General features: G+C 44.2%; 2 protein-coding genes across 2 annotated transcripts; both read left to right on the top strand.

Moving 5' to 3' along the window:
• The first annotated feature begins 28,904 nt into the window (after positions 1 to 28,904).
• On the top strand, positions 28,905 to 113,846 carry TRIM71 (tripartite motif containing 71). Its single transcript, XM_060180541.1, has 4 exons — positions 28,905 to 29,762; positions 83,091 to 83,258; positions 99,911 to 100,045; positions 106,381 to 113,846. Exons 1-4 carry the CDS (start codon positions 28,905 to 28,907, stop codon positions 107,830 to 107,832), a joined length of 2,613 nt encoding a protein of 870 aa, XP_060036524.1. The 3' UTR covers positions 107,833 to 113,846.
• Positions 113,847 to 141,575: 27,729 nt separating this feature from the next.
• CCR4 (C-C motif chemokine receptor 4) lies at positions 141,576 to 144,168 on the top strand. Its single transcript, XM_007524042.2, has one exon. The coding sequence runs from the start codon at positions 141,813 to 141,815 to the stop codon at positions 142,884 to 142,886; it is 1,074 nt and encodes a 357-aa protein (XP_007524104.1). The 5' UTR covers positions 141,576 to 141,812; the 3' UTR covers positions 142,887 to 144,168.
• The last annotated feature ends 11 nt before the right edge of the window (positions 144,169 to 144,179 follow it).

Genomic DNA, 144,179 nt, shown 5'->3' on the forward strand with positions numbered 1-144,179 from the left:
CTAGGGTTATCACTGGGGTTCAGTGTCCAAACTATGAATCCACTGCTCTTGAAGGCCATTTTTCCCATTATTTTGGATAGGACAGAGAGAAAGTAAGAGAAAAGGGGAAGACAGACTGGGGAGAGAAAGACCACCTGCTTCACTGCTTGTGAAGCAACTCCCACCCCTACCCCCACTGGTGGAGACTCCTGGGCTCAAACCGGGATCCTTGGACTGGTTTATGCAAACTTAAGCGGTGGGCCACAGCCCGCCCGGCCCCCACTAACGCTTCTTCCTTCAATTCAGTGAGGGCCAGGCTAGAATTTGAGTCGTGCACATGACAAAGCAGACCTATCCAAGTGAACTACTTCACTGTCCTCACCCTCAACTGCTTCTTTTTTATATGATAGAGACGGAGAAAAACTGAGACAGAAAGGGGAAATAGAAAGGGAAAAGAGACACACACCTTGCTCCACTCTTTGTGCAATTTTCCCCTGCGGGTAGGGACTGGGGACTTGAACTGTTCAACCCAGTACACCACCACCCAGCTCCAAGACTCTCTCTCTCTCTCTCTTTCCCATTATAACCCAGAATAGAGATAAATTCAGGTTCCTGCATAACTGGATTGTCCACCCCAAGATATCATTTTGCTTGGGGGGAAAAAAAAAACGGCCTTAATTACGTCTAGCAGCCCTGACCTAACCTGCATAGTTGGTCTTTCTTTTCTTTTCTTTTCTTTTCTTTTCTTTTCTTTTTTCTCTTTCTTTATTTCTTTTTCAGAGGGTGAGCCTACTGAATTAAAATTCAATTAATCCACCTTTAAGAGCAAGAAAAACTATTTGTGAAAAATCATTAAATAGCATATAAAACCCTTTGAGGAACCAGGGCTGAGAGGAGACGTGCTGCCTGGCTTTTGTTAAGGTACTTTGGGCCCAATGAGTTAACTTTTTGGAAGGAATTTTAACAAGATAGTGGTCAAAGTGGTATTTGTCCATGCCGTTTATTTAAGGTTTTACAAGGCCCTGCAAAGAGTCGCTCCCCTGTTGGTCTGGAGGAGAAGAGAGTTGGGTAAGATCAAACTATAGTGAGAGGCAAAAACCCAGTGGAGGGTTTCAAACCCAGTAAGAAACAAAACAAGTGGCCTGGAAACAACAATAACAAAACAAACAAATAAAAAATAGTCAGGATCCTGAAAGAGGGCTGCAGAATTGGGCCAGATTAGAGGAGGCACTGCCTGGGTTGTTGAAAAGTTGAAGCCTGGGTGTGGATTCTGTCAGCACTAAACTGATTCAATCCTAGCTGACTGTACTTGAATCCTGTAAGATAAATATTTGGGGCCAGGGATATAGCTCAGCAGCAGAGTCTGTGCTTTGCATGTATGAAGTCCTGGGTTTGATTCCTGACACTCAAGCCCCTCCATATGAAAAAAAAAAAAAAAAAAAGATGTTTGTGTCGTAAGGAAATACTCAAGGAAGTAAATCAGAATAGAAGGGTATTCTCTCCCATCCCCATCCATTCAGAAAAACAGTTCTATATGAGGGTCTGGGCAGTAACGCAGTGAAGCAGGTCTACAGGTATCTCTCTCTCCCTCTCTGTCTTCCCTTCCCTGCTCAATTTCTTTCTGTCCTATCAAATAAAATAGAAGGGGGGAAGGGGAGAAAATGGTTGGGAGCAGTGGATTTGTAGTGCCAGCACTGAGCCTCAGTGGTAGCCCTTGTGGCAATTAAAATAAGAACAAGAAGGGGTCAGGCAGCAGCACAGCAGGTTAAGTGCACATGGTGCAAAGCACAAGGACCAGCTGAAGGATCCCGGTTCCAGCCTCCGGCTCCCCACCTGCAGGGTGGTTGCTTCTCTCCCCCTCTGTCTCCCCTCCTCTCTCCACTTCTCTCTGTCCTATCCAGCAACAACAATAGCAATGACAGTAATAACAATGACAACAATAGTAATGACAGCAACAAGGGTAACAACAAGGGCAACAAAATGAGGAAAATGGCCTCCAGGAGCAGTGGATTCATAGTGCAGGCACCGAGCTCCAGCAATAACCCTGGAGGCAAATAAATAAATAAATGAATAAATAAATAAATAAAGATAAATAGGGTGGGGGAAATAGCATAGTAGTTAAGCTAAACACTTTCAAGCTTGAGGCTTCAAAGTCCTAGGTTCAATTCCCCCACACCACTGTAAGCCAGAGCTGAGCAGTGCTCTGGTATAATAATAATAATAATTATTATTATTATAAATTATAATAATTTTTTTAAAAAAAGAAGAAATAATAAAAGTTTCAAGGTGGAGGGAACTGGGGAGATAGCATTATAAATAGCAATAGTCTTTCATTCCAAAGTCCCGGGTTCAATTTCCACCACCCCACCACCCTTTACCAGAGCACTGCTCAGCTCTGGCTTATGGTGGTGCATTCGAGGGCTTGAACCTGGGGCTTGAACCTCAGGCATAGGAGTCTCTTTGCATAACCATTATGCTATCTACCCCCTCAATCCCTATCTCTGGCATCATCATAAATCAGACATAAGCAATGCTGTGTTGAAAAACAAAATAATTGGGGGTGGGGGAGATAGCATAATGGTTATGCAAAGAGATTTTCATAGCTGAGGCTTCTAAGTCCCAGGTTCAATTCCCTGCACCACCATAAGCCAGAGCTGAGCAATGTTCTAGTTAAAAAAAAAAAAAAAAAATGTGATCAGGTGGTGGCGACTTGGTTGGGCACACATGTTACAATGCATAAGGACTCAGGTTTGAACCCCCAGTCCCGACCTGCAGGGGGAAAGCTTTGTGAATGGTGACGCAGTGCTGCAGGTGTCTCTCTGTCTCTCTCCCTATCTCCCCTTTCCCTCTTGCTTTTGACTGTCTCTGTCTAATAAATAAAGACAATAAAAATTTAAAAATAAATAAATAACTGGTCTGGGAGGTGGCACAGTGAATGGGGCATTGGACTCTCAGACATGAGGTCCCAAGGTGGGCCTTTGGCATCGCATGTGCCAGAGTGATGCTCGAGTCCTTGCTCTCCCCTCCCTGTCTCATAGATAAATATATATTGAAGCTCAAAGTGCAAGGGCCAGCAGAAGGATCCCAGTTTGTGCCCCTGGCTCCCTACTTGCAGGGGAGTCACTTCACAATGATGAAGTAGGTCTACAGGTGTCTTTCTCGCCCCCTCTCTCCATTTCTCCCCTCCTCTCTCCATTTCTCTCTATCCTATCCAACAATGATGACAACAATAGCAACAACAATAATAACTACAACAATGAAACAACAAGAGCAACAAAAGGGAATGAATACATAAATAAAAATAAATGAATGAAAAAAGAAAAGACTAACATTTTAAGAGCTCTGAGTGAAGGCTATCTGACATTTTTTAAAAAGATTTTGTTTATTTGTTAATGAGAAAAAGCCAGACATCACTCTGGTGCATGTGCTTCCAGGGATTGAACTCAGGACCTCATGCTTGAGTGTCCAATGCTTTATCCACTGCGCCAACTCCTGGACCACTATATGACATTTTTTTTTTTTTTTACTAATATTGTAATTCTTCTCTACATTTCCCTCCTCCTGGATGGTGTCAAGACTTGTATGGAAAGATACACAACCTACCTGATGAGCTGTACCTCTGACCCACTTCTCTACTTTTAAAATTATTTCAAAACACAAAACAAATGGAACACCAAGAAGTACATGTAAATCAAGTTAAGATAAAAGCTGAAAAAAGAAAAAAAAAGTACTACATAGGAAAACAAATAGTGTGTTAATTTGATAATAGCATGTAATTAATCTCCTCCTGCCAAAAATAGATACCATAAGGTTGCATAAGAATTGCAATTCCCGGGGCCAGGCAGTGGTGCACTTGGTTAAGAGCTCATATTACAGTGCACAAGGACCCAGCTTCAAGCCCCTGATCCCCATCTGCAGGGGGAAAGCTTCACGAGTTGTGAAGCAGGGATGCAGGTTTGTCTGTCTGTCTGTCTGTCTATCGTTTCCCCTCTCCCCTCTTAATTTCTCTCTGTCTTTATCCAATAATAAATAAATAAGAATTGGAATCCCATCCTGAGGACTAGAGAGACACCACAATGGTCATGCAAAGAGGTTCTCATGTCTGAGGCTCCAAGGTCCCAAGTTCAATCCTCAGCACCATCATAAGCCAGAGATGAGCAGTGCTTCGTTCTCCATCCCCCCCCACCCCCTCTTTTGCCTCCAAGGTTATTGCTGGGGCTCAGTGCCTGCACTATGAATCCACTGCTCCTGGAGGCTTTTTTCCCCCTTTTGTTGCCCTTGTTGTTTATCTTTGTTGTTGCTATTATTATCGTTGTTGTTATTGCTGTCATTGTTGGACAGAGAGAAATCGAGAGAGGAGGGGAAGACAGACAAGGGGAGAGAAAGACACCTGCAGAACTGCTTCACTGCTTATGTAGTGACCTCGACCTCGCTGCAGGTGAGGAGACAGGGGCCTGGAACCAGGATGCTTAAGCCAGTCTTTGTGCTTCGTGTCATGTGCGCTTAACCCACTGCGCTACCGCCTCCCCCCCCCCCATTTGTCTCTCTCTAGCTCTCAATACAATAAATAAAAGTATTTTTAAAACCACTTTTAAAAAATTAGGATCTCAGAAGGGAAGACAGCATAATGGTTCTGCAAACAAATCTCATGTCTGGGGCTCAATACCCAATACCACCACAAGCCAGTTCTGAACAGGGGGGGAAAAAGGAGGGGAGTGGGAAAAAAAAAAACAAGGGGAGTCGGGCAGTAGCGCAGCAGGTTAAGCGCAGGTGGCACAAAGTACAAGGACCAGCTTAAGGATCCCGGTTCGAGCCCCCAGCTCTCCACCTGCAGGGGAGTCGCTTCACAAGCAGTAAAGCAGGTCTGCAGGTGTCTATCTTTCTCTCCCTTTCTCTGTCTTCCCCTCCTCTCTCCATTTTTCTCTGTTCTATCCAACAACAATGACATCAATAACAACAACAATAAAACTACAAGGGCAACAAAAGGAAATAAATAAATAAATATTTTTAAAATCTTTAAAGAAAAAACCAAGAGAGGTGGGGAATGGTGGGACAAATGTTATCATGTGCAAGGACCCAGATTTAGGTCCCCAGTCCCACCTAAAGGGGAGAATCTTCATGAGTGGTGAGGTAGCATTATAGGTGTTTTCTTTCTCTTTTAAAAATATTTTATTTATTTATGTATTTTGGATACAGAGAGAAATTGAGAAGGAAGTGGGAGATAGAGAAGAGAGGTGATGGGTGGTGGCACACCTGGTTGAGCACATGTTACAATGTGTAAGGACTCAGGTTTGAGCCCATTTGCAGGGGGAAAGTTTTGCAAGTGGTGAAGTAGTGCTGCAGATGTCTCTCTGTCTCTCTCCCTCTTTACCACCTCCTTCCATCTCAATTTTTGGCAGGTTCTATCCAATAAATAAGTAAATAAAGATAATTTAAAAACAAAAATAAAAAGAGAAAGAGAAGAAAGAGTGACCTGGGAGGTGGCTCAGTGGATAAATCATTTAATTCTCAAGCATGAGGTCCTGAGTTCAAGCCCAAGCATCACATGTACCAGAGTAATACACTGGTATTCCCCCTTCCTCCCCCTTCATAAATAAATAAATTGATCTTGGATGAGGGTAGATAGCATAATGGTTATGCAAATAGACTCTCATGCTTGAGGCTTCAAAGTCTTAGGTTCAATCTCCCACACCAGCATAAACCAGGGCTGATAAGTACTCTAGTAAAAATTAATTAATTTATTAATTAATTAAGCTTTGAGAAGAGAGACACCTGCAGTACTGCTGCACTGCTCATGAGGTTTCCCTCCTGCAGGTGGGGACCTGGGTTTGAATCTGGATCCTTGTGTACTGTAATGTGAGCTCAACCAAATGTCCCACTGCTGGGCCCCTCTCTCCATCTGTATTTCCTCCTTCCCTGTCATTAAAAAAAATTATTTATTTATTCCCTTTTGTTGCCTTTGTTGTTTTATTGTTGTAGTTATTATTGTTGTTGTTATTGGTGTTGTTGTTGTTGGATAGGAAAGAGAAATGGAGAGAGGAGGGGAAGACAGAGAGGGGGAGAGAAAGATAGACACCAGCAGACCTGCTTTACTGCTTGTGAAGTGACTCCCTGCAGGTGGGGAGCCCGGAGCTCCAACTGGGATCCTTAAGCTGGTCCTTGCGCTTTGCGCCACCTGTACTTAACCCGCTGCCCTACCGCCCAACTCCCTAAAAAAAGATTTTAAGGGAGTCGGGCTGTAGCGCAGCGGGTTAAGCGCAGGTGGCGCAAAGCACAAGGACCAGCATAAGGATCCCGGTTCAAACCCCGGCTCCCCACCTGCAGGGAAGTCGCTTCACAGGCAGTGAAGCAGGTCTGCAGGTGTCTGTCTTTCTCTCCTCCTCTCTGTCTTCCCCTCTTCTCTCCATTTCTCTTTGTCCTATCCAACAATAGTGACATCAATAATAACTACAACAATAAAACAAGGGCAACAAAAAAGGGAATAAATAAATACAAAAAAATTTTTTTTAAAAAACAAACTTTTTTCAATGAGAGAGAAAGATCCCGAGAGAAGAGACCAAAGCACTCCAGGCTCTGGCTTATGGTGGTGCCAGGGATTGAACCTGGGGCCTTGGAGTTTCAGGTAGGACAGTCTTTTGTTATATTATACAGGCATTCTGCTGTCTCCCTGGTTCCAATACAGCATTTTGACAGGAACCATGATGTCAGTGTGAGTGTGGAAGTGTGCTTGCTTCTCAGTGTGGGGAGGGAGTCTGCCAGAAATCACGTGTGTGTGTGTGTGGGGGGGCTATCCAGAGCCAGGCAGCTGTGAGCAGCTGCAGAGGGTCCAGTCCACCAAAATATGAAATACATAAGCATAGCATGTAATCAGTGATCAAAGGCGATAGGTTGGTGGCCTAGCAGGTGAGCCACCGCGAAAGGCTTCCAGGAGGCCAAGGCTCTGGAGCTGGACTTTGAAGGAGCTTGTCAGGGATGCTTAACCACTGTGGATGTCACAGAGACAAAGGGAACATTTGCTACAAAAAGCACAGAGGTCAGGAATGAGCAAACCCCGAGGGGAGGGGCTGGTAAACACCCTGGAGCCTGGCAGTCTGCTCCAGGTGAGGTTGTGCAAGGTGTTTGCCTCTCACCTGAGTCTGCATGCACTCATGCTCACAGAAATCCTCGACCCATTGGTCTGAGGTCAGGACCAGCCCAGGAAAACAGAAGGGACTTAAGCTTTATGACAGAAGAGGGTACAATGGGGAGATTTGGTTGGCTTTGTTGGAGGACCCAGAGATGGCCAGAGCAGGAAGCTGCTGCTTCTACTTGGCTGGAGGGTCAGAGGGAGAGATAAAGCTGGAGACCAAGGAGTTGAGATTTTATCAGGAGTTGGAAGCTAAAATGAAAATGCAGGAGGCTTGGAAACCTGAGAAGGGATGCCATTCATGGCTGGGAACTGGATGGACTTGCTACCCATAGCAGAGTAAGAAGGGAATGAGGGGGAAGCTGGCAAGGGCATACCCTGTAGAACACACGTTACAATATAGGAGGACCAGCAAGCCCCCATTCCCCAGCTGCAGGGGAGAATCTTCACAAGCAGTGAAGCAGAGCTGTAGGGGTCTCTCTTTCTCTTCCCCTCTCTAACTCCCTTTCAATTTCTGTCTCTATCCAATTAATAAATGATATATATAAACAGTTTCTTTTTTCCTTTTTCATTTTATTATTGGATAGAGACAAAGAGAAATTGAGAGGGGAGGGATAGAGAGGAAAGAGACAGTAAGAGACCTGCAGCCCTGCTTCAATACTTGTGAAGCTTTCCCACTGCAGGTGGGGACCAGAGGTTTGAACCTGGGTCCTTTTGCACAATAATGTGTGTGCTTATCCAGGTGTGCCACCACCTGGCTCCCCTCTTTTTTTCTCTTTTCTTTCTTTCTTTCTTTTTTTTTTTTTTTTTTTGTTGTTGTGCCCTTGTTTTATTGTTGTAGTCATTGTTGGCTAGGACAGAGAGAAATGGAGAGAGGAGGGGAAGACAGAAAGAGAAAGAAGACAGACACCTGCAGACCTGCTTCACCGCCTGTGAAGAGACTCCCCTGCGGGTGGGGAGCCAGGGGCTTGAACTGGGATCCTCACACCAGTCCTTGCACTTTGTACCACTTGCGCCTAACCTGCTGTGTTCCCACCCAACTCCCAAGTATCAACTTCTTATTGTCCAAACCCAGCCAAACTCAAGTCACTCAGAAGGGGGGCATGGCCACAATATCAGGCCCCTGTGATTCTGAATAGTGCTAGAGGAGGCAAGTCTTCCTTGATCTCAATAAAATAAAATAAATAATAGGGGCTGGGAGGTGGCACACCTGGTTAAGTTCACACATTTACAGTGCACAAGGACCTAGGTTCAAGCCCCTGGTACCCACTTGCAGGGAAAAAGCTTTACTATGAAGCAGGTCTGCAGGTGTCTCTCTGTCTTTTTCCCTCCCTATTTCCATATTCCCTCTATTTTTTCTCTCCTTCAAATAAAATAAAGTTTAAAGAAATAAAATAAAAAATAAAAAAATTAAATAATATAAATATTTTAGTAGCTCTAGCAGTGGTTAGAGTTTTGGTCTAAAAACCATGAAGTCCTGAGTTCAATCCCAGGTATTGCAGGTGTCAGTGTTAATCTGCTGTGTTCTTGTTCTCTCTCTCTCTCTCTCGTAAATAAATCTCTAAATAGTATTTTTAAAATCAGAAGTATAGTGGTCTGGGAGGTGGCACAGTGGATAAAACATTGGATTTTCAACCATGAGTTCCTGAATTCAATCCCCATCAGCACATGTGCCAAAGTGATGTCTGGTTCTGTCTCTCTCTGCCTATCTTTCTTATGAATAAATAAATTCTTAAAAAAAAAAAAAAAACGGGAGTCAGGCGGTAGGTAGCGCAGCGGGTTAAGCGCACGTGGCATGAAGCGAAGCGCAAGGACCGGCATAAGGATTTCAGTTTGAGGCCCCCGCTCCCCACCTGCAGGGGAGTCGCTTCACAGGCGGTGAAGCAGGTCTGCGGGTGTTCATCTTACTCTTCCCCTCTCTGTCTTCTCCTCCTCTATTTCTGTCCTATCTAACAAAGCCGACATCAATAACAACAATAATAACTACAACAACAATAAAAAAACAAGGGCAACAAAAAACAAAAGGGAAAATAATTTTTTTTTTTTTTTTAACCAGAGCATTCATCAACTCTGGCTTATGGTGGTGTGGGGGATTGAACCTGGGACTTTGGAGCCTCAGGCATGAGAGTCTGTTTGCATAACCATTATGCTGTCTACCCTCCACCAGGGAAAATAAATATTTTAAAAATCAGAGGTATATAAGATAGCTCACCTGCTAGAATACGAATCCACTGCTCCTGTCAGCCATCTTTTCCTTTTCCTTTTTTTGTTTTTAATTTTTTTTTTCCATTGGATAAGATAGAGAGAAATTGAGAGAGGAGGGGAAGAGAGAGGTAGAGAAAGATAGACACCTGAAGACCTGCTTCACCGCTTGTGAAGCGCCCACACACACACACACACACACACAGATGGGGAGCCTGGGGCTTGAACCCGCGTCCTCGTACTTTGTACTATGTGCGCTTAATCTGTATCACCGCTGGGCACCCCCTTCCGTTGTTTTGTTTGTTTAGTTTTTTTATTAATGAGAAAGATAGGAGAGAGAAAGAACCAGACATTACTCTGATACACGTGGTGCCAGAGACTGAACTCAGGACCTCATGCTTGAGAGTCCAGTGCCTTAGCCACTACGCCACCTCCCAGACCACTAGTTTTTGTTTATTATGGGAGCACTGTTCAATTCTGGCTTAACGTGATACAGGGATTGAATTTAGAAGCTAGGAATCTCGGGAATGAGGGCTTAAAAAAAATTAGGGTGGGATGGCGGTGACAGCATAATGGTTATGCAGATTCTCATGCCTGAGGCTCCTAAGTCCCAGGTTCAATCCCCCGCACCACCAGAAGCCAAAGCTGAGCAGTGCTCTGGTCTTTCTCTCTGTGTCTTTCTGTATCTCTCTCATTAAAATAAAATAAAATGTTTTTTTAAAAAAAGACATTTTGAAAAAAAATTATAACCATTAAGCTATCTCCCTGATTCTATGTTTATTTAAAGATTTAATTATTTAAGAGCCTGGGAGTGGCACACTTAGTTGAGCATGCACATTACAGTGCACAAGGACCCAGCAGCAGGGAGGAAGCTTAAAAAGTAGTGAGGCAGCCCGGTACATGTGTCTCTCTCCCTCTCTATCTCCCCTTCCCTCTGAACCTCTCTCTCTCTCTGTCTCTCCTCTCTCTCTCTCTCCTTCCCTCCTCTCTTTCCACTCTCTCTCCATATATATGATTTAGTTATTAATGAGAGGGAGGTAGAGAGAGAGAACCAGAGCATCACTCTGGTAAATGTGATATCAGGGATTAAACTCTACACCTCATCCTTGAGAGTCCAGCTCTCCCGGGCTGCTAGAACACACACTTTACCATATGCAAGGACCTGGCTCAAGCCCCTGGTCACCACATGGGACCCCTATTTTTTTGTTGTGTGTGTGTGTTTTTCTATTTATTTTTGCTTCCAGGGTTCTTGCTGGGACTCAGTGTCTGCACTACAAATCCACTGTTCCTAGAGGCCATTTTATTTTTTTCCTTTTTGTTGCCTTTGTTATTATTATTATTATTTTTTAAAATTTATTTCTTTATTCGGGAATTAATGTTTTACATTCAACAGTAAATACAATAGTTTGTACATGCATAACATTCCCCAGTTTCCCATTTAACAATACAACCCCCACTATGTCATTTATCATCCTTCATGGACCTGTATTCTCCCCACCCAACCACCCACCCCAGAGTCTTTTACTTGGGTGCAATATGCCAATTCCATTTCAGGTTCTACTTGTGTTTTCTGATCTTGTTTTTCAACTTCTGCCTGAGAGTGAGATCATCCCATATTCATCCTTCTGTTTCTGACTTATTTCACTCAACATGATTTTTTCAAGGTCCATCCAAGATCAGCTGAAAACGGTGAAGTCACCATTTTTTACAGCTGAGTAGTATTCCATTGTGTATATATACTACAACTTGCTCAGCCACTCATCTGTTGTTGGACACCTGGGTTGCTTCCAGGTTTTGGCTATTACAAATTGTGCTGCTGTTATTATTGTTGTTGTTGTTGGCATTGCTATTGCTGTTGGATAGGACAGAGAAATTGAGAGAGAAGAGGAAGACAGAGAGGGAGAGAGAAAAAGATAGACACCAAAGACTTGCTTCACCACCTGTGAAGCGACCCTGCAGGTGAAGAGCCACAGGAACTGGGATCCTTACACCAGTCCTTGTGCTTCTCACCATGTGCATTTATCCTGCGGTGCTACCGCCCGGCCCCCATCTTTTCAATTTTTAAAGAAGTATTAATTGGTCCTGCAGATAGCTCTCCTGGATAGTGTGTCTGCTTTACCAAGCATACAACCCAGTTTCAAGACCAGCCCTCACTGAATTGAAGGAAGCTTCAGTGCTATGGTATCTTTTGCTTTATTCCTCTATATCTCTGTTTTTCTTTCTCACTCTTTTATATTTTATTTTACATTTCTTCTTTTTAATATCTTTATCTATTTTTAAGATTTTATTTATTTATTAATGAGAAAGATAGGAAGAGAGAGAATGAACCAGACATCACTCTGGTACTTGTGCTGCTGAGAATTGAACTTGGGACCTCATGCTTGAGAGTTCAATGTGCACAATATCCAAGTGAACTATTTTGCCAGTCCCAGTGTCATTTTTCTAAGATATTCTTGTCCATACAAAGACTGGTCACGGGACCATGTCGTTGCGAATGGTTGAATGCACATGTTACAATGCACAAATGCCCAGGTTTGAGCCCCAGGTCCTCACCTGCAGGGGGAAAGCTTTGAGAGTGGGGAAGTAGTGCTGCAGATGCCTCTCTTTTTCCCTCTATCTCCCCCACCCTCTTGATTACTGGTTGTCTCTGTCCAATAAATAAAATTGAAGAAGAAGAGGAGGAGAAGGGGGGAGGGGTAGGGGAAGGGGAGTAGGAGGAAAAAGACTGGTTTCTGGATACTCTTTAGCACCCTTATTTGTAATAGCCAAAACTAAGACCCCAGTGACCATCGACACCACCTGGATAAGTAAACTGTAGTGCATCCACATGCTCATCAGAAAGGGGGTTAGCGTGGGAAGTGGTGCAGTAGAGAAAGTGCTGGATACCAAAGTATGAGGTCCTGAATTTGAGCTCTGGCATTGTAAGTACCAGCATGATACTGGTTTCTCTTCCTCTCTCTCCCCTCCAATCTCTCTTATTAATAAGTAAAAAAGGAGGAGGAATAGGAGGGCAGTGGCAGCAACAGCAGCGGAGCTAGCACAGCCTGCAGGAACCCCAGAAGCCACAGGTCCTGCCACTGATATCATGCCAGAGCTGAGCAGTGTTTTGGGTCTTTCTCTCCCTTTGTCTTCTCTCTCACTTACTCTCTCATGATAAATACATCAATAAATCTTAAAAACAAAAACAAAAGAAAGAAATGAAATACTGATCTATGCAACAACATGGGTTAACCAGAAAGTAATTATGCTGAATGGAAGAAAACATCCCCTTCTAAGAAATGTATATTTAACAAAAATAATAGATGTTATATGCTTCCATTTATATAATACTCTAGAAAATACAAACTAGTTTATAGTAACATTAAGTGGATCTGTGGTTGCCTGGGGAAGGTCAAATGGAAGAGATACAATTAAGTGACTCAAGAAACTTTTGCTGGCGATGCTTTTATTCACTCTTTGGGCTTATGATGATTTGACATGGACAGATATAGATCTAAAAATGTATAGTTTTGTATAGAGGTACATACACAAAGGCAACACCAAAACTCATCAAATTGTATTTATGTGTTAATGAGAAAGAAAGGAGGAGAGAGAAAAAGAGCCAGACATCACTCTAGCACGTGTGCTTCTAGGGATTGAACTAGGGACCTCATGCTTGAGAGTCCATTGCTTTATCTACTGCAGCACCTCTCAGACCACAAGTTGTATGTTTTAGGTTCTTCAAATTGTATAATTGAAGGTTGGGGAGATAGTTTAATGGTTTTAAAAGGACTTTCATGCTTTAAATAACAAAGGTCCCAGATTCATTGCCAGCATGACCATAAACCAGAGTTGAAAAGTGCTCTGATAAAAATAAATAACTGGGGGATTTGGGCAGTAGCTCAGCGGGTTAAGCACAAAAAAGGTGGCGCAAAGCTCAAGAACCAAAGTAAGGATCCCGGTTCGAGCCCCCGGCTCCCCACCTGCAGGGAGTCACTTCACAGGTAGTGAAGCAGGTCTGCAGGTGTCTGTCTTTCTCTTCCTCTCTGTCTTCCCCTCCTCTCTCCATTTCTCTCTGTCCTATCCAACAGCAACAACATCAATAACAACAACAATAATAACTACAACAATTAAACAGTAAGGGGGGTCGGGTGGTAGTGCAGCAGGTTAAGTGCACATGGACACCTGAAGACCTGCTTCACTGTCTGTGAAGTGACTTCCCTGCAGGTGGGGAGCCAGGGGCTCAAACCGGGATCCTTCTGCCGGTCCTTGCGCTTTGCGCCACCTGCACTTAACCCGCTGTGCTACCGCCCGACTCCCTATTTTTTAATTTTTATTTATTTTTATTTTATTTACTTATTGGACAGAGAGAAATTGAGAGGGAAGGAGGAGATAGGGAGGGGGAGAGAGAGAGAGAGACCTACAGTACTTCTTCATTGCTCCTAAAGCTTTTCCCCCTACAGGCGGGGCCAGAGGCTTGATTTTGGTTCCTTGTGGACATGTCTGCATGGTCCCTTCAATAAAACTATTGAGAGAAAGAGAGATAGGTGCTCTTTTTCCCTTGGTGAGGTGCAGAAATAACACTTCTCATGCAGAAGGAAAAGATAGAGGAACAAAATCATCAGCCTAGGACCTCAGGTAACTGAAGGAGAAAATGTAGTTGGTGTTTTCCACATATTTGCATCAAAGACTCTTTCATTCAAGTCACTGATCTTTCAGGAATCGATCTGCTGTCAAGATGAGTCATCTCCATTCCTTGCATGCTGGTGGCCCAGGTGGTGACCCAGAGGTATAAGGAGCTGGGCAGCACTGCCCCCCCCTTTCAAACCCCTGGCCACAGGAGGAAGTCACACCCAGATGCCTGAAACTGGGACTGGGTCAGTACTCAGAGCCATGCCCACTAAGGAGTGAAAACTGTGTGTACTGAGGATGTCAGTCTATCTTAAGAGTCAGACAGCGGTTTGCCTGGTAGAGTGTATACTTTATAGTGCACATGCACAAGGACCTGGGTTCAAGCCCCCAGCCCCCAACTGCAGGGGAGAATGCTACACAAGCTGCAATATCTTCACAGTGCTGCAGTTATCTCTCTCTCCCTCTCCTCTTTCCCTCTTAATTTCTCTCTGTCTCTATCCTAAATAAATAATAAATAAAATAAACACACAAAAAATAATTTTTTAATTAAGTCAATCTCCTTCTCCTCCTCCTCCTCCTCCCCTTTCTTCTTCTCCTTCTTCTCCTTCTCCTTCTCCTTCTCCTTCTCCTTCTTCTTCCTTTTCTTTTCTTATTACTGCTGGGGTTCAGTGCCTCTAGAATCCACTGCTCCTAGAGGCCATTTTTCCTTTTTTTTTTCCCCTTGTTATTGTTATTGTTGCTATTGAATAGGACAGAGAGAAATGGAGAGAGATGGGGAACACAGAGAGAAAGATAGACACTTGCAAAGCGGCTTCACTACTTGTGAAGCAACCTCCCTGCAGGTGGGGATCCAGGGGCTTGAACTGGGGTCCTTATACTGGTGGTTCTTTGTGCCATGTGCAGTTAACCCACTGTGCTACCACCCAGTCCCCCATCTTCAATTTTTAAATTTTTTATATTTATTTATTTATTTATTTTCCTTTTTGTTGCCCTTATTCTTTTTTTTATTGTTGTTGTAGTTATTATTGCTATTGTTATTGATGTCATCATTGTTAGATAGGACAGAAAGAAATGGAGAGAGGAGGGGAAGACAGCAAGGGAGAGAAAGATAGACACCTGCAGACCTGCTTCACCACCTGTGAAGCAACTCCCCTGCAGGTGGGGTGCCAGAGGCTTGAACCAGGATCCTTATGACAGTCCTTGCGCTTTGAGCCACGTGCGCTTAACCCACTGTGCTACTGTCTGACTCCCCTATCTTATATATATATATATTTTTAAATATTTTTTTCTTTATTTGGAGCATTAATGGTTTATAGTAGACAGTAAAATACAGTAGTTTGTACATGTGTAACATCTCTCAGTTTTCCACGTAACAATCTAAGGCCCTCTAGATCCTCCTCTGCCATCACGTTCTAGGACCTGAACCCTTTCCCACCATGTGAGAGTCTTTTACTTTTGTGAAATATACCAACTCCAGTTCTAAATATGCTTTGTATTTAAAAAATATTTTTATGGGTTTAGGGTAGATAATATAATGGTTATGCAAAGAGACTCTCAGGCTCCAAAGTCCCAGGTTCAATTCCCCGCAACACCATAAGCCAGAGCTGAGCAGTGCTCTGGGTAAAAAGAGAGAGACTCTCATGCCTGAGACTCCAAAATCCCAGGTTCAATTCCCCACACCACCATATGCCAGAGTTAAACAGTTCTCTGGTAAAATAACAATAATAATATAAAATAAATATTTTAAACCTTTATTTTTAAACATTTATTTTTATTTATTTATTATTAGCTAGAGACAGAGAGAAATTGAAAAAGGAGGGGGAGATACAGAAAGAGAGAGGAAGACAGACACCTACAGCCCTGCTTCACCACTTGTGAAGCTTTGCCCCTGCAGGTGGGGGCCAGAGGCTTGAACCTGGGTCCTTTCGCACTTTAATTTGTGCACTTAACCAGGTGTGCCACCACTTGGCCCCTTAAATAAATATTTTTATGGGCAGGGGAGATAGCATAGAGGCTATGCAAGTAGACTCTAATGCTAGAGACCACAGGTCCTAGGTTCAGTCCTGGGCACCACCATAAGCCAGAGCTGAACAGTGCTCTGGTGGAAAAATAAGAAAGGAGGAGGTTGGTCCAGGAGGTGGCACAGTGGATAAAGCATCAGAATCTCAAGCATGAGGTCCTGAGTTCAAATCCCGGCAGCAAATGTACCAGAGTAATGTCTGGTTCTTTCTCTCTCTCTCTCTCCTCCTATCTTTCTCATTAATAAATAAATAAAATCTTTAAAAAAAAAAAAAGAAAGAAAGGAGGAGGAAGAGAATGAAGAAGAAATAAGCTAAGAAATATGGAAGGGGCCAGGCAGTGGCATATCTGGTTAAATGTACACATTACAGTGCACAAGGACCCGGGTTCAAGCCCCTGGCCCCCACCTGCAGGGGGAAAGCTTCACGAGTGGTGAAGTAGGTCTGCAGGTCTCTCTGTTTCTCTCCTTCTCTATCTCCCCCTCTCCTCTCAATTTCTTTCTGTCTCTGTCCAATAATAAATAAATAATTTTTTAAAAGTTTAAATAAAAAAAGAAATAATCTTAGCAGGTGGGGGTAGATAGCACAGTGGTTATGCAAACAGATTGTTATGCCTGAGGCTCCAAAGTCCTAGGATCAATCTCCCGCACCACCATAAGCCAGAGCTGAGCAGTGCTCTGGTGTTTTTCCTCTCTCTGGATCTCTCTCTCTCTAAATAAAATAAAATAGGGAGGCGGGCAGTAGCGCAACGGGTAAAGTGCAGGTGGCACAAAGCACAAGGACAGGTGTAAGGATCCCAGTTCAAGCCCCCGGCTCCCCACCTACAGGGGAATCTCTTCATAAGCGGTGAAGCAGGTCTGCAGGTGTCTTTCTCTCCCCCTCTCTGTCTTCCCCTCCTCTCTCCATTTCTCTGTCCTATCCAACAACAACAACAACAACAACAATAACAAAACAACAAGGGCAACAAAAGGGAATCAATAAATATTTTTAAAAATAATAATCAAATAAAGAAATAATCCTAGCTGGAAGAGAATGTGCAGTAGGCTGGGGTGGATATATATCGTCAAACTGATGTTCCACACAGGGCCAATTTCACTGTTCCTGCAGTGGCTTTTTCTTTCAGATATATATCAAGAAATGCCAAAGCAGAGGCGTTTCCTCCCCTGCTGTAATGTTCCTATGCATAGGGTGCCAGGTTTCAAAAGGCGGTGGTATGTGCGGCATGGCAAGGCATACACCCTAATGACGAGCTCTCTCTTAGCTCTCTAGTCACTTTATTCCATTGCATAATTTCTGTGAATTGGGAGTACAGATGGCTTCAAGTACCAGCTCAGGTTGGGCCAGGCTGGAAGAGGCAAGATGGTTTCATTCATATGATGACACCTTGGTAGGTGGCTACGAGGCTGACCCTTATGGGTCCGTTCCCCTCTCTGTATAAAAACACAAGGTTATGACAATAATAATAACTACAACAATAAGACAGCAAGGGCAACAAAAAGGAATAAATAAATATTAAACAAAAAAATTTTTAAAAAAAGAAACACAAGGTCTCTCAAGAGGCATCTCTCATGTGGACCATTTCTGAGGAAAAGTTAGACTTCTATTATTTATTTATGAGACTGTGTGTGTGTGTGTGTGTGTGTGTGTGTGTGTGTACACCAAAGCATCACTCTGGCACATGTAATGCCAGGGATCAAACTTAGCACCACAAGTCTGAGAGTCTGGTGCCTACCCTACTGTGCCACCTCCTAAGCTATGAGAAATCAGACTTCTTTTAAAAGTTTATTTATTTATTTTTATAATGATGGAGACAGAGATATATGATAAGGGGGAGAGAGAAAAAGAGACATTTGCAGCCCTTTCAACTGCTCTTAAAGGTTCAAACCCAGGTCCTCCCACATCATAACTTCACCACCACTCAGCTCCTAGGAGAAATTAGACTTCTTACATGGTGGCACAAGGTACAAGAGACCAAAGTGGCAGATATCAGTTCTCTTGGAGGCTGGACCTGGAAATGGTATAGGCTTACTTCTGCTACATTTTACTGAACAGAATAGCCAGAGATTTAGAGCTATGGACTCCCAGCTTCGGGAAGCCCCTGGGGCGAGGTCATGTGAGGTGGAGTTGGGGAATATGTATAGAGTTAATGGGCAGGACTCCTGTGAGAGAAGAAAATGAACACAGAGATCCCTCCCTGCCTGTCAGGTTCAGGTTCAGCAGTGTACCACATTCTTTTTTTGTTGTTGTTGAAATGTTTATTTATTCATTTATTTAGTCCCTTTTGTTGTCCTTGTTTTATTGTTGTAGTTATTGTTGTTGTTATTGATGTCATTGTTGGATAGGACAGAGAGAAACGGAGAGAGGAGGGGAAGACAGAAAAGGGGAGAGACCTGCTTCGGCTTGTGAAGCAACTCCCCTACAGGTGGGAAGCTGGGGGCTCGAACCAGGATCCTTACGCCGGTCTTTGCTTTGTGCCATGTGCGCTTAACCCACTGTGCTTCCGCCCAACGTCATTATTTATTTATTTATTTATTTATTTATTTATTTATTTATTATTTATTTTTCCTGAGTACTGCTCAGCTCTGGCAAATGGTGGGGGGTGGGGGGGATGGAGATGGAATTGAACCTGTGACTTCGGAGCCACAGGCATGAGAGCCTTCTTGTATAACCATTATGCTATCTACTTCACCCCAGAGTTAAATTTTTTTTTAGGTAAAAGGAAGTCCTTGAAATGTGGAGGTGTGGTGAATGACGGCAGGGTTATACTAGAACCGGACAGTTTACTTGATATTAACGTCTTTTGATTATAAAATCAGAGCATATGTGTCCTGAGTGGTGGTGATGGACTCATAAGCCTGAGGTCCTGAGAGGGATACTTGGCATAGCAAGATGCTGGGTGTAGAAAGAGATTAGCTGGGGCCGGGTGGCGGCACACTTGGTTGAGCACACACTTTACAGTGCTCAAGGCCCCGGGTTCAAGCCCCTAGTCCCCACCTGCAGGGGGAAAGCTTCAGGAGTGGTGAAGCCAGGCTGCAGGTGTTTCTCTGTCTCTCAATATCCCCCTTCCTCTCAATTTCTGGCTGTTTCTACCCAATCAATAATTAACAACAACAAAAAAAATAAAATAAAAAAAGAGATTAGGCAAGGATACACAGGGTAGCCAGGTAGTGTGAAAAGTAAAGTAAACAAACAAAAATAAAAATGAAAAATAAAAAATAAAAATTTAATTGTGGGCCTGGTTGTGGAACATTTGGCAGAGTGCACACGTTAGCATGCACAGGGCTCAGGTTCAAGTCCCCATCAGCAGAGCTGAAGCTTCATAGTGGAGGAAGAGTGCTGCAGGCATTTCTTTTTTTTCTCTCTCTCTCCTTTTATCTCTACTAGAAAAGATAGAAAAATAAAAATAAGTGGTCTAAGAAGTGGCGTAGTGGATAAAGCATTGGACTCTAGTAGCATGAGATCCCAAGTTCAATTCCCAGTGTGATGTCTGGTTCTCTCTTTTATCTTTTTCATTAATAAATAAATAAAATAATTTTTTTTTGCCTCCAGGGTTATAACTGGGGCTCTGAGTGCCTGCACTATGAATTTATCCTTCCTGGAGGCCATTTTTCCTGTTTTGTTGCCCTTGTTGTTGTTATTGTTGGATAGGATAGAAAGAGATCGAGAGATGAGGGGAAGGGGAAGAGAAGGGGAGAGAAAGATACCCGCAGACCCGCTTCACCTCTTGTGAATTGGTAGGGAGCCAGAAGGATCGACCGGGATCCTAGCACCCATCCTTGTGCTTTGCACCTGGTGTGCTTAACTCACTGTACTACTGCCCGTCCCCCAATAAATAAAATCTTAAAAAAAGAGTCACTGGGAGGGATGGGTGGTGGTGCACTCAGTTGAGCAAACATGTTACCACAAGTAATGGCCTAGGTTCCAGCCGTGGGTTCTTACCTGCAGAGGGGAAGCTTCATGAGAGGAGAAGCAGTGCTGTAGGCATCTCTGTTTCTCTCTGCCTCTCTTCCCTCTGTCCTAAAAAAGAAAGGAAGGAAGGAAGCAAGGAAGGAAGGAAGAAGGAGAGAAAGAAACCTTTGGGAGTGGTAGATCTGTCATGTGGGCACTGAGCCACAGCTTTTTTGTTTGACAACAACAAGTAAATAAAATAAGATAACTTAAAATAATTCACTGAGAATGGTAGAGTGATGCTTAAAAAAAAAAATCAAACATCAGGGGGCCGGTCTGTAGCACACTGGGTTAAGTGAACATGGTGCTGAAACTCAAGGACGTGTAGGGTGTAGGCAATCACTTCACAAGTGGTGAAGCAGGTCTGCATGTGTGTGTGTGTGTGTATGTGTGTGTAGGGAGTCACTTCACAAGTGGTGAAGCAGGTCTGCATGTGTGTGTGTGTGTGTGTGTGTATGTGTGTGTAGGGAGTCACTTCACAAGTGGTGAAGCAGGTCTGCAGGTGTGTGTGTGTGTGTGTATGTGTGTGTAGGGAGTCACTTCACAAGTGGTGAAGCAGGTCTGCATGTGTGTGTGTGTGTGTATGTGTGTGTAGGGAGTCACTTCACAAGTGAAGCAGGTCTGCAGGTGTGTGTGTGTGTGTATGTGTGTGTAGGCAATCACTTCACAAGTGGTGAAGCAGGTCTGCAGGGGTGTGTGTGTGTGTGTGTGTGTGTGTATGTGTGTGTAGGGAGTCACTTCACAAGTGAAGCAGGTCTGCAGGTGTGTGTGTGTGTGTGTATGTGTGTGTAGGGAGTCACTTCACAAGTGGTGAAGCAGGTCTGCATGTGTGTGTGTGTGTATGTGTGTGTAGGGAATCACTTCACAAGTGGTGAAGCAGGTCTGCAGGTGTGTGTGTGTGTGTGTATGTGTGTGTAGGGAATCACTTCACAAGTGGTGAAGCAGGTCTGCAGGTGTGTGTGTGTGTGTATGTGTGTGTAGGGAGTCACTTCACAAGTGAAGCAGGTCTGCAAGTGTTTATCTTTCCCAGTCTCTATCTCCCCCCCCCCTCTGATTTCTCTGTTCTATCCAACAATAACTGCAATAAAGAGGACAACAACAAAATGGAGAAAATGGCCTACAGGAGCAATGGGTTCTTACTGCAGGCACCACCCTGGAGGCAGAAAAAAATGCAAATTGATAGCCTAGCCAACAAAATTTCAGGGCTGATTTTGGTTTCTTTGAGGGAGGAGGAAGAAAGGTCACTTAATAGAATACAAATGCTTTCTTTTCAGGATTTGGAAAGCCATCTTCTCCAATGCTAACTAGACGAGATAAAATTGGAAGGATGTGCCCCCCCCCCCAAAAAAAAGGGTGTTTATTAGCTAGGATGATTTTTAAAAATTTATTTATTTATTCCTTTTTGTTGTCCTTGTTTTATTGTTGTAGTTATTGATGTCGTCATTGTTGGATAGGACAGAGAGAAATGAAGAAAGGAGGGGAAGACAGAGGGGGAGAGAAGGATAGACACCTGCAGACCTGCTTCACTGCTTGTGAAGTGACTCCCTTGCAGGCGGGGTGCCTGGGGCTTGAACCAGTATCCTTGCACTTTGCGCCACCTGCGCTTAACCTGCTGTGCTACCACCTGACTCTCAGCTAGGATGATTTAACACTACATTTTTAGCAGGGGGACTGTCTTTGGGTTTTCATTTGGATCTGTAGCTTTTGCTTCTCTGATGGATGAACAGCTAGCTATATTGGAGCTTGGTCCTAATTTGTTAGCACAATGTCATATTCGGAAAAAAAAATCCTGACTCTATTGCTATGAAATTGGGACAAGTCATTCAAACACAGTCCTTCTTTCCTAAATTAAGTCCTAATTGAGATGAGGAATGTGCTAATTTAACAATTTACACTGCAGTCCTGTTTCCTGGTCATGTCCTGGCAATTCAAGAAAGGGAAGGTACTTAATAAAGATAAATTAAAACCACCTCCCGCCTCCTCCTTTTCTTTTCTTTTTAGCTTACTGGGAGCAATTGTTCCCAGGAAACTAACTTACTAACCGCTGTCAAGTTTGATTCCTCTTTCTGAAGTTATAGTCTTCCTGCTTCTCAGTGATGTCTCAGCTGACTTCTCATCTCTGGCTTCCACTTTCAAGATATTTTAGAGTCTAGGCAGGGGAGATAGTATAATGGTTATGCAAAGAGATCATCATGCCTGAGGCTTTTTAAGTCCCAGGTTCAACCCTCCCTGCCCCACCACAGAGCTCAGCAGTGCTTTGGTTAAAAAAAAAAAAAAGATACTTTAGAGTCTTAGGACCTGGAGGACTGTAAAGCTTTCCCTTTCTGCCTTTCCTACTTATTTATTTATTTATTTTAGTAAATTTTTTAGATGCTGGTGGGTGAGGCTAAAGCAGAGGGAGACAGTAGGTCTGGCCATCCCTTTTCTGACCTCAGGCCCTACTTTTTTTCCTGGCAATTCTTTCCCCCCATCTGTTTTCCTTTTTCCCAAAACAGAGTAAAAAAACAAAGAAAGGAGAATAAACAAGACCAAGAACAGCACCTCTCGAGCAAAGGCAGTGTGGTAGAAAACCCACAGGAGTGTATGGTTTCACATGTTAGTGTGCCCATGTGTGTGAACATTTACATGCAAACCTCAAATGATGGAACTTGTGTTGTGTTGCATTAGAAGGCAGCACAAGAAAAATCCTCCAAGTCTTTGATTGTCAGAGAAATGCAAATAAAGACAACAATGAGATACCACTTCACTCCTGTGAGAATGTCATACTTCAGAAAAGCTAGCAGCAACAAATGCTGGAGAGGTTATGGGGTCAAAGGAACCCTCCTGCACTGCTGGTAGGAATGTAAATTGGTCCAGCCCCTGTGGAGAGCAGTCTGGAGAACTCTCAGAAGGCTGGAAATGGATCTACCCTATGATCCTGCAATTCCTCTCCTGGGGATATATCCTAAGGAACCCAACATACCCATGCAAAAAGATTTGTGTATACCTATGTTCATAGCAGCACAATTTGTAATAGCCAAAACCTGGAAGCAACCCAGGTGTCCAACAACAGATGAGTGGCTGAGCAAGTTGTGGTATATATATAAATACACACAATATATATATATATATATATATATATATATATATATATATATATGGAATATTACTCAGCTATAAAAAATGGTGACTTTACCGTTTTCAGCCGATCTTGGATGGACCTTGAAAAACTCATGTTGAGTGAAATAAGTCAGAAACAGAAGGATGAATATGGGATGATCTCACTCTCAGGCAGAAGTTGTAAAACAAGATCAGAAAAGAAAACACAAGTAGAACCTGAACTGGAATTGGTGTACTGCACCAAAGAAAAGACTCTGGGGTGGGTAGGTGGGGAGAATACAGGTCCAAAAAGGATGACAGAGGACCTAGTGGGGGTTGTATTGTTACATGGAAAACTGAGAAATGTTATGCATGTACAAACTATTGTATTCACTGTCAAATGCAAAACATCAATCCCCCAGTAAAGGGGGAAAAAAAGGCAGTACAAGAAGGTTCTAAAGTAGAAAAAATGTACTTTTTTCATTTGACAAAGGAGGAAAGGTTTTTATCTTTCTTTTTTTCTCCCTTTTAAAAAAAATTATATTTATTTATTTGTTGTATAGAGACAGCCAGAAATCAAGAGGAGGGGGAGATAGAGAGAAAGAGACAAGACAGAGAGACACATGCAGCCCTGCTTCACCACTCATGAAGCTTTCCTCCTGCAAGTGGGGACCAGGGGCTTGAACCTAAGTCCTTGTGCACTGCCATGTGTGCTCTCAACCAGGTGCACCACCACCTGGCCTCCGTTTTTCTCTTTTTTTAAGGTGGAGAGAGAGAGGGAAAGAGGGTAGGGGGAGAGGGAGAGGGAGGAGAGGGTAAGAGGGAAAGGGAGAGAGGGAGAGAGACTACAGCACTGGAGCTCCCTTCAGTGCTGTGGGGCCTTGGGCTCACACTTGGCAAAGCAGATCACTGTCTAAGTGAGGTGACGTACCACCCTGACACGAGAGTTTTGGTTGGATTTTCTTTTTCTTTCTCTCTATCTTTACCTCTCTTTCTTTCTCTCTTTCTTTCATCTCCTTCTCCTTTTAATATTTTATTTTATTTTAATGAGAGAGAGAGACAGAAAAGAGAAAGTCCAGAGCTCTGCTTAGCCTGGTGTTTTTGATTGAACCTCAAGTAGGAAAGTCTTTTGCATAACCATTATGCTACTTCCCCAGGTCTAGGTTGGGTTTGAGAATAATATCTGTACTTCATGTCTTTTTATTTAATACCTTTTAAAAGATTATTTATGAAGGAGAGGAGCAGAGAGAGACCTAGAGCATTACTGTGGCAAATGGGCTACCGGGATGCATGAGAACCAGTGCCATATGTCCGGTCACTCTTATTTTTTTTTAATATAAATTAACTTTATTTATTATTGGATAGAGACAGAGAGAAATTGGGGGGAGACAGAAGGGGAAAGAGAGGGACACCTGCAGTGACACCACTCATGAAGCTTTCTTCCTGCGGGTGGGTACTTGTGCACTTAACCAGGGGCACCACCACCTGACCCCTACCCCAGCCACTCTTCATGTATTTCTGTGAATATTCACTGATCTTAGAGTCTTTCCCAGTGCTGAGCTGAGCACACCTGAAGGGCAGTAAGGGCATGGCTCTTGTGAGAGCTCTCAATCTTTTCCTGCTGCTGGGAAACTCTTCCTGCCCAGGGACTCACACCTGGACCCCAACTATGGCTTTCTCTCTCCAAGGGGCCTCCTGCAGTCTTGGGTCTTCAGGACTGTTGTCCAGCTGGGTTGATTTAAGGGCTTTCAATCCAACTTGATTTTCTCCTGGAAAACTCTGGATGCCGTTGAGCAAAAATCCCAGGAGCTAGGATGCTTATAGAGTTTTTTCTTTTCACTTTTATGATCCAGGTGTAGTTATTTCTTTTTATTGAAGTGCAGTTTATACAGAGATTTAAATTTCCCACAGATCTTAAATGGCAGTTACAAATTCTGACAAATGTACACATCAATGTTTGATACTATTTTATTTCCCCAGAATGTCCTTTCACCTCCAAGGGTTACTCTTCCAGCCCTAAAGCTGTTGTCTGTTCTAGAATTTTCTGTAAATGGAATCACACAGTATGAATATTTTAAAAAAATATTTTAAAATATATTTATTTTCCCTTTTGTTGCCCTTGTTGTCTTTTTATTGTTGTTGTAGTTATTGTTGTTGTTATTGATGTTGTTGTTGTTAGATAGGAGAGAGAAATGGAGATGGGGAAGACAGAGAAGGGAGAGAAAAATAGACACCTGCAGACCTGCTTCAACACCTGTGAAGGTACTCCTCTGCAGGTGGGGAGCCGGGGGCTTGAACTCCCGTCCTTACGCTTTGCGCCACGTGCACTTAACCCGCTGAGCTACCGCCAGACTCCTGCCCTTTTTAAAATTTTTTATTGTTGGTGTTATTAATGTCGTTGTTGTTAGAAAGGACAGAGAGAAATGGAGAGAAGAGGGGAAGATGGGGAGAAATAGACACCTACTTCAATACCTGTAAAGGGACTCCCCTGCAGGTGGGAAGCCAGGACTTGAACCTGGGTTCTTACGCTGGTCCTTGCTCTTTGTGCCACGTGCATTTAACCCTCTGTGCTACCGCCCGGCCGCCTCGTATGAATATTTTTAAAATATTTATTTATTAATGAGAGAAAGGATAGGACCATAGCATCACTCTGACATCTGAGATGCTGACAATCAAACCCAGGACCTCAGTCCAAAGGTTTCTCCACTGCACCACTCCTGGATCACTAGTATGAACTCTTATGCATTTTGAGTTCTCTTTTTTATTTATTTTTTTTACCAGAGTACTGCTCAGCTCTGTTTTATGTGCAGAGGATTATGTGCAGAGCCTGGGGCATTGAAGCCTCAGGACGGAGTCCTTTTGCATAACCATTATCCTATCTACCCCTGCCCTTTGAGTTCTCTCTCTCTCTCTTTTAAAGTATTTTATTTATTTTAGTTTTGAGAGACACAGAAACACCTGAGAACTGCTCAGCTCTGGCTTATGGTGGTGTGGTAGATTGAACCTGGGACTTTGGAGCCTCAGGCATGAGAGTCTCTTTGCATAACCATTATGCTATCTACCCCCGCCCGAGTTCTTTCTCTTAACACAATATTGAGATTCATCCAGGTAGGACCAGCAAAATAGCTCAATTGGATGATGCACTTTTTTTTTTAAATTTATTCCCTTTTTGTTGCCCTTGTTTATTGTTGTAGTTATTATTGATGTTGTTGTTGTTGGATAGGACAGAGAGAAATGGAGAGAGGAGGGGAAGACAGAGAAGGGGAGAGAAAGACACCTGCAGACCTGCTTCACCACTTGTGAAGCGACTCCCCTACAGATGGGGAGCCGAGGGCTCGAACCGGGATCCTTATGCCAGTCCCTGCGCTTTGCCAGCTGCGCTTAACCCGCTGTGCTACTGCCCTATTCCCTAGATGATGCACTTATTTGTTGCATGTGTGACCTAAGTTTGAGCCCAGCTGCTCACTGCACGAAAGGGAGTTTCAGTGCTGTAGTCCAGGGTCTATTTGTTCATCCCCATCCTCCAAACAAACAAACAAACAAATGGGCCAGCAAAATAGATCATTGGAATAATGTGCTGCCTTGCCATGCACGCGATGCTGGTTCTGGCCCAGCATCCATCGCACTGAAGGAAGCTTGGGTGCTGTGGTCTACTCTTTCATTGTCTGCCTCTCAGTATCTTTAAAAAAAGGGCGGGGGAGTAAATAAAAACAAGATCCAGGTTGTTGCCACTACAAGCAGTCATTGCTAATTTAAATTGGACCCAAGATGTCACTTGACAGTGTTAAGACCCCTTTTAGGTCTCCAGAGGAGATATTTTATAAAATGCTGGTGTGGAGCCCTTTTAGCCCTTTCAAACCAGTTTCTTTTCAGGGCCAAGAGAGTTCCTTATCCAGAACCACCCAGGCAGCCTCAGGCACCACCCAGATGGCCGGGGGCCGTAACCCGGGTAGCCTTCCCCTAACAGCTGCCCTCTGTTCCCCCTCCCCCATTAAAACTCAAAAAGGGAACTGGCCCTTCAGTGGATCAGAATTCAGATTCTAGTTTAAATTTCCACCCATCCAACTGCACACAACTGGGATAGGCTTAGGTGTAGGATAGGCAGAAATGTAAAGAGATAGACAAGGTAGGAGGAAAACCTCAGCTCTCCCGGGCCGTGGATAGCAGCTTCTGTTAAATCAGGATTCAGAATGAAATCTTCTTTATTTTTTTTTTAAATAAACGGAAGAGTCTCTCCGCTCCTCGCTCGGAAGGTTTCAAAGGTCGTCACACTGAAGCTCGGGGGCGTTCATCTCCCCAGCGGCCGGGAGGAGGGAGGAGGGAGGGAGGGAGGGAGCACACAAAAGCGAGCGGAGCCGAGGGCTAATGTTTCCTGTTTGCCTGGAACCCCCTCCCCTACGTCCCCTCCCCCAGCCTCCTCCCCGCACTCGGGCGGAAGTGAGTTTGCTCCTTTGGAGATTAAAAGGATTCCGAATTCCGATCAGTCCCAATAACCAGCGGACGGAGCGGAGGCGAGGCCAGAGGCGGCAAAGCAGAGAAAGGGGTTGTGCGCGCGCGTGCACGGCCGCAGCTCGAACCCGGGGAGCCGCGCAGAGCCCGGGGAGGCCGGGCGCACGGCGCGAGCGGGGCCACCCGAGCCCTCGGCGGCTGGTTCCAGGACGAAGATGACGCGCGCGCGGGCCGGCGGCTTTGGCCACGCGGCTGCCGAGCTGACCGCGCCGGGCCGCTGCCGGGTTCACTGATTCCAGCGCCCCGGGAGGAGACTCCGTCCCCACGGCTCGGGATCGGAGGGGGGACCAAGGCGAGGGCGAAATGGCCCGATGACAAAGGAAATGTGATCCCCCTTCGCTGCCAAGGTTTCAGAGAGGACGGACGTGAGGAGGAGGAGGAGGGGCGCGGGGCGCGCGCAGAGCCCGGATAGCATTGCACGACGGCTCGCGCGGAGCGGGCAGCGGGTACATCTAATATCTTCCTGCGGATGAATAATTCAGGACGGCCCGCGGGGACCTGCGGCCCCGCGCTACAGCGCAGCTAACCCAGAGGAGCAGGAGCGCGCGGGAGGCGCCCGGGCGGGGCGACGCAGGACTCGAGGACCCCAGGCCGCGTGGGGCGCGCGTGCGTGTTAAGCGAGGGCAGCTGTGGTCCTCCTGGACCGGCGCGCAGGAGACTCGGCGCGTGGGGCGCGCGTGCGTGCCGCCTGCGTGCGGCCACCGCCGGCCCCAGAGCTCGCGGCTGCGGCAGGGCCGGCCGCCCTTGCAGGGGAGGCCGCACCCGCGGTGCGCAAGCCCCGAGCGCTGCACGCCGGGCCACCCAGGAGCCCCTGGCCCGCGCGTCATGCAGTGGGGCGGGAGGCGTCGCGCGGGGGGACACCGGCTCGGCGTCGCTCCGCTCCCGCCTTTATTAACTCGGGGCGCCTTCCTCTCCCGAGAAGAGACAAAATCTGTTTAAAGAAAGCCACACACACACACCCCACACCAAAAGTCCAACCAAAGTCTGCGTCTCCCGTTGGCACTGAGATTGCACAGCGGACTCTTCTTTTATTTGAGGGAGTGGGGGGGCGACATTCCCCTCGGCTAGCCCAGAAGCGAAGTTCCAGCTGCTCTAGGGAGCTCTCTTGACCTCCGTGCCCCCGCTCGCCCCTCGCGTGTTGGGACTTGTTCCGGCGCTCCAGCTTCGGAAGGCGCGCAGCCCTAGCGTCCTCCGGGAGGAATCCGTGTCCCTCTTGGATAGTGGCATTTAATGCCCGCAGCGTCGGGGGTGTCAGCGCGCAGGTCGGACGCAGCCCGGCGGGCCTCTCCACTCTGATGCTGGCTCTCGGATCGCAGGCCTCATCAATGCAATTTTCCGAGTGAGTCGGCCGCTCCCCTACCCACCACCCACCTCGTTGGCTCTCCTCCTCTTCCTCTGTCGGTCTCCTCCCTCCCTCCTGGGCCTGCTTGCAAATGGCTTCGTTCCCTGAGACCGACTTCCAGATCTGCCTGCTGTGCAAGGAGATGTGCGGCTCGCCCGCGCCGCTCTCCTCCAACTCGTCCGCCTCGTCGTCGTCCTCGCAGACGTCCACGTCGTCGGGGGGCGGCGGCGGGGGCCCCGGGGCGGTGACGCGCCGCCTACACGTCCTGCCCTGCCTGCATGCCTTCTGCCGCCCGTGCCTCGAGGCGCACCGACTGCCGGCCGCGGGCGGCGGCGCTCCGGGAGACTCGCTTAAGCTCCGTTGCCCAGTGTGCGACCAGAAGGTGGTGCTGGCCGAGGCGGCGGGCATGGACGCGCTGCCTTCGTCCGCCTTTCTGCTCAGCAACCTGCTCGACGCTGTGGTCGCCACGGCCGACGAGCCGCCGTCCAAGAACGGGCGGGCGGGCGCCCCGGCCGGCGCGGGTGGCCACAGCAATCACCGGCACCACGCGCACCACCACCCGCACCCGCGGGCCTCCACCTCGGCGCCGCCGCCGCTCCCGCAGGCCCCGCCGCCGCCCGCGCCCTCTCGCCCCGGGCCCGGCGGGCCGGCCGCCTCCCCGTCGGCGCTGCTGCTGCGTCGGCCACACGGCTGCAGCTCCTGCGACGAGGGCAACGCGGCCTCCTCGCGCTGCCTCGACTGCCAGGAGCACCTGTGCGACAACTGCGTCCGCGCGCACCAGCGCGTGCGCCTCACCAAGGACCACTACATCGAGCGCGGCCCGCCGGGGCCCGCCGCCGCCAGCGCGGCGCAGCAGCTCGGCCTCGGGCCGCCCTTCCCCGGCGCGCCCTTCTCCATCCTCTCGGTGTTCCCCGAGCGCCTGAGCTACTGCCAGCACCACGACGACGAGGTGAGTGTGCGGCGGCTCCCGGGGGCGGCGGGCGGGGTGGGGAGCGCGGCCTCTCCTTTGCGGGTTTGTTGCGTGTTCCTGGGGCTGCTTGGCACCAAGCAAAAGCCATCACTCCGGGGCATGTGTGGAAGGCCTGGCTTGTGTGTGTGCGTGCTGTGAAGTCGCGGGTGCCCCCACTTCCGTCCTCGAGCGTAGAGGCACACCCCCTGCCCTTTAATTCCGCGTTAAATTTTCCGTGGCAGCTGGACTACAGATGGTGTGTGGCAGTGTAGAGTCCCTGCCATCCTATCTGTCCCCCGTCCCCGACGGCTTCTCTAGGTTTTGGGGACCCCCCCTCTATTTTAAAGAACCGACAAAAGTGGGTGCTCCATTATTTTCAGCAAGACTCGCAACAGAGTATGCATGTCTGGAGTTGGCTCGCTTTGTCTCCCATGGTGCGGCGTTTGGGGGGGGTGGGTAGAGGCGGTGTGGGTGCGTGGCGGGTGCGCGGCGCGCTCTGGGGCGGCTTCCACGTGTGCGCGGGAGAGCGCCAGCTTTTCTCCGCTAAAGCTCTTATCAGCCGGGTGCGGTGATGGCCCCGGTCCTAGGTGTAGAGGGTTGAAATGAAGGCGTGTTGTGGCTCCCTTATATGCAGTCGCCCTTCAGTCTCCGAGGTCCACAACCGCATTCAGAGAAGCAGAATGGGGGACCGTACTCGTTGATCTCTTGCTCGCACTCGCCCCCTACCAGCTTGGAGCCATCGCGGGCTGCTCTCGCTCGCCCCGGGTTCCAAGCCTAAAGGAATCGGTTTCCCGGGTTGAGGTGTCCCCTCTGGATCAACCAGCGGCTGGACTGGGGAGCTGGACTTAGTTGTCCGCGTCTAGAATTTGCCTGCGCCTGGTGAAGAGGGCCGCACTGCAACCCTTGGGCTCGATTTTATTTCCCTCTAAAGTTGTAAAGTTAAAATTTTCACACCGTGTGACTTGTTTTTCTTCCACTCCCTGGATTCCCCTCTCTCCTCCCTCAGTGAGGAGGGGCCGGAGATTGGGGGTATCAGCTCTGCTGAGACAGTCCGTAATTGAGGGCTATGGTCTTGTTTTGGAGGAAGAGGCCACCGCAGAGGCGTTTTTAATATTTCTTTGAGCAGAAATGTCGCTGCCCGCGATGCAAGTGGAGACACGGGGCCCGAGCGTGCACCTCTAGCTGGTTATTCGTGGAGGAGGGCGGAGCTAGTGCTTCTATTGGGAAAAAGTTGAAATTCTCATTTACTTGTGGGCGTCTGCTTTTAAAAGTTTATTTCTTAGGTACGAAGCTAGGGGGCAGCTATACTTTTCATCAGCTTGCAAGCTTTCAATGGACTTATCTTGGGGAAAAAAAATTCCCCCACACTCACGGGTAAATGTTTCTAGTATGTTCTTTCATCACTTTGGAAGAAAGTGAATGATTGAGGCAAATACCGACCTGAATCCTAGGAATGGAAAGATGGAGTCAATTCACTTGAAAATTAGGGTCAGCTGGGGCGTGGGGGAAGTGGGGGGTGGTGACGGCGGGAAGAGGGCGCCTTGAATTCGACACTATTTCCCTTCAGGGAGGGGCGTTGATTGGAACCCTCCCCAACAGTTAAGCTGAAATGTCAGGTTTTATTTATATTCCCAGTTAAAAATCCACATACGTTTTATTTGGGCTAAAACAGTAGATGTTCAGTGTTGCCAGACTTGTAAAAGGTTTATACACTTTTTAAATTATTAAGCCATTCAAACAGTATGAGCGAGTGAGAAGTGAAGCTTCTTACCCAGGGAGGTACCTGGAGGCCCGGGCCCCCTCTACAGTGTGTGCAATGAGCTTTGACATTAAAATCGGGACAATCACTACCTTATTAAACTAAATCTCATTTGAAAACATGAGATCATGTTTTCTAGTCCCCCTCAAGTTTCTCATGTAAAGAAGGAAACTTGGGAATTTAAGAATTCTTGTCATATCTGGATCTGGAATGCTAGAAAATTGGAATTTCTGGGAAGCAAACTAGTGCTCTGAAATGAAGGGTTAAATTGTTAGAGAAAACACCAGGCTTTTACTGGGGACCTGCCCCCAGCCTGAATTAGACTTTTCCTTGGAAAGAAGTGACGGTTTCACAGTTGTGGAATATTGTTCCTTTTAAAAAGCCCTGCCTGGGAAAGGAGCATGTTGACACTTCAGGGGGTGACTGCCCTTTGTGACACAGATTGCCCAAATCTTTATATTTCACTGTATACACAGTTTCCTTCGATTTTTAAAATAATGTCGCTTTACTGAATTGTCATCTGCAACAGGCTCCGATAAATAATTAAGGGCCTCCTTGTCTTATGGTGACTGAGGCCACCTGACCTTGAGGAGGAGTCTGGAGAGTGGGGGGCCTCCACTAGAGAGTGTGGGTGGCCACTGGCAGGGTCTCCCCCCCAGATTACTTTCCTTAAACACCCACACTTGTCTGGGGTTTCCAGATTGGCAAGGTTTTGAGCACTTGGTTTAAAACAGAATTTATAATTTGTTCAAGAATTTTATTTTCGGAATAAAGAGACAGGAAAGCACCCTCTGGACTTAGGCTGGGGCTGTGCTGTGGGTGGGTGGGAGGGGTTGTTGAACCTGGGGCCTCTAGGAAAAACACTACATGAAAACAGGGATGAGACAAGAACTGATTGCACCTACCATCAGGCTTGTCATTTTTTTTTTTTGTTACTATTATTTTAAAAGTGGGCTTTCCCCTTATTTATGCCCAAATGGTCAGTCCGCAAAGCCTGCAGGCCCTGCGACCATCTAGACTGGATGTTGGGGGCTGGGGAGTGGCTGGCTTCATGGCTGGAGGTCCTGGGAGGTCCTGGGAGCAATAGTGGACACACAATTGCTGGGGGCCTGTTTTTCGTCTCAGCTCTGATCAGCAACCTCAGCAGGACCCGTGTCCATCGTGGTCTGCTCCTCACCCCAGAGCACTCACTGCCTCCTTACTTGAGCTGAGGGTCACAGATGGGCGTCTGCATACAGAGTAATTCTTTAGAGTTGGTGATTGGAGCTCAGCTCTCCCAGAACTCTTTCGAATGTGGTTGCTCTTGTAGTATTACTGGCACTTGGGATGTGGTGAGGAGAACCCTTTGCTGCTGTGGAAAGACAAGGCATCTAGGATGGATGTTAAAAGAACTGGGATTTTGAATTCTGCAAATGGTGTTGAGTGGCATTTGGACATATTCCTGTGTTTCAGGAGAAAGATGTCACTAGCAACAGGGAGTCACTAGGTGGGATGACAGTTGGCTGGCTATCTTGAACAAGAAAAAAACTAACTCTGTTGCACTCAAAGATTCCCAGATTCTTAGCTAGGCAGACCCGGCAGGAGGCTTTTTCTGTGTCTTTGTTTTTCGGTTTAGTATTTATTTATTTAAATTTTCCCCCCCTTGCCTCCAGGGTTATTGTTGGTTCTGTGCCTGCACTACAGTCCACTGCTCCTGGAGGCTATTTTTTCCCCTTTTTGTTGCCCTTGTTTATTTCTTTGTTGTTATTATTGCTGTCCTTGTTGGAGAGGATAGAGACAAATGGAGAGGAGGGGAAGACAAGGGGAGAGAAAGATAGACACCTGCAGACCTGCTTCACTGCTTATGAAGGACCTAGGGGCTCCAACAGGGATCCTTACCTTCTGGCCTCCCTTTTTTCTTTCTTTTTCTTTTTTTTTTAATTTTATGAAACATGGGGCACAGGTGCTGAAATTATAATCAGTCCCTGTGTTGGATACTGTGACCTTGAAGATTGAATCATCCTAGGTTTGGAGATCTTTCTCTAGGAAAAAAAAATGCTCTCAAATTCTTGGAGGGGAAGGTGGTTTGCAATTCTAAAATAATAGTGGTGGAATAAATCCATACATCTTACATTTTGTGCAAGTAAGTTTCATATCCGTATATGGCACCAAAATAGTTGACATTTCCTGATTTTTTTTTTTTAAGCTTTTTCAGGCAGGCATAATTAACCCCACTGTTGGCATATACTAAACTTTTCTGGTAAGGATAAGAGCAACAACAAAAAATAGAGATTGTTGGGGACCTGGCGGTAGCACAGCAAATTAAGTGCCACATAGTGCAAAGAGTAAGGACAGACTCGGATTCTGGTTTGAGACCGGGCTCCCCACCTGAGCTTCAAGAGTGGTGAAGCAGGTCTGCAGGTAGGTGTCTCTTTTCCTCTGTCTTCCCCTCCTTTCTCAATTTCTCCTTGTCCTATCCAATAATAACAATAACAGCAGCAACAGCAATGGAAAAAAAGATGACTTCCAGGAGCAATGGATTCATGCATAGTACAGGCACCAAGCACCAGTAATAACCCTGGAGGCAAAAAAAAAAAAAAAAAGAATAGAGATTGTCATATCTAGTCTAATCTCCATCCAGCATAAATGGCTATATGTCTGCTCGATGCATACTTGTACCCAGAAACCAGCTTACTGTGTGTGCCTTGGGAATAATTGGTTGCTTCTGTTGAATTCAGTTCTGATGTTTGGAGACTGAAGTCTGTGATCAGTTAAGGAAACACTTGATGGAAATAAAGGAGAGAAATGTTCATTCTTGATCATTTTAATTCCTTAGCCTTTGAATCTAATATTTGTGGGCATTAAAAAAAAAAGGTGTGTGGTCTAAGAGGTGGTGCAGTGATAAAGCTTTGGACTCTCCAGCATGAGGTCCCGAGTTCCGTCCTCGGCAGCACATGTGCCAGAGTGATGTCTGGTTCTTTCTCTCTCCTTCTGTCTTTCTCATAAATAAATAAATCTTTTTTTTTAAAAAGGTCACATTTGAGCTGAAGAGTGTGCCTGACCTCCCACCTGTTGGAGTGCTCAGGGGATGGATTTTATCCACATGGATCTGGGGAAGAGGCCTTGGCTACATTGTCAGCCATGGAGCTTGAATATCTGAGGCAGTACCAAGGGGGGGGGGCTTTTGTGGCTTTCTCTCTAAAAGTAATAAACCACACAGTCTTTAGGGTTGCGTAGATTTGTTAGTCTGTATAGAATTGTCATTTTTAATATTAGGAGTATGTTGGGAAATAGTGATATGTTAGGGGAGAAAACAGCCTCTTCCAGACTATAGTTCCTCTTTTGGTATTACTGTACATTTTGTATAATTCAGACATGCTCAGATTAAATAGTTGTGCATGGAGTAAAGACTTTAAAAGAGAAGGTCGGGTAAAACTTTCTTTTCCCACCCTTTCCCATTTTAGGACCTTTTATAAGCACTATTTTTTAGTCCTTTGCCTATTCCAGTATGCCAAAACAACATTGTAATGTATAAGTTACTAAATACTTTTTTAAATAGAAGATACTCTCAGGAGTTAAGACTTTTTCATGCTTCAGTGTTAAAAGTTTGCAAGTAATGGTCCGGGAGGTGGCACAGTGGCTAAGGAACTAGACTCTCAAGCATGAGGTCCTGTGTTCCATCCCTGGCAGCACATGTACCAGAGTGATGGCTGGTTCTTTCTCTTCTCCTATCTTTCTCATAAATAAATAAGTAAATAAATTCTTAAAAAAAAAGTTTGCAAGTATAGAAAGAGTAATTATGGGCAGAGGTAGATAGCATAATGGGTATGGAAAAAAACTCATGCTTGAGGCTCCAGAAGTCACAGGTTCAATCCTCCCCCACCACTGTAAGCCAGAGCTGAGCAGTGCTCTGGTTTAAAAAAAAAGTGTTATCCGGGAGGTGGCGCAGTAGATAAAGCATGGGACTCTCAAGCATGAGGTCCTGAGTTCAATCCCTGGCAGCACATGTACCAGAGTGACGTCTGGTTCTTTCTCTCCTCCTATCTTTCTCATTAATAAATAAATAAATAATATCTTTTTTAAAAAAGGGGGGGGGAGAGAGAGAAATTAGCTTTTTTTGGTGGGGGAGTAGTCATAGATGAGGCAAAAATACTTTTGTTGTTGAGCAGTTTGTCAGAATACTAAAAAAATTAACATTCATTGAAGAGAAATACCTTTTGGTAATTTTGTAGCTCTAAAATTTTACCAAGCTCTCTGAATTTTATTTCTTCTGCTAACTTCATGGTTTGCTAAATCTTGCCATTTCTCCATCCAGCCCCTCAACAAGGCAAGGTTTATTTTAGATGTATTCGTTCACTTTGAATAAAGGACCATTTTGGTGTCATTCTTCATGACACTTAAGCAAAAGGTTGGGAAGAATTGTACCATGCTTCAAAGTAGTATTCCCCCCTCCCCCATATAGAACCAACAAAGAGAGGACTGAGTCACTACTTTTTTTTTTTTTCCTTCCTCCCCCTTGTCATCTGTTATTTTAGAAGTGAGGGATACTGATAAAAAATTACAGTTGCCTAAAAGGCAGCAAGATGCCACCCATTGCAGCCCACTGTTTCTGTCGCTCTTTTTGACCTTTCAAGCATTGTGACTTGCAAGAGGAAGCCTGATCCATCTTTCCTCCTCAGTTGATGTGACCTGGTGCTTGTTCAGTACTAAATTACTCTTCTCTTTGAGGTTTTGTCTCTGCCCACTGAGTTGACTGAAACCAGATTGACTGTTTTGATTGACAAGAATTTGACTTGTTAACAGAAAAATTGGGAGGGAAGGAGTGGGGGTGGGTTGCCTGCTCACAATTTACATCTGAAACTATTCTAGTATAATCCTCTTTAGATGCCACCTCCTGCTTCCCTCAAGTTTTAGATAACTGCTTTGCTTACAGTTAGGATGGAATGACATAGTCCCAAAGTCTGGGTTTCAACCCACTCAAAGTCAGCTGAGTTTTTGGAAATCATATGTAAGGCAGTGCTGGAGACAAAAACTCTGGTCCCCATGCTTCCAAATTCTGGTCAGCACGCTGATATGTAATCTCTTGGGTCTTCCGGAAATCCCTGTTCAATCCAAGGCAGCAGACCAATGCTTTGTTCTCCTCAATGACAGTTCTTTATTGTTCTTTGAACAAGCTGGTCTTTAAATGAGCACCAGTTCCAATAGAGTTAAATTTTTTTTTTAAGATTTTAAAAAATATTTTATGTACTTATTAATGAGAGGAGGAGAGAGAGAAAGAAACAGATCATTACTCTGGTACATGTCTTGCCAGGGATTGAACTTGGGTCCAATGCTTTATCCACTGCCCTACCTCCTGGGTCACAAAGTTTTGTTTCTTTTTAAATATTTATTCCCTTTTGTTGCCCTTGTTGTTTTACTGTTGTAGTTATTATTATTGTCATCATTGTTAGGACAGAGAGGAATGGAGAGAGGAGGGGAAGACAGAGGGGGAGAGAAAGATAGACATCTGCAGACCTGCTTCACTTGTGAAGCGACTCCCCTACAGGTGGGGAACTGGGCTTGAACTGGGATCCTTACACTGGTCCTTGCGCTTTACGCCACATCTGCTTAACCTGCTGCGCTACAGCCTGACTCCCCCACAATTAAAAAAAAATTTTTTTCCCCCCATAAAGACTTAATCACTGGCATATTTAATGCTGGGAGTCACTCTGGGACTTCATGCATGCAGGTGTGTGCCACCTCTCAAGCTGCAAGATTTATTTATTTATTATTATTATTATTATTGCCTCCAGGGTTATTGCTGGCGCTTGGAGGAATCCACTGCTCTTGGAGGCTATTTTCCCCCTTTTGTTGCCCCCCTTTTTTATTGTTGTTGTGGTTATTGTTGTTATTGATATTGTTGGATAGGAAAGCGAGAAATTGAGAGAGGAAGGGGGGAGAGAAAGACAGACACCTGCTTCACTGCTTGCGAAGTGCCCCCCCCCCCCCCCGTGTGGAACCAGGGGCTCAAACTGGGATCTTTATGCCAGTCCCTGCGCTTCTCACCATGTGTGCTTAACCCTCTGCGTTACCGCCCGACCCCCCTATTTACTATTAATTTTATTAATGAGAAAATGAGGGTGTTAAGAGTGTTAGGTGGAAAGTTGAGGAATGTTATTTACACATGTACAGACTGTTTTCCTGTTGACTTCAAAGTATTAATCCAAGAAAAGGGTATGGAGAACCAAGAGCAACATTGTCATGTGTTTCCAGGGATGCGGTTTGGAAAGTGCTATGCTTTAGCTCTGAGCTGCCCTACCCCCTGAGGCTTTCTTCAGTGAACCTGGATAATTCCAGTTAAATTACCAATAAGCACAGAAAATTGGGAACCAGTTGCAATTTGCTTTATACCCCCCATCCTTAGGTGTCTTGAGAAATGCATTGATTTCAGTAATATCTTAGTAATCTGAAGTAATGTAAATACTGGGAAAGGGAGAGGGAGGGAAAATATTTATTTTCCCTTTTTTGCCCTTGTTTTTTTAATTGTTGTTGTTGATGATGTTGTTGGATAGGACAGAGAGAAATGGAGAGGAGGGGGGGAAAGACAGGGGGAGAGAGACAACTGCAGACCTGCTTTTCACTGCCTGTGAAGTGACTCCCCTGCAGTTGGGAAGCCAGGGCTGGAACCAGGATCCTTTTATGCGGGTTCTTGTGTTTCCCGCCACATGCGCTTAACCTGCTGTGCTACCATGCGACCCACAGGAAAGTCTTTTTGCATAACCACTACTCAAAATGAATTCTTGCTTACAGGTCCAGTGCTTTAGCCACTGTGCCACCTCCAAGGCTTCCATACAGACTTTAAAACTATTAGAGCATTGATGCAGACCCCCTACCTCACTTCCTATTCTTCCTATCTGTTACCCCTCAAAATGGTACCCTTTGTATAATAAAACATCCACCCCTGCCCCCATGTCCTCTCACCCAAGCTCAGCAGCACATACCTTGGCATTTAAGGGCATGGTCTCTTAAACTAGCTCTGGTCTTTTGAGCTCAGTGGCCTTGAGTGCTAGTTCCAGGAAGATGCTGTCGGACAGTTAGTCCTCAGTGGTGACTCACTTTAGGTCTGCCCCTCCAGTAACCTCATTCACACTGTTTACTCCTTTGCCTTCTGAAACTTCTGAAAGAATGCTGCACCCTAGAAGTGTTAATTGCTGCTTTTTTGTTTTTGGTGGAGGAAGCATGCCTGCAGCAGGCCTGATTTCACTACTCCTGGGCTGCTTTTTTTTTTTTTTTTAAAGCATTTTTTTTTTCCTCCAGGGTTATTGCTGGGCTCGGTGCCTGCACCATGAATCCACCGCTCCTGGAGGCCATTTTTCCCCCTTATTTTGTTGCAGCCTCGTTGTGGTTATTATTGCTATTGTTGACGTTGCTTTGTTGTTGGATAGGACAGAGAGAAATGGAGAGAGATGGGGAAGACAGAGAGAGGGGGAGAGAAAGATAGACACCTGCAGACCTGCTTCACCGCCCGTGAAGCGACTCCCCTGCAGGTGGGGAGCCGGGGGCTCGAACCGGGATTCTTACGCCGGTCCCTGCGCTTTGTGCCACGTGCGCTTAACCCACTGCGCCACCGCCCGGCCCCCAAAGCAATTTTTTAAAAAAAATTATTTTGATTTATTTTCCCTTTTGTTGCCCTTTGTTTTTTATTGTTGTATTTATTATTGTTGCTGTTATTGATATCATTGTTGTTAGATAGGACAGAGAGAAGTGGAGAGAGGAGGGGAAGACAGAGAGGGGGAGAGAAAGACACCTGCAGACCTGCTTCACCACTTGTGAAGTTCTCCCCCTGCAGGTGGGGACCAGGGGCTTGAACCTGGATCCTTGTGCTTTGTAATATGAGCATTTAACCAGGTGTGCCACTGCCTGGCCTCTGTGGGCTGCTTTACTCCCATTCAGATATAGAGAGGAGACACCACAATGCCAGCCTCTTGGTAGCAGTGTTACAACAGGCAGTTCCAACCTGGATTGCATAGGTGGCAAGACACACCCCTCCCCCACCAACGTGAGCTTTCAGTCCCATCCTTAGAAATACTAGTTTTTTGTGGTGGCTTCCCATATCCTGCAGATAGAGGGGGCAAATTTGGAAATGAAAGGAACAGGAGTTTGGAAAATGTCTACAGTTTCTGGTCTCGAGGTAAAAGAGCATGTACATTTGCAGGATTGAAGATGGAAGCAATAGGGGTGGCTATGTTTTAGATATCTGTAGGTATAGTTTACATGAAGGTGCTACATGAAGGAGCTAGACAGAGTTTATGTGTGCATAGTTAATGTGTATTCTGAAAAACAATTGGCTTCAACATTTTGCTGTAAGTTTCAGCCAAATGGGTAAAATTCCTTTCTTATGAAATTAAACATGCTGCTTATCTTAATAAAAATATTTTTGGGGATCGGGCAGTGGCGCAGAGGGTTAAGCGCACAAGGCGCAAAGCGCAAGGACCGGCTTAAGTATCCCTGTTCGAGCCCCTGACTCCTCACTTTCAGGGGAGTCGCTTCACAAGCGGTGAAGCGGGTCTGCAGGTGTCTTTCTCTACTCCTCTGTCTTCCCCATCTCTCTCCATTTCTCTCTGTCCTATCCAACAACAACAGTAATAACCACAACAATGTTAAACAACAAGGGCAACAAAAGGGAAAATAAATAAAATAATATAAAGATACTAAAAATATTTTTTGTTGATGGCCAAAGGATATTTGATACCTCGAGTGATGGTTCTTGATTGCTGATAGGACTTGAATATGTTAAGTTTTCTCATCAAATAATGTCTTTTTGCTCCTAAGAATTGTGTTCCATGCTGAAGATGTTGTAAGGACAATTTGTGACTCATTCCCTCTTTGGGCCTTCTGGTTTGTCTATGAAGGAAGAAGACAGAATAAGGTGGTCTTCCCTGGGTAGTTTCTTTGTTATGTGATCACATTTAAATTATTAGATGAGATATGAACAACTATTCTGATGGAGAGGAACATTTGGGCTAGGAGATTTTATTTTTTACCAGAGAGCTGCTTAGCTTTGGCTTATGGTGGTGCTGGCTGTTGAATCTGGCTGGGACCTCAGAGCCTCAGGCATGAGAATCTGTTTGCATAACCATTATAATCATTATGTTATCTCCCCTGCCTGGTTTACTTTTTAATGGGGAAGAACCAGAGTACCACTCTGGCACTTGTGATGGCAAGAATGACTCAGGACCTCAGACTTGAGAGTCCAGATCTTCATCCATCCTTTTAAACATTTATTCATTTATTTTTTATCATTTTTTATGTGTTTTTTTTTAATCTTTATTTGTTGGATAGAGACAGCCAGAAATTGAGAGTGAAGGGGGGAGATAAGGAGGGCTAGAGACAGAGACACCTGCAACACTGCTTCACCGGTTGCAAAGCTTTCTCCCTGCAGGTTGGGACCGGGGGCTTGAATCTGTGTCCTTGAGCATTATAACATGTGCGGTCCCCATTTATTCGTTTTATTTTAGAGAGAGAGAAAGAGATAGCTGAAAGATACACCAGAGCCACATTGTGCTGTGCTGGCCAATCCAACCAGGACCTTCAACATGCAAGTCCTGTGCTCTACCTGCTGATACACCTCCTTATCCATATGAGGGAATTCATTATACCAACTTAATTGAATTTAAAAAAACCTACCTGGGCATAATTAAAAACCAAAGTGCTGGTTGGCTTTGGACCAACTGGAGCTTTGAGGGGATCTTAGTGAAAGAATTCCCCCACTCCATGAAAGGTTGGTAGTAAGGTTTAAGAGCCTCTACTTTATGGGAAAGAATTTGAGCTGGATGGAGCCCTGGGAATTAGTTGAAGGAGGCTCTTCACATATGCAGGTCCGTTGCTGTACCTGCTGAATCACCTCTTTACTTTAAACCCCTTTACTTTTTTTTTTCTGCCTCCAGGGTTATTTCTGGGGCTGCACTAGTGCCTGCACTATGAATCCACTGCTCCTGGAGGCCCAATTTTCCCCCATTGTTGCCCTTGTTGTTGCCCTTGTTGTTGCCCTTGTTGTTATTATTATTGTAAGATAGGACAGAAATCAGAGAAGACTGGAAGACAGAGAGGGAGTGAAAGACAGACACCTGCAGACCAGCTTCACCGCTTGTGAAGCAACCCCCCTGCAGGTGGGGAGCTGGGGGCTCAAACCAGGATCTTTAAGCAGGTCTTTGTGCTTTGCACCATGTATGCTTAACCCCCTGCACTGCCGCCTGACCTCCACCCCCTTTACTACTTAAGCTTAGTGGGGGAGAAAGCTGTTTTTCTTTTTTTCTTTTAATTTTCATTCCCCTTGTCCTTTCCCTGAGAAAGCTCTTCCACTAGAATTTATGGTGATAAATAGAAAACAATTGCTAGAGAACATATGAACTTGTCACAGCAGCTGCTAATTTTGCGGTTGGGTATTGGCAATAAATAATGCATGTGCCTTGATGCCTGTGAACTTATTTCCTATCTTTATCTGCAGGATTTTGGTTTTATGATGGTTACTTGCTAATTGAATTATGTTAATTATATACACAAATGTTACTTACATAAAATGTTAAAAAGGGCATTAAATTTGGTCAGTAATTTAAGCAGTTTAGTTTGGACACAAAACATTTTATAAAAAAGGGAAGTGTTTTTAGCATTCCTGTTAGACTTTTTCTCTCTGTTGTTGATCTAGGGTACACTGCAGAGCCTAGCTCACAAGTTGATTGCGCCCCTGGTCCCCAACTGTAGAGGAGGCAGCTTTAGCAGTGGTGAAGCAGCACTGCAGATAATCTATTTCCTAGTTTCCCTCTCTCCCTGTCTCTATCGAAAAACAAAAACAGAACAACAACAACAAAAAAAAGGTGGTGGTGGGGAATGACTACTAGGAGCAGTGGATTCTCATAAGCTTGGTGGCCATTAAAAAAAAATACTGGGTCTAGACAATCAGTACTCATTCTAACCCCATACACCATTATTTATTTATTTATTTATTTATTTTTGATTGGGGGAATTAATGGTTTACAGAGTGCTTAATAAAGCAGTAGATCATTTGCAAACACTTGACAAGTCACTTTTGTTTTAAAACTTGAGTTCTGTGTGGGGAGGTAGCATAATGGTTATGTAAAAAGTCTTGCTGGGGGGTTGCGTCTGTGGTGTGAAGAATTGAACCTGGGATTTTGGAGCCTCAAGCATGAGAATCTTTTAGGGGCAGGGAGAGAGAATGAAAGAGACCCTAGCAAGGAAATGCCCTTCATTATGGTCGGGGCTTGATTTCGACCTGTGTTGTGTTACCCACATGACAAAGCAACACACTATCCAAGTGAATTATTTTGCCGTCAGCAAAAGAGACTTTTCATGCTTGAAACTGGACATCCAGGTTGAATCTGTACCCCTCCCCCAATAAATAGGATGAGTTGCGCTTAGGTTGGTGTGGGGGAGTGAATAAGATTTTACAGCCTTCTGTCGCTTCTCTCTTCTGGCATCAAAGTCTTTTGCATAATCATTGCTATATAACCTCCCACTGCCATCATTTTGGATTGTGACTTTTTTTTTGCCTCCAGGGTTATTGCAGGGGCTCAGTGCTGACACCATGAGTCACTGCTCATGGAAGCCATTTTCCCATTTTGTTGCTCTTGCTGTTACTGTTATTGCCGTTGCTGTTATTGTTGGATAGGACACAGAAATCATGAACGGAGAAGACAGAGGAGGAGAGAGAGAGACTCCTGTTGTAGGATAGGACAGAGAAATCAGAGAGGACAGGAAGACAAGAGCAGACCAGCTTCACCAGACCTGCTTCATGGCTTGTGAAGTGACCCCCCCCCCCCCAGGTGGGGAGCCAGGGTTCGAACTGGGATCCTTGCACCGGTCATTGCACCTTACGCCATGCGTGCTTAACCCCCTGTGCTACTACCCAGCCCCCTGTATGTATGTATGTATGTATGTATGTATGTATTTATATGCATGCATGTCTTTGACTGTGTGGCCTTTATTTAAAAACAAACAAAAACATTTATGACAGAAAGACCACAGCTGGGATGAAGTCCTCTACCCTACCTACCCATGGAGTCACCTCCTGAGCTCTGTAACCTTAATCCTTGCCTGATTTCCTTCACCACCCTCAACTGAGACTTTCAACCCAGGAAGTGACTTAAGCTCTGGAATTTATAAACTGTTTACTGTAAACCATTAATTCCCCCCAATAAGAGAAAAACATGAAGAAAATTGAGACTTTAGGATTACCTTGTTTTTTTTTTTTCTTTTGCCTCCAGGGTTATCACTGGGGCTAGGTGCCTGCACTACTACAAATGCACTGCTTCTGGAGACTATTTTCACCCTTTTGTTGCCTTTATCGTTATTATTGTTATTGCTGCCATTGTTGTTCTCTATAGGACATAGAGAAATGGGGGGGGGGAGACAGAGAAGGGGAGAGAAAGACACCTGCAGACCTGCTTGTGAAGCGACTCCCCTGCAGGTGGGAATCAAGGGGCTTACACTGGTCCTTGACTTTATGCCATGTGCGCTTAACCTGCTGCGCTACTGCCTGCCCCCAGGATTACCTTGTATTTTAAAGGAGTAAATTGAACCAATTAACTATGATCTTAATTTGTTAATTAAGTAAATCTTTGGTTCATTTCTAAAGTTTCTCACTCACCCTTGATTTCTGGCTATCTCTAGCCAATAAATAAAGATAATTAAAAAAAAATTAAAAAATGGGGCTGGTGCACCTGGTTGAGTGTATGTATTACATTTGTAAAGTTTTAAAAAGTGGAGGCTGGGTAGTGGTATACCTGGTTAAGCACACATGTTGCAGTGCACAAGGACCGAGGTTCAAGCTCCCGGTCCCCACTTGCAAGGGGAAAACTTCACAAGGTGAAGCAGGACTGCAAGTGTCTATCTCTCCCTCATTACCTCCCCATTCCTCTTGATTTCTGGCTGTCTCTATCCAATATTAAAAATAAAGTCTTAAAAATTATTTTCCCTTTTGTTGCCCTTATTATTTATTGTTGTTGTAGTTATTGATGTCGTAGGTGTTGGATTAGGCCAGAGAAATGGAGAGAGAAGAGGGGGAGAGAAAGATAGACACCTGCAGACCTGCTTCACTGCCTGTGAAGCAACTCCCCTGCAGGTGGGGAGCCAGGGGCCTGGAACCAGGATCCTTACACGGGCCCTTGTGCTTCGCGCCATGTGAGCTTAACCCAAAAATAAAAGTCTTAAGAATTGTACACAGAGGGCTGGGTGGTCTATGAACAACTATATGCCACCAAGCTAGAGAACCTGGAAGAAATGAATGACTTCCTAGATACCTACCAACTTCCAAAACTAAGTAAAGAGGAAGTGGATAACATGAACAGGCCCATCACAGCTAATGAAATTGAAACAGTTATCAAAAATCTTCCCAAAAATAAAAGTCCTGGACCAGATGGTTTTACAAATGAATTCTACAAAACTTTCAAAGAAGAACTAATACCTCTACTTTTAAAAGTCTTCCAGAAGATTGAAGACACTGGAATACTCCCTGCCAGCTTCTATGAAGCCAACATCACCCTGATACCAAAAGCAGACAGGGACACAACCAAAAAAGAAAACTACAGACCAATATCTCTGATGAACATAGATGCGAAAATATTGAACAAAATTCTAGCCAACCGGATACAGCAGTATATCAAAAAGATTGTTCATCATGACCAAGAGGGCTGGCTGGGTGGTGGCGCACCTGGTTAAGTGCACTTGTTACAATGCACAAGGATCCGGGTTTGAGCTCCTGGTCCCCACCTACAGGGGGAAAGTTTCTCCTCAATTTTTTAAAAAAATATTTATTTTCCCTTTTGTTGCCTTTGTTATTTATTTATTTATTCCCTTTTGTTGCCCTTGTTTTATTGTTGTAGTTATTATTGATGTCGTTGTTGTTGGATAGGACAGAGAGAAATGGAGAGAGGAGGGGAAGGCAGAGAGGGGGAGAGAAAGACAGACACCTGCAGACCTGCTTCACCGCCTGTGAAGGGACCTGCCTGCCTGCAGGTGGGGAGCCGGGGGCTCGAACAGGGATCCTTATGCCGGTCCTTGAGCTTAACTCGCTGCGCTACAGCCCGACTCCCGCCCTTTTTTTTTTATAATTATTTTTTGTTTCCCCCCTTTTTATTGTTGTAGTTATTATTATTGTCGATGTTGGATAGGACAGAGAGAAATGGAGAAAGGGGAAGACAGAGAGGGAGAGAAAGACACCTGCAGACCTGCTTTACTGCTTGTGAAGCGACTCCCAGTGGTTCCAACCAGGATCCTCATGCTAGTCCTTGTGCTTTGCGCCACGTGTGCTTAACCCGCTGCACTACCGCCCTGCTCCCATGAAGACATGGGTTAACCATCATCTCTACAACTATCTGTCTACATTTGTACATAATTGCTCCCCCACCTTTTCCAGGTCCAGTCCTTTCTTCCTCTCCAAGCCACACATAACCCTATTACTAGGTCTAAATATCCCTCCCTTTTCTCTGCCTCTGCCCCGTCCCCTCCCCCCACCCTCCATAGAGCTGGAATTCAGAGCCCTCTCTCTAATCCTCTTCCTCCTATCACTTCTCCCCAACTGGGAATATGGATCCAATATAAGTAAATTTTTAGGAGGGAAAGGGACAGGATGAAGGGACTTAGGTGTTTCTCCTAGACACTGACCAAGGGAGATGAGAAGCTGTGTTTGTATGTTAAAGACTATACTGTAAACCATCAACCTCCTCCTCATAAAATGAAGTAGAATTTAAAGCCTTCACTACTATTTCCAAAGTGTATGGCATGGGGTATCCTTCACTTTCCCCCAAAACTCTTAGAAGCATTCATAGGCAGTTACTTAAATCTAAAAGCAAATGTGCTGCAAATAAAAAAGAAAGAAAAGAAGTCCAAACTGAAAGACTTTCTGAGAACTATGTAGTGGTTATCTTGGGTGGGCTGTGGAATCATTTTTCTGTCATTTTGTAATATTGGAAACCACTGTTAAGTCACATTTATTAAGTAAATAAGACCCTCCCCCCCATGCAGCCGGTTTCCTGTATTGACCTGGTGAGTAATGGATTTTAGCTATTCTCTGTTACTTGGGTTTTTCTCTACTTTGCCAGTGATGTTCTTGGCCCTGTGTCCCAGTTATTTCTAGAGGGAAGGGCCCCTGCCCCCAATTGCTGGATGCATTTGAAATGTAATTTGCTCCTGGGAGATTGCCTCCTGCCAGCCGCATTTCCTCCCGCCCTACCCAACCCCGGTGCCATCAATCTAATGGGAAAATGGTATGGCCTGTGGTACTTTGCATTTCCGCAGGGGTTGTGAGGTGTCTTTTCATATGTTTATAGGCCACTTGAATTGTCTAGGTTCCTGGTCCTATTTAATCAATTTTAGGTTTTTTGGGGTAAATAGTAAATAATTAGCAAAGGCTTTCTGAGCCTTAGGCTTGCCTCTATTACTTTGATTCAGTAGATATTTTAAATTTTAATGTGGCCAACAATACCTGCTTTTTCTACATTTTATAGCGTTTAACCCCACTTTAGAATATTCTCTTGATGTGTCCTGCGACAACATGGGATCTAATGTTACTGCCAGCGAATGACGAGTCTAATGATGTCCTGTTACTGAATGGTCTTATTTCCTCTTTTTCTCTGGATTTCACATTTTTTGGAAACTGTTCTGAATATAGCTGTTGTCAGGGGAGGACATGTAGGGTGGCATATTAAGCCCTTTACAAACCTGTGAATGTCAGCTGGGCTGCAGATTAACCCCTGTTGGTGAGAATCCGTGTTTTACACACCATATACCGGTGATCTCTTAAAAACCTCTATGATGTTTGCTAACTATTGAAGAAAGAAATGTTTTGCACATGTTCATAGTGCAGTGTGCGTTGCTGGTGTGCTGGTATAGCATTACACACCAGTCAGCCTTTCACCATGTGCCAGTTTGTAGGGCAGCTATTTTTTTTTTTGTTGTTGTTGTCTTTTTGGACTTCACTGCTCCAGGCTCACTCAAACCTGGGTGGAGTACAAAGCGGAGCAGCTGTTTTGTCACCTCAGTTTTTATCTTTTTAGATTGAGACTGAAGTAGTTTCTGAAATACAGATGATGAACAACTTTAGAAAAAGTTGCCGGTTCCACTCCTGTGTGACTACTATCCTGGTCATTATTCCTCTGCCTATACAATATTATGTAATCTGTGATTATCATTGGTAAGATCATTCTGTATTGTGTTTGAAGTTGAAAATGGATTTGGGGACTGGAGAGGCAGCATAATAGTTATGAAAAAGCATTTCTTGCCTTAGGCTCTGAGGTCCCAGGTTCAGTCCTTAACATCACATAAAGCAGAACTCAACAGCGCTCTGGTTAAAAATAAAATGCACATCCTGGCCTGACCAGCAACACTAGCCCCCTTTGTTCGATATCTTTGTGGAAGGATAATTCCATTCACTTACCCTCCAAAGTATACCTTTTGGTTTCTTCTACTAACACCCACTACGGTAATAAAGGCAACTAACTATTTTTACCAACTTCAGAAGCCTTCCCTTGCTGGAGTTTTTTTGTTTTGCTTTTATTAGTATTCTAACATTCTCTGGCCATCAGTTTCAGGGGAGGCTATTTGGAAAGTCACCATAGGTCTTTGGTTGTGAGTGTGTTATATCTTGGTTTGTTGCTGATAAGTAAGAGTCCCTAAGATCTTAATTCAGAAGTTATTTTAGCCTGAGCCAAAGTCCAGATTCAAGCTCTTCCTCCCTTTATTCTCTTTTAAACATATCAGGGCCACAATGCAAATGACCTGGGCACATTGTTTTCCAGTGAGTGATGCCTGCTGGGAGGCAAATTCCTCAAGGATTGCTTGGAAAATGTGGAAGTGAATTCCTTTCAGTCAACACACTTCTCGCTGTGTATGTGCCATATGCCTCGCTCTCTCCGGGTGTTTGAGGACACAAAGACTAGAACACAGGCTGCCTTCTGGGGGGACCCCTTCCATCAGTGAATGAAAGTAGATATTGTGGCAGGGGGACCTAAGTGAGCGATACAAGTGTGAAGGTACTGGATTATTTTTGATTAGGTATCACATGTTTTTTGATTTTTTTTTTAATCAAGAGTTCAAAGGGGTATGTAACAGAGAGAAATGAGGTCATAATGACTTGTCAGCTTCCCTCTGGGGTCGGTATCGGGACACTGATGGTATCCTGCCCCCTGCCTTTTTAGTGAAAATCTCAGAGAAAAAGTCTATCTTGTAGACCTTTGATATTTGTTGATATTTGATAGCAAACATTTCTGAAAAAGTGTTTCTGGACTTGCTAGGCCAATTGGTGACTTATTCCTGAAAACCTTTTTTTTTTCCCAGGAAAATTTTGATTGAATGCCTTAGACTTTGTCTTAAAAGTGTATAGCCAGAGAGGAAACCTGACTTTTGGGTTGGAGCAGTACCTTACCATACTGGAGATGTTGTTCAGAGTTGCCATTCTCTAGGTGACAGGTAACCTGGAGGACCCAGAACTTTACAGTAGTCTCCCTGCTGGCAGTCAGGAAACAAGAGTTGGTTTCTCCCTTTGCTCCTCCTGTCTCACTGACTGCATGATTGCTCCTCCTGTCTCACTGACTGCATGAATTCTGTCCCCCAGTGAAAACTCAGCCTCTGACTGTAGGTTGCTGAGTGGCTGGGGTGGGGATGGGAGAGTAGCTTTTTTGTTTTTTTGGAGGAGAGAGAAGGAGTGTGATTAATGCTCTAGGAAGAAATTGTAGGTGCCTTTTGAGGAATTGGAAAGCACAGAGGGCTCCATTTTATAACTGCATTAGTGGATGTCTGACCAGTATGCAAATAGTAATTATTGTTATTGAAAATACCAAAGCAGTGCTGTGCTCTTACTTGTGATGCTGGGGATTGAACCTGGGACCTTTCTTTACTGCCTCAGACAGGAGAGCTCTTTTGCATAATCATTAGGCTATCTCTCCAGCCCCACTAACCAATATAAATTCAAACAGACACCCTGGAGTTTGTCATACAGAAGAAGAAAGTTCTGCTCCACCTCAAAGCCAAATGCCTTCTGTGAATTCCTTATTCTAAGAAGCTCACAACCACCCCCCCAAAAAAAAAAAAAAAAAAAAAAGGAATGGAAGCCATCCACTTTCCCAGCAGGCTTAGAATGCTATAAACTCTTGGAAGTGTTTCTTGGGTCCCATCTGAAACCGATAATTGGATGTTGAAAAGGGCCTTGATGGAAGCACAAGTCACCCTTGGATGGAGCAAGCGACATTTGCCTGAAAAGCAAAGATAAAAATCCCGTAAGTTTGCTCCTAGACCTTAAAAAAAAAAAAAAGGATTTTATTTATTTATTTAATGAGAAACATAGGAGGCGAGAGAAGTAGCCAGACACCACTCTGGTACATTTGCTGCCAGGGACCAAACCCAGGACCTCATGCTTGAGTATCCGCTACTTTATCCATTGCACCATCTCCCGGACTACCCAGGCCTTTTTTTTTTTTTTTTTTTTTTAAAGTCTGTTCTAATCAGGTCTGGCTATTGCCAGGAATCACCTGCAAGTTCTGTGTGTTCCCACTGCATATCTCACCTGCTCCCTGACTCAAACTTTATTTACAAAAACCTAGAGCCCAAGTATTTACTTCCTTTTCAAGCTGTCTGAAGATCCTGTCCTGGATTGTTAACACTGGGTGTACCTGCATATAGGATGGATGAAAAGTTGCTTTTCCCCATCAGTTCCTTTTCTCGCTCTTCCTTCTCCCCTCTCTCCTTCCATTCCCCTCTTCTTAATTTGGGAATCCTTGATAGGGATCATCTCTGCTCAAGCAGTTTGAAAAACAACTCAGGGGGCTGGGGCCGCTAGTGCAGTGGGTTAAGCACAAGGACTGGCATAAGGATCCCGGTTTGAGCCCCTGGCTCCCCACCTGCAGGAGTCGCTTCACAAGCAATAAAGCAGGTCTGCAGGTGTCTGTCCTCCCCATCTCTCTCAATTTCTCTCTGTCCTATCCAACAACAAGAGCAACAGAAATGGGAAAAAACATGGCCTCCAGGAGCAGTGGATTTGTAGTGCAGGCACTGAGCCCCAGCTATAACCCTGGAAGGGGATGGAAGCAACTCAACAGAACTGGCTTTCTATGTTTTGAAGGAAAGCAAAGTGTTTTGCTTGGTTACAGTAAAAGTCAGCCCAAGTAGCATGCTTATAAAGAAGACCCTCAAGATAAAGTTAATGATTAAGTTCAGACATTTCCTCTGGAGATTCTTTTGAGCTTTACTGCCAGCTTGGTTAGAATGTCGGCCCATTCTGTGTTTCTAAGGTCCAACTTAAATATCTGTGCTGGAATCTTCATTTTTCTGACTCGACTTGGAGGGTCCAGGTTTTCCTTGGGTTCCAGGGTCAGTTTTTTCCAGTTTTGTTAGGATATTTACCCCCACCCCCTTCTTGTTTGGGAGCAAGGAATTCCTTCTTGGGCCCTTTGTTTCTCCTTTTACGGTGAGGCGTGGCTTCCTTCTGGAATGTCGATCGCCTTGCCTTGACTGACTGATACTCTTGAGACCTTAGGTCTCTGCTCCTGGGGGAGTCGTAGGGTTCCACGGGAGGTGGGACAGGGCAGGGTGCACTGGTCTCTTCCATCCTGTTCACCACTTGGCTGCATTGAGCAAGCCATCTTGTGTTTCACCCACAAAGGAAAGATCTTTTACTAAAATTGGTTAGTTAATTTAGGCGTTTTATATTCCTTGGCCTAACAAGGCTTTCCTACCAAAGAAGAGTTTTTAATATTTGGGACTTATCAAGAGATTTGTAGAGCTCGCCAGTCTTAAGTTACCCCCAAAGAATGTTCAAGTGGTTTTTCTTTTTCTTTCTTTCTTTTTTTTTTTTTTTTTAAACATTAGAGTATTGCTCAGTTGTAGTTTATGGTGGTTCTGGGAATTGAACCTGGGACTTTTGGTACCTTAGCCAAGAAAGGCTTTGCATTACCAGTGTGCCTCTCAGAGCTGCTGGGGCAACGGGGTTACAAAGCCCTTATCTGTAAAAATAAAAGCAATTTGAGAAACCCCAGGGTTAGTCAGGTCCCTTGGTAGAGGCTGAGACAAGGTGTAGGATCTTCTGACCCCTGCATCCACACTCCCCTCTTGGGAACCCACCATTCTGCAATTTGGTAGAGCTTGAAACCCTTTCTGGAAGGACGGGAGGAAGTGGTTAATCCTTACTTCCTTTGCTGGGAATTTTATGGGCCTCTGGGAGCCTGCCTTACTTTGGCCTTAATGGTCATAAATGACCCTCTCCCAAGGCAGGAGCTGGGCCTCCATGAATCTTTGCCTAGACTCTGGGCAGTTAGGTGCTTAATAAATGGTTTGTTTGTTTGTTTGTTTTTGGTGGTGGTGATACTCTTGGTCTTCTGGTGTTTGGGAGGTGGGAGACTTTGTAGGATTACTGGCGTGCTGGTGGCTTAGTCCCCTCTAGACTGCTTTGGACAGGAAGACCAGGCCAGAGGCTTCCTGGGTACCAAAGATAGATTAGGCTGATTTTTTTTTTTCTGAAGAAAGAGGCAGTATTTCCCATCACAGGGAGCTTCCTGCTGCTTGTAGTCCCGGGAACTGGCCTCTGGGATGCCATAGCATGGGGGCAGGGAGACAGAAGGCAACCACAGTTGAGAGTTGAGTGGTAATTTCAGTCCTCCCCACCTGATTTCTTTTATTTCACTTACCAGCATTCGAAAACACAGCATTTGGGGTTGCCCAGCTTCTGGAGACAGACAGTGGTCTTTAAATAATGGGTCCTGGGAGCTGTCAGAGTGGAGTGGATGGTCAGGGTGCATAACACATTTAATCTTGATTAGAGGCAAAAGAACTCTGGACAGGCACCTCTCCAGCTAGCAGGTCCCTCCCCTTCCCTACCGGCTAATCCCCCTGCCTCCCTTTCTGCAGGGTTTTCATTAACTGTGTTTAATCTTCCCCGGGGAAGTGAGCTGCCTTCATGCTTATCCCGTTACCCCGCTGGGTTTTCTGTTCCAGCCCAGCCAAGGACAAGTAACATTCTGTGAAGAAGTCTACCCTCCCCTAAGGCCATTGGAACCTCCCAGAAAACCTTTCCTGTCTTGCTGCTTTCTGGGAAGGTGTAGAGGTGACCCGGAAAGCAACCAGGGCATGGGCAAGGCTTAATCTGGTCCCTGCCTGGGAGACACCACCCACCACCCTCCCCTCCCTTCTTTGTGGAGGAGTTCCACCAATCCTCCCGAATTTACTGTTATGCAAATAATCCAGAGTGCGGAGGCTTCCAGGTGCCTGGGTGTGTGAAGTAGAGAATAAAGCAAGTGGCCTCAACTGTTAGACCAGAAATAGTTTCTGATGGATTTTATGCGAAGTTTTTAGTGATCACTCATGAGTTTGCTGTTGTGTTCTCCTTTTTTTTTTTTTTTTTTTGGTCACTAGCTGCCGCTCCTTCCACCCTCCCTCTACCCTTTTAAAAGTAATGGGAAGGGCTCTCCCTAGCCCAGAGATTGTGATTCTTTAAACCTAGGATAGGGCTCAAATTTACATTTTCAAAGTGTACTTACCTGTTGACAACTCAAGTGTCATCACTTAATGGGATAAAACAGAGTTGTCACTTTATTTATACCAGAGTACTGGTCAGATCTGGTTTGTAGTGGTGGTGGTGGGGAATTGAACACGGGACTTTGGAGCCTCAGGCATGAGTCTCTTTTATAGGTTTATTTATTTATTATTGGATAGAGGCAGAGAAATCGAGGGGAGGAGGAGATAGAAATGGAGAGAAGCAGAGACACACTTGCAACCCTGCTTTACCAACTTGTAAAGCTTTCCCCCTACAGGGGCTTGAACCTGGGTCCTTGCACAGTGTAGTATGAGCACTTAACCAGGTGCACCACCGCCTGGCCCCCTCGTGAGAGTCTCTTTGCATAACCATTATGCTATTTACCCCCACCAAAAACGTTTCTTCTAATACTCTTCTGTGTCCCAATTTAAGAAATTATTTTGTATGTAAGCAAAACTTTTGGCAAGCTGGTGATGAAGTGGCAGGGAAGGTTCAACTGGAACATATCTTCTCCAAACACCCCTTTCATTTGAAGATTGTATTAGAACACTTAATTACTGTAGTATAGAAGAGAGTCCATCAAATATATAAATAAATATGGGGGCAGGGAGAGGGTCTGTGTACTGCTAAACTCTGCTTATGGTGTGGGGGGGATTATTGAATCAAGGACCTCAGAGCCTCAGGCAGGAGAGTTAGTTTGCATAACCATTATGCTATTTCCCCTGTCCTGAGATACCAGTAATTTTAAGTGGCCAAACCCCCCCCCCCCCCAAGCCAGGGTTGCCACTCACTGCCCAAAGTGAATTCTATGACTTGTGTATGAACGCACGCAGACATGAGAATCCCTGGAACCCAAGGCCAAGGAAGGGAGAATGCAACATTACACTGAGGAAGGCCCATGTACTTCTGAATGAGTCATCTTCCTACAGTGCCAAGGGGACAGGACAGTCTGTGGCAATTCTACTTGGCAGCTTCCCTCCCATCCTTGTCTTACCTTTAAAGCAACTAGCTCTTATTATACATTTTAGTTTAGTTTCTTATAAATATTTATTTAATCCCTTTTGTTGCCCTTGTTTTTTATTGTTGTGGTTGTTGTTGTTATTGATGCCACCATTGTTGGATAAGACAGAAATGGAGAGAGAAGGGGAAGACAGAGAGGGAGAGAAAGACACCTGCAGACCTGCCCCACCGCTTGTGAAGCGACTCCCCTGCATGTGGGGAGCAGGCAGGGAGCCAGGGGCTCAAACTGGGATCCTTATGCCCGTCCTTGCGCTTTGTGCCACCTGTGCTTAGTGCCACCTGCACTTAACCCACTGCGCTAATGTCTGACTCCCGTAGTTTAGTTTTTTAAATTTTTTATTTATTTTCCCTTTTGTTGCCCTTGTTGCTTAGTTTAGTTTTTAATGAGAGAAATACAGAAAGCTACAGATACCGAGACCACAAAGCACTGCTTAGCTCTAACTTGGGGTATTGGCAACTGAATCTGGGATTTTAGCCTTAAGTGTGAAAGCATACCACATAACCATACACTGTCTTCCCAGCCCTTATCATCATTTATTTATTTTTAGCTCTTTTATAGATTTGTATTTTCAGCACATTTGGGGGGGGGGAGGACTGTAGGTAATAGTTTAGAGTTAATGATTGTTGAAAGCAGTGGTAACTAGCTAATGGAACATTATGCAATTGTGAACTCTAGTTATAATGATACTGAAACGTTCAGCCCTGGACCTGGGAGGTGGGATAGTGGATAGGGTGCTAAGCTTCTCAGGCATGAGGTCCTGATCCTGAGTTCAACACCCAAAACCCCATATGTGCCATAGTGGTGCTCTGGCTCTCTCTCTCCCCGTGTCTCAAATAAATGCTACACCTTGTGAAGAATAGGATGTCTTAGGGGGTCTTTTCATAGGATTTTGGAGTGAAAACAGTTATTCCATCTGTGCAGAACATTAGTTTCTATCATCTCTAAGAGGGAAGCAATACGATACTATATTAAGCTATGCTTAAAAACAAACAACTGGAAAGAGTCACCGGCACATCACCAAAGACAAAGTGGCCACAGGCAGGTGAGAAAATGCTTACCATCACTTACTGTCAGGGAAATGCAAATCAACATGACCTCGTGGTTTAGAGCTAAAAAGGCTAGCAGGGCTGGGGAGGCAACAGTAGTTTATACAGAAAAAAAAAAAAAAACTTTCATGCCTTAGACTCAAAGACCCCAGGTTTAATCCCCAGGACCATCGGGGCTCTGGTCTCTGCGTGTGTGTATTTCTCTCAATAAGAATGTGTTTGTGTGGGAGGGGGAGAGAGCCAGATACACCAGTGCTGGCTAGGGTGTCAAGGTGGTGGACATGTAAATAGGTTCATGTTATATTGAAAACAGTATGAAGAGTTAGTTTCTAAATTACTTCTGGGGTGTTTATCTAGAGAACACAAAACTGCCAATTAAAAAGGCAATATGCAAACCCCTGTGTCTGCTGCAGCACTACTCATAGTAGCCAAGATTTTGAAACAGAACAATAGACAAGGGGACCAGGAACTTGTACATGTGCACAACAGAATAGCATTCAGCTATAAGAACAAAATCTTGGGAGTCAGGCTGTAGTTCAGCGGATTATGGGCAGGTGGTGCAAAGCGCAAGGATCGGAGTAAGGGTCCTGGTTCGAGCCCTGGCTCCCCACCTGCAGGGGAGTCGCTTCACAAGCGGTGAAGCAGGTTTTCAGGTGTCTATCTTTCTCTCCCCCTGTCTTCCTTCATCTCTCTTCATTTCTCTCTGTCCTATCCAACAGTGACGATAACAATAATAATAACTACAACAATAAAACAATAAGGGCAACAAAGGAGAATAATAATAATTAAAAAGAACAAAATCTTTTTGCTTCAGCATGGAGGAACTGGAGGTGATGGTGCTAAGTGACAGAGAAAAAGACAAATACCAGATGGTCTTTCATTTCTACGGCGGCGGGGGGGGGGGGTTAAGCAAGGGAACAAAGTAAAATATATAAACCAACCCCATGTCCATGACTATAGAGCTGAAGCTACCTAGGTGACCCAGTGGTTTGTGGTGGAGGGAAATTTGGCACTTTGGTAGGTGAGGTGTGAAACTGTCCCGTACCCTTGTAAAACTATTGAAAGCATTTAGGCTGGAAAAGCTTCTCAGCTGGTAGAGTGCAGAACTTGCATTCCTGGTCCCCTGAGCTGCTTGAATGGAGTGGTGATCTGACTGTCTCCTCATCTGAATCTTTATATTTCATGAAGTAAAACATGAAATAAAACGTGAAAAAAGCAAATCCAATGCAACTCTGGTGGGTGGCACTGGAAAGGCATTGGACTCTTAAGCAGGGGATCCTGAATTCGATTCCCAACATTGAATATACCAGAGTGATGGTCTTGTTCTTTCCCCATCCCCATCTTTAAAAACAAAGATTTAAAAATGTAATGTTAGGGAGTCGGGCTGTAGCGCAGCGGGCTAAGCGCAGGTGGTGCAAAGCACAAGGACCGGCTAAGGATCCCGGTTCGAACCCCGGCTCCCCACCTGCAGGGGAGTTGCTTCACAGGCAGTGAAGCAGGTCTGCAGGTGTCTATCTTTCTCTCCTCCTCTCTGTCTTCCCCTCCTCTCTCCATTTCTCTCTGTCCTATCCAACAATGACAACAACAATAATAACTACAACAATAAAACAACAAGGGCAACAAAAGGGAATAAATAAATAAAATAAATATTAAGAAAAATGTAATGTTAGTGGTCTGGGAGGTGTCGCAGTGGATAAAGCATTGGATTCTCAAGCGTGAGGTCCTGAGTTCAGTACCCAGCAGCACGTGTACCAGAGTGATGTCTGTTTTTCTCTTCTCCTATCTTTTTCATTAATAGATAAATAAATAAATTCTTGTAAAAAAATTAAAAATAATGTTACAGGGAGACATTCAACCCAGTGCCTGCTTTTTATTGTGTCCACCCAATGGCAAGTGGTCTTAAATGCTGCCCCTGAAGGCTTGTTCTCCTTCCCATGGTGTGTCCTGTGTCTTGACTTTACTTTTTCATTGCAATAGAATATAAGGAATCTGATTACAAGATTTCTGCTAAAATCTGGAACTATTGTCGACCTTGTGTAAGATCTTTATTTGCCTTGGTTTCCTGGGTTAAGTAGGGATGGTGATAGGCACATTCTTTTATGTAGACATCTGAAATGCTTGAGGTCAATAATTGTACACCCTAGGGTCAGGGTTCTGTAGGAATCTTGCAAAGGGAGTTCCACAAGGTCTGGCCCATAAACTCTTTATCTTTTTCCCCCCAGAAGTCAGCTGATCTCTTCATTTCTGTCTCTAATCTCACCCTCTCCCCTGGAGAGGGTGTGAGTCATCAGGTTATGGGATAGTTAGAGGATGGGATCCACTGAAAAGAACAGGAGATGCACTTCTGGTTTTCAAAAAAAAGGTTTTTAGGGAATGAAATCAGGGCTTCACATACATGTGATGATACTACTGAGTCCTGTCTTTAACTAAGTAGCTAGCTAGCTAGTTAATTAATTAATCAACAAACTAGTTACAGAGAACCATAGCATTGCTCTGGCATGTGTGGTGCCAAGGATGAACTCATGCTTATGAGTCTAACACTGCTCGCAGAATCACCTCGCAGACTGCCAATTTTACTCTTCTTTTAATTAATTATTTGAGGAAGAGGAGAGAGAGAGAGAGAGGGAGAACACGAGCACTCCAGAGCATTACTCTGGCTGCAAATGTAGTGCCAGGGATCAAAGTGATGCTTGCAGTTCAGATGCTTTACCTGCTGCAACACCTCCCCAGCCACTATTTTTAAATAAATTAGAGCACTGCCCAGATCTGACTTACGGTGATGCCAAGGATCAAAGCTGGGAACTCAAGCATGAAAGTATTTTGCGTCACCACTGTGCTGTCTCCTCAGCTCAATTTTGAGAGCTGAGAAACTGAGGCGACCACAGCAGTACACCATTACCTATCCATTGTGCCAGGCTCAAATCTAGGGCCCCGGGTTTTTGCTAAGTTTTGGCTTCCCCATGGGGAGAAGGGGGAGGGTGTGTCACTAGCATCTGGTGCTGGGGATCTCATGCATGTAAGTGTTCTTTCTGTCTACTGCACTACATCCTGGGCCACTTCAGGCAGCTTAAAAAATGTCTATATCCTCTGCATTTTTACCCCTTGCCCCAGCTCAGGGAGACCCCGTGGAGTTTGGGGCAGAAGGGAAGGCTGCCATGAGTTAGCTGGGAGCAGCCTGGGTATTGTAGGAAGGCCCAGAAGGCTGATGTGATCCTCATGTGATTGCAGCTCATGGCTGTGGCTTAGTCTCTGCCCTGCCTACCATGAAACCACATCCCCAAAACCTTTAAACCCTCATAGTCTGAGGTCTGTGATGGGTTGAGGTGCTTTCAAAAGTCTCAATTCCCATTTTAGGGACTGGGACTCCAACTCTGGGAGAGTCTTAAATAGCTTGGGATAGGAGATGGGGTAGTTGACATACATACCTTCAGTTTATTTTAAAAGGTGTACTCATTTCAGGAGAAGGGAGAGGAAGAGGCAGGCATCCAGGATTTCTGCTTTGCTCTGCGGGAGTTATTTTTTTCCTGCTAGTCAGGTCGTGCGGAGGAAGGGTGAGCTCCACCCAGTAGAGTGCACCTGGGCTTGCGCACCAGCATTGTATGAGAGGCGCTGTGATGTCACTCTCTTTGTCTCCAGGTGAAAAAGAGTTGCATAGAGAGGGGAAATCACACATGTGAAATTTGGGTTCCTAAAAAAAGGGGGGTGGGGTGGGGGAGAAGAAAGCCACACATTGGAAAATGGGCCAAAATTTGGATGGACAGCATCAGAAGGAATCTGATCTGGTGGAGTTGACAGAAAGTCTTGACCCTTACTTCAGTATTGAGACTTTTCTATTAAACTAACTGGTAACTGGTAACTGGTGTGGTTAGAGCAAGACTGGGTAGGTAAGACAGCCTGGAGGACTGCCACCCAATCCTGGGTGGGTTCACCTGTGTGGTCAGACGTCCTCCCATCTTCTCCCCCTGAAGATACGCTCACTCACAGTTGTGTGCACAAATTGTGGGTAGCGCCCGTCTAGTTTGAGTTATTAGGAACTGTCAAGAGTGCCTTCCACTCTTTCTTTCCTTTCCTTTTTCTTTCTTTTTTTTTTAAAGGAACCCTTTTTTTTTTTTTAAAAAATTTATTTTATTTATTCCCTTTTGTTGCCCTTTTTGTTTTATTGTTGTCATTGTTGGATAGGACAGAGAGAAATGGAGAGAGGAGAGGAAGACAGAGGGGGAGAGAAAGATAGACACCTGCAGACCTGCTTCACCACTGTGAAGTGACCCCCCTTGCAGGTGGGGAGCCGGGGCGCGAACTGGGATCCTTGATCCGGTCCTTGCGCTTTGTGCCATATGCGCCTTACCCGCTGTGCTACAGCCCAACTCCCTCTTTCCTTTTCTTAAGTATTTTATTTATTTCCCCCCCTTTTTGCTGCCCTTGTTTTTTTAAATCATTGTGGTTATTATTGTTGTTATTGATGATGTTGTTGCTGGATAGGGCAGAGAAAAATGAAAGGAGGGGAGGACAGAGATGGGGAGAGAAAGACAGATGCCCACAGACCTGCTTCACCACTTGTGAAGTGACCCCCCCTGCAGGTGGGGAGCCAGGGTCTTGAACCTGGATCCTTAAGAGGAGGTCTTTGAGTTTCGCACCATATGCACTCAAACCACTGTGCTATAACCCGACCCCCTTTCCCTTTCTTTTTGTTGTCCTTTTCTTCCCTCCTTCCCTCTGAACTGACATGAGAGAGAAACAGGGCACTACTCCTTATGCCAGAGATTTGAACCCAGGACACTTTGCTTCTAAGCTCAAGCTCTGTTCATTGTGCCACTTCTCAAGCTGCCACAGAACATTTTTGAATACACACAAATTAAACCAGTTACAGTCCTGACAGTGCTTAGCCCTAAGTTAACAGTCCCTTATGTTTAGGGGGTGGAAAGTGGTTCTCTGTAGTCAACCCCTTTAACTATAAATATCTTCTTTGAAAGCACTTTTCCAAGCAAGGTGTAGTCTTAAGCTGCAAATCCCATCCACCTGCGTGGTTTCAGATTTGCTGACTGACTGCAGGAAGCTGTTGTGTCCTCCATGCTTTTGGGTGTCAGGTAATGAGGCAGTTCTGTGTTTACCTCAAGTGCTAGTCCTTGGTCAAGGTTGTAGTTTGTATAGGCAGAAAATGTGTTGCTGCTCGGAGGAAATTTGTAATTAATTAGAAACAAAAGATTTTGGGGGCCAGGTGGTGGCGCACCTGGTTGAATGCACATGTTATAGTGCACAAGGACCCAGGTTCGAGCCCCCAGTCCCCACCTGCAGGGGGAAAGCTTCACAAGCAGTGAAGTAGGTCTGCAGGTGTCTCTCTGTCTCCCTCTCCTCTCCATTTCTCTCTGTCCTATCCAACAACGACTACAACTATAAAACAAGGGCAGCAAAAGGGAATAAATATTTAAAATATATATATACAAGATTTTGCCTAGGATTCTCCAGAAGCAAACAAGCATTAGGGAAGGATGAAATACTACAAAGCAAATAGTCTCCCAGAGGATTTTGTGAGGCATTTTACTTCCCTTCCATGTATTTGGCCTGTGTACTTACAGCGTGTTGATGTCCTAGCATTTCAAAGGGATATTGTATGCTTTGATGGGTAGCTCATTTTAAATGGGCTTAAAATATCCCCTATGTCATGTGGTCCGGGAGGTGGTGCAGTGATAAAGCTTTGGACTCTCAAGCATGAGGTTCCTAGTTTGATTCCTGGCAGCACATGTGCCAGAGTGTTGTCTGGTTCTTTCTCCTATCTTTCTCATTAATAAATAAATAAAATCTTTAAAAAAAAAATCCCCTATTTCCACCACTGATCAATGCTGCCCTCTCTAACATGGAAATTGCTACAGAACCACAGAGTCACCCAGATGGCTGGAGTCATTCTCCCTTCTGCTTAATTATGCAAACCTCCCCCCCCCCCAACAACTGGAATGTTATCTGTCAAATAAAAATAACATCTAAGGAGAGCTGGCTGGTGTACATAGTGTTCTTTGGAGTTTCAGAAATATGTTTTAAGATGGTATACTGGGTCTGGTTGGGGAGAAGCCCTCGCTAATCAGGGTATCTCTTGAGCTGTTTGTGACTGAGGGTTTTGTGGGGGACACCATTTGCTGCCCCATAGGCCTGTTCCTCCAGCGGGATTAATCATTTCCTTTTGACCTTGTGCTCTGCCCCTAACATGTTGCATTGATCAAATCCCAAAATACCAAGTCATTTCTCCACCCCCACCACCCACCCCATCCTAATTAGAAACCTGGAGGTGAGAGGAGTTGGGGGGAGTTTCCACTCTTTCCTTTTTATTATTTATGTATTTTTAATTTGCTAAGGGAACCGTTGGAAAGCTACCTTTCCCAAATTTCACTGGAAATGAAATTATTCTTTACACATCTTAATTTTATTTTCCACAAGAGCACTGCTCAGCTCTGGCTTGTGGTGGTGGTGGGGATCACAGACATTTTAAAAACACTGTTAGGCAGTGTTTGGTGGTGGTGGTGGTGAGAAGAATGAGAAACCTTTGTTCTTTAATAAGTGTTAGGTTTCAGTGCTGATCTCCACTGCCACTTAAAAAAAAAGTCTTGTAGATCCTGAAATTTGAATGCCAGCCTACATTTAGCACGGGGACAATGCACTTAGAAATAGAGGTGAATACAATTAGCACTAGAGCCAAAGACAATTAGCAGAAAACCCGAGTCCATAGCAAACCTCCCCCAGCATTAACTTCCTGCTTTCACCAAATTCTCTTAGCCAAAATAAAGTAGTTTAAAGCTTAGTTTGCATTCTCCACTCCCCAACCCCCATTTGTAAAGATGATCGAGCTGGCAGCTTTGAGAAGGTTAGGACAATTTCTGGTCAAAATTAAATTCTGGATTAAATTGTCTCTTGTGTGACAATCCTAGAATATTAACTTTTTGGTTGCAAAAGTTGGGGGTGGGGTGGTAAAAGGTATCTCAAATCTACAAAACAAGGAAAGAAACGTTGATTTTTATCATTCAGACATAAGAACAGCCACCTCTTTTGAGGGGTGGGGGAGAAATTTTTTGTGAACTTTGAGCTTACAAGAAGCTATTCAGTGGGAGAGGGGGTGCCTGGAACCCGTTTGCTGGAACTTGCCAGAGGGGAGCTCTAGGAACAAAGACTCTGGATTGGACCAACTGCCATCTTGGACCCAGCTATTTTCTGAAGGCCCCTGTCTGGGCTAAACTGATCGCAGATCCCCTAGGGGCTTGTCTTTTGGACTGTGGGGCTATGAATGAAATTAGGGACAGAGATAGTGTTGTGGCCTCCACTGGAGCCCTTGGAGGCACATCCTGGAGAAGGACATTGAGCCTTGTGTTCCTTTCATGGACCGGAGAAGAGAAGGGTGGGAGAAGGGAAACATAAATGGCTTTCACTGAGGATCTGTCTGAAGGGTTGCAGAGAAATGTGAGATACTCAGAGCTAAGTGAGAGGTTAGAATAATGCTATGTGTAGAGTGTGAGACTAGGAGGGAGCCAGGGCCCCTCAGAGATTGAGAGGTAGGAGCAGCAGAGGCAGGCCCAAAGCAAAACAGAAATACTCCGCACTAGAGAGGCTTCTTCACTAAATCCATTTTAGGGAGCCTTGAGTTTTTGGTAAAGATAGTCCGCAACCACTGGGGTTGAGTTTGGGAGTCAGGAAAAAAAAGGGGGGGACTTTTATTTTTAGTGGGAGTGGTTCGCGGTGTCATCTGTGGGGTTTCACAGCTCCAGGATCTACCTCCCCCAGAGAGGGGGGAGAGAGAGAGAGAGAGAGAGAGAGAGAGAGAGAGACACTATAGCACAAAAGCTTCCTTCAGTGCTTCAATAGTTGGGGCCAGGCTTGAATCTAGTTCAATCACATGGTAGGCAACACACTATTAAATTCCATTGATTTATTTTCCCCTTCCTCCCTCCCTCCTTTTCTTTTCTTTTTTTTTTTTTTCCTCTTTCCTTTTTTTCTTTAACACAAGTGACTGTTATCACATGAGTTGTGTCAAAGGCACAGGGAGGGGGTATATTGGTAACTGTTAGAAGCAGCAAAGTCTAGTGATTTCTACATTGAATCTTCCATTTTATGCTTATGTCCTTGGGCAAGTTACTTCCTTTTTTTTTTTTTTTTTTAAAGAATATTTTATTTTTATTTCAGTGAGAGATAGACCAAAGCCCTGCTCAGCTCTGTTAATGGTGGTGCTGGGGATCGAATCTATGGCCTGGGAGTCTCAGTCATAAAAATCTTTACATAACCGTTGCTGTTTCCCCAGTCCTACTTAATCTATAAAATGAGAATGATAGTAACTACCCCACAGGGCTGTGCTAAGACTTAAACTAGTTGAAGTATGTTAACCTATACAGAAGTGTTTGCCCTTATTCTTTCTGGGTTTGATAGAGCATAGGGAAGTGAACGTAAGAGCAGAATGCTATGCTTCATTGAAAATAAAGAGGTCTAGTGAGAGAACTTGGCAAGTTTAGATTATTGGTCATTCTCACTCAGATTTATTTATTAATGAGAGAGAGGGAAAGATTAGAACCAGAGTACCACCCTGTCATATGTGATGTCAGAGATCAAACTCAGGACCTCTTGCTTGAGAATCCAATGCTGTATCCACTGTAGCTACCTTCCAGGTCACTATTTTTATGATTTCAAAAAAGGGGGAGGGTGAGGGCCAGGGAGATAATTTTGCAAACAACCTTAGTGCTTAAGGTTCAGTTCTGTGTACTGTCAGGAGCCTGAGCTGAGAGAGGGGAAGAGGGAGGGAGGGGGAGGGAAAGAGATAGGCACCTACCCCTCCACTTCTCCTTTGGGATCATACTGGGAATATTTACACACATTCTGTTCTCTTTTACTCATCGTGCTATATTTGATTCTGTCGTTTTAGCATAATCACTTATTGTTCTTTATTTTAGCAAATATTTTAGGGATGAGAGGGGAGTGGCGAAAGCCATTTAAAACTGTTTTAGGTAACTATACAAACATATCTTTGTGTATAGGTGTAGGTTGAGAAACACATATCAAGTTCATTCTTAGGTACCCCTCACTAGTAAGAACTGATTGACAAATACTTGTACCCGTTTTCCTTTTGCTACACAATTAGAACATATGCCATATTATTTCCTTTCCCCTCACAGTATATTTTGAGATAATTCTATGGATGCAGAGCAGCTCATTCTTTTTATGGTTGTTCACTGATCTACTTAATAGTGGTTTAATTGGTTTTCTGTTGATGGACATTTAGTTTTTTATCACAAACCTCATACATGGACACTTTGAGTGAGGTTTGGAGTAGAGTGTAGGACTCAAGCATCCTACCACATCCCCTGCCTCATTCCTTCTGTATGACTTGAATATATAAAAGCCTACCCCGTAGCTTGCAAAAGTTCTTGTTTACTGGAGAAGGGACGCAGTCTATCTTGAGAAGAAATACAAGTCAACTTTCTTGTGATGATACCAAGCCAGTAGTGAACATGTTTTTTCTAGTTATCTTTTGGACTTTACTGCTCCAGGTGCACCCCCCCTCCCTATACACACACACACACACACACACACACACACACACACACACACACACACACACACACACACACAGTGTAGACAGCACAGTACCAGGGGAATGGGGTCAGGCTTGAGCCAGGGTGCTTAACAAAGGAGGTGAGCTATTTTGTTGGCCAAATTGATTTCTTTTTAAAAAAGTAGTTTTAATTATGAGAGAGACCAAGAGTATCATTCTGGCACATAAGTCTGGCCACACTGCAATGCTGAGGATTAAGCTTGGAACCTCTCGCTTGAGATTGAGAGGTCCAATGCACTATCTACCATGCCACCTCCTGATCTGCTTGAAAAATTGATTTCTTTAGTTCTGTTCACTGGAGGTGTCAGATCTGAAGTTGATGGTCCCTTAGGAACAGTCGTGGGATGATAAAATCTAGGAATTTATGTCCTTTCATTTTCTTTCTGTTTCTTTCTTTTTTTTTTAATTCCCTTTTGTTGCCCTTGTTTTTTATGGTTGTAGTTATTATTGTTGTTGTTATTGATGTCAATGTTGGATAGGACAGAGAGAAATGGAGAGAGGAGGGGAAGACAGAGAGGGGAGAGAAAGAGAGACACCTGCAGACCTGCTTCACCGCCTGTGAAGCGACTCCCCTGCAGGTGGGCAGCCAGGATCTTTCTGCCAGTCTTTGCGCTTTGGGCCACCTGCGCTTAACCCACTGTACTACCGCCCATCTCCCTCACTTTCTTTTAAGTGGTGCCAGGGATTGAACTCCAGGACCTCATATGTGAGGCATGAGCATATGTACTGCTTGCTGAGCCACTTTCTTCAGACCACCCCACTTCTTAGAAATTATTTTGGGGCCGGGTGGTGGTGCACCTGGCTAAGTGTACATGTTACCATGCACAGGGACCCAAGTTCAACCTCCCACCCCCACCTGAAGGGGGAAAGTTTCACAAGTGGTGAAGCAATGCTGCCCCCCTTCCCTCCCTCTCCCTCCCTCCCTCTCCCTCCCTCTCCCCCCCAACTTTTCTCTGTCCTATCAAATTAAAGAAATAGTTAAAAAATTTATTATCTTTATTTATTAGATAGAGACAGCCAGAAATCAAGAAGGTAAGGGGAGATACAGAGAGAGATACCTACAACACTGCTTCACCTCCTGTGAAGCAACTCCCCTGCAGGTGGGGAGCTGGGGGGATCCTTACGCCAGTCCTTGAGCTTTAGCACCACCTGCGCTTAACCGCTGCGCTACTGCCCAACTCCCCCCAACCCCAATGTTTTTATTTAAAAGAAACCAAGTGGTCCGGGAGGTGGCACAGTGATAAAACTTTGGACTCTCAAGCATGAGGTTCCGAGTTCGACCCCTCAATCCCTGGCATCACATGTACCAGAGTGATGTCTGGTTCTTTCTTTCTCCCCCTGTCTTTCTCATAAATAAATAAAAATCTTTAAAACAACAACAACAAAAGTACTAAAAGAGAAACCAAAGCCTCACTCTGGGGTGTGAGACTGGACTAGTGTCCCTTCTTGTCACTTTCCAGTTTGATAGTTTTGATTTCTGCACATTCTCATGGACTCACATGTGATGCAAATAGCTACCAGGCTCTGAGGGGTTACAACCAATTCCTCGAGTTTAGGGGATCTGCAATATCCCCCAGGTTCTCCTATGACTTTGGAGTGGAACCCACAACTTTTGACAGGAGTGTGCTATTTAATGCAGAGCTTGGAAGGATTCTGGTGTATCCTATTAATTCTTGGACCTTTTTCTCAAGAAGGAAAGAAGGTTCTGACTTACAGCAATGCTAGGGATTGAACCTGGGACACTTATTAGCTTACATAAGGCACCAAAATTTTTTTTGCATAACCACTATGATATCTCCCTGGCTTCTGAGAGTGTTTCCCTGCTTGGAAATAGGATATTATTGACAGGGCAAGGCAATCTTGTATTGGCTTGTTGGAAAAGTTAGGACTGTTTTTTCTATGCAGTAGATCCAAGTCTGAGATTCAAGCAGAATGGTGATTTCCTATTCTGATGAGAAGAATAGTGAAAGTTATGTGTGCTGCTACCTTCAGCTAATTACAAGTGGCTTTTCTAGGAAACACACATTTACCGGTAGTGGGAACTGGACTTAGCCCTAACATAACCCAAAATTCTCTTAACAATCTTAGAACTGCCAACTGTAGACATGCTTTTAGATTTTTATCTCCCACTGGGTCGGTCTCCCCCCCCCCTTTTCCTCCCTCCCCCCACTCACCTCCCCTCTTGCTTCCCCCCTCTCCTCTCTCTCCCTCTCCTCTCTCTTTCTCTCCTCCCATCCCACCCCCAGTGGGGCAGGGAATTAGTTCTTTACAGCAACTAGTGACATTGCTAAGGAAAATCATAGGTGCCCAGAACTCAATGATCTACCACTTCTGAAGATTGGCTAGAAAACACTGCTACTTCTACATAAACACTTTTTTTCTTAAGCAGTGCCAGGCTCCAACCTAGACCACATACATGACACAGAGCAGGTAGAGGGAAGTACAAATAGAGTTTCATCCCCTAAGATGACAGCCAATTACTGAGTAGAATACAGTGGGTAGTGCCCCCTCCTCCAGTCATTGCTGGGGCTCCTATGCCTGCACTATGAATCCACTGCTCCTGGAGGCCAATCTCTCCATCTATCAGTGTCAAAAAGGAGGACAGACATAGCTATTTGCCCCTGGTTAGATTTTTTTTAAAGATTTTATTTATTTATTAGTGAGAAAGATAGGATATATATATATATATATATATAGAGAGAGAGAGAGAGAGAGAGAGAGAGAGAGAGAGATAGAGAGGGAGGGGGACCAGTTATCACTCTGTTACATGTGTTGCCCAGGATTGAACTCAGGACCTCACGCTCGAGAGTTCAGTGCGTCATCCAGTGTATCACCTCCTGGACCAGGCCCCTGATTAGGTCTGATTACTAATTCGTTGGCATTTGCTCACCTGCAGGAGGCCCTGCTGGCGCTGTGTGCAGGTTTCCTGCCTCTTGGTGTGTTTTACTTGGTTTCTACCAATTCCTGCTGTTTGTTCCCTCGTTTAAAAGTTGCACACTTGTGCAGAAGAGGGGACCATGATCTCTAAGGGACCAGGGCTTCTTCTTTGCCTTGCTGGGCTGAAGGATAGCTCTGGGAAGCAAAGGAATCTCTGTAGTTGGTGGTGTCCCTGTCTGCCCTTTGAGATGCCAATGCTGGTTGGGTCCTTCTCCCAGGTCATATCACTGAGGAACCCAGCTTTCTTGCTACCCAGTTCTGCTAGCTTTTGTAGGCTCCTGGCCCTACCCTTTGTCCTTTGTTGAGTTTGGTTTCTGTTCTCACACACTCCTTAGATGTCAGTGGTTCTTAATCTGAGGTTTGTACACCTAATTTCTTTTGCCTGACCTGTAGGACTCCTAGGTCTTTGCTAGGTCTTCAGGCTGGCATCTGGCTTTTTCCCTTTTGGGAGGGTGAAGGCCCAGCCTGCTTCACAGAACCAGCCCCAGGGCTCCTGTGCCTCTTCACTCCAGCCCGTGTGACAAGTGGCTTTTTAAAGCTGGTCTGTTAGCCCAGCTCCCCTCCCTTTGCCCCTTTGGCACTTGTGGGGGTATCCATGGCCTTAGGTTTCCTATTGTTGAAGTACAGAGGGGGTTTGATTTAAATTAATTGCCTAGCAAACTACTAACTTGAAAAGGGTTTGAAAAAGAAATCCATTTTGTGACAAGACCAGGGCCTTTCCTTTTGTCCCTTCCACTTCTGTCTGTTCCAGAGGAAACTGATGGGGGTGGGCCAGTTCTGTAAGAGTGTGCCTCTTCTCCATACTAACGTTCTCGGTGACAAAAGGGCATTTTGAGAAGTGCAACAGTGCAGCTTGGCTTGGGGACGAATCCAGGCTTCAAGGGACACACAGGAAGACCTGCCCTCCTGTGGAGGAAGGATCATTATTCTCTGGCTTCTTCCTTGATTGTCCCCTTTACAACTTTAAACTGCCTATGAACAACTCTTTTAAAATAAATTTCTTGTGGCAGTCAGTACTTTGGAGGCCGTGCCTGGTTAGGTAACCTGCTCTGAAAATTGTCAGCAGATGTGACAGTATAACCTCAGGCCATTGGAAAGACCAGAGCCAAACTTTTCTTGCCCAACCAAGGACAGTGAGAAAGTTAGGAGTTCAGTCACTCAAGAGAAAGAAACTTGTTGGAATAGAGGAGAAATAAAATTTTTTGTAGTGGGGAGTTGGGGCGGTAGTGCAGCGTGTTAAGTGCACCTGTCACTAAAATCTAAAAGCAAGGACCGGTGTAAGGATCCCAGTTTGAGCCCCCAGCTCCCCACCTGCAGGGGAGTCACTTCACAAGCAGTGAAGCAAATCTGCAGGTGTCTATCTTTCTCTCCCCCTCTCTGTCTTCCCCTCCCCTCTCCATTTCTCTCTGTCCTATCAATGATGACATGAATAACAACAATAACTACAACAATAATAAAAAAGGGCAACAAAAGGGAAAATAAATATAAAAAGATTTTTTTGTAGTGTTAACTGGTGAAAATAAGTTTACATGTATTTAAAATTCTTTGTCTTACCCCAGGGTTTCTGGGCTCACTCCCGAAGAAGCATTCAGAAAGGGGGAAGAAACTTCTCCCCAGCGCCGTGGCACTCCTGCGTGGTGTGCTGGCAGCTCACAGGGCAGGTCAGAGTGGCAGCATCTCTCTTGCCACCCCAAGCTGGTTGTGCTTTTTCTTTGCCTGCAGAACTAAATTATTATTTAAAAATTTTTTTATTATCTTTGTCTATTGGATAGAGACGGCCGAAAGTCAAGAGGAAAGGGTAAACAGAGAGGGAAAGAGACAGAGAGATACCTGCAGCCCCAAATCACCACTTGCAAAGCTTTGCCCATGCAGGTGAGGACCAGGGGCTCGAACCTGGTCCTTGAGCATTGTAATATGTGTGCTCAACCAGGTGTGCCACCGCCCGGCCCATTTTAATTTTTTTAATTTTTTTTTTTAAAGATTTTATTTTATTAATGAGAAAGATAGGAGGAGAGAGAGAAAGAGCCAGACATCACTCTGGTACATGGCTGCCAGGGATTGAACTCAGGACCTCTTGCTTGAGAGTCTAGTTCCTTAACCACTGCGCCACCTCCTGGACTGCCCGGCCCATTTTTAAAAGGTGTTTTTTTTTTTTTTCTCTTTTTATGATTATTTATTCCCTTTTGTTGCCCTTGTTTTATTGTTGTAGTTATTGTCGTTGTTGTTGGATAGGACAGAGAAATGGAGAGAGGCAGGGAAGACAGAGAGGGGGAGAGAGAGAAAGACACCTGCAGATCTGCTTCACCACTTGTGAAGTGACTCCCCTGCAGGTGGAGAGCTGGGGGCTCAAACCAGGATCCTTACTCTGGTTTAAATTGTTTTTTTATAACTAGAACATGGTTCAGCTCTATTAGGGGCTCCAGAAATGGGAACTTCTTTAATTTTTCAAAAGTATTTATTTATTCCCTTTTGTTGGCTTTGTTTTATTGTTGTAGTTATTGATGTCTTCATCGTTGGATAGGACAGAGAGAAATGGAGAGAGATGGGGAAGACAGGGGGAGAGAAAGAGACACCTGTAGACCTGCTTCACTGCTTGTGAAGGAAGTCCCCTGCAGGTGGGGTGCCAGAGGCTGGAACCCGGATCCTTAGGTCAGACCTTGTGCTTTGCACCATCTGCGTTTAACCTGCTTTTGCTGGGAACTTAACACAAGTTGTCTGTGTAACAACCTCCACCTGTCAGCCCAGATATAAAGCTTGCTCACAAGAGTTTTAATCTTTATTTCTGCTCTCACCATAGGGCATTCCAGTATTCCTTGCTTTAAGCCCACGTGCCCATATGACTGCAGGGACAGGAGTAATTGAGACCCCTCTTTGCTTCTTTAGAAGAAGGGTTTGGGTGCACATTGCCGCCCACTGTTTAAGAGGTGAGGACTGAGTTACATTACCACCTACAGAGTCTGGCCTTTTTTAAAAGTCAGCCACTAACTTGCTCAGAACAACAGATTAGAACTGTCCCTTGCTTTTGCAACTTTGGAGGCAACAGGAAAACTGTATCTGTGTCAATCTATCTATTTGTGTCTGGTTTAAAAATCTGTGATTGGGGGAGTCGGGCTATAGTGCAGCGGGCTAAGCGCAGGTGGCCCAAAGCACAAGGACTGGCATAAGGATCCCGGTTCGAACCCCGGCTCCCCACCTGCAGAGGAGTCGCTTCACAGGCGGTGAAGCATGTCTGCAGGTGTCTATCTTTCTCTCCTTCTCTCTGTCTTCCCCTCCCTCTCTCCATTTCTCTCTGTCCTATCCAAAAACAACAACAACAACAACAACAACAACAACAGTAATAACTACAACGATAAAACAAGGGCAACAAAAGGGAAAAAAATAAATAAAATAAATATAAAAAAATTTAAAAAAAAATCTGTGATTGGGAGTTGGCTGTAGCGCAGTGGGTTAAGCGCACATGGCACAAAGCTCAAGGACCAGCGTAAGGATCCTGGTTCAACCCCCCCCCCCCCCACACCCACACACACCTGCTGGGGAGTTGCTTCACAGGCTGTGAAGCTGGTCTGCAGGTGTCTGTCTTTCTCTCCCTCTCTGTCTTCCCTTCCTCTCTCCATTTCTTTCTGTCCTATCCAACGACAGTGACATCAATAATGATATTAACTACAACAGTAAAGCAACAAGAACAACAAAAGGGAAAATAAATAAATATTTTTTTAAAAATCTGTGATTTACATGAGCAGTGATCTCTATATTGGAACGAATCTCTTTTATTTGCTGCTGGAAGTGGCAAGGGCCACTCATTAGTATAGCAGAGGTCAGATGCATGCCAGGGCTGCAGCTGGGACACTAATGATTTCATATGGCTTTGTATGACTGCTTGCCGCCCTGGTGCTGTAAATCGGACTCAAGGTTCTAATTCCCCTCACCCACACCCCGAAATCCCCAGGGAGTTCAGAGCAAAGCACTTGCCTCTTGTGAGATAGTGAGATAGGCCTTATTAAGATAATATTTATAGTGGAGGCCAAAGGAAAAAAATATCTGATGGGAAAATTGTGGAAGGAATGCTAGTGATGTTTTAGGTGTAAATTACGTGGGGCCACGGGAGTAACTCCATATTTATAGAGTCACACACTTAGTATTTAGTAGGTCTCAGTCTCATGAAAAAGCACCAGGACTGCCAGCTGACCCATCAACACTAGGTGGGGTGGTTCTTCTTCCTACCCCCCCAACCCGTTTTAGATAGAATTCATACTAACTTAATATTTATTAGTACACATTTTGTATGTTGATAATTATGTGCCTCTGTCATCTGTCTTGCATTGAGATAATCAAAACATTTTCATTGTATCAGAACAGTGCTGTTGGGTTTCCCCCCAGTTACTCCTATTATCACCTGAAGCTTCTGGGACAATTAAATACATTTTATTTATGACAGAGGAGAAGGAAAAGAGTGAACCCAGAGTATTAGTCTGGCATATGCAGTGCTGTGGATTGAACTTAGGACCTCATGCTTGGGACACCAACATCATATCCACTACTCCGCCACCCAGGGACATTTAATTTTTATTTTTCAATATTGCATTTATTATTATTTTAATATTTATTCCCTTTTGTTCTTGTTTTATTGTTGTAGTTATTATTGTCGTCATTGTTGGATAGGACAGAGAAATGGAGAGAGGGGAGGGGAAGACAGAGGGGGAGAGAAAGATAGACACCTGCAGACCTGCTTCACCACTTGTGGGGTTCGAACTGGGATCCATACACTGGTCCTTGTGCTTACTTATTTATTTTTAATGAAAGAAATAGAGATCAGAGCACTGCTCAACTCTGGATGATGGTGGTTCTGGGGACTGAACCTGTGATCCCAGAGACTTTTAGGTATGAAAGTCCTTTGCATAACAATTATGTCTCCCCACCCAGAACATTTATTTTTGCCTAGGATAATTTCCCTGTAGATGGTATCATGCAGTATATTCCGTTTTGATACTGATTTAAAAAAAAAAAACAAAAAAAAAAACCTCTTTTTACCAGAGCACTGCTCAGCTGTGGCTTATGGCGGTGTTGGGGGATTGAACTTGGGACTTGAGATCCTCAGGAACAAGTCTCTTTGCATAACCATTAGGCTATATCCCCATCCGATACTGTTTTTTTTTTGTTTGTTTGTTTGTTTTTACCAAGTGTAAAATCACTTTGAAATTTATCTGTACCATTGAATGCATCAGTGATCTTTCTTTTCTTTGCTTTGCTTTTCTTTGCTTTGCTTCTAGGCTTATTGCTGGGGCTTTGTGCCTATACCATGAATCTCCTGGAGGCTGTTTTTTCCCCCCTTTTGTTGCTCTTGTTTTTATCGTTGTGATTACTACTACTACTACTACAGAGAAACCCAGAGGGGGAGAGAAAGACACCTGCAGACCTGCTTCACCACTTGTGAAGCGACCTTCCTGCAGGTAGGGAGCCGGGGGATTGAACCAGGATCCTTGAGCCGGTCCTTGCACTTCGCACCATGTGGGCATAACCTGCTGTGCCACGCCACGTGCCCCCCCCCCCCCATCAGTGATTTTTCTTATTGCTGAAAAAATACTCTATTGAATGACGGTTAGGGTTTCTCTGTTTCTATTTTCAGACTGGAAGACTTTCTACAGACACCCAAGTTTTATTTAAGCAAACAAAAATACTTAAAGAACTATTTGGTAGGCAGTAATACAAAAATACACTTTATAGCAAGCATTGAGGCGTTGCTCAATGGCATGGCATGCAACTTGGATCTGTTGGTGGGATCCCCAAGTATGTAGGAGTGTTGTCTGGAAGATGCTGTTTTGCTGTGGGTGGGTCACTGATGGAACCTTCAGGAGACTCCATGCTCTGTGTGTGTGGCTTGACCTTTTGGTGTAGGTATGGCTGGCCACATATGTGCCTCAGGTTTCCTAGATAGGGCAGAAGTAACAAGGCTCCAGCCTCACAACTAGAATCCAGTGGGAGAGGAGTCCAGAGTGCATGAGCACTGTTGCAAACCAGCCCCCCCCCCCCCCCCAAACTCATCAATAGTGTTGAAAGAAAAGGGAAGAGGCAGCATGCAGCCACTGCATTGCTGCAGAGTATGACTGTCCTGAATACCACATACATTCACCAAGGCTTTACCTTCACTAACATGCATTCCTCTTGCTACATGTTCAGAGACTAGCTGATTGACTAGTCGACATCTGCTCCTTGAGGGCCAGACCTGGTAGAATGAAACCAGGCAGGATGAATGGATTCCTCCTCTTTGCCAGTATGGATTATAGCCCTTGTCGCAAGTGAACCTCCCCCTGCCTACTGCAGTGTGAGTTCCAGTAAACTAGTGTGGACAGACAGACGGACAGATGGAAGGAAGGCCCACAGCCACCTCCTTTCATGTTCATACATGTATTATTTCACACTTGTGATAGATTCTACCTGTCACTTTTTCCTGTCCCAAGTCTCCCGGCATCTTACTTACTTTGAGCTTTACAGCTTACATGCAAAATTGACTCAGCTCCTTGACACATTAGATACCAAGAAAAATACACATCTGGATCGCATGGGCCTGCAATTCTTCTAAAAGTACCTTAAGTCAGATTCACTGTTTCCCCAGCTTGTGGGAAGCTGGTGGTTTGTAACTATGGCAAAACCTGTTGGAGGTGTTGTGTGTTGTGTTGCCCTGAGTGTGATTGTTCTCTGAGGATTCACCTTTAGGAGTCAGTGCTAGAGGAGGAATGTTTTTCTTCCAGGATGAACTCTTTTCAGAATTTCAACAATTGTGTAAACCCAAACTACCCCCTACCTCCCCCTTCCCCTCCAAAAAAAAAAAAAAAAAAAAAAAAAAGCTTACAAGTAAGCTCGTCCAAAACGAGGCCTTCAGTTGTGGAACATGATTATCTATGACTGTACCTTTCACTTATTAATCCTAAAGAGACAATGCTTTCTGAATGCATAATGTCAGTAGTGTAGCAGGTTAAGTGCGCATGGCATGCAAAGTGCAAGGACCAGCTTAAGGAGCCCAGTTTGAGCCCTCCAGAGCCCCCAGCTCCCACCTGCAGGGGGGTCCCTTCACAGGCTGTGAAGCAGGTCTGTAGGTGTCTTGTCTTCTCCTCCTCTCTCCATTTCTTTCTGGCCTATCCAACAATAATAACTATAACAACAATAAAAATAAGGGCAACAAAAAAGGAAATAAATATTTAAAAAATATTTTTAAAAATCTTTAAAAGAAAAGAATGGTGTGCTCTAGGGTCCAAAAGTATTTTTATGCTCTTCCTTTCGATCGCCTGAAACTCCTTCCACCTAGAAAGACCACCTCCCCTTCTCTGGTGCTGGAAACAGTCCTTCACTTTGAAGATAGGAACCACAAGCCCAAGTGGACCTTAAGTTCCACTTGCAGCACTGACAACTCTCTGGCAACCCCCCACCCCCCTGCTGGCCTTTTGTATAAATTAGGAACTGAGACTGGCACTTGACAACCTTTTTTCTTTACCTGGACAGAGTTAAACTTACTAAATCTGATAATTCTTGTTTTACATATTTGCATGGAGATCCTCCCATCACCACCACCCCCCCCCCCATGCCAAACAATCAAATGTTGAATAGTTACAGGTTGAATAAAGAACAAGGATGCAGGGAGTCAGGCGGTAGTGCAGGTGGTGCAAAGCACAAGGATCCCTGTTCGAGGACCCCCCCCCCCCCCCCACCTTCAGGGGAGTTGCTTCACAAGTGGTGAACTATCTCTTATCTCTCCCCCTCTGTGTCTTCCCCTCCCCTCTCCATTTCTCTCTGACCTATCCAACAACAACGACATCAACAGTAGCTACAACAGTAAAACAACAAGGGCAACAAAAGGAAATAAATATTAAAAAAAAGAACAAGGATGCATATGCACTGCAGCTTTCAGGGAACAGCTGAAAATTCTTTCTTTTTTAAGTTCTTTCAAATATTTTTCAATATTTTATTTTATTTTATTTTATTTTTGAGAGAGACAGAAAGGAACACCAGAGCACTGCTCAGGTGGTGTGGGAGATTGAACCTGGGACTTTGGAGCCTCAGGCATGAGAGTTGTTTGCATAACCATTTGCTATCTCCCCCACCCACAGCTGAAAATTCTATCAGTAGGTTAATTAAGCAAATTATCCACAAGCAGATTCCAGGCATCCATGCAAAAACTAGGCAGAGCCACCCAGAACACTCTCCAAGTAATAAGTCTGGTTACAGTCTTTTTTTTTTTTTTTTTTAAATCAATTGCAGAGAATTTTAACCTATTTAGAGATAGTTGATAAAGTTTTAAGAATAATAATGAATTTATATCGTTCAGTATTTAAAATACACATTTCCTATCTAAGCAAAAAATGTTCAGTTAAAAAGCTCTGGCCAATTTGCTTGGAAGAAACACACACACCACACACACACACACACACACACACACACACACACACACACATGGCTGTCTGGTGCTTGTGCATGAAGGAAGGTTCTGATGGATTCTTTTTTTCCTCTTCTTAGTGGGGAAGGGGAGTTCCTCCCACACTTGACAGATTGGTTTTGACTGAGGCAGTTTGGAGCACTATAGTCAAATAAGGCTTGGCTTTGATATTTAGTATATTTAGCCTGATGATTGGGCTTGCCCCTTAAACTGGGTCTAGGTTTATAACAGAGGCTCAGGCAAGAGGAGCACGGAGATAGAAGGTCTAAGGCTTTTTGATTATTACCAGCTACCTCCTTTCTATTTTGTTGGTAACCTAGATCTGCTTTGGAGTTTGTAGAAGGCCCTGGTTGATTTTCAGGAATGTCAAAGAAATCTTAAAGGGTGTTAAAAAAAAAAATCTTTAACAGTAAGTTCACAGCGGTTGATAGGTTTGCCCATGAGACTTAAAAATATTGATATTGGTCATATTTGCTTTTTAAAAATATTTTGTCATTACAATTTTAAATTGGAAGCTTATTTTTGCAGTTGTGAGGGATTGGGTGCCTGCTACCATGTAAGACCATAGATGGTATAAAAAAAACTAAATCCCAGTCGCTTCTTGTTCAGTATTAGCAAAGCACTTCTGAATAAAATTGAGCTAAAGTAAGCCTGCTACCTGCTCACGCGGCACTTTTATTTATTTATTTATTTATTTTTCTTTAACCTCCCTTTCCTCTCCTGCTGAGACCACATTCCTAGGTCTTTGTCTCTGGCTGGTATTTTAGAAATTTGGGGAGAGGAAGGCAGTGGGTGGGGCCTTCTGCAAGTTGGGGGCAGGGCAGAGGGTGGTCACTTGCAAGGTCAAAGGTCGAGCTTGCTCCATTCAGCAGGGGCAGCCAGATTGTCGCCATGGGGGATGGGGCAGGGAAGGGGCCTGTCTTTACAGGACTAGGTCCTTGAATTCTAGCCTCCTTGAGGGCTGGCTGCATGGTTCTAATCCCAATCTTCTCCCCACCAGCCCCCATCCTTCCCCCACTCCGCACTACAGTTATTGACTACTGCCATAATTGGGGGAGGGGGTCGGGGGTGTAGACCCTTTGGACTCCAGTGTATCCCTTTGAAATAATTGTCTACGGCTAGGGGCTTTGCTGCGTGCCTCAAAACCCAGAGGCTCCAGATTCAAACTCCAGCACTGACAGTTTAGTTGTAAAAGAACTTTCCAGCCACTAGGAAGTAGTTTAGTGAATAGAGTTTAGAACTGGAGACGCAGGGTCCCTGATGTGATCCAGGTTCCACCTCATCTCTTCCATGAAACAAATGTCACGATAATTTTCAAGCTGGTTCAAAGCTTGTTAATTTCACCCTTGCACATTATTAACCTGATTTCACTAGCTCTAAAATTGTGGTCTTCTTTCCCTTTCCCCATTACTTTTCACCTTAGACATTACAAATGGATGAAACGTAGACCTTCTTGAATAGTATAGGAAATCTCCCTGGAGCTTTCCCACTGTTTAGTAGATGACTTAAAAGAACTGATCACATTGAGGGACATAGTAGATAAAGCCTTGGAATATGAATATATATATATATATATATATATATATATATATATATATATGGATTGAACCTGTGACTTTGGGAGCCTCAGGCATGAGAGTCTCTTTGCATAACCATTATGCTATCTACCCCCGCCCTGCCTTGGACTCTAGAATGTCCTGGTTTGTGTTCATGGTCAGTCTCTCTTCTCTCTCTGCCATATCTTTATAGAAATATTTATGATTTGTTAGGCCAGAGAGAAATTGAGAAGGGAAGAACATAAAGGGAGAGAGGAAGAGATAGCTCTCTTCCCCCCATGCGGGAGGGGACCAGGGAGCTTTCACATGATAATATGTGTGCTCTACCTGGTGTGACACACCACCTGCCCCTCTCCCCTCAAATCTTTATAAAAGAAAAAGAAGAGTCGGGCTGTAGCGCAGCGGGTTGGGCGCAGGTGGCGCCAAGCACAGGGACCGGCATGGGGATCCCGGTTCGAACCCCGGCTCCCCACCTGCAGAGGAGTTGCTTCACAGGCGGTGAAGCAGGTCTGCAGGTGTCTGTCTTTCTCTCCTCCTCTCTGTCTTCCCCTCCTCTCTCCATTTCTCTCTGTCCTATCCAACAACGACGGCAACAATAATGGCTACAACAATGGAACAACAAGGGCAACAAAAGGGAATAAATAAATAAAATAAATATTAAAAAAAAAAGAAACGGATCTCATTTGGTATTTCATGCTTGAAAGCCCAACACCTTATACATTGTGCTACCTCCTGGGTCTTGGCAAGGCCTTTTAAAAATTCAGTAGTTTACAAAGTACCTCAAGTCCTAGCATTACTTTTGTGTTCTTTACTGCCAGCCTAGAACTGCAGAAACACCAGCATTTCTTTCTCTCTCTCTCTCTCTCTCTCTCTCTCTCTTCTTTCTTTCTTTCTGCCTCCAGGGTTATTGCTGGGGCTTGGTGCCTGCACCACGAATCCACTGCTCCTGGAGACCATTTTTTCCCCTTTTATTGCCCTTGTTGTTTTATCATTGTTGTGGTTATTATTGTTGTTGTTGTCATTGGATAGGACAGAGATAAATGGAGAGAGATGGGGAAAATAGAGAGGGGGAGGGAAAGATAGACACCTGCAGACCTGCTCCACTGCCTGTGAAATGACTCCCTGCAGGCGGGGAGCCGGGGGCTCGAACCGGGATCCTTACGGTCCTTGCACTTCGAGCCATGAGCGCTTAACCCACTGCGCTATGGCCCCACTCCCGAAACACCAGCATTTCTGAAACCAGTCTGCCCTGATACTTGGATCCCAGGTGTCTATCCTTTCAACATGGAGTATTCTCTCCCCTCTCTCTCTGTCTCTCTTTTTAATTTTTAAAAATGTATTACTTTTAATCTTTTTATTGGGTAGAGATATCCAGAAGTCCAGAGGGAAGGGGAAGACAGAGTCGTTTGAACACTGTTTCACCCCTGCAGTTGGTGACAGGGGGCTTGAACCCTGGTCCTTGTGCATTGTAACCAGGTGTACCACCACTACTACAGCCACCCCCACCCCCCTTTCTTCCAGGACACTGCTTAGCTCTGGTTTATGTAGTGCTGGAGATTGAACCCTTTGAGGCTCAGGCATCAAAGTCTTTTTCACAACCATGAATTTGTTTTCTGGCTACTGCATTTGCAGAATTGTTGAAACTCCCAGGTGGGTAGCCTAGGCACCGCATATGCTCTAAGGCTCGCACCCTCACTCCCGTTAAGTGGAATAAGAGACACAACCTCTACAGATTGTATGGTATCAAGGCATCATCTAGGGCCTGGATTTAAACAAACCCCAGAACTTTAAAACACCTCAAACCCTTGCTGTCACACACTTGGCACAAGGAGCATGGTATTCTTGTGACCTTCCACCAGCCCAGAGTTGTTTCCAGGTGTTGGGGGTTTTGATGAGGTAGGGGATCCTGGGACTTCAGGTCTGGAAGGGGTCTCTCCTGGGTTGTTAGATTTCTGTTCTCTGCCTGTGCAAATAAATGGAGCAGTCTAATTTTCAGATTGTCCCACTACCTTGAAACCCCAGATTTAAAGAAATCAATAGACCTTGCTCCACCCACACCAATGTCACCACATTCTACCTAGGAAATGTGAGCCTGGAGAACAGTAAAGAAGAGATTGTTGAGAAGAGAGGGGGCTGAGTTCATTGAAATGTAAAAGGATCTTCTGAAGGAAGATGTTCACAGGAGCAAGGAAGTGAGCCCTGTATGTTCCTGGGACAAATGGAGGAAACAAAACAAGAGAATGTGGTTGAGCTGTTGTTATGGCAAGAATTACTTTAGCACCGTGTCATAAAGAGGTATTCCCTGATTTTATAAAGCTTAGTATTTAAGATTATTTGGCAATTCAAATTTACAGATTAGAAAAGTAAGGCCACTTTAGAAAGTGACTGTCCTCAAAGCAAATTTCCCTTGCATGAACCTGGCTTCAGGTTATCACAGTACTGGGCAAAATTGATAATAAAGTTATAAGCTCTTCAATAAATTATATCCATAATTATAGCTGGTCTTATCAGAAACACTTCTTGACAACAGGAGCTTTTGAGCATCTTGGGAGATGCTGAAATGGCTGGAGTGTTAGACTTGGGAGCATGAGGCCCTATTCCAGCCTTCACTTGTGCCAAATATTTTCTTAAAGGTTTCTTTTTTTAAAATTAGATTTTCTTAATCTTTATTGGATAGAGACATCAGAAATTGAGGGTTGGGACAACAGTATGTAAAAGCCTTTCAAACCAGAGGCTCTGAGGTCCCAGGTTCAACCTCCAGCACCACCAGAAGCCAGAACTGAGCAGTGTTCAGAGAGGGAAAGACACACCTTGCAGCCCTGCTTCTTCACCACTTATGAAGCTTTCTTCCTGCTGGTGTGAGGACTAGGGGCTCGAACCTGGGCCGTTGCACATTGCAACATGAGCACTCAACCAGGCACGCAACTACCCTGCCCCCAAATAGTTTTTTTTAAATAGCTACATAACATCTTTTAAAAAATTTTATTTATTTACTCCCTTTTGTTGCCCTTGTTGTTTTATTGTTGTACTTATTATTGATGTCCCATCGTTGTTGGATAGGACAGAGAGAAATGGAGAGGAGGGGAAGAGAAGGATAGACACCTGCAGACCTGCTTCACCACCTGTGAAGTGACTCCCCTGCAAGTGGGGAGCCAGGGGCTCGAACCAGGATCCTTATGCCTTTCCTTGTGCTTTGCGCCATGTGCACCTAACCTGCTGTGCTACCGCCCAGCTCCTGCAACATAACATCTTAAGTTGTATCTAGCTTTTGAAATTCTCGGGAAATAGCATAATTTATGCTGGGTCATGTGTTTCTCTCTTTTAATAATAATTTTAAAAAAGATTTTATTTATTTATTAATGTGAAACATAGGAAGAGAGAGAAAGAACCAGACATCACCCCAGTACATGTGCTGTCAGGGATTGAACTCAGAACCTCATGCTTGAGAGTCCAATGCTTTATCCAGTGTCACCTCCTGGACCACTAATAATAATTTTTAATGTTTTTATTTATTTTGGATGGAGACAAATTGAGGGAAGGGGAGAGGGAGGGAGGGAGGGGGAGAGAGAGAGAGAGAGAGAGAGAGAGAGAGAGAGAGAGAGACCGACTGACCTACTTAAAGCACTGCTTATGGAGCTTCTCCCAGTCTGCAGGGGACAGGGGGCTTGAACCAGGGTCCTTGTGCACTTGACAAGGTGTGTCACTATCCGACTCCCACATACTTCTCTATTATTATATATCTTCACTCTGAATAGGCCAGGAGGGAGTGGAGAGAGCTCAGCTAGTAAGGCCTGCATTGCCATGAAGACCACGCAATTCTGATGCCCTAGTGTCCCACATACTATAGGTATCTCTTGATCTGGGTGGGTACGGACACCAAAAAAAGATCTGTCAGTGTGATACTGTTGGTTTTTTTTTTTTTTTTTTTGGGGGGTGGGCCAGGGAAAGGGGGGTAGCATTCTCTTTGCCTCTGAACCTTTCTGTGTGGGAATTCTAGTGTTGCATTGGTGGAAGAAACTTCTTAGATACTGCTTCCCTCCCTGGCTTTGTCCCACACCCAGCTATACCAGAGGCCGATTTCAGCTCTTGCAGACATTTACAGAGTGGTGCTAAAGTGCCCTGTGGAGAGGGGTACAATGCAACTGGCCCAGTTTCTGTGCCAAAGGAGCTTTTGCTCTTGAGACTTCCTCATTTATCTGCTAGTGGGGCTTGTGCCAAGCCGTCTCTCTCTTCCTCCCTCCCTGCATGCTGGGCCCCAGGGAAATACTTAACCTCACATAAAGCAGTTCTGTCAGCACACGCTGCTTCCCAGGGTCAACTTCTTGGGATAACTTGGCAGGAAGAAGAAAGACAAGAAGCTGGCTGACCTTACCACTAGCTTTTTGCCTCCATTCCAGAATATTAAGCTGGAGCTTGCCCGAGAGGAGGGGGTAGATGGGTAGATGGCCTCGTGCCGTGATGCATGTGCAGTTAATTCTGCCTCCTTGCCCTCTTTACACTACTTGCTCATGATCTGCAGAAAAGCTTCAGGTGTATTCCAGCACTTGTGCCAGCAAATCTTTGTTTCCCCCTTTAAGATTTATTTATCTTAAATTTGTATTTATTTGAAAGAAAAGAGAAACATGAGTTTAAAGACTGATTTATTGCAACCCAGGGTTAACACAGTCCTAAAACATTGAGCTCTCAAGCATAAGGTCCTAGGTTTACTCCCTGGCACCTATGCTCTGATTCTTTCTCTCCCAAATAAATACATAAATAAATCCATCTCTTAAAAAAATATTGGTCCTCGAGGTGACGCATTGAGGTACCAAGTTCAAACCCCAGCAGCACATGTACCAGAGTGATGCCTGGTTCTTTATCTCTTCCTGTCTTATTAGCAAATAAATAAATAAATAGATAAATAAATAAAATCTTTTTAAAAATTAAGTGATTTTTTTTTTTTTTAAAGAAAGCCTTATTAATGATAGGACTAGAACATCACTCTGATACATGCAATGCCTGGGATTGAATTTGGGATTCATCCCGAGAGAGTCCAGTCCTTTAACCACTGTGCCATCTCCTGATTTATTTACCACTGGGGGAGGAGGGAGTGGGCAGAGCATCGTTCCACCATCTGTGGTGCCGGGGCAATGAATTCTGGGACTTAATGTTTGAGAGTCCAGTGTCTAATCCACCACACTACCTCCTGGGCTGCTGGGTCACCAATCTTAGGCCACAAGGTTTCTGGGTAGTTTAAGATACAGGGAGACCTTGTACCCAGAGAGCTGTTAATTAAATTTCATCAAGGACATTGAGGTGTCTTGCTTATGGGTGCAGTGAAGGACTTGCTGATTTCCTCCTTGATTTGAGGCACTGTGCGGAGGAGAGGGAGCAAGCCCATGGTGCCCACAGCGGTTCCGTTTCCCTTTGAGGGGTGTGCTTGCTGCCTGGGAAGGGTGGTTGCCAGGGCACACCCCCGCCCCCCCAAACACACACAGACCTCTAACAAATCCTATCTGCTTCTGTTCCCAGGTGCTGCATCTGTACTGTGACACTTGCTCCATGCCCATCTGTCGGGAGTGTACTATGGGCCGGCACCGTGGCCACAGCTTTATCTACCTCCAGGAGGCGCTGCAGGACTTCCGGGCACTCACCATCCAGCTGTTGGCTGATGCTCAGCAGGGCCGTCAGGCAATCCAGGTTGGTCCTCCCCCACCCTTCTGCAAGGAGAATTTGCTTAAAACCCTTGCCATTCCTCTCCAGCTGTAGACTCCACCATGCATGGGCCTATGGGAACACATAGGATGTCCATGTTCTCCAGGGGCAGGGAAGACGCCTCCTACAGTGTGATGAGAGAGAGGCCTGGGACCATGGCTTGGGCACGTGGTCCTCCCCAAGTCCTCAGGGACATTAGCTTATTGCTCTTAACTGCTTCTCACAGAGAATAGTCAGTTGATTGTAGGAGAGAAGTAAATGAGTGTCACAAATGATTTCCTGGTTGGTAAAGTTTCACCCTGGTCCTTTGTCGCTGAACCCCCATACTTTCGGAAAGGAAAGTGTATAACTTTGAGGCATGTCTGAGATCTCTTTCAAAATTAGGTTGAGAGTGTGCCTAGAAGGATATTGCCAGGTATTTAGGTATGTAGTTTAGGAAAACAGAAAGTTGCCTTATTTCACAGAATACTCATGAAAGTCAAGGAAGATTGCTAAAAGCTACTTACATTGTAGAGAATTTAAATAAAATAACATTTAAAAAAAATCGCAGCAATTGATCATGTGCTCTAGAGGACAGAAGCAGGGTTTAGGCTTAACAAATTTATTCAACAACCGTGCTGTTCCTGGGCATGATAATGAAACAACCTGTTCTGATGAACCAGGTTACCTGATGACAGAAGCCATAAAATTGAAAGTTATGAAGTTGTAGGCTGTGTTTCCATAGCGACCAGCCTCTGTCATTCTTAGATGCCCGAGGACCTTTCTCACTTAGCCTGTTGCAAAGATTGTGTTTATCATAAACCCCGCTAGTGCACAGCTTTATTTGGGTGCTGTGCCCCATGAATACACTCGTTTGTGTATCCCAGCTTGATGCCACTGTAATCAGGACCTTGTCAAAGGCTTTATCCTACTGGTGTGTCCTGGACACTGGTTGAAAACAGTTCTGGTTCTCTCAGCTTTGGGGAAAGAGCCATGAATTGTCTTGATTCTTTAGAGGCATCAGAAGGAGTAGATTTGTGGTTAAAACTAATAGAATCTCAGAGAAATGAGAATTTGAACTTTTTGTGGAGAGTAGAGAGGAAGATAATTTTGCCAGTTGGGCTTAACTTTTTAATATATATTTTTATTTATTCCCTTTTGTTGTTCTTGGTTGTTTTATTGTTGTAGTTATTATTGTTATTATTGATGTCGTTGTTGGATAGGACAGAGAGAAATGGAGAGAGGCGGGGAAGACGGGGAGAGAAAGATAGACACCTGTGAAGTGACCCCCCTGCAGGTGGGGAGCCGGGAGCTCAAACCGGTATCCTTGCGCTGGTCCTTGCGCTTCGTGCCACCTGCACTTAACCTGATGCACTACTGCCCGACTCCTGGGCTTAACTTTCTAAAGCAAATACATTCATTGTTAGATTGGAGTCTGCTGAGGGATAGTGGTTAGGACTACCATTACCTGATGACTATGGCTCAATGGACAAGGATCCAGGTAGAAAGTGGATACTTGGTGTTGGGGTGCGGACGAGAGGGTCCATTTGCTGATAACCTGTGTGACTCATTCACAAACACCTGCTGACCATACACTGCATAGACTGGAGTTGGCATGTTAGAAAGTCCTCTGGGGTGGGGGCGATAACACAGTGGTTATGCATGGGACCGCTTATGCCATACCACCATAAGCCAGAGCTGAGCACTTGGCTTTGGTTTAAAAGAAAAAAGTCCCCTGTAACTGGGTACATGCCTGTGTGTTATGGGAAAGGGTAGAGTCGATTTTCTTGTTCTGTTCTCCAACATCAGTGTATGTGGTGCCCTGGGCCCAAGCCTAGGTCTCATAGATGCAAGTCCCTAGTCTGTACTCTGAGCCGCCTCCCCTGCTGCTATCAGACTTTTTTTGAAATGTACATTCAGCCGGTGATCTGGGGAGGTGACTTGCCATTCCATCTCTGTCTGAACATTAGTTAGCAAGTCCTCAGCTCATTGACCATTTATAGAAAACTGTGGAAGGTCCTCTATGAGTGTGGATTCATGCCTGTTAAGAGCGAAGTCTGTGGGTGTTGGTGAAAAATGCATCCTTGTGGTCCAGGAGGTGGCGTAGTGGATAAATTGTTGGACTTTCATAAGATCCTGAGTTCAGCCCCTGGCAGCACAGAAGCGCAAACCAGAGTAAAAGTCTGGTTCTCTCTCTCTCCTATCCCTCTCAGTTTTCTCTCTCTTTCTCCTCCTTATCCCTCTCATTAATAAATAAATATTTTTTTAAAAAAGAAAAGAAAACACATCTTCTTTCCCCGAGTTAACTCAGCACAGTTCTTTCTAAAAAAATATTACTTTGTATATTTGTTTATTCGAGAGGAGAGAGAGGACCAGAGCATCACTCTGGCTCATGTGGTGCCAAGAAGTGAATGCATGAGTTCCAACACCCTATCCACTGCCCAGCCTCCCCAGCCACACAACAAACTTAACTTGTCACAACATAGCTGTCTAGGACAGGGAGTGTCAGTTGAGGGAAAGATTAGTGACAAGATAAATTTGCTCTAGCTGAGAGAAAAATTATGTAATCTCCAAAATTGACCCTCCCTCTTAGGTTAGAAGACTAGTGTGATCCAGTGTTCTGTATCTGGCTTCTTTGTAGGGGTTCAGTCAGTTCACTGAGTAGTAAAACAGGGAAGAGTGCATGATTGATATATAGTCTTATTTATTGGTTAGAGACAGCCAGAAATTTAGAGGGGAGGGGGAGATAGAGTGAGAGAGAGACACCTGTAGCCCTGCTTCACCACTCACGAAGTTTTCCCTCTGCAGGTAAGGGAGGAGCAGGGACATGACTTGAACCCAGGTCCTTGCGCACTGTAACGTGTGCTCAACCAGGTGTGCCATCACCTGATCCCGTAAATATTTTATTTAATGAGAAAGAACCAGACATCACTCTGGTACATGTGCTGCCAGGGATCTAACTCAGGACCTCGTGCTTAAGAGTCTAGTTCCTTAGCCACTGTGCCACCTCCAGGACCACATGGAGTAAGATTTTTTTTTTTTTTAATGTATTTATTAGAAAGATAAGAGGAGAGAAAGAATGAGACATCACTCTGGTACATGTGCTGCTGGGGATTGAGCTCTGGACCTCATACTTGAGTCTAATGCCTTAGCCACTGCGCCATCTCCTGGACCACTTCATTTGTTTATTAACAAGAGCTCTGCTAAACTCTGGCCTCTGGTGAGGTTTTAACCTCAGCCTGTTTTCAGCATTCTGAAGGGCTTTCATCGCTCTGTTGTTGTCAACAGTCAATAATGGGATTTAAAAAAATAAACCAGATCACTGCTCGGCTCTTGATTATAATGGTATAGGGAATTGAGCCTGGGACTTTGGAATCTCAGCATGAAAGCCTGTTTGCACAAACATTGATATCTACCTCCACCCTCACTCTCAATAATGGCATTTATGAGGAGACTCTGAACACACTTTTTTAATATTTATTTTCCCTTTTGTTACCCTTACTGTTTTTCATTGTTGTTGTAGTTATTATTGTTGTTACTTATTTATTTCCTTTTGTTGCCCTTGTTTTATTGTTGTAGTTATTTTTTTTAAATATTTATCTATTCCCTTTTGTTGCCCTTGTAGTAGTTATTATTATTGTTATTGATGTTGGATAGGACAGAGAGAAATGGGGAGAGGAGGGGAAGACAGGGGAGAAAAAGACACCTGCAGACTGCTTCATCACCTGTGAAGTGACTCCCCTGCAGGGGTTGGGGGAGCTAGAGGCTTGAACTGGGATCCTTAAGCTGGTCCTTGCGCTTAACCCACTGCGCTACTACCCAACTCCTTGTTATTGTTATTGATATTGTCATTGTTGGATAGGACAGAGAGAAATGGAGAGAGGAAGGGAAGAGAGGGGGAGAGAAAGATAGACACTTCCAAACCTGCTTCACTGCCTGTGGAGCGACTCCCCTGCAGGTAGGGAGCCGGGGGATCCTTACACTGGTCTTTGCGCTTTGCGCCACCTGCGATTAACCGCTGCGCTACCGCCCGACTCCCTGAACACAATTTTAAAAGCAGTGTTGTCCATTACTTCCAGGAGTTTCCTGGGAAGTAGCTCACTTGGTAGAGTGCACACTCAATATGCTTAAGAACCTGGGTTTGAGCCTATAGTCCACACTGTATAAAAGGGGAGCTTTGCAAATGCTGCTGTGGTGTCTCTTTTTTCCTGTGTCACTCCTGCTCTATCTCACCCTCTTATCTAGGAGGGGGAAAATGATACCATTGAAAGTGATGGAATTGTGGTCCAGGAAGTGGTGCAGTGGATAAAGCATTGGACTCACAAGCATGAGGTCCTGAGTTCAGTTCCCAGCAGCACATGTACCAGAGTGATGTCTGGTTCCTTCTCTCTCTCCTCCTATCTTTCTCATAAATAAAAATAAATTCTAAAAAGAAAAAAGAAAAAAAAAAGGAAAGGAAAGAACGTGACAGAATCACTCAGGCACCAAGCCCTAGTAGCATGCATGAGTATTAAATACTATGAGAAAACCATGAAGTGGGGCTGGGAGATGGTGCACATGTTACAGTGTGCAAGGACCCAGGTTTGAGTCCCCAACCCCCACCTGCAGGGGAAAAGCTTTGAGTGGGGAGGCAGTGCTGCAGATGTCTCTCTGTCTCTCTCTCCTTCTCCCCCACCCCCTTCCCTCTTGATTTCTGTCTGTGTCTATCCAATAAATAAATAAATAAAGATAATTTAACAATTAAAAGCCATGAAGTTGGGAGTCGGGTGGTAGCCAGCGGGATAAGTGCAGGTGGCACAAAGCACAAGGACTGGCATGAGGATCCAAGTTCGAGCCCCCGGCTCCCCACCTGCAGGTGAGTCGCTTCACAGGTGGTGAAGCAGGTCTGCACATATATTATCTTTCTCTCCTCCTCTCTGTCTTCCCCCCTCTTTCCATTTCTCTCTGTCCCATCCAATAATGACATCAATAACAACAATAAAACAACAAGGGCAGCAAAAGGGAATAAATAAATAAATAAATAAATAAATATTTAAAAAAAAACATGAAGTCAGTTCAAGAAAAAATAAAACCAAAGGGGGGGAAAACCCAGGATAATTATGAGGAGATAGTGTTCAAACATTTGCAACTTGGATCTCATGCACCTGTGATTTCACTGCTTCTCTACCTTTTTTGTCTTTCATATAGAGAGACACTAGAACAAGCTCCATTGTCATATCCCTTCCAGCTGGTGCCAAGATTAGAACCTGGGCTGTAAACATGGGAAAGAATCTGCCCTAACCTTTGAGCTGTATTTCTGGTCAAAACCAAAATGACGGCAGATGCTTTCTTAAATTATGATGGTATTATGTTGCTTTAAAAAAAAAAAAAACCTAAGACAAGCGTGTATATTCAAAACCGTGCTCTAACAATTGCACACATTTAAAATGTACAGCATAAGTTTGATAGGCATTTCACCCACAATAGACATCATCATGATGTCCACCACCTCTGAAGGTTTCTTTGTATGAAGGTATTCCTTCCCTCTTTGTTTCAAATAATCATTCAACTGTCATCTACTTTTTGTCTTTAAAACTTTGTTTTCTTTGAAGCAGGAGGTTAATTTACTCATAAGCAATATGGCTGCATTCTGCTCCCAGAAAGCAGTGGCCTACTTTTTTCAAGGGTTAGTCTCTCCTTATTTAAAGTAATAGAGATAAGAGACATAGATGGGGGGCCGAGTGGTGGCACACCTGGTTTTGCGCACATGTTACAATGCACAAGGACACAGGTTCGAGCCCCCAGACCCCACCTGCAGGGGGAAAGCTTCACAAGTGGTGAAGAAGTGCTGCAGGTGTCTGTCTCTCACCCCCTCTATCTCCTCCTCCTCTCAATTTCTGTCTTTCTCTAATACATAACTAAAGATAATAAAGAAAAATATATCAATGGACAATTCTTCAACTCTTTGCAACCATTCCCTACATGTTATAGTCATCCTTATGGCTCAAAGTAGTTGCTGGACTCAAGTCAATCACGTCTATGTTCTGGACAATGGAAAGGAAGTGAATATGCTCCCCGGGGCTTTAATATTTCTCAAGAAGTCTTTCCGAACCCATCTCATTACCCTGCCAATTACAGTGGAGTTTATATTCAAACTCACTGTAGCCTTAAACAAGACATGAATTTCTACAACTTTCCATATTTCGTGCTAATAGTAAGACAGTATTAGTGATAAAGGCAAAAATGGGTGATATCCAACCAGTTCTCTTTGTGCCTATTTGCTTCATTTCATTTCTTGAAAGTCGGGGGGGGGGGTTTGGACAGTGGCACATACCATGAACAAGGACTCAGATTTGAGTTTCTACTCCCTACCTGCAGAGGAAGCTTCTTGAACAGTGAAGCAAGTATGTAAGTCTCTTTTTCTCTCTCCCTCTATCTCCCCCCTCTTCAATTTATTTCTATCCTATCAAATAAAGGGGGGGGGTGAGGGAGAGATGGCCTGTAGGAGCAGTGGATTCATCATTCAGTAACTGAGCCCCAGAGATAACCATGGTGACAATAAAAAAATAATGAAGTTTATGTAGTTAGTCAACATCTGCACCATTCACATAAAGAGTGATGTCCACACTGCTAGGAAATGACTAAGCATAGTTACTTCAAATTGTATAAATGAAATTGTAAATTAATCTAGACTTTATGAGGATTGCTGTTGTCCGTGAATTTGTTTGTATTGATCACTTTATTGGGCCAATTAACCTGAAATACATCTGTTTGCTATGATAGGAAGCTCACTACAATGAATGCCAGGAATGCCTACTATCTAATGTGAACGTATACAGACTATATATAAACTATCCTAGGAAGTAGGTCAAGGAAACACTTTTTTCCTATTACAGGCAAGGGTTTAGGAGAAAATTGCTTTGCCCAAGATCCCAGATCTCATTAACCTTTCTTCTCATCAGTTAGAATAAACAGTCCCTGTTTACCAGGTTTCCTCTCTGATTCAGGCACTTCTGAAATAGATGCTCTGCGTGTACACTGTAGTGCCGAAAGCATGTCAGTACACATTCTCTTAGCTTTTGCGGAGAGAATAACGTGCTTAACAGAGACTGTGTGGCATCCTGATGTCACCGTGACAAATAGTAGAGAACTTGCCCTTTGAATCAAAGCTGATGGTCATGTTTCTTATTTGGGAGACAGATGTGCTCTTTGTCTCCCCTCTCAATGTCTGTGTACAGACAAGATCATGGTTAAATGGTAATACGACAGCATTATCTAAACCTTAATTAAGACACTTGGTTGCAATTGACTAACGGAATAATGAACGATCTCTAGTGACCAGGTAGTACATGAGTGGGGTTCTTTTCTTTCTTTCTTTTTTAATATTTATTTATTTATTCCCTTTTCTTGCCCTTGTTTTTTATTGTTGTAGTTATTATTATTGGTGTCGTCGTTGTTAGATAAGACAGAGGGAAATAGGGGGAGAGAAAGACAGACACCTGCAGACCTGTTTCACCACCTGTGAAACAACTCCCCTGCAGGTGGGGAGCCAGGGGCTTGAACCGGCATCCTTAGGCAGGTCCTTATGCTTTGTGCCACGTGTGCTTAACCCGCTGCTCTACCCCCCGACTCCCATGAGTGGGGTTCTGAGAGGGTGTTGAGGACCTAAGTTAGTGATGGAATAAGTGTACAGACACCTCACAGACAGAAGAAAAACTGTACCCATGTGATGACTGTCTTGTTTCCCTAGGAAAAAAATTAATTAAATAAAAGAATATGGACCCATCAGGCTTCAGGTATCCAGGGATGCATCAGCACTCCGGTCACTCAGATCAGCCCTTCCCCATGATAAACCTCATTCTTGTACTCACCAGGTTTTTTTTGTTTTGTTTTGTTTTTGTCTTTTTTTTTTGTCCTGGCAGTGGAGAGAAGGTTAGTCATCAATGGAGGGCTTTTCAGTATTGCTCTTTGTCATGAGCCATTCTTGGGAGGGGAGACTTACGTTTACATTCCCTTCTTTTCTCCTTTCTTCACACTCTCCTTTTGTGGCATAGGGAGGAGACTTGGACCATCTATATGCTAAGCACCCTTGATTGGCATAATGTCCTTGAGCAGTGGCATAGAGGGCATTACGATTGCAGGCTCCCACTGGACCAAAATGAATGAGTGCAGGAACCCATTTCAGGAAACAAATGATACTTGATAGACAAGTTAGTTCATGTCCTTCCAGATTTAGACCACCTTTTAGATGAGTGTCAGTGACATTGTATAATGTATCTGATTTAATTTTTATTTTACTTTATTTTATTACCAGAGCACTGCTCAGCTCTGGCTTGTGGTGGTAGAGGGTTGAACCTGGGACTTCAGAGCCTCAGGCACGAGAGTCTCTTTGTATAACCATTGTGCTATCTACCCTGCCCTCTGACTTAATTTTTATTTGCCAGCCTTCATTTAATTACTCCCTTTCCTCAGTTAGGTACATTTGTTGATTACTAAGTATCCCCTTCAGAGTTAGAAATAAACATTCTCTAGAGACTCAAGAGTTATTTTGTTTTGATTTTATTCAGTTATCTCAAAACTCCAAATAACACCAATGATTTCATATTAGTACCAAAAGACTTGGGACTTTTACTGGTTTCTCTCCTGGATCAAATAACTTTTTATTCCAGGTTTCATAGATTTTTAAATGTGAATTGATGTTATTTCCCATTTTTTCCTTCCACATTTGGGTGTTATCTGCAGGCTATCCAGATAGCTTCAATCATTAGCCATCAGTTACCACTATTTTTCAAAGCAAGTATCATCATCTAATGCCTGACCTCTTTCCAATGAAACACCTAAGATTTGGCTCAGAGACTCCTTGTCTGTACTAAGTGACTAACTCAGTACTCAGTAGTCAGCTGGCACTCACCTGCCCAGAGATCTCCAATTTTAAATGTTGGGTTCAGTCAGTTAACATCTTTCCTCTTTCTTCTTCTTCTTCTTCTCCTTCTCCTTCTCCTTCTCCTTCTCCTTCTCCTTCTCCTTCTCCTTCTCCTTCTCCTTCTCCTCCTCCTCCTCCTCCTCCTCCTCCTCCTCCTCCTCCCCCTCCCCCTCCCCCGCCCCCTCCCCCGCCCCCTCCCCCGCCCCCTCCCCCTCCCCCGCCCCCGCCTCCGTTTGCCCTTCTTCCGTAGCCAGTCAACAGCATCAGGTTGAGCCTGATGTAAAGTTTCGAGACCTCCTTTGAATCTGGAGAGGTGGCAGTCGTTGACTATGTGGGTCATAGTCTGTCTGTAGCCGCAGGGGCAGTTCGGGTCGTCTTTGGCTCCCCAGCAATGGAACATAGCGGCACACCGGCCATGGCCTGTTTGATAGCGATTGAGGAGGGCCCAATCATAACGTGCTAAGTCAAAGCTGGGTTGACGCTTCCAGGGGTCTGTGATGAGGTGTTTGTTCTTCACCTCAGCTGACTGCCAACTCTGTTTCCAAGAGACTGGAACAGAGAAGTTCAGTGTAGGCGTAGGGGACCAGATTGGGTGACGAGACGTCAAGCGTTGGACAGGGTGGGCGAAGATATCCGCGTATATTGGCAGGTCCGGTCGAGCGTAGACGTGGGAAATGAACTTAGATGATGCCGCATCCCGACGAATATCTGGCGGGGCGATGTTGCTAAGAACTGGCAGCCATGGAACCGGGGTGGAACGGATGGTTCCAGAAATGATCCTCATGGAGGAATATAATTTGGAATCGACCAAGTGGACATGGGGGCTACGGAACCATACTGGGACACAGTATTCTGCAGTGGAATAGCATAATGCCAGAGATGATGATCGTAGTGTGGAAGCGCTCGTGCCCCATGAGGAGCTGGCCAGTCTTGCAATGATGTGATTCCTCGCGCCCACCTTTGCTGCAGTTTTTATGAGATGTTCGTGAAATGACAGAGTGCGATCGAGAGTAACGCCAAGATAGACTGGCTGGGCTTCATGCCGGATTCTTGTATCGCCAAGCTGCACATTAAGCTCACGCGAGGCCGAGGCATGGTGTAGATGGAAAACAGATGATACCGTTTTTTGCAGTGCTAGGGATTAGTCGCCATTTTGTACAGTAATCAGATATCAGAGACATGTCTTTCGTGAGTGTTTCCTCGAGGATGTCGAACTTGGATGCCTGAGTTGCACAGCAGATGTCATCTAAAGCATAGTATCTACCCTCTCAAGCCTCATGCTCTTTTTTTTTTTTTTTTTAAAACCAGATCACTTCTCAGCTCTGGCTTATTGTGGCACAGGGGATTGAACCTGGGACTTTGGAAGCTCAGACACAAGAGTGTATTTGCATAACCATTATGCTTTCTGCCCTGCCCTGTGATAACTTTTTTCTTCTTTAAAAGTATGTTATAGGTGGTACAGTGATTAAAGCTTTGGAATTTCAAGCATGAGGTCCCAAGCAGCACACGTGCCAGAGTGATGTCTGGTTCTTTCTCTTTCTTCCTGTCTTTCTCATAAATAAATAAAATCTTTAAAAAAGGGGGGGGGGGTCGGGCTATAGCTCAGTAGGTTAAGCGCAGGTGGCGCAAAGCACAAGGACAGGCATAAGAATCCTGGTTCGAGCTCCCCACCTGCAGGGGAATCGCTTCACAGGTGGTGAAGCAGGTCTGCAGGTGTCTTTCTCTCCACCTCTCTGTCTCCCCCTCCTCTCTCCATTTCCCTATGTCCTATCCAACAATGATGACATCAGTAACTATAACAATAAAACAACAAGGGCAACAAAAGGGAATAAATAAATATATATATATATATATATTTTTTTTTTTAAAGTATGTTTTAGGTGAGGTCTGGGTGGGTTTAAAGTACACAAGGACCCAGAGTCAAGTCCCCAGTGCATACTTGCAGGGAGGAAGCTTCATGAGTTGTGAAGCAGTGCTGCAGGTATCTTTCCTCCTTTAAAAAATATTTTTTTAAACTTCGTGAAGCCTTCCCCCTACAGGTGGGGACCAGGGGTTTAATGTGAGCGCTTAACCAGGTGCACCACCACTCGGCTCCCTCTTTTCCTCCTTTATCCTTTCCTACCCCAATTTCTCTCTGTTCTATCAAAACAAATATAACAAGGGAATAAACAGTAGCTGGGAGAAGTGATTTGTCCTGCAGACACCGAGCCCCAATGATAACCCTGGCAGCAAGAAAATATGAAAAATAATGTTTTTCTCAACCCCGGAGGTGATACAGTGAATAAAGTGTCAGACTCTTGAGATGTGAAACTCAGAGTTTAATTCCTGCTGTCACATGTTTCACGGTTCTTTCTTTCCTTTCTCATTAACAAATGTCTTTTCCAAAAGATTGTTTTTTTATGTATTTTTATTTTCCCTTTTGTTGCCTTTTTAAAAATTTTTTTTATTGCTGCTGTTGTTGTTGATGTTGTTAGATAAGACAGAGAGAAATGGAGACCTACTTCACTTGTGAAGTGACTCCTCTGCAGGTGGGGAGCCGGAGGCTCGAACTGGGATCCTTACAATGGTCCTTGCTCTTCGTGCTACGTGCGCTTAACCTGTGCTACCGCCCAACTCCCAAGATTGTTTTTCTGTTTACAAAATTTGCCCAGCTCATAAAAGCACTATTCCCCCCCCTTGCCCCAAAATACTGTTTTTTGAGACAATAGGAACTAGTTCAGCAGATCCTGTCTGCATATCCTGGAGTTTGGGAAGGAAAGATATATTTTATTTTTACACATAGGGAGGGTCTTTTTAATGACTCAACCCTAGCAGTATTTTTGCAAACTTGAGGACCACTCAAATCACAGTAGGAGCATTGCCAATTCTTCTACCTGCTTAAAAAATGGAAGAAATGGTTGTTTTCCCTCAGAGAACTAGCAGGAAACACCAGGGCAGACACAAACCCAGCTGGGAGACAGTGGCATGACACTTCCCGTGCACAAGGTGTAGTTGCTGCTGCTGATCCAATTTTTGCAGGACTATTACTTTGATGTCTGCTAGGTTTTATATAGAAAATCAGTTTGGTTTAAGTATGACCTTGTATATAAGTATGACCTTAGTTTTAAGTCCTAAGCAGCTTCCTACCTCTGCTTTTCATTGAGAAAGTGTTAGTTAAACATGTTGCAACTGTTTGGTTTGGTTAAATCAGTCAAATAGTGATCTGGACTCTAGCTCTGTGCTAATTAATAACCAACACATCTGAGAACAGGATGTGGCAGGGTTTTTTTTTTTTTTTTAATTATTCTCCCAATGCTCCCCATGCATGTGATGCTAAGGCTGTAGTGCTTAGGACTATACACCCGGAAGTAGGAGATAGAACTTGTGACTTTTAATATCAGAAGCTTAAAAAAAGAAAATTCTGACAGTAAGAACTTAGTTCCAACTTCCGGTTTGTGCCACTCCCTAAATGAGCTGGACATGACTGCTGTATTTCTGGGTTCTTGAAACCCCCATTTTCCTCTCTTTGTTCTCCCAGCCTGAAGGGAGGTAGCTGCTTCCTGCAGTACTATCTGTCTCTAATCCTCTGTGTGCCCTTTGCCCTGGCAGTTCTCTAATATCTGTTTAACCACATTCCCTACCTTAAAATGTCTAAGGAAGTATCTCTATGAGTGAATTCTGACTTATAGCATTGATGCTAGAAATCTACCAGCCTCTTTTATATGTTTATATGCATATATCCTTGATTGATTATTCAAATTTTTTGTTTTTTCTATATTTATTTTCCATTTTGTTGCCCTTGTTTATTGTTGTAGTTCTTATTGTTGTTGTTGTTGATGTCGTCATTGCTGGATAGGACAGAGAGAATTGGAGACAGGAGGGGGGAGAGAAACACTTGTAGATCTGCTTCACCACCTATGAAGCTACTCCCTGCAAGTGAGGAGCTGGGGGCTCGAGCCAGGATCATTACGGCCCTTGCGCTTCGTACCACGTGTGCTTAACCCGCTGCGCTACCGCTCAACTCCTGATCATTCAAATTTTTATCTTCGAGGTAATTTTCTTTAAAGTTACTAGTTTGGGGGGGGGGGCGGTGAAGACAAAAACCAGAACATTACCCTGGCACATGTGATGCTGGGCATCAAACTCAGGACTCATGCTTGAGTCCAAAGCTTTCATCTCTGCCGCTTGTGGGATATTTGAATATACCCATCTGCTTCAGGACCTTGGCTGTTGTATTCCTTTTCGAAGGGTGTACTATGACACGACCACAACCCCATTGTGGAGGCTGGATATATAAAGCCAAGCTGTCAATAGGGCCATATCTCTTGGAGACTCTTTCCTTTTTTTTTTTTTTTTTTTTAAGATTTTATTTATTTATTAATGAGTAAGATAGGAGGAGAAAGAACCAGACATCACCCTGGTACATGAACTGCCGGGGATTGAACTTGGGATCTAATGCTTTAACCCTACTGTGCCATCTCCCGAACCACAAAGACTCTTCCCTTATTTTAGCTTCGGTTCACTTCCAGCAATCCTTGCATAACCCATTACTTAGGTTGCTCCCAATTTGTGCCCTTCTTGTCTCCACATGACATTTTGTGGATACTAGTATCTATAGACTGAGGAAAGAGACTGCCTGAGGCTCTGAGGTCCCTGGTTTAATCCCAAGCACCACAATAAACCAGAGCTGAGCAGTGCTGTGGTCTCTCTGTACCTCTCATTAAATTTAAAAATCTTTTTTAAGAAGTAGAATGTATGAACTGTTACTTTTACAGCCCAGTGACTAAGTCCTAGGAACTGTGTACACAGCCCCTACCAACCTTAATGTGCTATGACCCTGGGACAGTATTTTAAAGATCAATCAATTCCAGACATTATAGGAATATTCCCTGTTTTAAGAAGTGTCACCTAAGCTGGCTTTTGAAATGCGGGTGAATTTGAGGAGAGAGAGCTGTCTAGGCCACAGGCTGTCTGTGAACAGTCCAGAATATTGCCCACTCTGAGCTCAGCATGTCTTAGACCTCTCAGGCAGGGGCTGAGGTCTGCACTGAGCGGTCTAGCCCTGGATGATTCGAGGTCAGCACCATGTAGTGTGGCTGCTGTGCCGTTAATTTATCATCCATACCAAGAGGATTAAGAGTGGAAAAATAGGGGCAGGGGCCCAGTTAGAGGCAATCAAATAAGTCACCATTGTTTTATTAGATGAATATTCATTAAAATAACATCATGGCAACTGGAAAAATGACTCAAGTGGTAGAGCTCTGAATTTATATGCCAGAGGGTCTCGGTTTGATTTCCAGCACCACTTAATACTGGAGTGGTGCTGTCAGCTGTCTCTCATGACACCTTCTCACTGTAATCGATAAAATAAATCTTCTGGGCAGGGGTAGATAGCATAATGGTTATGCAGAGAGACTCATGCATTAGGTTCCAAAGTCCCAGGTGTTCAGTTCCCCACGCCATCATAAGCCAGAACTGAACAGTGCTCTGGTTAAAAAAGAAAAAGAATTAAATAAATCTTTTAAAAGTAAGGTATGTGATTTAATGTCATTTACAGTATAGGAAATCTCCACAACAGACAGATCATGTTTACCACATGTAGATTGTAGCTGCCATGGACGAGGGAGGAGGGCATATGAAGAATGGCTGGTTAATTAATGGGCAGTTTTCCTTTCGGGCTGATAAAACTGTTGTCAGACTAGATATGATAATAGCTGCACAACCCTTCATGTTAAATATTTTGCCAGTGTTTGCAAATGGAATGGGGCACAGAATGGGGCCTAGGTACATGGACAGGAGTAGCTGAGGGGGAAGGGTGGTGGAGCTTTTGTTTACCTGATGGATACCATAAGTAATAACAGCGTTTTGCTCTGTGCCAACTCTTTGCATGTACTGTCCTACATTTTCCTTAGTTAACCCACCCAGCTCCTAACCAACATACTTGATTTTTTTTTTTTTGCTTCCAGGGTTATTGCTGGGGTGAATCCACTGCTTCTGGAGAGTATTTTTCCCCCTTTTGTTGCCCTTGTTGTTTTAATAGTTATTGTGGTTACTAGTATTCTTGTCATTGATGTCATTGTTGTTGGATAGGACAAAGATAATGGAGAGAGGAAGAGAGAGAAAGATAGGCACCTGCAGACCCTGCTTCACCTCCTGTGAAGCAACCTCCCTGCAAATGGGGAGCCGGAGGCTGGAACTGGGATCCTTATGCCGGTCCTTGGGTCCTTGCACACGCATTGTGTGCGCTTAACCCGCTGCACTACTGCCCAGCCGCTCCCCCCCTACTTGATATATTCAGAGATATCCCAGTTTTAAATGTGTTCCATATCCTGGGAGCCCCCTGATCCAGCATATATGGATACAGTTCACCCTGAACTGATTTATTATTATTATTATTATTTGTGAGTGAGGAGGAAGAGAGATAGAATCAGTGCATTACTCTGGCACATGCGATGCCACTGCTTGAACTCAGAACCTCATGCTTGAGAATCTAGCACTTCACCCACCTCCTGGGGCTGCCTAGACAGATTCAAGCTGCCCCTGACTTAGAGCACCTGCTTGAAAACCTGTTGCCCTTTAGCAGTCAGTTTGGAATCCTTGATTTAATAGCTCTGTGTCTCAAAGAAATCCTTGTGGCTTTTCAAGATAGGTTATGTAATATTAATGGTAACACCAGGCCTTCTGTCTGAATTAATTTTGCATGAACAATAATATGTCTGATTAAACTGGCTGATTTACTAGGGCATTTGGAGAGGGGACTGGCTGTGGTGGTGTGTGGATGGTCTCTGAGGGCGGATCTGACATTCCCAGTTTGCATTTGGTGTTTGTTTGGTTTTGCTGGAGCCAACTGTGCTCCTCAATGAAGTCACAAGGGCGATGGTCTGGTGCTTGGAGTTTGCCTTACGTGTGGGTAAGCCCAGGCACCGAGGAAGCTGGTGAGGAGTTGCATGTGTCCCTGGAACAGAACATTTTTTAAATACTTACTTATTTTCCCTTTTGTTGCCCTTGTTGTAGTTATTATTGTGTTGTTATTAATGTCGTCGTTGTTGGATTAGACAGAGAGAAATGGAGAGAGGAGGGGAAGACAGGAGGAGAGAAAGATAAGACACCTGCAGACCTGCTTCACCACCTGTGAAGCGACTCCCCTGCAGGTGGGGAGTTGGGGGCTTGAACTGGCATCCTTATGCCAGTCGTTGTGCTTTGTGCCATGTGTGCTTAACCCGCTGCACTACCACCCGACTCCCTAAATATATTTTTAATCTTTATTTATTGGATAGAGACCACCAGAAATTGAGAGGGAGAGAGAGATACCTGCAGCACTGCTTCAGCACTTGCAATGCTTTCCCCCTGCAGGTGGGGGTCAGGGGCTCGAACCTGGGTCTTTGTAGCATGTGCACTCAACCAGGTATGCCACCACCCAGCCCCAGAACTGAATCTTTTCCACATCTGATCTGTCATTCCCAGTTTTCGGCTGTGACCCAGCTACACTGGTTTCACTGTGTCAAAGTATCTCTTAATAGTCCTGACATTCATTCACTGTGTAGGTGACATTTCTGGTACAAAGAAATCCAGGGCTTGCCAGCAGCTCCTTCTGTTACATGTTCAACAGATGCTATTCTCCCCCTAAGTGCCTGCTTTTTTTCCAAGAAAGTAGATCCAGGCAGTCTGGGGATGCCCCAGTTGTGGGCTTTCCAGACCTGAAAAGAAGCGTAGAGTGAAGCTAACCTGGGAAGTGAAGGTGTTTCCTAATGCCTTGTGATTGTTTCTGGTTTTCCAGCTGAGCATCGAGCAGGCCCAGACTATGGCAGAACAGGTGGAGATGAAGGCAAAGGTGGTCCAGTCAGAGGTCAAAACCGTGACTGCGAGGCATAAGAAGGCCTTGGAGGAGCGGGAGTGCGAGCTGCTGTGGAAGGTGAGCGTGCCACCCCCACCCCCCTGACTTTAGGGGAATCACAGCAAAACTCTCAGTCGATGCCTGTGTTTGATTATAGGTCCCAGCTGTACATTGAGAACACATGGTAGTTTCCCAAGAAGTTTCTGGACAGAAACAACCAAGGGCACCCAGAAAATTATGGGTGCTATATGTGCAGGAAAACAAGAAGCCTTTTCAGAAGCAGTTAGGTACTCGAGACTGGATGAAGTCTCGAGTTTTATATTACACTCAAAAGAAGGCAAAAAGAACGGAGTACAATTGCGACTATTATGAAAACAGGCTGCTAGGAAACATTCTTATTTTTGGTAGCCTGGCTAGTCGCACTTCCTGACCCCTTGTGGAAACCAGTTTCCCACTTATGAGGGCTGCGAGTGTGTGCCCTTTCTTCCTGTTGCAGCCACAAAGAGTGCTGATCACACTAGTGTGCTGTCTAGATAAAAATCAGCCAGAAAAAGGACACTCCACCCTTCTAAGTCACCATCTCAAGTGATTGATTTCTTCTCTGGTCTTTCATACATACCAGCACTTCACCCATTTCTGAAGGCTGTGCACAGTTGATTAAAGAAAAGAGCATCTTGATCATCCAGACCGAGAGGGTCCACTGCCCATAATCAGGCCCTGAAATGTTCTGTAAAGACACATTGGATTTTTACTTGTGTTTTCTATTTAGTTAGCTCCAAAGTGTCTGCTTTTTGCCTCTTCTGATCGTTCAAGGAAGACAGCCCAGTTGCCTTTTGATAAGAAGAGCCTTTGGATGAGAAAACATCCAAGATGAATTGAGCATGTTTTATTCAGTCACCTTTTGAGAGCCTGACATGGTTTTCAGATACTCAGGTGTCCTCATGGTCTGCCAGTCCCATGCCACCCACGAATGTTAATTATAACTGAAAGGGGCCTGCTTGCAACTTGAGAGCTCTGTGGTGAACTCTGTCACAAACTTGCTCTTCTGGATTTGCTGATGAAAAGGCCTTTGTGTGGAGGATTTTCTGCAGACCTCACCTTAGTTACCCTCCCTCCTGTGAAACTGACTCAGTCTCTAAGATAGTTAGTTCTCTCTCCAGGAAGAACTGTTTGTCCTAGGAGAACCAAATTTGCATCAAGACTCAATCTCTTGCCTCAGTCTCATTAATATATTTGCTCACTGTGGGTATACCCATGTTCCAATTATTTGTTTATTTTTATTTACTTGTTAGGGAGAGTAAGAGAACCAGAACATCACCCTGGCATATTTAATACCGAAGATTCAACTCAGTACCTCATGTTTGAAAGTCCAGTGCTACCTATTGTGTGATTTCCTGTTTGTTTGTTGTTGTTTGTTATTGTTGTTAAATATTTCCTTTTGTTGCCCTTGTTTTATTGTTGTTGTTGTTGGATAGGACAGAGAAATAGAGAAAGGGGGGGGAAGACGGGGAGAGAAAGATAGACACCTGCAGACCTGCTTCACCATTTGTGAAGCGACCCCCTGCAGGTGGGGAGCCGAACCAGGATCCTCACACCTGTCTGCGCTTTGCACCACCTGTGCTTAACCCACTACACTACCGCCCAACTCCCTATCTCCTGGTTTTTTGGGCCCATTTATCTATTTATTTTTGCTTTTGATTTTGGTACCTTGCCCAAAACCCCTTAACCCCCTCACCCCTTTACTATTTGGGGGTTCTTCTGCCACCTGCCCAGCTCCCGCTGTGTTGTATACTTGTTCTCCCATATTCCTAGTTATTGGACACTGAAATGTTTCAGTGTCAGACAACCCAACTTTAGCTCTTTTGGCACATCTCTTCATTCTTGGGATTTTAAAGTCTCCCAGTGGACATGGCTTTCCAGTGAAGTTAGTTGCCACCAGCTAGTTGAGGAATCACAACCCAAACCCAGAAGTCTGGCCCAATTTGGGTTCATTCAATCTAAAGGAGAAAGATATTTATTTTATTCTGGACCTCTTTAGACACATGTCCTGTTTCCAGCAGAGGAGGATATGACAGATGAAAAAGCCTCAATGAGTCAAAAGTGACATCATCACTCCCTGAAGGGAAATCCACTCAAAAATCTACTCCTCCCAACAGTAGACCCTTATCCTGAAGTCGATTTTCTCAAGTTATCAGATCAACAGAACACTCTGAGGTGCCATTCCCCTATCTGCAAAAGAGAACAATCTAGCTGAGTGATTTGTTTCTGTAATGGGTAATCACTTTAGAGGATTTTATTAATACAGGAGAATGGAGAAATAATTTTTCTTACTCAGACAAAATCCTATATTCCCCAACCCCCCAAACTCAGGAAGATTTATTTTGATAGTACAGAATCAGGTTTATATTTTACTTATATTTAAGGTTTTATTTATTGGGCAGGGATAGATAGCATAATGGTTATGCAAAGAGACTTTCATGCCTAAAGCTCCAAAGTCTCAGGTTCAATCACCCACACCACCATAAACCAGAGATAAGCAGTGCTCTGGTTAAAAAATAATAATGAGGAAGATATGATAGAGCCAGACATCATTCTGGTACATGCACTGCTGAGGATTGAACTTGGGATCTTCTGCTTGAAAGTCCAATGCTGGCAGCACATGTCTGGTTCCCTCTCTCTCTCTCCCTCTCTCCCTCTCTCTCTCTCTCTCTTTCTCTCTCTCCCCCCCCCCCCATAAATAAATATTTAAAAAAACATTTACTTCTCAGAGAACCAGAGCTTCACTCTGGCATATTCTGTGTCATCAATTGGACCCTGGACCTCAAACTTGAGAGTTAAACACTTCATACACTTTGCTACCTCCTCAGTTGCTCTCTCTCTCTCTCTCTCTCTCTCTCTCTCTGTGTGTGTGTGTGTGTGTGTGTGTGTGTGTGTGTGTGTGTATCTCATAGTGCTATTTACTTATTTATTTAGTTTGTTTTTACCAGAGCACTGCTTAGCCCTGGCTTGTATTGGTTGTAGGATTGAACCTGGGACATTGAGCCTCAGGCATGAGAGTCTCTTTGCATAGCCATTATGCTAACCCCCTGCCCATTATAGTACTTTTTATTGGAAAGACTTCTTTGGGAAATCCTTCCCAAAATACTATAGGCCAGTTTTGGCCAAAAATTTATTTTCTTTTAACCACAGCGCTGCTCAGCTTTGGTGCTGGGCATTGAACCAGAGCCTAAGGCATGAGAGTCTTTTTTAAATTTATTATTGTTATTACTTACCAGAGTACTGCTCATCTCTGACCAATAATGGTACAGGGGATTGAACCTGGGACCCTGGAGCCTCAGGCATGAGAGCCTCTTTGCCTTTTTTTTTTTTTTTTAATATTTATTTTCCCTTTTGTTGTCCTTGTTGTTTTTATTGTTGTTGTAGTTATTGTTGTTGTCGTTGTTAGATAGGACAGAGAGAAATGGAGAGGGGAGGGGAAGACAGAGGAGGAAAGAAAGATAGACACCTGCAGACCTGCTTCACCGCCTTATGCTGGTTCTTGCGCTTTGCGCCACATGCACTTAACCCACTGCGCTAACGCCTGACTCCCTCTTGGCCTTTTTTTAAACTAAAGGGATAAGCCTAGTTCTGGTTAGACTGGGGTTTGAACCTGAAGCCCCACTGCCTCACCTTGAAGGCCCTTGTGCAGAGCGCCTGTTCCCAAACCTGCAGCGTGAGAGCTTCTTGAGTGGTGAAGCAAATACTGCAGTTTAAGTTTTGTTTTTGGATAGAGACAGAAATTGAGGGGGAAGAAGGAGGGAAAGAGCTCTGCTGTCCTGCTCCAATACTTGAGAGTTTTCTCTCACCTCCTGAAGGTGGGGACCAGTCTTGAACTGAGGTTCTTGTGCTTCACCCATGAACTATCACCTTGCCCTGAACTTTTTTTTTTTTTTTTTTAACATGGAGGCTGGGGGCAGACAGACAGTGTAAGAGACCATAGCATTGAAGCTTCCTTCAATGTTGTGCAGTCCAGGCTTAAACCTAGATCATACCACACACTGACAAAAATAATTAAACATTTTATTATTTTTTAAAATTATGTACTGGAAAGAGGTAGCCAGAAATCAGGAGGAAAAGGGATGACAGGGAGAGAACCTGGTGTGGGTAGATAGCATAATTGTTATGCAAAGAGACTGAGACTCCTGCCTAAGGCTCCAGAGAAATAGACACCTGCAGCCCTGCTTCACCACTTGCAAAACTTTCCCCTGCAAGTGGGGAATAGGGGTTTGAACTCAGGTCCTTGCACACTGTAAAGTGCTCAACCAGGTGTGCCACCATCTGGGTCCTAAATTTGAACATAGTAAAAATATGGGGATGATATCGCACAAAGCGCAAGGACCGGCATGTAAGGATCCTGGTTCGAGCCCCCAGATCCCCACCTGCAGCATAGTCGTTTCACAAGCAGTGAAACAGGTCTGCAGGTATCTATCTTCCCCTCCTCTTTCCATTTCTGTCTATCCTGTCCAATAACAATAGCAGCAATAACAACAAGGGCAACAAAATGGGAAAAATGGCCTCCAGCAGCAGTGGATTTGTAGTGCAGGCACTGAGCCCCAGCAACAACCTTGGAGACATAATAATATAGTCTCTGTGGGCAAAGGCCATGTTTGTATCTGGCACAAGGTTAGATGCTTGTTTTTTTTTGTTGTTGTTGTCTTTTGTTTTTTTTTAACCAGAGCACTGTTCAGCTAGTGGTGTGGGGGATTGAAATTGGGACTTTGAAGCCTCAGGCATGAGGATCTGTTTGCATAACCATTATGCTATCTACCTTCTGCCCTACATGCTTGTTTAATAAAACTGTTTATTATTGAGAGAACAACATCATCTAGCATGCAATTCTGATGATCGAACTCATGCTTGCAGGTTCAGTCCTCTAACCAGTATGCCACATAAAATTTGTTTTTATGAGAAACAGAAAGAGAAAGATAGATGTGGTGGGTATTTACACCTTCAAAGGCCTGGAATACCCTAACATGCTTTTGTTTAATGTCTTAGAGAATGATTGTGGAAGTAATAATCTAACCAGACATACCAGTTACTTGCATTTTGCCCCATTTCATTACACATAGATGTATCAGTTTGGTTTTTTCATTTTTATTTGTGGTTAATATTAGGTTATAAGATTGTAAGATTATAGCGAATAGTTGCATACAATACCACCATAGTTCTGTATCCCCACCATCTCACCTCCCAAAGATAACCACCATAGTTCACACAAGTCTTAGAAACATTTCACTAAGCATAATCACCTGCAGTTCCACCCATGTTGTCCCAAAGAATGCTATATCATTGTTTTGACTGCAAAGTAGCATTCCATGAAATATATAATCCCATAACTTCTTCAGCCAGTCATCTGTTGATGGGCATTTAGGCTGTTTCCACTCTTTGGCTGTTGTGAATTATGCAGCTATGAAGATGTCCCTTCAAATTAGTGTTTGAGTTTCCTTTGGCTAAATGCCCAAGAGTTGTACTTATGTGATTTAAATTGATTTTGAGTATTGGAGATGAGATGCTTCTTAACCAAAAAATACTTTATTGTTTTTCCCTATGAGCAATGACATTTACTTACATAATTATAGATGCCAGTACCAGGAAGTTTAATCTTGGTGCTATACTATTACTTTGTCCTCATTCTGTAGTCAAATTTCAGCCATCCCAGTAATGCCCCATTTATTTATTTTGCCAGAGTACTGCTCAGCTATGGATAGTGATGGTATGGGGATTCAACCTGGGACTTCAGACCCTTAGGCATAAGAGTCTTGGGGATAGATAGCATAATAGTTATGCAAAAAGAATCTCATGCCGGAGGCTCCAAAGTTCCAGGTTCAATCCCCTTCACCACCATAAGCTACAGCTGAAGAGTGCTCTGGTTTAAAAAAAAAAAATTGTAGTAGGCATAAGAGTCTTTACCACATAACCATTATGCTGTCTCCTTGTCCCCAACAATAATTTAGCAGGCTATTTCCTTTCCACTCTAGAACCACTCACTGCTAGTTGTTTTGGTCTGCTGATGGTCCCAATAGGCTGTCACATGACCTGCCTATGAAGTAGCTTATACCACCCAGGTGTGTGTAATTATACTCTGACCACACAGTGGCCAAGTTGCCTGACCTGACAGATTTCTCACTGTATCTTTGTTAAGTGATGGCATTACTGTGGCTGTGATGTCTCTTTAGCATCTCCTTCTGTCTGAAACAGTTCATCAGCCTCCCTTTGGATCATGTCATTTCTACAGAGTGCAACTCAGTTGTATTTTGTCATCTCTGGTATAAGTTTACTCAAGGCTTTCTCAGGAGTGTTCAGTTGTGGGTACCTTTCTGAGCTTGGTTCTCACCCTCTGTATCCTCTCTCCCTGCTCTGGCCTTTCCTTCCAGGTAGAGAAAATTCGCCAGGTGAAAGCCAAGTCTCTGTACCTGCAGGTGGAGAAGCTGCGGCAGAACCTCAACAAGCTGGAGAGCACCATCAGTGCGGTGCAGCAGGTCCTGGAGGAGGGGCAGGCGCTGGACATCTTGCTGGCCCGGGACCGCATGCTGGCCCAGGTGCAGGAGCTCAAGTCCCTGCGCAGCCTCCTACAGCCCCAGGAAGATGACCGGATCATGTTCACACCCCCCGACCAGGCACTGTACCTTGCCATCAAGTCCTTTGGCTTTGTCAGCAGCGGGGCCTTTGCACCACTCACCAAGGCCACAGGTGATGGCCTCAAGAGGGCCCTGCAGGGTAAGGTGGCCTCCTTCACTGTCATTGGCTACGATCATGATGGTGAGCCTCGCCTCTCTGGGGGCGACCTGATGTCAGCCGTCGTCCTGGGCCCTGATGGCAACCTGTTTGGGGCAGAGGTGAGCGACCAGCAGAATGGGACCTACATGGTGAGCTACCGGCCACAGGTGGAAGGCGAGCACCTGGTGTCGGTCACCATGTGCAACCAGCACATTGAGAACAGCCCCTTCAAGGTGGCGGTCAAGTCGGGCCGCAGCTACGTGGGCATTGGGCTCCCTGGCCTGACCTTTGCCAGCGAGGGTGACAGCGACGGCAAACTCTGTCGCCCGTGGGGTGTGAGTGTGGACAAGGAGGGCTACATCATTGTCGCTGATCGCAGCAACAACCGAATTCAGATCTTCAAGCCCTGTGGCACCTTCCACCACAAATTTGGCACCCTGGGATCCCGGCCCGGACAGTTTGACCGACCAGCCGGGGTGGCCTGTGATGCCTCCCGCAGGATCGTGGTGGCCGACAAGGACAATCATCGCATCCAGATCTTCACATTTGAGGGCCAGTTCCTCCTCAAGTTCGGAGAGAAGGGAACTAAGAACGGCCAGTTCAACTACCCTTGGGATGTGGCGGTAAATTCTGAAGGCAAAATCCTAGTTTCTGATACTCGGAACCACCGGATCCAGCTCTTTGGGCCTGATGGCATCTTCCTGAATAAGTACGGCTTCGAGGGGGCTCTCTGGAAGCACTTTGACTCCCCACGGGGTGTGACCTTCAACCACGAGGGCCACCTGGTGGTCACTGATTTCAACAACCACCGCCTTCTGGTCATTCACCCTGACTGCCAATCAGCACGCTTCCTGGGCTCCGAGGGCACCGGCAATGGGCAGTTCCTGCGCCCGCAGGGGGTGGCAGTGGACCAGGAGGGGCGCATCATCGTGGCTGATTCCAGGAACCACCGCGTACAGATGTTCGAGTCCAATGGCAGCTTCCTGTGCAAGTTTGGCGCACAAGGCAGTGGCTTTGGGCAGATGGACCGTCCTTCTGGCATCGCCATTACGCCTGATGGGATGATCGTCGTGGTGGACTTTGGCAACAATCGAATCCTCGTCTTCTAATCACATTTTCTAGGCTTCTGTGTTTGGGGTGTGCTTATATCTTTCTCTCCTTTCGAATTGCAAAGAAGAAACAGTCTCAGGGATTTTTTTTTTCTTTTTGCTTATCTTTTTAAAAAGAACAAGTACGTACAACATTGCATAAGTCCTACCTCATCTTTTTTTTTTTTTTTACAGATGAATGTACTAATCTTTTCTGCAGGGAGTGAGCCTGTGAAGTGATAATTTCTATCTACCTCATAAATCTTGCATTTCTTTCTCCAGCAGGCCCTCTGCCCCATCTCCTATCCCAAGTACAGTTCACACGTCTCTCTTCCCCTCCCATTGAGACACAATATGCATAAATCCTACATCTCTGGCTGGGAGGCACTGGATGCGTGTGATAGGGTATCTTCTGTAGATTGAGCCAAGGAAACATATTAAAAATAAAAATTAAAAAATATATACTGAGGAAGAAAAGAACTATAACATGCAGAAATAGGATTTAAGATACTGAGCTGTAGAGTGTTTGTGTTCTTGAGAATTCTATATTGTATGGGGTTAGATTATGTCGTGTGATCTTATTTGGTTAAAAAAAAATTTTTTTAATGCTGCGACAGAATTTCCTGAATCCTCCTTTTGTAACTTAGTGTGTTGCTTATCCATCCTGTTCAGCATCTTATTTTTAGATGTGGCTGTGGCTTGCTAGCCAAGAAAAGCAGAGCATTTGTATTGTTAGGGTATGTTATTATTTTTTTTTCTTTTAAAGAGGGTGTGTGTCTGTCTCTCTAGTGCCCAGGCTGTCTTTTTTGAGTAGTAAAGATAAATATGATACACATCCTCCTAAAGAACCTTTTCTCTTCCCTTTGGCCCTCCCCCCCTATAGATTTAGTTCAGGATTTTTTAAAACTATGTTCAAGCTTAAGTATTGTCAAAGTTAACTGTTGGTTTTAGGGTGTTAAATGGAGTCAAAGATATTTAGTCTCATTCTCAGAACGTTTCCAGACATAAACTGCCATGTGGACATGGGTGTGGGTGACATGAGTGTTGAGGAAGTAAAGAGTGAGACAAACGAGACACCCCCCCCCCCAACCTTTGCAGAAGGAGTGAAGTTCAGTCCCCACCCCTAGACTGAATGTTTTTCACTAATGTTAGGCATTTCTTTCCTTAAGAGTAGGCAAAGAAATGGACTTTTATTTTTAAAAGCACAATTTTTTTTTCTCCTGCTTTGGATGTTCAGGGAAATAGAATGTTTAAAAGATGAAGTAGTAGGAGCAGCCCACCCTCACATCCTTTGCTTGGGTCCCTTTTCCGAATTGTTTGCTCTTGACCCATGCGCTCATGCTGTAAGACCTCATGGTCACTGTGAAACCAACCTCACCCCCTCCCTAGGCCTTTGAATGTAAAGGACCGATAAACCAAAATTTCTTCAAAACCCGAAATGTAGGGCATGGTATCTTTTGTTAAACCTGTATCTCGGTACCAAAGAATGGACATGTAAGCCAGGCTTCCACTGCAGAGCTGTGGGATGGCATCTGTCACTTTACAGGGTTGGTTTGTAGTAAACTGGACTTGGGTACTTGTGCTCCTGGTGGAATGTGGGCAGAGCTAAGATAGCCTGCTTGTCTGAACCCACAAAAGACTGCATTTCCTACAATTAAAAATAATAATAATAATAAAGTAAGTTCCAGAGTGGCACAACTCAGGAAAAAGAAGGGCCCTATAAGCAGTGACTTACAGGGGAAACCTTTCTTAAATAGGAAAAAACTGACATAGTTGTCTCCATCTCTTAAGAGAAATTCCTATTGCAATATGTCCTATTAAATGGACAAAATCATTTTGTTTTTGTCATTTCTTGAAAAAGAAAAAAAAAGATGTTGGGGGTGGGGTAGTGTAAAAGTCAGCAAATTGGTTCTCCCAATCTATCTCTTCTGGGCCTTGGCATCTCTTCAAAGTGTACCCCTTTCTTCCTATGGCTCTAGGCTCAGTTTTTGAGTCATAGTCAGAAATGAAAAGAAAAGCCCAAATCTCAAGGAGAGCTGATGTGATAAATGATCCAGTAATTGGGAATTGATCTTCACCCAGCTGCTAGTGAGCTGTTGTGTTACAGAGTGAGGAGTGGTTTAGAAAATCTTTTCATATATTTTTTTTTCTAAGCGCCTTTTTAAAATTGAAGAGTTTAAAGTGATCCCTTCCCCAAGTTATAGAACTACATTTTATTTTGCCCCTAAACTTAAAATGATAATGAGCTCATGCCACAAAGCTTTTTTTTTTTTTTTTAACTTTGGGATAGCATGGTACTGATAATTCTCCTTCAGTAAATCATCCTTTAGACACCAAAGACAGCAGATTTTAAGTGTTGGAATATTTTTATTGTTAAACTAGACCTCAAAAGCTCTTTAAAATGTTCTTGGAAACCGAAGTTGTGAAAGTAAGTTATTTCAGAAGTTCCTACTTTGATTATTCATTTTTATTCTCTAATTTCTCCATGTATAGGGGATATCGTGGAATATGAGAAATTTTCTTGGCAAATAATTGGAACCAAAATTATCTAGTTAACACTTTCTGTTGGATTTGAATATGTAGCCAGACTTTTCTTGGATTGGAATTGTCAGGTCTTAATAGACTTATCAATTTCCAGGCTTAAAGCTGGTAGGTCCACCCAGAAATGAGTGAGTTGGTGGGTGGTGCTTCCTCTTTGCCCTTAATATTGGTACCCTTCCTTAGCTTTCTGTACCTAAAATTATGCATGACTGTCATTTGAGAAACTTGTGAAGCTTTGTTTTTAAAACATCAGCCACCTATGGCTGACCTTAATCGACTCTTGACCCACCTGGATTGGTGCAAAGCACTTTGGAGTGTGTTTATTGTACAATGTGGAAAGTCCCAGATCCAGATGAGAAGATGCAGTGTCCAGAAACGTTGTAGCGTGAGTGATCTGTATTTACGTGCAGATCAGCTGCTCATGATGAAGTGATGCTGGGATGGGCAGGAGTTGGGTCAAAGAGAGTCTTTAACATAGTAAGAATGTAAGGTCCTGGACGCTGCAAAATGGAGGAGGATAAAATAGTTGTAGTGAGCAAATATGACACAGAGAATGATCCCTGCGTGTGTCTGATCTGGTCAGGTGGTGGGAAGGGTAGGCTGTAAGGTCAGATTCTGTTGGTGCTGTCAATCAGCTTTGTATATATAGGATTTGGGTATTGAGATGAGTAAAGGAAATGTAAATAAACCACAGAGATGGTTGACACTGACCTAACCTTTCCAGAGTGTTAATCTTCTGTTTTTAATCAACCCTCTGTACATGTGGTGGTGAGAGAACCTGTGCCACCTTCTGTGGCTGGCAGGCAGCAGTGAGTTGGCCGGAGCCCAGTGGCTAGATAGTACCTCAAGTTCATCAAGTCTTTGATGGATGCCCTTCCTTGTAAGTCTGACTTATTGGGGGAGAAAAACATAAGGGTACCATAAAACAGAACCTAAATTATGTGTTGGGCCAAAAAAGTTGCCAGACTCCAGGCACTTTGTGACGGAGTTCGAAGAGAATAACTTGAGATTTGGCTCAGTCTGTTATACTCTAGTTAAGCCAAAGGTTGCTTATTTGAGTGGGGGTTGGGGGGTTCTTTTTGGACTTGAAATGGCAGAATACAGTTGGTGTATATGTCATCTTCCTCTTTGGAAGATTCTGAGATTGCTGTGTTCTGGTAGATAATAGTCAAAGATAATGCCAAAGTTATAACTTGTTTTTCTTTAAAAAAAAAAAAAAAAATCGGTGGTGCCAAAAAGCATTTAGGGTATTTATTTAAAACATCACTCTTAACGGAGTTTCCAACAGTCTGGGGCTGTATAAAAGTCAAAAACTGTTGTACTTGCGTGTGATAATTATTATATAGCTAGGACCTCTGGAGGCTCTTCAGCTTCCTCTGGCTTCGCAGGCCAGAGACACAGGATACACATACCACACTGTCTGCTTTTGTTTGTTTTTCTACCTCACTTTTGGTAAAAGTCACCTACCTCATGCTACTAGCACCTGGCAGGTCTCTGAAGAGTATTAATCCATGGGGGAGCCAGGTGGGAGTGGGAACTGCCTCTAGAAGGAAAAGTCTAACTCCAGAACTGATTTCTCCAAGGAGAAGCCTGTGATTGACTTTCACAAAGAAACTTTGAAACCAAATAATCCTGTACTCAGGCACATGAGTGGAAGACTCAAGTGGTAGACCAATTTGGCTTTTTTCCCCCCCACTTTCCCACCAGGAATTAAGCATACCAGCCTTGTGGTGCTCAGTGTTATAAAACTACTGGCTCATGTGACATTTGAGGACTTATTGCAAGTAAAGACCTTTAGGTCTTTTTCTCTTCAAGAGAAAAATGTTTTATCTGTCTTTTGAATGTCTGCAAATGTACACCCCTTTTGGAAGCAATTCCATTGGGCCTAGTTATTGGAAACATCAAATATTGGGAGGGAATGAGAATCCTTTAGACTGTGTGATTGTATTTGTGGCTGTCCTGGACCCAGTGTGAGGTTCATCCCACAATGCATAACAATCACAGTTTTTTTTTGCTGAGCAGTGACTGGTGAAACGTATGTTGCTCTTTTGTGTTTAATTTCTTTTTCTACCAAAGGTAACATGTAACATGTTGAAGGGCTTGTTCTTCCCCATTCTTGTTTATTAAATACTTGATAAAATTGAGAAGCACATTACCGTGATATATTGTATTGCCTCTCTTCTTTCTATAGAGCATTTTGTTTTGGTTCCGGGAGAGGGGCCTAAGACCACTGTAGTTATAGTGAATTGGATAGAAAAGGCCATGGTAAAGAAATACCTCAGTGATAACTCTTTTTAAAATTGATCTTACGGGTTAACAAACCAGCCTGGTGGGATATTTTCCATCGTCACTTAACCAGTAATGGTTCTAAAAGTTTTGTGTACCCACATGGTCTTAGACCTCCTTTTAATGATTGTATTAACTTGCAAGCTCAGGTAGTATTTTTCTTAAGGCTCTGTGGAAGAGCACACTGACTGAATGTTAACATGTGTAGCTAAGTGTTTACTTTAACCAGTTCTTTGTGTTTCTAGCAGTCTATAGTTAACTTCAGAGGAAGTTTTCATATTTTCTGGGGTCTCATGTTCTTAGGGTGTGGTGATTTCTTTTTTTTCCCCTAAAATCAATGCAGATGACTAGGTGGGTGGGTAAGGGATGTTGTTTTTAATTAGCAGTGGTAGGTGTACTTGGGTGGGTGGGAGTTTTGTTTTTTTTGAAACTTGGATATTACTGTCCATTAGCTGTCATGCCTGGTCAGCAAAGTGCTTTTTTTTTCAAGTGTAGGACACACTACTCAATTGAGTTTTTGTTTTGAGAAGGTGGTAATTACAGAATTGGGGGTTTATAGGCATTTCATGTTGCTTCATGTTAGAATGACTTATGCCTCTTTTTAATTTTTTAATCTTTTGGTCTGTCCAAAGTGGCCATGGAAACCATGCCTTAAACCTGTCACCAGGCTCGCTGACTGCCTATTGGCACATTTAAAATTTAACATTGCAGTGGTGGTACAGAGCCCACCAAATAAGTGTGGGGAGTGAAAAATCAAGGGTTTTCTTTCCCTAAACCTTCCAAGTGGGGTTTTGTTTGGAGTGGATGGTTTTTGTTTTTTGTTTCTTCTTTATATATATATATTTTTTTAGATTCTAAATGTTATACTGTAGGCCGCAGGCATGACAGGCAATGAGCAGGTGAAGAACCAACGGAAAAGTGTTCAAAAACTCCTGTGTTAATGAACAGGCTTCTGAATGTATCACTGTGGTCCACAGAGAAGGCTGGAGAAGGTAGCAAGGAGATGCTGTATCAGCTACTACAGCCTAAAAATAAAGTTGGTGTCTCTTTGGACTTTAAAATTGTTCCTATGCAGCTTATTTTATTTTTGTTTAATCAAATAAACAAGAGGGTTTTTTTTTTTTCCATGGAAATCTGTTGTCTGTGTGGTCCTTTAATGCAGGATAAGCATGCATGCACTGCACACCAGGGTCAGGGGGAATTAACTACCAGTTTGGCCTGGTGGGGACAGTGGCATTTTAAGAGAAGAAATATTCGGGGTGGGGGTAGATAGCATAATGGTTATGCAAAGAGTCTATTAACAAACAACTTCATCATATCAGGACCTCTCTCCACAGCACATTTTTATGCTTTTTTTTTTTTAAAGTTCTCTTAATTTTTATTTGTTGGGTAGAGGCAGTCAGAAGTCTAGAGAGAAGGGAGTGATAGGGAGAGAGACAAGAGACACCTGCAGCCCTGCTTCACCACTGGTGAAGCTCTCCTCCAGGTGGAGACGGGGCTTCGAACCTGGGTCCTTGGACACTAATGTGCACTCAACCAGGTACGCCAACCCCTGACCCCAGCATATTTTTATGCTTTAGATAACATTTTTAAATAAAGCAAATTGTTGGAAGCTTCTCCTGTATACCCATTATTTCATCACTCATGGGCCAACTTTTTCATTATTTTCATTCAACACATTTTTTTTATTGTGGGTTAATATGTAGAGTGCAGTCTTCAACACAGACACAACCTCATCTCCCTTGACATTTTTTGTTATGTTGGGTAGAGAGATTGGAGTGGTGGGGGAGAGAAAGATACCTGCAGCCCTGTTTCACCACTTGTGAAGCTTCCTCCTGTAAGTGGAACCCAGGGGCTTGAACCTGGGTCCTTAACACACTTACATTGTCCCTCTAGAACCTGAGCTCCCTCTAAAACTTAACACATGCTATGTCTTATAAGAAGTCAGTCCTGGGGCCGGGTGGTAGTGCAGTGGGTTAAGTGCCCATGGTGGCGTAAGGATCCCGGTTCAAGCCCCCTGGCTCCCCACCTGCAGGGAGTCACTCAACAGGTGGTGAAGCAAGTCTGGAGATGTCTTTCTCTTCCCCATCTCTCTCCATTTCTGTCCTATCCAACAACGACGACATCAATAACAATAACTACAACATGGAGTCAGGTGGTAGCACAGCGGGTTAAGTGTACGTGGCGCAAAGTGCAAGGACTGACATAAGGATCCCTGTTCGAGCCCCCGGCTCCCCAACTGAGTCGCTTCACAGGCGATGAAGCAGGTCTGCAGGTGTCTATCTTTCTCTCCCCATCTTCCCCTCCTCTCTCCATTTCTCTCTGTCCTATCTGATGACAACATCAATAACAACAATAATAACTACAACAACATTAAAAAGAACAAGGGCAACAAAAATAAATATTTTTTTTAAAGTCCCAGAGTTGGGCAGTAGCACAACCAGTTAAGCACAATTGGCGCAACACAAGGACCGGCGTGAGGATCCACTTACAGGGGAGTAGCCTTACAGGTGGTGAAGCAGGTCTGCAGGTGTCTGTCTGTCTTTCTCTCCCCCTCTGTCTTCCCCTCCTCCATTTCTCTCTGTCCTATCCAACAACAGCGACATCAATAATAATTACAACAAAACAAGGGCAACAAAAGTGAAAATATATTCTTAAAAATTCTTGCAAAAGCTGAATAAGGGCAAGAAACTGACATATTTTAATGATGACTCTTTAGTCACTATCAGGCCACCAAATCAGCTGGGGTGCTAATCGGGAAGTCCTGAGATTCCCAAACAGACATGATAAGGCCTAGACCTCAAATAAATCCCTCTCTCCATTGTTACAGGTCATCTCTATCAGGAACAAAAAAAGACCCCTTTGTGGGCCCCCCCATAGGACCTTGCCCTTAACTTGGATCAACAATGGTAGAGAATGTTCCATTCTCTAAAGGGAGGTTAAACAATATACTCTTGGGTTGATATTGGGGCAGCTTGGAACATTCCTACTCAATGACCACAGAATGTGAGCTCAGATCTACAGGGATGCAGAGGTCACATATGCTCCTAAGCTGAATGTGGGCCCCAGACCAAATCAAATGGATGGGGTTTACAGTCAACAATATACCCCTTCCCCATATTAGGGAGCTACTCTCTTCCCTGATCCAGCTTTCTGTCCCTTTTCCAGCCATGACATCACCTCCCCAGAAAATAACTTGGATCCACCTGCATATCAGATTTCAGGCTTAGAGGGGAAAAAAAAGTATAGCTACAGGCCCTTTGGAATATAACTAAAATATGCCTACTAGCTATCTACAAAATGGAGGACCCCCCAACTCTTCATCTGCACTATTCCAGCCTTTAGGTCCATGATTGTTCCAACAATTTGTTTGGCTTCGTATGTTAACTCTCTTTTCAGCCACCAGGTTCCAGATGCTACCATGATGCTGACAAGATTTCCCTGGACAGACGACCCCACCAATGTGTCCTGGAGCTCTGCTTTCCCAGATCCCCACCCTACTAGGGAGAGAGAGACAGGCTGGGAGTATGGATCGACCAGTCAACGCCCATGTTCATCAGGGAAGCAATTACAAAAGCCAGACCTTCCACCTTCTGCATCCCACAATGACCTTGGGAACATACTCCCAGAGGGTTAAAGAATAGGAAAGCTATCAGGTGAGGGGATGAGATACAGAGATCTAGTGGTGGGAATTGTGTGGAGTTGTACCCCTCATCCTATGGTTTTGTTAATGTCTCCTTTTTAAAATAAATTTAAAAAATAAAGCCAGTCCTAAATTAGGCTTATCATGTAAATGGACAATCTGAAAAAAGTTATTTCCTTATTTAAAAAAAACTATCAACTAATATGATTACTCTTCAAGCTGAGTTTTGAGTTCACTTGAGCTCTTTTTTTCCCCAGAGGTCTTCACTGGGCCACTTCCATAGAGGAGTCTTTTTCTGTTCTCACTAGAACTCTGTTCAGTTCTGGTTTTTATTTTATTTTTTTTGACATACATGTATGGGTGGGATGATCAGTGGCATACCTGGTTGACCATAGGTGCTACACTCTCTGTCAAATAAAGCATTAAAATGAATGTAGTGATCCAGGAGGTGGCACAGAGGATAAAGTATTGGACTGTCAATTGTGAGGTCCTGTGTTCAGTTCCTGGCAGCACATGTATCACAGTGATGTCTGGTTCTTTCTTATCCCTCTCATTAATATAAAAAATGTCTAAGACATAAATATCACTTTCTAATTATGCTCTGTTTTCTCTCTCAGTCCTCTCAACAAAGGCTTCACACATTGTATAAATACTAGATGGGTGGGAAATGCTTGTGGACTTTGGGTCTTTTGGGGAACTAAGTCTGTGGAACTCAGTCAGCAGATACATATAAAAGCTGGTTAAGATCCAGAAAGATGGGAGTCGGGCAGTAGCGCAGCAGGTTAAGCGCAGGTGGTGCCAAGTACAAGGACCTGCGTAAAGATCCCAGTTCAAGTCCCCAGCTCCCCACCTGCAGGGGAGTCGCTTCACAGGCCGTGAAGCAGGTCTGCAGGTGTCATTCTCTCCCCCTCTGTCTCCCCTCCTCTCTCCATTTCTCCCTGTCCTATCCAACAACAATGACATCAATAACAATAAAACAACAAGAGCAATAAAAGGGAATAAATAAGATGATATTTAATTTTTTTTTAAAAAAAAGATCCAGAAAGATCTGGAGTGTGACTATTCTTCTTAACTAAAGCCAGGTAGTGGTAGTGTAGTCAAGCTCTAGGATGATTTAAAGCCAAAATGCAGCCTTTCTCAGTTAATCCATTTCCAGTGCTGTAGTTTCTTTGTTCACAACAGGGCAGGGCTCTGGCTTTGCTCTTCCATGCCTTGCCTGCTTGCACTGCTGTGTTTGGTGCATGACAAAGCAGGAACCTTCTTGTAACCTATCTCACCAGCACTGAACATGACTTTCGTCCAAAGTGTTTCAAATGCTGGGTGTTCAGACCCCTTTGCCCGTTGAGTCCTGTGATGTGAATGTTCTGTCAAACCTGTTTGGGGCCTGCTAAGACAGGTGGCCTGAAAACAACTCTGACCTTTTTTTTTTTCGGGTGGGATAATTTCCCAGTGTTTCACTCAAAAGATGTCAACTTTGATTTTAGTGAGTGAGATTTATCTTGGCAAGCATTTCCAAACATGCCTCAATATGGCTGTCATATGGGATGCAGAGTTCAGTTTCTCTGACTAGGTAGTTTCCTTTGGTACAGAAGGCTAGATACAGAGAGTGGTCTCTCAACTGGGCTAATAGCACTGACTGAATTTTTTAACTTTTTAAAAAAATAATTTCCAGGTTTTTACATTTTTTTATTATTTATTTATGAGAGAGATAGGAGGAGTGAGAAAGAACCAGACATCACTCTGGCACATGTGCTACCGAGGACCAAACTTGGGACCTCATGCTTGAAAGTCCAAAGCCTAACCACTATGCCACCTCCTGGACCACACCACAGCACTGTTCAGCTCTGGTTTATGGTGGTGTGGGTGATTGAATCTGGAACTTTGGAGCCTCAGGCATGAGAGTCTCTGCATAACCATTATGCTATCTACCCTGCCCGAAAATTTTAACTCTTAAGGGACCTGGTGGTGGCACACCTGGTTAAGTGTACGTATTACCCCCTAAATCTTTTTAGTTTTTGTTCCGGGTAGGGAGGCCCTACTACATGAGGAGATAATACCAGCAGCCTGTACCCCCTCCTGTTGGGTAAGTCCAGTTCTCTGCAAGGGCAGGGGTTAGCAGAACACAGCCTCCAGTCTGTACTAGGATTATTTCTTCATGCTGGGAAGCTCTGTTTAGAAATATGCTCATGGGGAGTTGGGCAGTATGCTGCACAAAATGCAAGGACTGGCATAAGGATCCTGGTTCTAGCCCCTGGCTCCCTACTTGCAGGGGAGTCGCTTCACAAGTAGTGAAGCAGGTCTGCAGGTGTCTATCTTTCGATCCTCCTCTGTCGTTTCCTCTCTTCCCTTCCTCTCCCCATTTCCCTCTTTCCTAACAATGACAGCAATAACAACAATAATAATGGCAACAATAAACAAGGGCAACAAAAGGAAATAAATATTTTTTAAAAAGAAAGAAATATGCCCTCAGGGGCCGAGCGGTAACTCAGTAGCTTAAGGACTCTGGTTCGAGCCCCCAGCTCCCTACCTGCAGGGGAGGTCTCTTCACAGGTGGTAAAGCAAGTCTGCAGGTGTCTGTCTTTCCCCTCTCTGTCTTCCCACCCTCTCTCCATTTCTCTCTGTCCTATCCAACAACAGTGGCACCAATAACAATAGTAATAACAACAAGGGCAACAAAAAGAAAAATACCCTCCGGGAGTAGTGTATTCGTAGTGTAGGCACCTAGCCCCAGCAACAACCCTGGAGGCAAAAAAAAAAAAGAAAAAAGAAATATACCTACAGATCAACTGATTTGTCCATATCTAGCAGAGAAGCAGCTGCAAAAGCCAGAACTCCTTCCTTCTGTAACACCAACAATTTTGGGTCCATACTCCCCGAGTGGGAAGTGCTTGAACCCTAATTCCACCAGGACCTGGAACTTTTATCACAAGGAACCTTTGTTTTTGCACCATCACTTGTAAGAGTTTCTGAAGAACAACTGAGTAAGTCAGACCCTGTTTCTTTTATCTGAGAAGAGGGAAAAGGAAGGACAACTTTGGTTTCACGCATAAGTGGAATTGAGGACCGGGTACAGATAGCATAATGATTAAGCAAATAGACTGCCTATGGCTTAATCAGTCCCAGGTTCAATCCCCTGCACCGCCATAAACTAGAACTCTGGTTTAAAAATAATAATAAAAGGGAGTCGGGCGGTAGCTCAGTGGGGTAAGTGCACTTGGCGCGAAGCACAAGGACCAGTGTAAGGATCCCGTTTCAAGACCCCGGCTCCCCACCTGCAAGGGAGTCACTTCACAGGTGGTGAAGCAGGTCTGCAGGTGTCTATCTTTCTCTCCCCCTCTCTGTCTTCCCCTCCTCCATTTCTCTCTGTCCTATCCAACAATGACAACAGTAAGAATAACTACAACAATAAAACAAGGGCAACAACGGGGGTCGGGCTGTAGCGCAGCAGGTTAAGCGCAGGTGGCGCAAAGCACAAGGACCAGCATAAGGATCCCGGTTCGAACCCCGGCTCCCCACCTGTAGGGAAGTCGCTTCACAAGCGGTGAAGCAGGTCTGCAGGTGTCTTATCTTGCTCTCCCCTCTCTGTCTTCCCCTCCTCTCCATTTCTCTCTGTCCTATCCAACAACGACAACAACAATAATAGCTATAACAATAAAACAACAAGGGCAACAAAAGGGAATAAATAAATATTAAAAAAATTTTAAAAAAAAACAAGGGCAACAAAAGGGAATAAATAAATATTAAAATAATAATAATAATAATACAAAACCTAGAACTGAAACACATTGATTTGAAGAAAGAAAAAAAATATATGGGAGTTAGGTGGTAGTTCAGCAGGTTAAGTGCAGGTGGCGCAAAGCACAAGGACCAGAGTAAGGATCCCATTTCCAGCCCCTGGCTCTCAACCTGCAGGGGAGTCGCTCCACAGGCAGTGAAGCAGGTCTGCAGATGTCTATCTTTCTCTCCCCCTCTCTGTCTTCCCCTCCTCTCTCCATTTCTCTGTCCTATCCAACAACAACAATACCAAGTACAATAATAAAACAACAAAGGCAACAAAAGGGAATAAATAAATATTTTAAATAAATCAATAACCATATGTATATGGTCAACCCATAACTAATACTTTGGGAGAACTATTGTGATTACTGTTGAAGGGGGACACACAGAACTTTGTAGGTGGGAGTGGTGTGACAGCAGTGAGTGGAGGGAGCATGAGGAATCCACCCAGAACACACTGTTCCACGCCCTTCAGGCCCAGATGTCTGGGCAGGAGCCAGCACGTCAGAGTTCCCAGCCAGTTCCAGTGGTATCTTGGAGAAGCCACTTTTGTCATCCTTCCAGCACTGCTTGTTACTGCTGCACCTTCCTGGGAAATGCAGTAAGGCCCCTCCAGGACATGCTTTCCACAGTAGGAGGCCAAAGAGGCTGAAGCCCACCTGGAGTAGTTCTGGAGAGAGAGGAGTGGCCCCGGCACATTTTGTGGGTGTGGGTGCAGTCTTTTGCTCAGTTGGGAGTCAGGCCAAGAGTCTTCCTTTACTCTTTTTGGTTCTTTTTCTCTGGTACTTTTTAGGTTCGTGTGTGTGTGTGTGTGTGTGTGTGTGTATACATATATATATATATAATTTCTTAAGAGGAAAAGTTAGGAGAGAAGGCCAGGCATGCACAGCTAGTTAAGTGCACAGGTTACAATGTGCAAAGACTCAGGTTCAAGCTCTGTCTCCATCTGGGGGGTATAGGATGGAAGAGCTTCACAAGTGGTACAGCAATGCTGTAGGTCTTTCTCACCCTCTCTCTCTACCTCCCCATCCCTATCCATTTTTTTTAACTTCCTCTGAGACCTATTTAAGTTTAAAAATTTTTTTTTTTGATATTTATTTGTTCCCTTTTGTTGCCCTTGTTTTATTGTTATAGTAATTGATGTCATCGTTGTTGGATAGGACAGAGAGAAATGGAGATAGATGGGGAAGACAGAGAGGGGGAGAGAAAGATAGACACCTGCAAATAGACCTGCTTCACCGCTTGTGAAGCAACTCCCCTGCAGGTGGGGAGCAGGGGCCTTGAAACGGATCCTTACTCTGGTCCTTCCACTTTCCACCATCTGCACTTAACCTGCTGCACTACGGCCCGACTCCCTTTTTTATTTACTTTTATATTTATTTATTTTCACTTTTGTTGCCCTTGTTGTTTTTCATTGTTGTAGTTGTTGTTGTTATTGATGTCGTTATTGATGTTGTTGTTATTGATGTAGACACCTGCAGACCTGCTTCACCACCTGTGAAGCGACTCCCCTGCAGGTGGGGAGCTGGGGGCTTGAACCAGGATCCTAATTCCAGTCCTTGTGCTTTGCACCATGTGTGCTTAACCCGAAATAATTTATTTATTATTGAGAAAGATAGAAGAGAGAGAACCAGACATCACTCTGGTACACCTGCTGCCAGGGATTGAACTCAGGACCTCATGCTTGAGAGTCTGGCACCTTAGCCACTGCGCTACCTCCGGCACCACTAGACCACAGATATTTTGAAATAAAAAATTTTAATATTTCTTTGATTAGAATACAGGGGTAGATAGTATAATGATTATGCAAAGAGACTCATGCCTGAGGCTCCATAGTCCTAAATTCAATCCTGTACACCATAAGCCAGAGTTGAGCTCTGGTTAAAAAAAAAAAAGTATATATATATATATATATATATATATATATATATATATATATATATATATATATATATATATATATATGACTAGATGGGACAGAGATAAGTTGAGAAGGCAGGAGAAATAGAGAGAGGTCCCTGCAGCACTGCTTCACTGCCCATGAAGCTTCCCCCCTGCAGGTGGAGACTGGGGGCTTGGGTCTGGGTCCTTGCATGTGGTGATATGTACACTCTACCAAGTGTGCTACTGCTTAGCCGCCCCACCACCACCACAGACATTTTTTGAGAGGGATGGGAAGTAGAGTGCACACAGTGCTAACCATGCATAAGGACCTTAATTTGAGCCTCCACCACATGAAAGCATCTGCACTGGGGAAGGTTCAGGAATGTGCAGTACTGTGGTGTTTCTGCTATTGTTTTCTTCTGCCCCTATGTCTCTCACCATATCTCTTTATCTCTCTCAGTATGTGTGTGTGTGTGTGTGTGTGATGAGAGAGATACCTGTAGCACTTCTTCACTACTCCTGAAGCTTCCCCCCTGCAAGTGTGGACTGGGGACTTAAACCTGGGTCCTTGCACATAGCACTATGTGCATTCAACCTGGTGCACCACCACAAGGCCCCTCTCACCCTCTCTCCTAAAGTCCTTCAACAGTGGCAGAAGCATGCAGGAATGGAGCCCCACCAATAACCCTGGTATATAATAATTTTTTTTTTTTACTCAGAATTCCCATTTATGTTTGTGTTTTGACAGTTTTTATTAGTCTCTTTGTTTTTACCAGAGAGAACGCTGCTCAGTTCTGGCTTATGGTGGTGCTGGGTATTGAACCTGAAACCTTGGAGCCTCAGACATGAAAGTATTTTTGCATAGTCACTATACTATCTGGCCCTACATTAGAGAGTTTCATGAGGGACCAGGTGGTGGTGCACCTGTTTGAGCTCACATGTTATAATGTGCAAGGACCCAAGTTCAAGCTCCTGGTCCCCACCTGCAGGGGGAAAGCTTCACGAGTGGTGAAGCAGGGCTGCAGGTGTTTCTCTGTCTCTCTCCATCTCTATCTTTCCTTCCCCTCAATTTCTCTCTGTTTCTATCCAATAATAAATAAAGTAAAAAAAAAAAGTTTCACATGAGACAAAGAGTGAGAGAGATAGAAGCCAGAATATCTTCAGAACATGTAGTGTTAGGGATTGAACCAGGAGCTGCAGGCACGCAAATTCAGTGCTCTACCAGTGAAGCCATTTCCCCAGCTGCAGCATAAAGATATGTGCTTATTAGTGATTTAATATTGATTTGCAAAATTATGAGGTAACAGCAACGTAAGTGCACACCATTCCCACCACCAGAGTTCTGTGCCCCCATTCCCTCCACTGGAAACTGCAGTGGTTCTCCCAAGGTCACAGAGATGGTTGACTATTATTTCTGTCACTATATTTGCCCCTTTTTCGGGGCCCTGTCTTCTCTTCCTTTCTAAGTCACATCTCCACCTATTGCTGTTTCTGAATGTCTTTCCTTTCTTTCCTTTTTGGATCCTGATAAAAGTAGAGTTCAGAGTCCTCTGGTCATCTTCTCCTAACATTTCTCCTCCTCTGGGGACACGGACCAAAAATTCTTTTTGGGGTGATGAAGGTGGGAGTTTTGGCTTCTGCAATTACTTTTCCTCTGGACATGGGTGTTGACAGGTCAATCCATACCCCCAGCCTTTTCTTTTTTTTTTTTTCTTTTTTTAAATATTTATTTCCTTTTTGTTGCCCTTGTTATTTTTATTGTTGTTGTAGTTATTGTTGTTGTTGGATAGGACAGAGAGAAATGGAGAGAGGAGGGGAAGACAGAGAGGTCAAGGGAAAGATAGACACCTGCAGACCTGCTTCACCGCCTGTGAAGCAATTACCCTGCAGTTGGGGAGCCGGGGGCTTGAACTGGAATCCTTATGTCGGTCCGAGCGCTTTGCGCCATGAGTGCTTAACATGCTGTGCTACCACCCAACTCCCTCCCCCAGCCTTTTCTATCTTTCCTTAGTTGGGTAGGGTTCTGGGGAGGTAGAGTTCTAGGACACATTGTTGAGGTTGTCTGCCGACGGAAATCAGTACCATAAATATTTTTTTTATTCTTGGTCATGTCAGATAGACATTTGTGTATATGTGACTATAAACCTCAAAGTTCATTTTCTTATTTTAATATTGATTTAATATAGACACAGAAGAATTGAGAGAGAAGGGAGAGGTAGGGGTGGGGGGAGAGACCTGCAGTGCTATTTCACCTTTCATGAAGCTTCCCCCTGCAACTGTGGACCAAGACCTTGAACTTGGGTCCTTGAGCACTGTAATATATGTGTTCAGCCAGGTATGCCACAGACTCGCCCCAAAAGTTCTTTGTTCCTGCTACCAGGGTTTTCACTGGGGCTCAGGGCCAGCACTCTGTAAGAATCCTCCATTGCTGGCAGCCATTTATTCCTTTTTTGTTTTTTTCATTCAATTTTACTTGATAGGACAGAAAGACATTGGGAGGGAAGGGAGAGAGAGAGGGAGAAAGACACCTGCAGACCTGCTTCACCTCAGGGGGCACCAACCTGGGTCCTTGCTCTTGGTAATGTGTGTGTTTAATGGGTGTGTTGCTACCTCCCCCCAGTTAATTTTCTTTCCTTTTTTTTTTTTTTTAAAGATTTTATTTATTTATTAATGAGAAAGTAGGAGGAGAGAGAGAAAGAACCAGACATCATTCCGGTACATGTGCTGTCAGGGATTGAACTCAGGACCTCACGCTTGAGAGTCCAGTGCTTTTATCCACTGCACCAATTCTCGGACCACTCACCCAATTTATTTTCTTTTTGATTTTTTAAATGTTTTATTTATTTTCCCTTTTGTTACCCTTGACATTTATTGATATCAAATATTGAATGTATATATATATATTTAATATTTATTTCCTTTTGTTGCCCTTGTTTTATTGTAGTTATGACTGATGTCATTGTTGTTGGATAGGACAGAGAGAAATGGAGAGAGGAGGGGAAGACAGAGAGGGGGAAAGAAAGATAGACATATTTTAATGCCATTCTTGTAGATTTTTAGAATGTTCTGATAGATGGTGGGAACTGGGCTTGAACCTGTTTCCATGCTTGGTGAAGCAAATACACTAACCGAATGAGCTATTTTGAAGACTCACAGCTTATCTCTGAATTATATTATTTTATTATTTATTTATTTATTTACTCCATTCAAGATTAGTTGTCCCAAGACAGAAGACCCAAGACCAGGACTGTGACTCTCAAAAGCAAAGGCTAGGGGTCGGGGAGAGAATATAATGATTATGCAAAAGGACGTCATACTTGATACTTTGAAGTCACAGGTTCAATCCCCCAGCACCAACATAAACCAGAGCTGGGCAGTGCTCTGGTAAAAACAAAACAAACAAACAAAAAAAACAATATAAGGGCTGCCATTGCCCAGGAAGGATGACTGGATGGAAAGAGATTATGGAAAGTATGCATTGAAAGCAGGAGCCTTATAGAGTGTCTAAACACTCTGTGATGGGAACCAGGGTCTTGATGCCACTTGTTGTGTTAGGGAAAGGTATTGTTCAACAGGACAACTGTAGGTATTGTTCAATTACACCTCAGCTGTAGTAGATTTGTAATTTGCTTGAGTCCAGGAGGCGGGAGGTGGTGTTGGCTTGATAGACTGGGAACCTGTTCCTTCACTGCCACCTAGTGGCGAAATCACCAGCGCCCACTTACTTCACTTCAGGGTGAAAATATTCGCGGGTTTCCCAGAGACACCCCTGTGCAGAGCTCTCTGGATAAAACCGTTCTTCCTGAATAAGTGTAGAGGTTGAGCTGGACAGCGTCTCCACTAGAGATGAAAGGAACCGAAGGCACTGAAGACGGGGAGAGTTGACCTCACTCAAAGAAAGCAGGCGGTGAAGCAGGTCTGCATGTGTCTTTCTCTCCCCCTTTGTCTTCCCCTCCTCTCTCCATTTCTCTGTCCTATCCAACAACGACATCAACAACAACAACAATAATAACTACAACAATAAAAAAGGGCAACAAAAAGGAAGTAAATCAACATCAAAAAATCTTTATAAAATTTTTTAAATACTACATTATTTTATTATTTTAATATTTATTTTACTTTATTTGATTGGACAAAGAGAAATTGAGAGAGACTTATTTGATGTGTGAGAGAGAGCGAGAGCGAAAGAGAGAGAGATCGAACAGAAGATCAAAGTGGCATATGTGATACTAAGGATCAAACATAAGAACTCATACATGTAGGTCTTACACTTTATCTGACAAACCACTTCCCCAGCCACATCAGGGCCAGCATTTTAAAAGTATTGATGGCTATTTTCAGCATGCATTTATTTATTTCACTCTCTCTACATATTTATATATGCTTGTGTATAGTAATGTGTGCACCCAACTGGTGCGGCACCACCTGGCCCCTAGGAAAAGTCTCGCCAGAGTATTGAAGCTGAAGGGTTGACATCCCAGCCTAGTGTCCCTGGACACAGTCCAAAGTGAAACATGTCGAGGTGATACTGGCTGCATTGATTTGGTTGAGATCAGCAGATGCAGTGTCAAATTGTATTAATAATTTTTAAGGGTTGCAAAAGACTGAGGAGATAGCATAATGGTTATAAAAAAGTCTTTTAAGGAGTCAGGAGCTATCACAGGTGGTGCAAAGTGCAAGGACCTGCATGAGGATTCCAATTCAAGCCCTCAGCTCCCCACCAGCAGGGGAGTCGCTTCACAAGTGGTGAAAAAGGTCTGCATCTTCAGGTGTCTGTCTTTCTCTCCCTCTCTCTCTGTCTTCCCCTCCTCTCTCAATTTCTCTCTGTACTATCCAGCAATGACAGCAATAACAATAATAATAATTGTTACAAGGGCAACAACAAAATGTAAAAAAAAAAAAAAGGCCTCCAGGAGCAGTGGATTTGTAGTGCAAGCACTGAGCCCCAGTGATAACCCTGGAGGCAAAAAAAAAAAAAAAAGAAAAAAAGAAAGAAAGAAATGGTCAACACTGGGAGTGGTGGATTCTTTGTGCAGATCCCAAGTCCCAGCAATAACCCTGATGGCAGTTAAAAAAAAAAAAAAAGATTTGGCCACAATGAGTTTCAAATTCTAAATGGAATGGATACCTACCAAAATTGATTCAAAAGTGATATGTAATCTAAGGTTGGCAAGATAGGTTACCTGGATCATACACCCATCTTTCATGTGCACAACTCCTGGGTTTGAGCCTGGCTCCCACACACCGGAGGAAGTTTCAATGCTGTGGTGTCTTTCCGTCTGTCACTCTGTCTCTGTCTCTTTCTGTCTGAAAACATTTTGATTCAGAGTGATAAAGAGAGACACCAGAGAGACAGCACACTGGGTAAAGCCCTGCTTGGATTTTCAAGCATGAGGTCCTATGTTGAATCCCAGACACAGAATGTGCCAGCATGAGACTCTTGTGTCCTCTCTCTCATAAATATATCTTTTGAAAAATACCTAGGGTTGGGGAGATAGTATAATGGTTATACAAAAAGCCTCTCATGCCTGAGGCACCAAAGGTCCCAGGTTCAATCCCCAGCACCACCTAAGCCAGAGCTGAGCTGTGCTCTGGTTAAAAAAAAAACTTGTAGGGGGTCGGGCGGTGGCGCAGTGGGTTAAGCGCACGTGGCGCAAAGCGCAGGCACCGGTGTAAGGATCCAGGTTCGAGCCCCCGGCTCCCCACCTGCAGGGGAGTCGCTTCACGGGCGGTGAAGCAGGTCTGCAGGTGTCTATCTTTCTCTCCCCCTCTCTCTCTGTCTTCCCCTCCTCTCTCCATTTCTCTCTGTCCTATCCAACAACAAAGCAACATTAACAATGGCAATAATAACCGCAACGAGGCTGCAACAACTAGGGAAACAAAAAGGGGGAAAATGGCCTCCAGGAGCGGTGGATTCATGGTGCAGGCACCGAGCCCAGCAATAACCCTGGAGGAAGAAAAAAAAAAACTTGTAGTAAAAAAATACCTGGGAGTCGGGCTGTAGCGCAGCGGGTTAAGCGCAGGTGGCACAAAGCACAAGGACCGGCATAAGGATCCCGGTTTGAACCCCTGCAGGGGAGTCGCTTCACAGGCGGTGAAGCAGGTCTGCAGGTGTCTATCTTTCTCTCCTCCTCTCTGTCTTCCCCTCTTCTCTCCATTTCTCTCTGTCTTATCCAACAACGACAACAACAATAATAACTACAACAATAAAACAACAAGGGCAACAAAAGGGAATAAATAAATAAAATAAATTTTAAAAATATATTTAAAAAATACCTAAAGGGCCTGGTGTGGTGCACCTGGTTGAATGCACACATTGCAGTACTCAAGGACCTAGGTTCAAGCCCCAGTCCCCACCTGCAGGAGGGAAACTTCACATGTGGTGAAGCAGTGCTGCAGGTGTCTCTCTGTTCCATTTCGGGTGGTGCACTTCCTAATAAAGTTACAGAACCTAGATATAGACCAGGGCCCATGGAATAGGGCACATGTGCACATATATTCATAAGTCGGGAAAATCTATGCCCTAAAGTAAAATTGTGCAATAGTCTGCAGTGACTCAATAAGTGTAGCAAACAAGTAGAAAGACCTAAAAAAAACCACCATAAAGTACTTGGTCAAATAGTTTCTACTTAGACTTAGATACCCTCCTCACCTACTTCCTATTTCACTTCCCTCAGTCACTCTAAGTCTAACCCTGCCAGATAAAGTAAGGACTACAGAAGCTGGATAAGGGCAAGAGACCCGGCAGACAACCCTTTTTGGTTACCACCAAGCAACCCCATCATATGGGGCCCTAGATATGATGGGCCTAGACCTCTAACAGATCCCTCTCTCCACCATCACTGGTCATCTCCCTCAGGAACAACAGCACAAACCCACTTGTGGGCCTCTATAGGACCTTGCCCTCAATGTAGGGCAATAATGGTAGAAACTGCCCCACTCCTTGAAGAGAGGCAGAGTCAACATACTCTGCCACTTGAGGAAGTCTGGTCCTGAAATGAGTGCAGTCTAGAATGTTCCTAGATTTGACCATTAAATGCATGTTCAGACCAAGAGGGATAAAGACGTCACACAGGCTCCAGTGCTAAATATGGAGAGACATGGGCCCTAGGTCAGATCAGTGGGGTTTACAGTTAACGGTATTTATATACTTTTCTCATATTTGGGAGCTACTGTCTGCACTGATCCAGTTTTCTAGTCCTATTTCCAACTCTGACACCATCTCCTCAGACAATAAATACTCTTGGCCAAACTACATGTTGGCTATCGGGCTCAGGCAAAAATTAGTAAAGTCATGAACCTCCTTGGAATAAACCTAAAATAGATTTCCAACGTGAAGACCCCAAATCAAATCTGCTATGCTCTAACCTTTAGCTTCCTGATTATTAAACAATTTGTTCTGCTTTATATCTTAATGCTTTTCAGCCACCAAGTTGCAGATGCTACCATGACGCCAACCTGACTTGCCTCGGCAGACGACTTCACCAAAGAGTCCTGAACTCCACCTCCCCAGAGCCCTGCCCCACCAGGGAAAGGCAGAGACAGACTGGGGGTATCGATTGACCTGTCAACATCCATGTCCAGCAGAGAAGCAATTACAGAAGTCAGACCTCCCACCTTCTGCACCCCATAAAGACCTTTGGTTCATGCTCCCAGAGGGATAAACAATAGGGAAGCTTCCAGTGGAGGGGATGGGATACGGAACTCTAGTGGTGGGAATTGCATGGCATGTACCCCTGTTATCTTACAATCTTGTGATGAATCATTATTAAATTACCAATAAAAAAAAAGAAAACATTACTAATGAGAGTGAAGAGGAGGAGAAAGAGAAAGAACCAAAGCAATCCTCTGGCACATGTGCTGCCTGAAATAAAGGCTTTCTTTCTTTTTTAAATTTTTATATTTATTTATTTATTTTCCCTTTTATTGCTCTTGTTTTTTATTGTTGTTGTTATTTATGTCGCTGTTAGATAGAACAGAGAGAAATGGAGAGAGGAGGGGAAGACAGAGAGCGGGGCAGAAAGACACCCGCAGACCTGCTTCACCGCCTGTGAAGCGACTCCCCTGCAGGTGGGAAGCCGGGGGCTTGAACTGGGATACTTGAGCCGGTCCTTGTGCTTTGCGCCACCTGCGCTTAACCCGCTGCGCTACTGCCCGTCTCCCGGCTTTCTTTTTTCTTTCTTTTTTTTAAATTTTATTTATTTATGAGAAATATAGGAGGAGAGAGAAAGAACCAGACATCACTCTGGTACATGGATCAAACTCAGGACCTCATGCTTGAAGGTCCAATGCTTTACCCTCTGTGCCACCTCCCTGACCACAGTTGGGGATTTTCTTATCAGTGGAACTGAAATAAGCCCAGGCATCCAGCACTCGAGGGGCACTGTTGTCTCACTGCTTTCCTTTTTAATCAGAGCATTGCTCAGTTCCAGTTTATAGTGGTGAGAGGGATGGGGCATGGGGGTAGGGGTTGAATCTGGGATTTTGGAGCCTCAGGCATGAGAGTATTTTTTTTTAATATTGTTTATTTATGAGAAAGATATGATGAGAAAGAGAAACAACTAGACATCACTCTGGTACATATGCTCCTGGGGACTGAACTTGAGAACTCTTGATGGAGAGTCCAATGCTCTATCCACTGCGCCATCTCTCAGACTGCGAGAGTGCTTTTGCATAACATTAGGCTACTTGCCCCTTCCTGCTCTCCTTTTTGGAAGTGAGTGCTGTGTAGCGTTTGAGCAGTTTTGTTGGTCATAGACTTTCTGGTCAAATACATTTGGGACATTGTCATTCTTTTTTTATTCTTTATTTTTATTTATTTATTTATTTATTTATTTTCCCTTTTGTTGCCCTTGTTTTATTGTTTTAGTTATTATTGTTGTCGCCGTTGTTAGACAGGACAGAGAGAAATTGAGGGAGGCGGGGAAGACAGAGGAGGGGAAGACAGAGAGGGGGAGAGAAAGACAGACACCTACAGACCTGCTCCACTGCTTGTGAAGCGACTCCCCTGCAGGCGGGGAGCCAGGGGCTCGAACCGAGATCCTTATGCCTGTCCTTGTACTTTGTGCCACATGTGCTTAGCCCACCGTGCTATCGCCAGACTCCCTGGACATTGTCATTCTATATCGGCACTTCAGAACTCATAGGGACTTTTAACATTGATAAGCCTCCCAGAAGCACTGCAGTAAACTCTGTGTTCAAGTTGATTCAAACCCAGCATTTCCCACATTCATTTCCCCACAAATCCCCATTCTAAAAATACATATGTTAATGTCTTTTTTTATATTTAATTTGATTTATTTTTCTTACTTATTATTGGATAGAGACAGAGAGAAATTGAGACAGGAGGGGAAGATAGAGAGGGAGAGAGACTGTGGTCTGGGAGGTGGTGCAGTGGATAAAGCTTGGAGAGCAAGCATGAGGTCTTGAGTTTGATCCCTAGTAGCACATGCGCCAGAGTGATGTCTGGTTCTTTCTCTCTCCTCCTATCTTTCTCATAAATAAATAAATAAATAAATAAATAAATAAAATCTTTTAAAAAAAAAGAGGGTGAGAGACAGAGAGACACCTGCAGCCCTGCTTCACTGATCTTGAAGCTTTCTCCCTGCCCGGGCTTGAACCTTGGTCCTTGCACATTTTTTTTTTTCCTCCAGGTTTATTGCTGGGGCTTGGTGCCAGCACTATGAATCCACTGCTCCTTTTTTTTTTTTTGGATAGGACAGAGAAATTGAGAGGGGAGGGGAGATAGAAAGGGGGAGTACAAAGTACAAACCTGCTTGTAAAGTGACCCCCCCTGCAGGTGGGGAGCCGGGGGCTGGAACCAGGCCTTATGCTTCCCATTATAAGTGCTTAACCCGTGTGCCACTGCCTGGCACCTGGTCCTTGCACACTGTGAGATGTGCACACAACTGGGAGTGCCAGCAGCCACCTCCCTGGATCTCCATTCAAGATTTATTTGTTTGCTTATGAGAGGGCTGGGGAGGACCAGAACGTAGTTGTGGCACGTGGGATACTGGGCATCAAACTTGGGACCTCATGCTTGAGAGCCCAGTGGTTTACCTACTGTGCCACTTCCAAGGCCACTTCTTCTCTTTATTTTTTTCTTTGTAAGATATCTATGAATGTAGTTCCACAGTTTACATACCTGGGAATGTTGCTCTACCTCAGCATTGTTCAGTGTTATTGAAATTCTGGGCTGGAAAATGTGTAATTGTAAGGGGCTAACTTGTGCATTTCAGGATTAAACACACACACACACAAACATTTCTTTTTTCCTCCCTTCCTTCCTTCCTTCCTTCCTTTCTTTCTTTCTTTCTTTCTTTCTTTCTTTCTTTCTTTCTTTCTTTCTTTCTTTCTTTCTTTCTTTCTTTTTACCAGAGCACTACTCAGCTCTGGCTGATGGTGGTGCAGGGAATTGAACCTGGGACAAGACTTCAGAGCCTCAGGCATGAAAGTCTCTTTGCATAACCATTATGCTATCTACCCTCACCCAACATTTCTTTCTTTCTTTTTAATATTTTATTTTTATTTTGGAGAGAGAGAGAAACACCAGAGCACTGCTCAGCTCTGGCTTGTGGTGGTGGTGGGGGTGGGGTGGGGGCGGGGATTGAACTTGGGACTTTTGGAGCCTCAGGCACAAGAATCTGCTTGCATTATGCTATCTCTGCCACCCACCCATCTTCCTTCCTTCCTTCCTTCCTTCCTTCCTTCCTTCCTTCCTTCCTTCCTTCCTTTCTTCCTTCCTTTCTTCCTTCTTTCTTTCTCTTTTCCTTTTTTTTTCTTTTTGCCTCCAGGGTTATTGCTGGGGCTCTGCCTGCAGCAACTACCACTCCACTGCTCCCGGAGGCTGTTATTGTTATTATTGCTGTTTTTTTTTTTTTTTTTTAGACAGAAAGAAATCGAGAGAGGAGGGGGAGAGAAAGATAGACACCAGCAAACCTGCATCACTGCTTGTGAAGTGATCCTCCCTGCAGGTGGGGTGCTGGGGGGCTCGAACCGGGATCATTACACTGGTCCATGTGCTCTGAGCCACGTGCGCTTAACCTGCTGCTACCGCCTGCCCCTCCCCATTTATTTCTTTATGAGAGAACCAGAGCATTCCTCTGACTCATGTGATACAGAGTACCAAATTCAAATTCATACCTTATGCTTGTTACATCCAATACTTTGTCCATTCTGGCAATTCCCCAGCTGTAGACTGCAGGTTATGTTAGGTTGTTATGTTATGTTATGTTATGTTATGTTATGTTATGTTATGTTATGTTATGTTATGTTTTTGCCAGAGCACTGTTCAACTCTGGCTTATCTTGAACCTGGGACTTTGGAGCCTCAGGTATTAGAGCCTGTTTGCATAACTATTATAGTATCTACCCTATGCCCTTTTCCTTTTTCAATTTTTTTAAAAAATATATTTATTTTTTTATTACTGGACAGAAACAGAAATTGAGATGGGAGGGGGAGATAGAGAAAGAAACAGAAAGAAACGTGCAGCCCTGCTTCACCAGTTCTGAAGCTTCCCCCCTGCAGGTGGGGACCAGGGGCTCGAACCTGGTCCTTGTACACTGTAAGATGTGCACTTAACCAGGTGTGCCACCTCCTGCCCCCTTAAATTTTATTTATTTATTTATTTATTTATTTATTGGATAGAGACAGCCAGAAATTGAGAAGAAAGGGGGTGATAGAGAGACAGAGAGATATATGTAACAGTGCTTCACCACTCAGAAAGCTTTCTCCTTGCAGGTGGGGACTGGGGCTTGAACCCTGATATTTGCTATTTGTAACATGTGCACTCAACCAGGTGTACCACCACCCAGCCCTTTGGACTGCAGGGTTTTAGCAGCATTCCTAGACTCTTCCATGTGAAACCAGTCACAATTCCCACCTACTTCACTCTAAAATATCTCCAGATATTGCTAAATGTCCTGGGCGGGGTGGTGACAAAGAACTTGGATGGAAACTGCTACTTGAACTTGTGTGTTCTCACTGCATTCACGCTTTATTCTACAGAGGGAGGGGAGAGAAACACAGAGAAGACTGCAGGTGTCTCCCTGTCTCTTCCCTTCTCCCCTCTCAATTTCTCTTTGTCTCTATCCATCCAATAATAAATACAGTAAATAAATAAAAATTAAAAAACAAGGTTAAAAAAGAAAAGTTAGAAACAAAAAAGTAATAAAATAAAAAGAAGCTAATGATTAAACCTGTCCAAACTCGTGCAACATCCTTAAAGAACTTGACATTTGTGGCTCCTTTAAGCAGAACCAAAGAGAAAAGCAACTGTAGATACATATAAAGATAAACAAACACAACGCGGGTTAAGTGCACGTGGCGCAAAGCACAAGGACCAGCATAAGGATTCCGGTTCGAGCCCCCGGCTCCCCACCTGCAGGGGAGTCGCTTCACAGGCGGTGAAGCAGGTCTGCAGGTGTCTGTCTTTCTCTCCCCCTCTCTGTCTTCCCCTCCTCTCTCCATTTCTCTCTGTCCTATCCAACAACGACGACATCTACAACAATAAAACAACAAGGGCAACAAAAGAGAATAAATAAACTTAAATAAATTAAAAAAAAAGACAAGCAAACATGGGAGCTGGTGGAAGCTCTTGGATGATATACATCTATAGGACTGATGTCACTTCTAGCCTGTGATTGCTACTCAAACTCAAGGACTTTTCTTTTCTCCTTCAAATATTTTATGTTGGGTGGAGACAGAATTTGAGAGGGAAGGGAAGGTAGAAAGGGAGAGAAAAAGACATCTGCAGCACTGTTTCACCACTCACTATAGGTGGGGATCGGAGGGGTTTGAACCTGAGTCCTTGCATTTGACAATGTGTGTTGAACTGGCTCCCAAAAGGACTCTTTGAGCCAAGATCACTGTAAAGTGGAAGTCCCATGACTTCCGAGGGCATGGGGCTTCAAGACTAAGTCATTGTACACAGCGCGAAGGGCACGCTGGTTATTGAAGCTGGTTAAGTCAGGTCCTGAAGTCACTCTCAGACATGTGTTGAGATAGACTTCCCTCTTCTCTATTTCATCTTTTTTCTGGAGTGGTCTGCCCTCTCATTTGGCCTCACCTCCTGCTTGTCTGGAGAACATCACTCATCTCGGTGATTTGCTCCTGCTTATTTATCTGTGACAGGGAAATGGAAATAGTAAAAGATAGATATTATCTACTGCACAGAGCTAACTCTAAAAAGGATTTAAATATGAAGTCCAGTGGTCTGGGAGGTGGCGCAGTGGATAAGGCACTGGACTCTCAAGCATGAGAGTCCTGAGTTCAATCCCCGGAAGCACATGTACCAGAGTGATATCTGGTTCTTTCTCTCTCTCCTATAATTTCTCATGAATCAATAAATAAAATTTAAAAAATATATTAAGTCCAATAACTTTTGCCACAAACATTTATTTATTTATTTAAGAGAACCAGAGCATGACTCTGGTACATGTGATGCCCGCGATCAAACTCAGCATCTCATGCTCAAATTTTGTGAAAAATCAAATAGGCTGCATTTGTAGAAAACATTTCCTTTTTCTCCTTAATCTGACAAACCCCCTCAGCTTTCAGTTTTGGAAATGAGTGATTAAGTACTGTTCATTCATCTTCTGATTCTTACTTTTATTAAAAAGAAAAAAACCCAGCCCACTTGAACTCCACATAGATAAGTGAGGGCTAGAGCTGGTGCTCACAGGAAGCCCCACAGCCTTCAAAGGCAGCTGGCTTTCTTAATACTGTGCTTCTTGAGCAAGCCTGGCATTGCCTCACAGACCTGCCTCAGAAACACACTTGGAAACACCAGGTAAGTGTAGACAGGGTCTTGCCTAGGGCATGAGAGCAGTGCTTTCTGCCTTCTAGAAGGACTATGGACTTTGAAAGCACAGGAAGCTGGTCAGCCACTCTGCCTGGCTGAGTTCTCAGTGATCTTGCTCATTTAGTGCTCAGTGATGATTTCTGTCTTGGACCTCACATGTTCTACCTGTCCGCACAGCCTCTGAGCCCCCATCTGACAGATATTCACACATGCAAGGCTGTCTCCCTGCACACTGATATCTGGTCTCAGTTCCCATGCTCAGAATCCATAGTCACTGATTTTCAAAGATTTATAGATTTCTTTGTTAATGAGAGAGAGAGAGAGATGCCAGAAATTAAACTTGGGATCTCACATTTGCAAGTTGAGTGCTGTATCTGTTAGATCACCTCTTGGGTTGCTCATCCCCAAATTTAATTTTTTTCTGCTTTTCTCTGCAACCAAGGCTCCCAAGCCAAGAAACATGACACAAATAGGGGTTACAGAATAATTCCAAGCATTTACTAGCTGTGTTTAATTTTGTCTTCCTGAGGACTACCTCTTTCATTGCTTTGACTGTCTCTTTAAATATTTTATTTATGGGCAGGAACATATAAAAATGGTCGTGTGTGTGTGTGTGTGTGTGTATGTGTGTGTGTGTGTATTTACAGAAATAATAGTCAATCCATATCTGTGACCTTGGAAGAACCACCGCAGTTTCCCCTGGAGGAAATGGGGACACAAAACTCTGGTGGTGGGATGGTGTGGAATTGTACCCTTGTTATCTTACAGTTTCGTAAATCAGCATTAAATAACTACTAATAAAAATATTTTATTTATGGGCCAGGGAGACAGCATAATGATTATGCAGAAGACTTTCCTGCCTAGGGCTCTCAGGTCCCAGGCTCACTCCCCAGCACATAAACCATAGCTGATCAGTGCTGTAGTCTCTATTTCTTTTTTATATATTTTATTTATTTATTTATTTATTTATTTATTTAGTATTATTTTTACTAGAGCACTGGTCAGCTCTGGCTTTTGGTGGTGTGGGGAGTTGAACCTGGGACTTCGGAGCCTCAGGCACGAGAGTCGTTTTGCATAAACATTATGCTATCTATCCCCACCCAAGATTTTATTTATTTATTTATTTATTTTTAAAAATTAAATTAATTTGACTCCTTTAAAAATATGTATCTATTCACTTTTGTTGCCCTTGTTGTTTTATTGTTGTAGTTATTATTGTTGGTGTTATTGATGTCATCATTGTTGGATAGGACATAGAGAAATGGAGAGAGGAGGGGAAGACAGAGAGGGGGAGAGAAAGATAGACACCTGCAGACCTGCTTCACTGCTTGTGAAGCGACTCCCCTGCAGGTGGGGACTAGGGGTTCAAACCCGGGTCCTTGAACACTGTAACGTGTGCTCAACCAGGTGCATCACCACCGGCCCCCTCTTTCCCTCACCTGCAGGGGGAAAGCTTTGCAAGTGGTAAAGCTGTGTTGTAGGTGTCTCTCTGTCTCTCCTCCTCTCTATCACCCCCATGTCTCTTGACTTCTGGCTGAGTCTGTCAAATTAATAAATAAGGATTAAAAAGGGGGGGGGGAGTCGGGTGGTAGCACAGTGAGTTAAGCGCACATGGCGCAAAGCGCAAGGACCGGCGGAAGGATCCGGGTTCAAGCCCCCAGCTCCCCACCTGCAGGGGAGTTGCTTCACAAGCAGTGAAGCAGGTCTGCAGGTGTCTATCTTTCTCTCCCCCTCTCTGTCTTCCCCTCACCTCTCAATTCTCTCTGTCTCTATCCAATAATAAAATAAAAATTAAAAAAAGAAATATTTTATTTTAAAAAAAATTTTATTTATTCCCTTTTGTTGCCCTTGTTTTATTGTTGTAGTTATTATTGTTGTTGTTGTAGTTGGATAGGACAGAGAGAAATGGAGAGAGGTGGGGAAAACAGAAGGGAGAGAAAGACAAACACTTGCAGACCTATTTCACTGCTTGTGGAGCGACTCCCCTTCAGGTGGGGAGCTGGGGGCTCAAACTGGGATCTTTAATCCAGTCCTTGCGCTTTGTGCCACATGCGCTTTACCTGCTACGCTACTGCCTGACTCCCAGAAATATTTTATTTATCTATTTATTTATTTAGAGACAGAGACAAGGGAGGAAGAGAGAGGGAGAGGGAGAGGGAGAGGGAGGGGGAGAGGGAAGGAGAGGGAGAGGGAACCAGTAATACTATGACAAGGTGGTCCGGGAGGTAGCACAGTGGATAAGGCATTGGACTCTCAAGCATGAGGTCCTGAGTTCAATCCCCGGTAGCACATGTACCAGAGTGATGTCTGGTTCTTTCTCTCTCTTCTATCATTTCTCATGAATCAATAAATAAAATTTAAAAAAATGTTTTAAAAAATACTATGGCAAGTGTGATTCCTGATTCCAGGGACTGAACTTGAGACTTCATGCTTGTAAGTCCAATGCGCAGTGCCACCTCCAGGCCACCATTTCTTTTCACTGGTACAATGGTGCAGAAAGACTAGAGCTGTGATTCATTTCACACATTTTCGGAGACCCTGCAATGCAGCAGAGGTCTTCAGCATTTATTTGTAGGAGTTACCTGAACTCTTTCTTGAGGACATAGTTTGAGTGTGTGGTGGTGGGGGGAGGAGAGAGGGAGCAGATATAAGTTCCTAAACAATTTGAAAATGTTTTTAACAAAGACTATTGGGTGGTCGTGGTGATGGGCAGTAAGTAGCACAGCAGGTTAAGCACACGTGGTGCGAAGCACAAGGACTTGCACAGGGATCCTGGTTCGAGCCCCCGACTCCCCACCTGCAGGGGAGTCGCTTCACAGGCAGTGAAGCAGGTCTGCAGGTGTCTGTCTTTCTCTCCCCCTCTCTGTCTTCTCCTCCTCTCTCGATTTCTCACTGTCCTATCTAATAACAACAATATTAACAACAAGGGCAACAAAAGGGAAAAAATAGCCTCCAGGAGCACTGGATTTGTAGTGCAGGCACTAAGCCCCAACAATAACCCTGGAGGCAAAAATAAATAAATAAATAAATAAATAAACAAATAAATACTAGTAGGGCACTATTAAGAAGGACACAAGAGGAGGTGGCTTTGCTTCTGAAAGGTCTTTGCCTCTGAATTGTTCTGATTTATAAGAGAAGATGTGTGTGGCTCTCAGAAGGTTGTAACCATTTTTACCTGCAAATTTAGATAGGAAATGAATGTGGTTGTGAGTATGTGTGTGACTTTCAAAAGGTTGAGCTTCACCTGCTGATTTATATATAGGAAGTTAAGGTGGTTGGGAACGTTGAGATTTCATTTTTATTATAATGGGCCTTTTCTAGGTCTGTTAGCTAATTTGCAGTCTGATATAATATCCAGAACATAGGTGTCCGTGTCCCTGGTCCTTAACTGTAGCAGCAGTAGTGCAGCAGCACTGCTGATCTCTCTTTCTCTATTTCCATCTCCATCTCCCCCTTCCCTCTTGATTTTTCTGTCTGTATCCAATAAATAATAATAATAATAATAATAAGTAGTAGTAGTAGTAGTAGTAGATGATCCAGGGCATAGGACTGATTTAAAAATTTTTTTTTTTTATTTAAGAAAGGATTAATTAACAAAACCATAGGGTAGGAGGGGTACAACTCCACACAGTTCCCACCACCCAATCTCCATATCCCACCCCCTCCCATGGTAGCTTTCCCATTCTCTATCCCTCTGGGAGCATGGACCCAGGGTCGTTGTGGGTTGCAGAAGGTAGAAGGTCTGGCTTCTGTAATTGCTGCCCTGCTGAACATGGGCGTTGACTGGTCAGTCCATACTCCCAGTCTGTCTCTCTCTTTCCCTAGTAGGGTGGGTCTCTGGGGACGCGGAGCTCCAGGACACATTGGTGGGTTCTTCAGTCCAGGGAAGCCTGGCCGGCATCCTGATGGCATCTGGAACTTGGTGACTGAAAAGAGAGTTAACATACAAAGCCAAACAAATTGTTGAGCAATCATGGACCCAAAGCTTGGAATAGTGGAGAAGAAGTGTTGGGGGGGGTACTCACTGCAAACTCTAGTGTACTTCTGCTTTCAGGTATATATTTTGCAGTAGTTTATGGATACGTGTGAACATATGCTCTCTTTCACCGAAACTAGTGTATATCTAGGTTTTGGAACTTTGTTAGAAAGTGAACCACCTGGGATGGAATTAGAGTATACTATTAATGGAAAGGTCTCACCCGAGTAATGAAGCTGAAGGGTTGTCATTCCACACGTGAAGTCTCTGGACACAGTCTGAGCTGAAGCATGTTGAGGTGGCAATCGTGTTGATTAGGTTGCAATCGGCAGATGCAATATTATTTGATATGGATTGGGAGAGGCATATGGGAAAGTGGGCCCTATCCAAAGGTTCCAGGACTGGGGGAAGTAGAGGCTCTATAGTGGAGATGTGAGGTTCCTGCTGTCTTAGGGTTCAAAAGACAATGTCTTTAATGTCATCAAAAGACAATGTCTTTAATGTCATCATCACATTATTTGGTAATTGGGTTAACTTTGAAAAGTCCTTTTGTTAGGGTTTGCTGTACAGTACCCAGTATTTTGTATATAGCTGTGCTATTGGTTGCTTCTGATCTACTTGGTCTAGGTTTTTGAGAGAGTATGCAGTTTTGATGAAAAGACCTAAATTTCCCCTCAGTCTACTTGGTGGAGTGTTCCAACATTCTCTCATTCTCTCTCTCTCTCTTGCTCTCCCTCTCTCTTTTTTTTTAGAATTTTAAAAATTATCTTTATTTACTTATTGGACATAGACAGCCAGAAATTGAGAAGGAAGGGGGTGATAGGGAGAGAGAGAGACAGAGAGACACCTGCAGCCTTGCTTCACCACTCATGAAGCTTTCCCCCTGCAGGTGGGGGACTGGGGGCTCGAACCCGGGTCCTTGCGCGCTGTAACATGTGTCTCAGCCAGGTGCGCCACTGCCCGGCCCCTCCTCTCTCTCTTTTTGCCTCCAGTGTTATTGCCAGCACTACGAATCTACTACTCCTGGCAACTATTTTTTCCAATATATTGGTTAGGACAGAGAAACTGAAAGGGGAGAGGGAGATAGAGAGGGAGAGAAAGACAGACACCTGTAGACCTGCTTGTGAAGTGACCCCCTTGCAGGTGGGCAGCCGGGGGCTCAAACCTGAATCCTTGCACAGGCCCTTGCACTTCATGCTATATGTGTTTTAACCTAGCCCCCATAATCTTTTACTTTTTTAAAAACATATTTCTTTTCACTTTCTTTTTCTTTCTTTCTCTCTTTTTTTAAAAAATATTCCTATTTAAAAATAGGAATATTTAAAAAATATGCACCACCTCCTGGACCACAATCAATACGTTTTTTTTTACAAGCATGAAGTCCTGAGTTTAATTCCTGGCAGCACATGTACCAGAGTGATGTTTGGTTCTTTCTCTCTCTCCTATCTTTTTCATTAATAAGTAAATAAAATATTTAAAAAATAATGGCTGGGTGGTGGTGCACCTGGTTGAATACACACATTACCATGCATAAGGACCTGGGTCGAAGCCCCCAGCCCTCATCTGCAGGGGGAAGCTTCCCAAGTCGTGAAGCACTGCTGCAGATGTCTCTCTGCCTCTTTTCTTTTCTTTCTTTTCTTTTCTTTTTGTCTCCTTTTCTATCCCTCTCCCCCTCAACTCCTCTCTTTCTACCCAAAATAAATTAAAAACATAAATTAAAAGGAAAAATATTAAAAACAAACCAAAACTAGACCCTTTAGAAAAAACCCTTATAAAGTAGGCTTTCCCTTTCCTATCTAGAATGAAAGTTCTCAGTAGCTTGGGTGAGAAAAGTGAGAGAACTGGTTTAGACTCTGGCTGCATCTGGCTGCACAGCCCTGGAAGGAACTTAGTCCTTGAACTCGGAAAGGATGGGGAGGGGTGTGTGCTGACCCAGGATGAAATAGCAAGAGTAGAAATAGAACACCTGTGTTCTGCATTCATTTCCCATTTTGACTTGACTTTGCTCTTCCAGAAATCTGGTTTACTCTGTTCCTCACTAGCATCTTCTGGGTGGCTTAATCCTGACTTGAGGAACCTTCTGGAACTAGAAAATGAGCCCCACGGATGTCATAGACATCACCCCGGATGAAAGCATCTACAGCGGCTACTATGCCTATGACAATCTCCCAAACCCTTGCACCAAAGAAGGCATCAAGGCCTTTGGGAAGGTCTTCCTGCCTCCCCTCTACTCCTTGGTCTTTCTGTTTGGCCTTCTGGGAAATTCCATAGTGGTGCTGGTCCTGTTCAAGTACAAGCGGCTCAAGTCCATGACCGATGTGTACCTGCTCAATTTGGCCATTTCTGACCTGCTCTTTGTGCTCTCGCTCCCTTTCTGGGGCTACTATGCTGCAGACCAGTGGGTTTTTGGACTAGGTCTCTGCAAGCTCATTTCCTGGATATACCTTGTGGGCTTTTACAGTGGCATATTCTTCATCATGCTCATGAGCATTGACAGGTACCTGGCGATTGTGCATGCCGTGTTTTCCCTGAGAGCCAGGACTCTGACCTACGGGGTCATCACCAGCATTGCCACGTGGTCAGTGGCTGTCCTGGCCTCCCTGCCTGGCCTTTTGTTTAGCACTTGTTACACAGAGCGAAACCGCACCTATTGCAAAACCCAGTCCTCTGACAACTCCACGAGGTGGAAGACTCTCAGCTCCTTGGAGATCAACATTCTGGGATTGGTGATCCCCTTGGCCATCATGCTGTTCTGTTACTCCAAGATCATCAGGACCCTCCAGCATTGTAAGAATGAGAAGAAGAACAAGGCAGTGAAGATGATCTTTGCTGTCGTGGTTCTCTTCCTCGGCTTCTGGACACCCTACAACATAGTGCTCTTCCTGGAGAGCCTGGTGGACCTTGAGGTGCTTCAGGACTGCACATTTGAAAAGCACCTGGACTATGCCATTCAGGCCACCGAGACTCTGGCTTTTGTTCACTGCTGCCTCAATCCAGTCATCTACTTTTTCCTGGGGGAGAAATTTCGCAAGTACATCGTCCAGCTCTTCAAAACCTGCAGAGGCCCTTTTGCATTCTGTAGGTTTCTCCAGATACATTCAGTGGACACCCCCAGCTCGTCCTACACGCAGTCCACCGTGGATCATGATCTTCATAATGCCCTGTAGGTCAGGAGACCCAGACAAGCAACTTCTCGAGCTAAGAACTGACTCAGCTGGAGTCCCCCAAGCAAGTGTCCACTTCCAGAGAGTGGCCTGTCCACCCCACAGTCAGCTTCTCCTCCCGCCATGGCCAAGTTTGGTGTGACAAGTGTCCCTGGGGACTGGGTTGCCCTTCCTCACACCAGGTGTAAATAAACCTGAGGCGCTGGAGCAGTGTTTCCCAGAGGTGCTAGATTACATTGGAAAGACTTTCTATTCTCCCCTTCACACCTGAACTGAGAAGCTTCTTCAGAGGGAATTGTTGAGAATTGACTAGTGAAGTAAATTGCCACTCTTAAAAAAATGGATGATTTATTTATTTGCTATGAGAGAATGAGAAAGGAGGGAGACAAAGAGATTAGATTTTATTCTTTTATTGAAAAGACATTATTTGTTGGCAAGAGACAAACTCTTTGTACCAATAACAAATGTAGCAAAGTGGGTGGGTTAACATGGTCTAATTTTCAAACATAAACTACGAGACCTCCAGAATTTGAACACATGTGTGTAAACTCAAACACTTTCATACTTGTGTACATGTTTTAATTGTGACAAGTGATTATTAAGATTTAAGGAAATAACAGATGAACTTTACTTGGGTTCTTTATTATTTAAAAACAATGTCTACAAAATAAGAAGGAGTGCTAAGGTATGACACTGTCTCAATCATTTCGAAGTACCCACCATCAACTGAGATAAAATATATTGCTGCTGTGGTGTCACAATGACTGTCAAAAATTATGAAATTTTGGGACCAGGGAGATAACATAGTGGTTATGCAAAAGGAAAAAAAATTTTCACACCTGAGTCTTAGAAGTTCCAGGTTCAATTCCTGGCACTGCTGTTAGCTAGAGCTGAGTAGTGCTCTGGTAAAATAAATGAATTCATACGGAAAATAGCCATCATTACTTTAAAAATACTGGACCTGATGTGGCTGGGGAAGTGGTTTATCAGATAAAGTGTAAGTCCTACATGTGTGAGTTCTTATGTTTGATCCTTAGTATCGCATATGCCACTTTGATCTTCTGTTCGATCTCTCTTTTGCTCTCTCTCTCTCACATAAAATAAGTCTCTATCTCTCTCGCTCTCTTTCTCTCTCTCTCTCTCTCTCTATATATATATATATAATAATTATTATTATTATTTACCAGAGCACTGCTCAGCCCCTGCTGATGGTAGTGTGGGGGGTTGAACCTGAGACTTTGGAGCCTCAGGTATGAGAGTCTTTTTGCATAACCACTATGCTATATACCCCCACAC

The sequence above is a fragment of the Erinaceus europaeus genome, chromosome 21, assembly GCF_950295315.1.
Source record: "Erinaceus europaeus chromosome 21, mEriEur2.1, whole genome shotgun sequence".
Classification (NCBI taxonomy): Eukaryota; Metazoa; Chordata; class Mammalia; order Eulipotyphla; family Erinaceidae; genus Erinaceus; species Erinaceus europaeus.

Excerpts from the sequence above, each read along its gene's own strand:
- TRIM71 (XM_060180541.1), top strand. The coding sequence starts at position 28,905 with ATGGCTTCGTTCCCTGAGACCGACTTCCAGATCTGCCTGCTGTGCAAG. Across the intron at positions 29,763-83,090 it reads GCCAGCACCACGACGACGAG|GTGCTGCATCTGTACTGTGA; the intron begins GTGAGTGTGCGG and ends TTCTGTTCCCAG. Across the intron at positions 100,046-106,380 it reads AGTGCGAGCTGCTGTGGAAG|GTAGAGAAAATTCGCCAGGT; the intron begins GTGAGCGTGCCA and ends CTTTCCTTCCAG.
- CCR4 (XM_007524042.2), top strand. The coding sequence starts at position 141,813 with ATGAGCCCCACGGATGTCATAGACATCACCCCGGATGAAAGCATCTAC.